General features: G+C 47.6%; 3 protein-coding genes across 12 annotated transcripts; all 3 read left to right on the top strand.

The window, feature by feature from the left end:
• Positions 1-503: 503 nt before the first annotated feature.
• On the top strand, positions 504-83968 carry CORO1C (coronin 1C). 7 transcript variants are annotated; one of them, XM_067015003.1, is made up of 12 exons: positions 570-702; positions 17529-17769; positions 30141-30340; positions 52657-52779; positions 69817-69946; positions 72996-73177; positions 74349-74468; positions 75318-75422; positions 76905-77050; positions 79472-79529; positions 79632-79877; positions 81206-83968. In XM_067015003.1, exons 3-12 carry the CDS (start codon positions 30146-30148, stop codon positions 81323-81325), a joined length of 1425 nt encoding a protein of 474 aa, XP_066871104.1. In that variant the 5' UTR covers positions 570-702; positions 17529-17769; positions 30141-30145; the 3' UTR covers positions 81326-83968. The 7 variants fall into 7 exon arrangements, with proteins under 7 accessions (XP_066871101.1, XP_066871100.1, XP_066871104.1 ...); XM_067015002.1 differs by lacking the exon at positions 570-702 and adding an exon at positions 1031-1124; XM_067015000.1 differs by lacking the exon at positions 17529-17769 and having other exon boundaries at positions 504-702.
• Positions 83969-95287: 11319 nt separating this feature from the next.
• SELPLG (selectin P ligand) lies at positions 95288-109637 on the top strand. 2 transcript variants are annotated; one of them, XM_067015238.1, is made up of 3 exons: positions 95288-96170; positions 104175-104754; positions 106974-109637. In XM_067015238.1, exon 3 carries the CDS (start codon positions 106979-106981, stop codon positions 108389-108391), a length of 1413 nt encoding a protein of 470 aa, XP_066871339.1. In that variant the 5' UTR covers positions 95288-96170; positions 104175-104754; positions 106974-106978; the 3' UTR covers positions 108392-109637. The 2 variants fall into 2 exon arrangements, with proteins under 2 accessions (XP_066871339.1, XP_058896295.1); XM_059040312.2 differs by lacking the exon at positions 104175-104754 and having other exon boundaries at positions 95290-96170.
• Positions 109638-120270: 10633 nt separating this feature from the next.
• On the top strand, positions 120271-128590 carry TMEM119 (transmembrane protein 119). Of its 3 annotated transcripts, none has more exons than XM_059039389.2 (2): positions 120271-120482; positions 126465-128590. In XM_059039389.2, exon 2 carries the CDS (start codon positions 126477-126479, stop codon positions 127332-127334), a length of 858 nt encoding a protein of 285 aa, XP_058895372.1. In that variant the 5' UTR covers positions 120271-120482; positions 126465-126476; the 3' UTR covers positions 127335-128590. The 3 variants fall into 3 exon arrangements, with proteins under 3 accessions (XP_058895372.1, XP_058895371.1, XP_066871341.1); XM_059039388.2 differs by lacking the exon at positions 120271-120482 and adding an exon at positions 122239-122313; XM_067015240.1 differs by lacking the exon at positions 120271-120482 and adding an exon at positions 123364-123429.
• Positions 128591-141875: the final 13285 nt, after the last annotated feature.

Below are 141875 nucleotides of genomic sequence, written 5' to 3' on the forward strand. Positions count from 1 at the left end.
GATTCAGGCTCACAGAGATGAAGGGAACTGCTTCAGGACACACAGTCTGACAGCAGCAGAGATGGACTGGAATCTCGTTGCTCTGACTTTTAGGCCTGGGCCGCCCAGTTATTAAGAGAGGGTCTTTGGCCAGGAAAAGGAAGGGAGGGACCCTGTATCCTTCATTTCCTCACCTGAGAAATTGGGTCAAGATAGGTCCTTCTGTGTAGTGGGGGGGGGGATATGTGGGTGTGGTCCAGCCTAGGGGCCGCCACCTTGTGCTAGCAAAGTGACAAGGTGTAGTGGAAGGAGGATCATAGCGTCGGGAATCCCCAGAAGTGGTGGTGGGAGGGTGGGAGGGCAGCAGAGGCGGAACTTCGGGAGCCAGAGGCGGAACTTCGGGAGCCAGAGGCGGGGATTCGATAATTCTGGGCGGGGCTTGGAGAATTAACGCTGTTAGATGGGCAGTGGGTGGGACTTGCGATGCTGTGAATAGGGTTACCAGCCCGTGGGCGGGGCTTCTAGAAGTTGGGGCGGGGTTTATGACGCAGAAGAGCCAGTTCTGAAGGAATGAGAGGGGAGCTGGGCTTAGGGAGCCGGGAGGCTGGCGAGAGGTTTAGATGGGGCAATGGGCGGGGTTCAGAGGAGCTGATGTTACGGTTTTAAGGGATTCTGGGGGAATTTTTGAGGAGCCAGGGGATGTGGCCGTGCCGAGCCAAACAGGTCAGTGGGCGGGGCTCTAAGGTAACCGCTCCTGGTTCTTTGGGGTCAGTGGGCCTGGCCCTCCAGCCACTCAGAGGACTAGCGGGAGGTGCTTGCGCTTGGGCACCGCCTTCCTCCGCGGCACTCCTGCATCCCTCAGTGAGACCAGAGGGGGCGCTAGAAAGAGTGAGGCGTGGAACGCAGGGTGGGAAGCAGGCTTCCCCTCCCGGAAGTGGGCGTGGTGCTCCGCCACCCGGCGGCCCTGGTTGGGCGCGGTGCGGCGCGGGGGCGGGGCCTGCGTGCAGCGGCGGGGGCGGGGGCGGCTGTCCGCGCCCCTCCCCCGCGCGGCGCTCAGTGCCAGGCGGGAGGCGGTAGCGGTTGGAGGCTTCTCCGGGCTTTGCAGCGGGGAGTTCGGCAGCGGCGCCTCAGGCACCTCAGCCCTGGTGAGCTGCGCGCGCCTGGCGGGGCGGCTTGGGAGCGAGCCTGACGGGCGGACGGACCTGTCCTTTCAGCGTGTGCCGGCGCCGGCTGACAGGAGCGGGCGGGGTGTGGGACAGGGCCCGGTGGAGTGGACAGGGCTGGGTGGGCGCGCGCGGCGCGGATCTTTGGGCCGGGGGTCCGCCCTGGCCGGTGTACAGGGTGTAGGGGTAGGGGCTGCCGCGGGAGACTTGGGATCCGGTGGGGAAGGGAGTTGGGGACCGAACCGCTCGGCCTGGGGAGAGTGAACCCAGGTTCCTGTGGGGAGGAGGCTGCCCTGGGGAGACTTTTAGGGGTCCGGAACCCTCCTGGCCGGGCGAGGAGCCGAGGGTGGACGAGGCTGCCCCGGGAAGGATTTTAGGGGTCAGGGCTCCGCCAGGTTGGGTGGGGTCTTGGGTTGGGAGGGGCTGCTAGAGGCTAGGGCGCAGAGCCCGGGGGGCGCCAGGCCTGGGAGGCGGGACTTGAGCCGCCCTGGGGAGCGAGTGGGTGGGGGGTGGCTAGGGGCTGGGCTCACGTGGCGCCTGGGGGAGCTGGTTCCTGTGTGGGAGGGGCGAGGGCGGTGGTCCGGCCTGGGGGTTGCCAGCTTTGGGGTGCGAGGCCGGCTCTGGGCCCTGAAGAGCTGGGTTGGGGGTCGGGAAGGGCGGGGCAGGGCTGAAGCTGGGGTGATGTGGGTGGGGGCGACTCGGGAGGAGGATGAGCCGGGCGTTGGGAGCGGAGGGCTGGGACTGGCGGGGGAGGGGCGGGGGGGCGGGTTGGGAGAGGAAGAATGGGGCAGGAAGGCTGCAGGGTCGGGGGCCTGGAGCGTCCACGTGAACTGGGTGATTCAGAGATACGCTCGCCTAAGAGCTGAGCAGCTGGCTAGGGACGCAGTAAGAAGGAGCGAGGTGCAGGTGGGGCTCCGCTGCGCCTAAATGACTGAGGATGAACTCAGACGTAGAGGTTGGAAATGCAGGGACCAAGCCCTCTCCCGCCTGTCCACACAGGCGCGCGCACACAGCTCTGTGTCTCTCAAATAACTTGAATATGTTGGGGGGAAGTGGCAGGCTGCGGGGAGAGCCGAGAAGAAAGGGGCTTCCTCTTGCAGGGAGGCGCTGGCCCTGCCGTCCTTTTTTGGGAGTGTTCAAAGGGTTTTTGATCGCTGGAAAAGGAAACGTACGCTTTACTGCATCGCGGTTTAGAATCACATCCTATATTTGGCCTTAATGTAGGCTGTCCTTGTTTTGTGGTGTCTGAAGTCCTTGCTCTACATGTTGCAAACGTGGGATTCAGTGTGAGAAGCAAATTGCAAGTCGCTCATCTCCCCCAGGAGAGCAAGAGGCCTTTCTTTCCTATAATACATTAAACAGAATTGAATATAGTGCACGTTTGTAAACTGGTACTGGATGGCGAATGTGTTTACTTTTGCAAATAGTTATCATAAAATATAATATTAGGCCCTCTCACTGCAGCCTTCCTGCCCGGGATTAAATCCTCAAACAGTACTTGTAGGGCTCGTAGTCACTCTATGTAATAATGCATTTCATTGTCCTTTTCTGGCAGAGCTCTCCTGACACCAAGGCCTGCTAGAATAGACAGAAACATGATTAAGTATAAGCAGTTGCTTTGCACCGTCTGTTCAGTTGTGAAGGCAAATAGATATCTGTTTATATGACTGCACTTTCTTCATTCCCTATAAAACTGAAGAAATGGGAAAAATCTATTTTGGACTTGATTCTGTATATTTCAGAAAACTAAGGAAACTAATTTTTTTTTGGTACATTTCAGAGTCACAATGTTTGGATATGAAGCCTAATAGTAACTCTTGAGTCTGAGAGGCTGCATAAATAAATAGGGGGGGGAAAGTGAAATAAAAGTGGAAATTGTATATTAGGCCTTGAGGTGCCATGTTTTGTGGTAAATGTTTGTCGTGTGTACTGGGTATAAAGGTTGGGTACACACCTTTTTGCTAAATCTGGAATGTGCCTTGTCCGTATTTGTTTTTCATTATTTGTGGAAGGTACATTAAAGCTTGATGGATTCTAATAGACGCATACCAATGAGAGATCACTGCACAAAGTATTGAATTTTTCATGATCATTTGTTACTTTGCCTGCAGATTGTGCTAATCAGAAGTTACGTCTTTTACTTTATATATAATTTGGGATTAGATTCAGGGTTGACAGATAGGACTTTCGTTTTGTGTGCTACTTCATTATTTTTTTAAAAATTGAGGTATAATTGACATGTAACATTATGTTAGTTTCAGGTGTACAACATAATGATCTGATCTTTGTATACACTGAAATGGTCACCACAATAAGCCTAGTTACGGTGTGTCACCATACAGAGTTACAATTTTTTTTATTTTGTGACGAGAACTTTTAAGACTTATTCTCTTGGCAACTTTCAAATACGCACTGCATTATTATTGACTATAGTCACCGTGTTGTCCATTACATCCCATGACTTAATTCATTTTATAACTGGAAGTTTGTACTTCTTGACTTCCTTCACCCATGACATACAGCACTTTTTAAATACTTGGATTTTTTTGATACAAGTTTTATGCTTAATGCAGCTGTCACTTTTGAGATTCACTCCAACCATGAGGAGAGTCACTCAGATGCCTATGAAACAGAACATTCAAAAGGATAAGTGATCAGTTCTTAGTTATGTCACTGGGGGTGTGGAAATTCAGTTCTGTATGATGGCAAATTATTTCTTAATACTTTGATTTGTCACAAACGGTGCTTTAGAAACATTATATTAACCAGGTTGTTTTACCTTTGACTTCTTTTTTCAGAGGTGGAACAATAATAAATTTGAATGCCACTTTCAGATTCAGGGTACAAATCCTGTTTGTTTTCCTTTTGATGACTTCCCAGTGTCACCTTATTCCTGTCAGAACTCTTTTCTGACACTTGTATGTCTTTTTAAACTTAAGATGCCTTTTCTTTATTAAAACATGGAAATACTCATTAATATTTCAGTATGACCTAGTACCTAGAATGTTAAGTAATAGAATCTCTCTGGGTTTTCATTGCCCTAGTTCAGATGCTTTAAAATGAGTGAACAAGATTCTACACTGCTTTGAGAGCTTATTTTGTATTTCAATGGCACATAATGGAATCTTTTTTGTTTTATAATCACTTTATTGAGATATAATTTACATACCATACAGTTCACCCATTTAAAGTGTACAATTCAGTGGTTTTTAGTATATTCACAGAGTTGTGCAGTCATCACCACAATTTTTTTTTTTATTTTTTAAAAATAAATTTATTTATTTATTTATTTTTGGCTACGTTTGGTCTTCATTGCTGTGTGCAGGCTTACTCTAGTTGCCGAGAGAGGGGGCTACTCTTCTTTGTAGTGCACCGGCTTCTCATTGTGGTGGCATCTCTCATTGCACAGCACGGACTCTTAAGTGCGCAGGCTTCAGTAGTTGCGGCTCGCGGGTTCTAGAGTGCAGGTTCAATACTTGCGGCACACGGGCTTAGTTGCTCTGTGGCATGTGGGATCTTCCCAGACCAGGCCTCGAACCCATGTCCCCTGTATTGGCAGGCAGATTCTTAACCACTGTGCCCCAAGGGATGTCCCTCACCACAATTTTAGAACATTTTCATTGCCTCCAAAAGAAACCCCATACCCATTAACGGTCTCCCCCCCCCCCCGCCAATTCTTCTCCCTCACCTGCCCTAGGCAACCACTTATCTATTTTTTGTCTCTATGGATTTCCCTTGTTTTGGACATTTCATATAAATGGAATCATGCAATATGTGGTCTTTTGTGTCTTTTATTAAGCATAGTGTATTCAAGGTTTCTCTATGTTGTAGCATGTATAAGTACTTCATTCTTTTTCTAATGGTTGAAAAATATTCCATTGTATGGATATATACCACATTTTGTTTTTCCATTCATCAGTTGGTGGATGTTTGGGTGTTTCTCCATTTTGGCTATTATGAATAATGCTGCTGTGAACATTTGTGTCCAAGTTTATGTGTGGATATATGTTTTGCTTTCTCTTGGGACTTACTGGGTCATATTGGTTGCTCTGTGGTTAACTGTTAGAGGCACTGCCAGACTTTTCCAAAGCAGTTGCACCATTTTACAATCCTGCTAGCAGTGTGTAAAGGTTTCCATTTCTCTACATCCTTGCCAACACTTGTTATTCCCTGACTGTTTGATGCTAGCCATCCTAGTGGGTGTGAAGTGGTATCTCATTGTGGTTTTGATTTTCATTTCCCTAATGGCTAATGATGTCCAGCATCTTCTCAAGTCATTAGTGGACAATTGTATATTTTCTTTGGAGAAACCTCTGTTTAGATGCTTTGCTGTTTTTAAAATTGGGTTATCTTTTTGTTGTTAAGTTATGAGTTATTTATATATTCTAGATACAAGTGCCTTATCAGATATATTACTTGCAAACTTTTTCTCCAGTTTGTGAGTTATGTTTTTTTTAAAATTAAATTTATTTGTTTGTTTGTTTTTGGCTGCGCTGGGTCTTTGCTGCTGTGCACTGGCTTTCTCTAGTTGTGGCGAGCGGGGGCCACTCCTCGTTGTGGTGTGCGGGCTTCTCATCGTGGTGGCTTGTCTTTGTTGTGGAGCACGGACTCTAGGCGCGTGGGCTTCAGTAGTTGTGGCACATGGGCTCAGTAGTTGTGGCTCGCACGGTCTAGAGCGCAGGCTCAGTAGTTGTGGCACACAGGCTTAGTTGCTCCGCAGCATGTGGGATCTTCCTGGATCAGGGCTCAAACCTGTGTCCCCTGCATTGACAGGCAGATTCTTAACTACTGTGCCACCAGGGAAGTCCCGAGTTGTCTTTTCCCTTTCTTTTCTTTTTAAATTAAATTTTATTTATTTTTGGCTGCACTGGGTCTTCGTTTCTGCGCACGAGCTTTCTCTAGTTGCGGTGAATGGGGGCTACTCTTCCTTGTGGTGCGTGGGCTTCTCATTGCGGTGGCTTCTCTTGTTGCAGAGCACGGGCTCTAGGTACGTGGGCTTCAGTAGTTGTGGCTCGAGGGCTCTCGAGCGCAGGCTCAGTAGTTGTGGTGCATGGGCTTAGTTGCTTCATGGCATGTGGGATCTTCCTGGACCAGGGATCGAACCCGTGTCCCCTGCATTGGCAGGCGGACACTTAACCACTGCACCTCCTTTCACTTTCTTGATGGTGTCCTTTGAAGTAGAAAAGTTTTTAATTTTGGTGAAGTTTAATTTATGCATAATGGAGTCCAAACTGATAATGAGTTAGAAATTATTTAGATCTTAAATCACATCCTCACTGGTAGTTTGGTTATATAAATTAAAATCCAAATGTGAAAGGATTAGGGAAAGATTTGAGTTAGTTCTACATCAAAAAGGGTTCATCAGGGAACATATCATTACCTGTTTAAATCCTCTCGTGGTCTCCCACCCCATTGTCTGTGGTTAAAGTTCAGACTTAATGTGGTTGTGGATGAGGACAGCTCTGATTTCAGCCTGTCTCATCTCTCACTGCTCTCCTTCCTGTGTTTTCATCTCCATTGCCACTCCCTGAACTGTCCAGCCTTAAGATCTTGTGATGCGTGTACTACTCGGCTCCGCTTCCACCTGGTGAATCCCTCTTGTTCTTTGGGATTCTCCATGAAACCTTCCTTAGTCCTCACAGGCAGACATTGTCCCTGCCCTCGTGCATCAGGCATTCATCACTCCTGTCTGCTGTGAGGAACTGGATTTGAACTTGAGCCCACCGTCTGAAAGGCGCCTTCCCATAGAAGGCAGAATGTGGGAGAGAAATTCACATGGAAAGCAGACCGAGATTCTGTTGCTCACAGCGTGGTCTCTAGTGCCTACTGGATATTTGCTGAATGAAAGATTCTTTTTATTGAAGTTAACTAGAAAGATCCTGAGGTCAGTGGGTTTCTCTGGTTATTATTTACACCTTTGTTGCCTATGTTAAAATAACGTGAAGTGCAGGGATAATTCCTCTCTGCCTTTCTGGCACCCAAGTCCAGCTCTTACCAAAAAATTGCTCAGATGTAAACCGAGTGTTTGAAACATTTTCCTGTGGGCAGAATATTCTTGTCCACGTTCTTTCCCCCTAATAAACAGTGATGACTGGCACACAGCCTTCTCAGCAGGGCAGATGGCCAGGGAGCACATTTGGTTTGGGATGATTTACCAAGACCAACTGCAGCAGGCCCAGCCTGGTGGTGTTGAGGCAGTCAGTGCTGGAACTACCCCAGTGCACGCCTGATGGTGGGTGTAAATCAGGTTTTAAAGGTGCATACTTCCTTCCTTTTCATTCTTTTGTTCGTGCTCTTGCTTCTGTCAGAGCATCTGATTTATACTTTAATTAAAAATACTGCACTTAGGGCTTCTCTGGTGGCGCAGTGGTTGAGAGTCTGCCTGCCGATGCAGGGCACATGGGTTCGTGCCCCGGTCCAGGAAGATCCCACATGCCGTGGAGCGGCTGGGCCCGTGAGCCATGGCCACTGAGCCTGCGCGTCCGGAGCCTGTGCTCCGCAACAGGAGAGGCCACAGCAGTGAGAGGCCTGCGTACAGCAAAAAAAAAAAAAAACTGCACTTAGTATCTTCTTGAGAATTAGGAGAAACCAGTTGGCCATTTGGGGTATGTTTTCTGTGTATTCACTGAAGTGATTGGATTGTGGCAAGGTAGTAAAGGAAAGAAAAATAAATTTCAAATTTGTTCTTTGTCTCCTTAGGCTCAGTGAGCCATCTGTACTTATATAGTTTCTTGCTCTAAGAGTTCTGTCTAGAGAAATTGAGGCAATGAAGGGTGCAGACCTTCAGAGCCAGACTGAGCTGGGTTTCGCTCTCTGCTATGATTTTGTCAATTAACCTACCTCCCTGAGCCTCTTCTGTAATATGGAGATGTTAACAGTACCTTGCTGGGTTTTGAGTAGACACCCAATAAATTTGTGTTCCCTCTGTCTTCACTCTTAAATGTCTGTTTTGGTTTTTTTTCTTAATTAATTTATTTTTGGCTGCACTGGGTCTTGGTTGCTGCGCGCGGGCTTTCTCTAGTTGCGGTGTTGGGGGGTTACTCTTCCTTGCAGTACGCAGGCTTCTCATTGCGGTGGCTTCTCTTGTTGTGGAGCACGGGCTCTAGGCACGTGGGCTTCAGTAGTTGTGGCACGCAGGCTCAGTAGTTGTGTCTCACGGGTTCTAGAGCGCAGGCTCAGTAGTTGTGGCGCACGGGCCTAGTTGTGTGTGGGATCTTCCCAGACCAGGGCTCGAACCCATGTCCTCTGCATTGGCAGGTGGATTCTTAACCACTGTGCCACCAGGGAAGTCCTTAAATGTCTGTTAATGAATGGAACTGGGGAGAATCAAGTAGGGTAAATTTAATATATTTTATTTCTGATATTAAGCTATTGTTGTGTGTATTCCCACTCCTGCCTCAGCATTTTAGACTTCAAATCAAACTTGAATCATTGGAGAGGAAAAAAGTATCTAATTTTAGGATAGGAAGGTAGTGTTAAAAATGAGGCAGTTTTTGGCCATCTATCTGAATTGGAAATATCTATTCAGACAGGCTTCTCTTATTCAGGCGTTATGCTTCTATTCAGTCTGTCTGTCTGTCTATTTTAAGGAAAAAGGTTTAGGTCCTGGCAAAAGATTGATCTTTTTAGGGTTTGGAAGGAGATTGCACTGCCGGGTGTGAGATGCTCATGGGATTGAGTATGATGTGAATGGCAGCATTGTGATACAATGTAACATTCTGTGTGGGAAAAGAGCCTCCATAGTCTCATGGGATGTTAAATTAGGCCTGTCATTTGAGTCTTACATTAAGGACAAAAATTGTTCCTCCTATTTGCCATAGTCAAGAAAAATCAAATTATTGCAAAGATCGGAGTGAGAGAAACTACTATAAATGGGAGTAGGAAGGCTTGTATTTTGTATGACTGAAGGTGGGAATTTCACAATACATATTTTTCCCCCTTCGGTCATGCAGTTATCTACATTAAAAAAATTATGAATAATGGATCTTCCTTTTAGCCCCAGTATCTCACCACCTTTTGAAAAATATATCGTATTGGGGGTTTGGGAGATTATTTCTCACACCCAAAGGTCCTCAACTTGATGCCTGTGAGGATCAGCTCTAGACCGTGGTCAGTCCAGCTGCCTGGGCTCCAGCTCCCTGGTGACTCTGAATCACAGCCAGAGCGGAAAGTACCTTGCTGCCTTGTTCCTCATCTGATGGACGAGGGGACTGTGGTCACAGGTGCATGAAAGACTCGCCCAAGATCGGGAACTTGACTGTCCCTCCCTCCTGCCCCCACCTCCTTCCATGGGTAGTGTGAATTCATTTTTGTAGTAGATGGTGTGGATTTATACTATAGTGTGGATTTTTTATTTTAACAGTGTGAACCCAGTGTTCTTACCCTGAGTTTTAGTTCTTGACCCAATGCAACAGTTCCCTCTTAAGCTTCTGCCACAGTCTTTTGCCAGATTTACAAACTGAGCTTACTCACTGTTTATCGCTTCAGTTCATCATCACAATTGGTAGTTAGTACCAATGGGTCGTCCCCCCGCCACATCTTCAGATTGTACATGTATTAAACTATGAAGCTTGGTCCAGATTTTCAGGGTTTCTTTTTAGATGCAGTTTGGGGAAACTTGAAAATACGTGGAGTCTCTTGGAAAAGCCTTTGGTAGACTTGATTTCCTAGTTTTCATGTAAAGTTCCTTGAAAGTATTTTATTGATCCCTTTTTGTGTCCTCAATCATGTAAACTGACCATTAGTATGCAGTCATGGTAAGGATTTATCTTGGGTGTTTCAAAGACCAATTAATGTCGCAAAGGTCAGCCCCATTAAGCCATCCATATATGAAAAGGCTGATTTTGACAGGAACAACATCCAGCCAGTACTGGAACTACAGACAGGCATAAGGAAAACCCTGTGGCACTGGCAGAAGTTGATCATTACTTCACAGCGTGGTCATTCTGTCTCCGGGGAACCAAGGCAGCCTGGTAATCTGGGCACGTGGCAGTTTGGTGTAAGAGCCTTTTTTGCCCCATTGTGGAGTCAGATGTGTGTCCCCACGTTCTGACAGTTGCTGAGGCCTTCATTCTGGATGAACAAAGCTGTTGTTTTTCAGTTTCATGAACGTCCAAAACACACATGGGGAGGGAAGTGTTGGGAGTGTGAAGCCTTTGGGGGTGTATTTCCACTCTTGACATTGTCAGGGTTCTTGACAAAATTCACAAGCTCCCCCTCTGCAGGACGAATGTTTACTCACCATTATTTGCTTACTTCACATGATAGATACTTAAATTCCTTTTCATAATGGTCAAGCATTCTTTTCTAGTTAAAGACTCTAATTCCTTTCATTCTTAGGAACTTAAAGAATTGAGGCTGGTTTATTAATGTAAGAACTCAAATGCTGCCTGAGCGGTGACTGAGAAACACACATAAACTTGAGCTATCATCTCCGTTAAGCAGAGGATTTATTAGGAGACTGACTAGTCACTTTACAAGCTAGATGGTGAATTAATTTTGTGGTTAGTAGTGTCTTTAGCTTAACAGTGTCATCCGAGTTTTTCTTGGCAAGCAAGAGAAAGGCCAGAGCCAACAAGTGCTGGCCACAGCTCTTTGGGGTGATATTTAATAAGATGCATGTTGTCTGTTTTAGAAATAGAGTAACCGTCCCTTAGGCTCTCTCTCTTATGGGAACCACTGTTGCTTTACAGTGTTCCATCGGAAAAGGGAAATTGGAAGTATTTATTTATTTATTTATTCATTCATCCATCCATCCATCCATACATACATGCATACATACATACCCTGAAACGTCCCTGGTCTTCTTACGCAGTATAGAGCTATTGTGCATGCACTGGGCTGAATTATTATACATTGTCAAGCAGAACAAATGATACATCTTACCTGCAAAGGATAGTTGTGAGTCATGTGGTTCTCTAACTGTGAAAGGTTGAGAGCCCAGAGGCAGCTTCTGTTTTGGAGGCAACGTGTACATTCAGTCCCCAACCCAGGAATGGGTTGTGTTCCAAAGTCTAACTCAGTTATTTGGAACTGAGAAGGCATTTTTGGGTTACAGATTCAGTGTTATAGTGGTGGGTAGGTTCCCAGCCTAGACTGAATAAATCTGTTTAATTCACAGCACAGCTTTTTAAACTGTTAATGATGATAGCTGAATTCTGGATCTTGGAAGCTGGGAGTCATGTGACAAAGAAGTAAGGAACCCTGCTCCACCCCAGATGCCTGTCTGTGTAGGCTGTGTGGCATCCAGCAGCCTCATGCCACAGCAGCCCTCCAAGTTCATCTTCCTTTCTCTTAACTTGAAGCTTCCACTCCCCTGGTTAAGCTGATCTCCTTTAAATAGTAGTCGCAAAGCAGATGGTTCAAATTCATCTCTGCTAATGTGCTCCTGGATGGCTACAGTTCCTACTAGACTACCGCTGTTATTCAGTGCTAGAAGGACTGTGGGCTTTGTCTTATTTCACTCATGTCTCAACCCTTTTAGAGCTACAGTGTTAATATTTTTACAAAGGAAGCTCCTTATTGATAAACATCATTTCTCTGAAATGTTGGCATGTAGTCAGTATAACAGTGTTTCAAGGGGAAAGTTGAAGGAAGGCGAGTGGGGTCAGATAGAGCCCATATAGAAGGCTAGCCCTGGTTTCTGGAATCGGGAAGAAGCCTTGCCTGCTTTAGAAAGGTTCCTCCTGTAACCTCGAAAACAGTGAATCTGCTCAGCTTTTTTCAAAATACACAGGATCCTTTTTTTTCTCTCTTTTCATTTGGTTTGAAAGGGTCTTATGTTTTAGCAGTGACTTGGTTCCCAGGACCTTTGTGAAGTAGATCAGGGCAGGGTAATGGCTGTGAGTTGGGGCAACTCGTGCTGGCCAGAGCTGTGTGCTGGTCCCCGTCTATATCTCCGTCCCTTTATAAACTCTTATCACAAAGCCCCTTCTTTCTTCAGAGGGAAATAATTGATCTTTCCTTTTTGTTATTGCCTCTTTGAAGGGTTTAGATTGTCTGGTTTTTAAGAACGTCTTATTCAAGCATTTTATGATGCTAAGTGTGATAAGGATTAGGGACTTGATTTTTCTGGTGCAGTTAGAAAAAGTCGTGTTCACAAAGTGTTAATGGCAGGCTTAATATTTTGATTTGCTTTTAAAAGGTATAATAGTTTAAAAAATACATTACAAGCTTCTTCTAGCCCCCAAGTATGTAATTCGTGACGCTGAATTCTCTGTGTGGAGCCTGAGCCCTGCGGGGGTTGAGAGGACAGGGTGGTGGGGAGTCAGTGTCTCTGGGACACTGGGTCGAGGCCCTGCCGGAGGGTTTGCGAAATAGCGCTGGGCTGACTCAGAGGAGGTGTAATTGGGGAGGAGTAGTGGCAAATGGGTAAGGGAGATGGCCCAGATTGTCCAGGGTCATGAGAACAGAATACACATTTATACGGTGTGTTTGCGTAGAAGGTAAGCATAGTTTAGATATAGAGCTATAAAGATAGCTGGAAGTGTAATTTGTGCGTGTCCCTAACGTTATTGATTTCTGTGCTATTCCTAATTACATTTTGGGTTAAATGAGTAGAAATTTTAAGTAAACATAAGTGTGGAATTATTATTTTCCACTTCGTGAAAGTGAACACTAGTACCCACTCTGTGCCATGTTCCGTGAAGGCAGAGTATGTCACAATGTTTTTGTGCCTCCGTTTCCCAGCGGGCTGCGTGACACATGGTAGGTGCTCAGTAAATGTTAGTCGAATAATTGAATTTCAGTTTTACATGGTACACTTGTGATAGTGATTGTTAGTCTTCCCATTTTCCTAGAAGATGAAAGGAAAAGAGGAAATTTTCTGTGGTGTAGGACTACTGATTGTAAACATTTGCCTAGTAAATTATCTTATGGTAAGCTAGTCATCATTTTCATTTAAATAAGTGTGTTAGCATATACACACATTTATTTACTGAAACGTTTTATGTATAAAGCAAATTTTGGAGTCCTGGTTATTTAAAGTGTGAATTCTGATGAAAAATAGGGTGGCATCATATATTGGTACTTTATTGCAAATTTACCTAACTAACTTCTTGAATAAATTGAAAGTACTGGTGGCGTGGAGTTCTTAGGGCTTTGATTTGTGGTTTGGTTAGCAACTTCGACTTCAGAAAGAATCCATGAAGGAACGTCCTAGTGGAAGAGTGCCTTCAGCTGGAGAGTTTTTGTCAAAACAGATATGGGAAGAACCCTAATTTGTATCAAGATGAGGATTTAAAGTTAAGGTAGCCCTCGAAAAAACTGAGTTTCCCTTTCTTGTCTTTCTCCTTTCCTCCAGTTTCTTATCTTTTAATCGACTGCCTGTAAAGTGTCTGCATTGGACGCTGAGGGGCCCCTAGGCCCAGCCCCAGGGGAATCACAGGGCAGGTCTCAGCTCATTTCAGTGGCTCCTGGATCTCCAAGGATTTAATGTGCTTGGGTTCATTTAACTTGAGAAATTGACAAGAACCCCAAGTACATTAAGAAAGGGTGAATTGGGCACCCTTTCAGCTGTTGAATCATTTAGGAGTTCATTTGTGCAATATTAAAATTTGAAAATCTGTAGGCTTTGGTTTATATCTTATTAGTAACGTGATCACAAAAAAGAATCATTTTGTATAGCTTCATTTTTGTGTGTGTTATTTCTGGCCGTTTTTAGAGGCTACTACAAACTATACATGTAGTTTGTTTGTTGTAAATGTAGTTTTTTAGAAGAGTACTGTTGGGGTGGGAAGCCCCTGACCTTTCTGCTAACCTTCTACTCAGAATGCTAGAAAAGGATGCTTCCTGCTTTCATTTGAGGCGTATGGAATTTCTCTTTTAGGTACTATTATGCAGTCCAATTAATTTAACATAAAGGATTAAGGACTATGCTTTTCTTTTCAAATCTTTATCCAGTTTGGAGGGAAATTGGATTTGGGATGGTTAAGGTTACAGTTTTACCAGCTAAGGCTGGTAAAAGCTTCTAGTAATAGAGAATTCACTCCCCAAATACTTAGCCCAAATGTTTCCTCCTGAAAGTGAGTTTTGTTTGTCTCCACTTCCCCAGAGGTGTTTTCATTTTGTTGGTAAAAGGAGATGTGTGGCCTTTCCCCCTAAAGAACTGAGAACTTCGGAAGGTGTTGTGTGGTGGTAAAGTATTTATTTGGTAGTAACTACATTTTCCCCGGTTTCTTGTACTCTGTTGTAGACACTGATATTCTGAGTTTTTTGTTTTTCCCCTCTTTAGAAGAGAGGTGTGCTGATAAGGAAATAGTTTGTAATTTTACCAAAAAGGATCAGACGAAACAATTTGTCTGAGGGTACAGTAAGATTTCAAGAGGTACAGGCACACCTCATTTTATTGCACTTCACAGATACTGTGTTTTTTACAAATGGAAGGTTTGTAGCAACCCTGCATCCAACAAGCCTATCAGTGCCATTTTTTCCAATGGCATTTGCTCACCTCATGTCTCTGTGTCACATTTTGTTAATTCTCGCAATATTTCAAACTTTTTCATTATTATACTTGGTGTGGTGCTCTGTGATCAGTGATCGTTGATGTTACCATTGTAATGGTTTTGGGGCATCACAAACCACGCCCATAATAAGATGGTGAACTCAATAAATGTGTTTTCTAACTGCTTTGCTATCTGGCCATTCCCCTGTCTCTCTCCCTCTCCTCAGGCCTCCCTATTCCCTGAGATACAACAATGTTGAAATTAGGCTAGTTAATAACCCTACACTGGCTTCTAAGTGTTAAAGTGAAAGGAAGAGTATTATGTCTCTCACTTTAAATCAAAAGCTAGAAATTATTAAGCTTAGTGAGCGAGGAATGTTGAAAGCCGAGATAGGCTTACAGTTAAGCTTCTTGGGCCAGTTAGCCAAGTTGTGAATGCAGAGGAAAAGTTCTTGAAGGTCTCCAGTGAACCTGGAATGATAAGAAGCAAAGCAGCCTTGTTGCTGATATGGAGAAAGTTTGAGTGGTCTGGAGAGAAGATCAAACCAGCCACAACAAACATTCCCTTAAGCCAAAGCCTAATCCAGATCAAGGCCCTAACTAACTCTTTTCAATTCTGTGAAGGCTGAGAGAAGTGAAGAAGCTCCAGAAGAAAAGTTTGGAGCTAGCAGAGGTTAGTTCATGAGGTTTAAGGAAAGACGCTGTCTCCATAACATCAAAGTGCAAGGTGAGGCAGCAAGTGCTGATGTAGAACCTGGAGCAAGTTATCTAGAAGATCTAGCTCAGATCATTAATGAAGATGCTCACTAAATAACAGATTTTCAACATAGATGAAACAATCTTCTACTGGAAGAAGATGCCACCTAGGACTTTCATAGCTAGAGAGGAAAAGTCAATGCCTGGCTTCAAAGCTTCAAAGGACAGGCTGACTCTCTTGTTAGGGCTCATGCATCTGGTGACTTAAGTTAAAGCCAGGGCTCATTTACCATTCTGAAAATCCTAGGACCCTTAAGAATTATGCTAAATCTACCCGCCTGTGCTCTATAAATGGAACAACAGAGCCTGAATGACAGTACATCTGTTTACAACATGGTTTCCTGAATATTTTTAGCCTAATATTGAGACCGACTGCTCAGAAAAAGACTCCTTTCAAAATATTGCTGCTTGTTAACAAGTCACCTGGTTACTCCAGAGCTCCGGTGGAGAGGTACCACGAGATGAATGTTGTTTTCATGCCTGCTAACACAGTATCCACACTGCAGTCCATGAATCAAGAAGGAGTTTCGACTTTCAAGTCTTACTATTTAAGAAATACATTTTGTAAGGCTGTAGCTGACATAGATGGTGATTCCTCTGATGGATCTTAGCAAAGTCAATTGAAAACCTTCTGGAAAGGATTCACCTTTCTAGATGTCATTAAGATCATTCATGATTCATGGGAAGAGGTCAAAATACCAACATTAATAGGAGTTTGGAAGAAGTTAATTCCAGTCGTCATGGATGACTTCAGTGGAGGAAGTAACTGCAGATGGGATGGAAATAGCAAGAGAAGTAGAATTAGAAGTGGGGCCTGAAGATGGGACTGGATTGCTGCCATCTCATGATAAAACTAGAACAGATGAGGAGTTGCTTCTCATGGATGAGCAAGGAAAGTGGTTTTTGAGGTGGACTCTATTCCTGGTGAAAATGCTGTGAAGATTGTTGAAATGATAACAAGCTTTAGAATATGACATAAATTTAGTTGATAAAGTAGCAGCAGAGGATCAACCCCAATTTTGAAAAAAAGTTCTAGTGTGGGTAAAATGCTATCAAACAGCTTTTCATGCTACAGAGAAATCTTTCATGAGAAGAAGGATCAATTGATGTGCCATATGTCATTGTTGTCTTATTTTAAGAAATTGCCGGGAATTTCCTGGTGGTCCAGTGGTTAGGACCCTGTGCTTTCACTGCTGAGGGCGCGGACTCAATCCCTGATCCGGGAACTAAGGTCTGGCAAGCCGCACAGCATGGCAAAAAACTGAAAAAAGAAAAGAAAAAAAAGGAAATTGCCACAGCTACCCAACCTTCAGTAACCACCACCCTGATCAGTAAGCAGCCATCAACACAGAGGCAGGACCCCCAACCAGAAAAAAGATGATACTCTCTGAAGGCTCAGATTAGATAGTTGGCTTTTAACAATAAAGTATTTTTAAATTAAGGTGTGTACATTTTTTTTAGGCATAATGCTATTGTACGCTTAATAGTGTATAGCTACAGTATAGTGTAAACATAACTTCTAAATGCACTGGGAAACCAAAAAATTCTTGTGACTCGCTTTGTTTTGAGATTTGCTTTATTGCGGTGGTCTGGAACCAGACCTGCAATATCGTTGAGCTGTGTATGCCTGTATACTGCTGCTTTTTCTATAGGATGGCTGAAAATTCATTTTTATTTAAAAAATGTTAGTTTCATTTTCAAATAGCCTGTTCAATATGTTTTTTTTTTGGCTGTGTTGGGTCTTCACTGCTGCGTGTGGGCTTTTTCTAGTTGCGGCGAGTGGGGGCTACTCTCTGTTGCGGTGCGCAGGCTTCTCATTGCGGTGGCTTCTCTTGTTGCGGAGCACGGACTCTAGGTGCGTGGGCTTCAGTAGCTGTGGTAAGTGGGCTCAGTAGTTGTGGCTCACGGGCTCTAGAGCACAGGCTCAGTAGTTGTGGCGCACGGGCTTAGTTGCTCTGCAGCATGTAGGATCTTCCCGGACCAGGGCTCAAAACCGTGTCCCCTGCATTGGCAGGCGGATTCTTAACCACTGCACCACCAGGGAAGCCCCTGTTAAATATGTTTACCTTCGAGCTCTGGGCACCTCTGTGGGCAAACTACCTTAATTTTGAAGCCACAGATCCAATTATTAATCTGAAAAGGCACAATAAGTAATTTAAATATTTTCCCTATGTTTTTGCTCTTTTCAGATACCCTACTTGTAAAGAGAAGGCTCTTGGGAGCTGCTCCTAAGAAGTGGTTCTTCGTCCTGTATTGACTCCCTGCCCCTGTGAACTTCTGTGTCCCAGTGTTTGTTGCAGCACCACAGTGACGTTGGTGTGAATAATTGATTGTGGTGTCTCCTCCTGGAGACTGTCAACTTCGTGAGAGCCGGGCCGTCTCCTTGCTCACCATAGCATCTGCAGCGTCTAGCATCACGCCAGGCGCATGGTCAGAGTTCAGTAAATTTATTGTTGAATAAATGCATGAAGAGTGACTGGGATTAAAGACCTTCAGCATTCACAGTCGAGTGTCGAGTGTATGTGTTATGTGTATAACCCTGTGGGTGCTGCTAACTCCGTTCTCCTTGAATTGTATGTGTTTCATTAGGGGATGTGGACTGGATCCCAGTGAAAGAAGCGTTCTCTATAGATTTGTAGGCTTTAGATTATAATAATTATATTAATAATAGGACACTAGAAGTAATTTATTTTAGTTTTCCTATTTTATAGATGAAGAAACAACCAACCATAGGACTAAAATTATTTAGTGGTTAGGTGACTATGTCAGGATAAGCTAGTCTTGCATCCAGGCCAGAGTTAGTCCTACTCTTACCTCCCCTTGAAATATAGTCAGGAGTATGTTCATTTAATCACTGCTTGTCCAGGGTATAGGGTATTAAAAAGGGAAGACAGAAATTCTTCAGTTGAAGGAGATTACTCTGTTTTTTTGACATTGCTACTTTTGCTATGGCTAGCCTTATGAGGGTCTTCATAAAAATGCCTTAAAAAAAACCAAACCACAAAAAGATCTTGGAGTCCAGTAATTTCATTTCCTGGTATAAGTATATTGCCAAAGAATTATGAAAATTTTATTCCAAGAGAAACTCCATCTGACTAAGCAGTGGAAACAGACTTAGCAAGTTTGAGCAGTCCTACACAGTGTGCTTTCCCCCAGTTGTTGATAAGAAAAGTAGGTCATCAGTATAGAAAGAGTATTTTGAAACACATTCGTCATTAATTTTTAAGTGAGAGTGCTGGGCCAGTCATGGCGGTAAAAGTTCTGCAGTTGGGATGAGAGCTCTTGGGATTAATTTGGCTCTTTGAAGAGAGAGGCAGAGTCGAGCTTCCGAGCCTGATCTCCTGTGGGGCACTTTAGGGAGATGCTGGCAGCTCAGAGGATTCTACTCAGTTCCGCCGTGTTGCCTGCGCAGGCAACGCCTGCTGCTGTTTCTGATGGGGGTTTCTTCAGCAATCCTTTCTCAAAGTTCCAAGGAGGGGTATAGTGGGTGTGTTTATAAAGATGCTGATGATAAGCAGAAAACTGGGAGATAGAGGGATTGTAAACATGTCCTCCTGACACATTATCTTCTGAAAAATCTGCTCTTCTTTTGATGATGTAATAAAAAAAAAATCTGTCATTGAAGAGCTAGAGATGACCCCTACAACCTTGTAATCTCATATGTTAGTAACTGTAAAATTCATGTCGTGTCACTCTTTTTTTTTTTTTTTTTTTTTTTCTTTCGCGGTACGTGGGGGGCCTCTTACTGTTGTGGCCTCTCCCGTTGCGGAGCCAGGCTCCGGATGCGCAGACTCGGTGGCCATGGCTCACGGGCCTAGCCACTCCGCAGCATGTGGGATCTTCCCGGACCGGGGCACAAACCCGTTTCCCCTGCATCGGCAGGCGGACTCTCAACCACTGCGCCACCAGGGAAGCCCTATTCTTCTTTATTTTAAGGGAGTTCCAGGCCCTTTTCGGGCATCTTTTAGTTGTAAAGGGTCTCTCTTTAATACAAGTGTGAGAGAATAGATTTGAGGATTTGGGGTTTCTGTATTTAGGATCTTTATCTGTTGCTATTTTGCTATCCATGTCATGCTCATTTGTTTTTTAAAAAATTTCAGCTTTACCGAGTGTAGTTGACACACCGAATTGTAAGATATTTAAAGTGGGCCTCGCAGTGATTTGATGTACGTACATAGCTCGTTTGGTCTTGTCAGACTGCGTTTTCAGCAGTCACTCTCAGAGCTGCACGTCTCACTCTGTCATCGGGGTGTGGGGAGCACCTCTGTTGATGGCAGGCAGCCCCCACTTCTTTTTGTAACCAGTTCCTAAAATGAGTACAAAATTGTAAAGTGTGAAAGTCGGAGTCCTTTTCTGAGAAAGCTTTAAAAAGAGTAAGAGGGGCTTCCCTGGTGGCGCAGTGGTTGAGAGTCCGCCTGCCGATGCAGGGGACACGGGTTCGTGCCCCGGTCCGGGAAGATCCCACATGCCGCGGAGCGGCTGGGCCCGTGAGCCATGGCCACTGAGCCTGCGCGTCCGAAGCCTGTGCTCCGCAACGGGAGAGGCCACAACAGTGAGAGGCCCGCGTACCACACACACACACAAAATAAATAAATAAATAAAAATAAAAAGAGTAAGAGGCTGTCCGTTGCACCTCACCTTTTAGAACTTGTTCTTGATGTGTAGATTCCAGCCTTTTAGGCTTGTCGGTTCAGGCTCTTGGACAGTTGAGCACAGAGCCCTCTGGCCTAAGCCTGAGGGTTTTCAGTCAGAAGCAAAGATTGGTTTCCTTTGGCACAGCTAATGCGCTCTCTCGTTGGTCTCAGCATATTTGAATGCGAACAACCAGTTTGTGTATTGTATAAGGTGTGAGCCAAGCGCAGTTTCCTATTTAAAAATGGCACCAACAGGCCGGGTGCAACTGTGAACTGTGGAGGCAGCACCCCATGGAGCGGTTCTGAGAGGCATCACTGGCAGACGTGGGAAAGCCAGACTGTATGTGTGTGTGGTGTTTTATCACTGAAAAAGTATGCAAGTTCAGGGGGTGAAAAGTTGAATTGCCCCGTACTTTGTGGTTCGAGGTCATTGTGTCTCTCTCCGAAGTCCTTTATCTTTGGGCGAATCACACAGTGTCTCTGGGCTGAAAATGGAAGGCTGGAACTGGTGACCCTTTTTACTCCAGGCTTCTGTGAGGACCCAGCCTAGATGTTTCTTGGTAAATCCGACTTGCATTTCTTTGTCTTTTCATTCCGAGAAACGTTTAAAAACCAAAATGATAATGGGTTCTTGAGTCGTAGAGTCGGTATGCCTTCTTCCTGGCATTTTAACCTAGTACCTGGGTGGATAATGGGATGAAAGCGTTTGGAAGGCTATAATGAGCGTGAATTTTCGCCCTTTACTTTTGCCATTCTTGGTGTCATGATAAATTGAACCAACATAAGGGCTGTTCCATACTTGCAGTCAGTTGTCTTAAGTGGAGTGCAAACCTTTCAGCCTTAGCTGCTGTGTATGAGGAATGTTGTGTATCTATCTGACTTTCTGCTGTGCTTTATATAAAGCAAATTGTTGCATGCGGTCTTTTTTCTTCCTTCGTAAAACAACTTCTATTAAAGTAGGTAAATTAGGCGTATTTTTCTTGAGTATCTCATATATGAATCTGTTAATTAAGGAGTTGGATGCAGTACAAATGATTTGTTAGGTGAACTCTTCAAGTGTCACTGATGTATTTTGTTTAAGGACATTCAAAAAAAAGCACAGCCATCTCATATCCAGAAATGATGAACGTTGAATTTTTGTATTTAATCAGAGCACCTCCCGTATTTGCTTTCGGTGTCTGCTTTTTTGTGAATGTGTCTTCTACTTAGGCTTACATATTACCTTTCTAATTTCTTACAAAGAATTTTTAACTGTTGGCATTGCCATTTAAATAGCTGATTTCAGGACATTTGTTTCCTCCTCTGCTGTCCTGCTTGCTACTTTCTATTAAATAACATGTCCGATCTCTCCCACATTAAAAAGGGCCAGATGGGCTTCCCTGGTGGCGCAGTGGTTGAGAGTCCGCCTGCCAATGCAGGGGACATGGGTTCGTGACCCGGTCCGGGAAGATCCCACGTGCCGTGGAGCAGCTGGGCCCATGAGCCATGGCCGCTGAGCCTGTGCTCCACAGCGGGAGAGGCCACAGCAGTGAGAGGCCCGCGTACTGCTAAAAAAAAAAAAAAAAAAAAAAAAAAAAAAAAAGGGCCAGAAAAGCATCAACTTAGAGGGAATGTGTTCTTTCCCTATTGGGACATTCTGGAGTCTCCTGTGGTTGCTGCTGGCTAGGGGACGTGCTCAGCCTCCTGAGTCCTTGAGTAATTGACGCTCTGGAATGGTCTCAGCTAATGTGCCGAGCAGGATTTTGCTGCTAGTAGGGGTTTTCCTGTATGTGTTCCTAGCAGGATGTGTTTCCTTTCATACAAACCATAGAAGTGCATCTGCTGGAATCTTTAAACAGGAAAATGTCAAAATTGTCGTCATTTTTTACAAGACTGATGGAAGTAGACAGAATAGAGAAAAGGTAGTAACATTTATTCAGGTGTTTTGAGTATATTTTATTTGGTGCCATTACAGTACCGTAAACACCGTGTCTTGTCTGAATTTTTCCCTCCCAACACCCAACACATTTCTTGTATGGCCTGTGAAATAAATTTTCTCTGTAACTTGACCAGGCAGTACCATAAGAAGCACGCCTTCACACTCCTAGAGGTTGAGGATGATCAACTGACTGTAAGATGGAAATTTTCTTCTGAGAATGATTTTTAGCAAACTTTACTCTGATGCTTATAAAATAAGTCCTTAAACCATGGACCTTATTATTATTATTATTATTTTAATTAATTGATTAATTAATTAAATTTTTTTGGCTGTGTTGGGTGTTCGTTTCTGTGCTAGGGCTTTCTCTAGTTGCGGCAAGCAGGGGGACACTCTTCATCGCGGTGCGCGGGCCTCTCACTGTTGGCGGCCTCTCTTGTTGCGGAGCACAGGCTCCAGACGTGCAGGCTCAGTAGTTGTGGCTCATGGGCCTAGTTGCTCTGCAGCATGTGGGATCTTCCCAGACCAGGGCTCGAACCCGTGTTCCCTGCATTGGCAGGCAGATTCTCAACCACTGCTCCACCAGGGAAGCCCCATGGACCTTATTTTTACACCTTGTTCTTGGTTAAGATGTTTACCCAACATGTAGAGAAAATTTTAATCATTTTTGTTTCCTTAGATGAGTTGCTAAGTATTGTGGATCTTGGTAGTCAGCTTTTAGATTTTCTTTATTTGAAGCTGAAAATAAGAATACATTATCTACTCATTAGAAATTTATGTGGGAATGTAAAGTTGGTGCAGCCACTATGGAAAATGGTATGGAGGTTCCTCAAAAAATTAAAAATAGAGCTACCATATGATCCAGCAATTCCACTTATGGGTATTTATCCAAAAAAAACTAAATCACTGTCTTGAAAAGATATCTGCACCCCCATGTTCACTGCAGTATTATTTACAATAGCCAAGATAGTGGAAACAACCTAAGTGTCCATTAACAGATAAATGGATGGGAAAATGTGGTATGATGGAATATTATTCAGCCATGAAAAAGTAGGAAATCCTGCCATTTGTGAGAACATGAATAGATATTGAGGGCATTATCCGAAGTGAAGTAAGTCAGATAGAGAAAGACAAATATCTTTTCAATATATCAGGGGTCCACAGCCTGTTAGGAATCAGGCCACACAGCAGGCAGTGAGCAGCGGGCGAGTGAGTGAAACTTCATCTGCTGCTCCCCATGGCTTGCATTACCGCCTGAACCATCCCCGCTACGCCACCTCGCCTCAGTCCATGGAAAAATTGTCTTCCACAAAACTGGTTCCTGGTGCCAAAAAAGGTTGGGGACTGCTGCTGTATATCACTTACATGTTGAATCTTAAAAATGAAAACAAAAACAAAACAAAACCCAAACTCATGGAAACAGCACATTTTGGTGGTTGCCAGAGGTGGTGGATTAGGGGGGTGGATGAAATGGGTGAAGGGGTCTAAAGGTACAAACTTCCAGTTATAAGATAAGTAAGTCCTGGGGATGTAATGTACAGCATGGTGACTATAGAAAAGATAGATAAATTAAAAAGAGGTTTACTACGATGGCAGTTGGACAATCAAGACTTAACTCTTTCTTGGCCTTCAGTATCATCTAGAAACTTGGGCAGAGGAGACATGTGTCTTTGTTTCTAAAACTGAGGTTTCATCCACATCCCAGAGAGAGCATTTCATAGTTGGGCCTGTGCTCTCAACCTGCTCTCACATTGTCTTTCAAAGACACATCAGTTTTTATTATAATGAAAACCATTCTAGAATAGTTCCAGTCTTATTGGAAATTTGGGCAGAATGATCAATTGCATATTATAAGGCCTTGGGTAAGGTTTGTAATTCCCAACATTTTGTGGAAATTAAAAACCATGTTGCATTTTTTCTAAAATCAATTTATTTTGAAATTTGTAAACATTTCTTTTATTTGCTTAATGAATGACTTATTGCTACATTGTCTCCCTCTTTATTACTACGAGGATCCTTTATTACTGTGATAATTGCTAAGAAAAGGCCCTATGCAGTTTGAAGAATTTGTACTTGAAAGACCTAATGAGCAGGCAACCTCTCCAAGGTTGAACTCTGACAAGGCATTTAAAGTTGAGGACTTCCCTGGTGGTCCAGTGGTTAAGACTCTGGGTTTCCACTGCAGGCGGCATGGGTTCTATCCTTGGTGGGGGAAGTTATGCATGCCTTGGGGTGTGCCCCCCTCAAATTGAATGTACTCTATCCTTGGACTTTGTGTCTATGTATTAGTTCAGAATTCTTTCATTTACGCCTTTTAATATAACTGAAAATTAGATTTCTTTCTAAAATGCTTTAGTTTTGGGGACACTCTAGTTGTATAATTTGGAACAAGATATTTAATAAAAGAATGCTTAAGTTTGATGATATGACCCTTTGGAAATTTATAGCCAAACGTTTAAAAAATTGGTGAAACACTAATACCATTTGATAATGCAGGCCTTTCTCGAGAAGAGGTTTTTTTTTTTTTTTTTCTGTAGTAAACAGCATGCTGAGGTGGGAGAACATAAAATTTTGTAAAGGTTCCTTGATAACTGATACTAGTTCTTTAACGTGAAAATCATACTTTTGGCTCATAATCAGTAGGAAATTGATTTGGGTTTTCTCCCTTTGGGTAGGGAAACCTATTAGCAGTCTCTTAAATAATAATTGTTGACATTTATTGAACAGTGCTTATTACTATGCTTCAGATTCTATGCTAGGTACTTTGCAGATTTTTAAAGAACAGCTTTATTGAGGTATAATTCACATATCAGACAACTCACCCTACTTGAAATGTACAGTTCAGTGCTTTTTAATATGTTCACAAATATGTGCAACTATCACCACAAATTACAGAATATTTCCATCACTTCGGAAGGAAACCCTGTGCTCTTTAGCTGTAACCTCCTATTCCGCAGTACCCCTTCCTCCCCTCCAAGCAACCTCTAATTTACTTTCTGTGTCTCTAGGTTTGCCGATTCTGGGCTTTTGTGTGAATAGAAATCATAATATGTAGACTTTTGTAATTGGCTTCTTAGCATAATATTTTCAAGTTTTAACCAAGTTGTAGCATGTATTAGTAAGTACTTTATTTTATTTTTTAAATATTTACTTATTTATTTAAGCTGCACTGGGTCTTAGTTGCGTCATGCAGGTTCTTTAGTTGCGGCATGCAGAATCTTTAGTTGTGGCATGCAAACTCTTAGTTGCAGCATGCACATGGGATCTAGTTCCCTGACCAGGGATCGAACCTGGGCCCCCTGCACTGGGAGCTCAGAGTCTTAGCCACTGGACCGCTAGGGAAGTCCCCTACTTTAAAAAAAAATTTTTAATTGCCAAATAACATCCCATTGTGTGGATATATCACATTTTGTTTTTCCGTTCATCCAGTGGATATCCAACATATGGTTTGTTTTCACCCTTTGACTGTTGTGAATACGCTGCTATGAAAATTCCTGTACAAGTATTTGTGTGAATACCTGTTTTCATTTCTTTTGGGTATATTCTTAGTTGTGGAATTTCAGGGTCACATCATAACTCTGTTTAATCATTTCAGAACTGCCAGACTGCCTTCCAAAACAGCTGCACCATTTTACATTCCCGCTACCAGTGTATGAGGGTTCTGATTTCTCTGCATCCTCATCCATACTTGTTATTCTCTGGCCTGATATTAGCCATCCTAGTGGGTGTGAAGTGGTATTTCATTTTGGTTTTGATTTACATTTCCCCAATGGCTAAAGATGTCCAGCACCTTTTCATGTGCTTATTGGATGTTTGTGTATCTTTTTTGGAAAGATATCTATTCAGGTACTTTGCTCATTTTTAAATTGGATTATTTGTCTTTTTATTATTGAGTTGTAGAAATTTTTTATATATTCTAGATACAAGTGCCTTATCAGATACATGATTTCCAAAAATTTTCTCCCATTTTGTGGGTTGTCTTTTCACTTTCTTTATGGTGACTTTGAAGCACAGAGGTTTTTAATTTTGATGAGGTCCATTTTGTGCACTTTTTATTTTGTTGCTTGTGCTTTTGGTGTCATATCTAAGAATCCTTTGCCAGATCCAAGGTCATGAAGATTTATTCCTATGTTTTCTCCCAAGACTTTTAAAGTTTTAAGCCCTTATAGTTATATCTTTGATCAATTTTGAGTTAATTATTTTATATGATGTGAGGTCAGGGTCCAGCTTCTTCTGTATGTGGCTATTCAATGGTTCCCAGCACCATTTGTTGAAAAGACTTATTTTTCCCCCCATTGAATGGTTTTGGTACCCTTGTCGAAATTGCTTGACTAAAAATGTATGAATTTATTTCTGCACTTTCATTTCTATTCCATTGACCTATATGTCTGTCCTTATTCTGATTTTATCAGATTTCTGCAAGATGATCATGTGATTTTTGGTTTTTATCTGATTGATACATGTTACATTAATTGATTTTCAGACGTCACACCAACCTTGCATTGTGGGATAAGTCCCACTTGGTCATGGTGTATAATCCTTTTCATATGTTGCTAGAATTTTGTTGAGGATTTTTGTGGCTATACTTATAAAAGATATTAGTCTAGTTTTCTTGTGATGTCTTTGTCTGATTTTGGTATCAGAGTAATACTGGTCTCATAAAATTTGTTTGGAAATTTGTTCCTGTCTATTCTTTGTAAAAACTGGTGAAGAACTGGTATTAATTCTTTAAATATTTGATAGACTTCAGCCATGAAGCCATCTGGACCTGGGATGTCAGATGTTGTTTTTAATTCTTATGATGGGTATCATCCCCTTCATTTTATAGATTTGGAAACTGAGGCTCGTAAAGGTTAGTGGCAGAGCTGGGATTTGAATCTGGATTACCTTATGTTAGGTACGAGGGTGATAACAATAGCTGACATTTATTGTGTATTTAGTTATGTGTTTTTAACCGGACAGGGTAGTTTTAACGAAATCATCTCCTGCTATAGTCCCATTAGCAAGTGCTCATTTAATGATCACTTCAACTTTATATATAATGTACCCATTTCCAGATAGAGAATCTGACACTTAAGGAGATTATGACTTTGCCCTGCTGAACCATGGCCAGGAAGTAAATGGTACAGCTGTGCTTCTCACTCACAAGGTTGCCTGACTCTGGAGCCTGCCCTCTTAATTGCGTTTCTCTATTGTGTGCAGCAAAAGCAGCTGTGCCACATGTGGGCAGCTGAGCCCAGATCAGATTCGACCTTGGATGTGAATGGCCTGGCCCAGACAGCACAGCACTCCGGGAGCCCTGGCTTTTCTCACTCTCTCTGCTCTGTAGCTAACTGTTCTCCATGGTTGTAGCAAAAGAACATGTCTATCATTCTGACTTGGTATAGTTAGATGAAAATTTGTGTAACATATGTCATTCTGTGTAATACAAAAATGACTTTTAAAGGTATGTCAGCCAGCCAGCAGATTTGTGTGATGTCTTTCAGTGATGACATTCAAAGCACTTTCCATATTTATGTTAATTTTCATATTGTTGGTGAGATTAGATGATATCTTGGCCTATTTGAGTGAAGAGGAAAGATAGTCTCCATTTTTCAGGTTGAAGGGCTTCCTCAAATGTCCGTTCACATTGAATAGTGGGCCCAAAAAGCTGACCCAATGACTGTGTGGGTAGGGGGGCTGGGTGGGTGGTGGACCTCACAGAGGGCGGTGAGGGCTGACTTCCTGTGGGGCAGGGCGGGTGCTATCTCAGCCAGGCCGCCAGCCTTCTGGGAGCTCCCAGAACACAGGGCTGGAGGCTCCCCTGTACAGGACCAGGTCGTCTGTGTGGTACCTGCTGGTACCCGTGCTCTCCTGTGCTGGTGTTGTCCTGCCCAGGGCCTGCTCTGTGGCTTCTGGGGCAGGTGAGGGGTGGCCCCTGACTGTGCAGCACTGGGCGAGCAGAGCTGGGTGTCTAGCTGCTCCTAATTAGGCTTTTGGTCAGTATTCCCTGCAGCCCCTCTCCCATATCTGTTTCCCTTCTGGGCGCTCGGCGGTTTAACAGTGGGCCTGGTGTCCTTCTGTGAGCCACTCCTCCTGAGATCTCAGCTGAGTGGAGAACACTCACTTCTGTCAGTTACACTTGCCTGACAACTTTCCTCTTCCACGGTTTTGTGGTCACATTTGCTCTTTTGTAGCCTCCTTTCCAGTGTCCTTTCGCTTGTCCTTTGGTGTTTATACCAGCTTTTATTCCTTTCCTGTCATTTTGTTAGGATTTCAGGAAGGAGTGGAGGTAAATGCCATTTGTGTTTCTTTTGTAAATTACCTCTTCATGTCCTTTGTGTAAGTAATTTCCTACTGGGATTTTCATGTTTGGAATCTATAAAAACTTTATATATGAAGGATATCAACTCTTTGGCATATGGTGCAATTCTCCCTTCTTTGTTAACTTTACTTTTGAAACACTTGCTGGAAGGTAATGGCAGGGACTTGTGCAGATGGTCGGGTAGGGAAATGGATCCCGAGACCAGCTGGCTGTACATTGGCTTTTGTGTGGATGTGCTTTTCTTTTGGTTTTCACCAGCTCGTGGAAGCTTTCTCATCTCCTCCAGTTTGAGAAGTATTCATACTGTTTCACAGATGGAGGACCCCGGCCAAGTGGAAGCAAGTCATTTGCCATCTCCTCCACCAGGTGCTCTCAGCCTCTGGTCCTGGTGGTCAGCTGGGAAGGTCTGGCAGCAGCTGGGCTGAGGAACACGCCTGCTCACCAGCCTGCCAAGGCTTTGTCGCCTCAGCCCAGCCACACGCCCTAGGCTTGGAGAGAGGCTGCTTCTGCACATGCCTTGAAAGGGTAGAAGGAGACTGGCAAAACTAACTTCTCCCCTTTTGTGCTTAGCAGTGGGCCCAGAGCCACGAGGAAGGGAATTCAAGGGGAGGAATTAGCAGCAGCCCCGCAATGTGTCCCATTTGGCATGAGTGGACAGGTGTTAGTTAGCCCTCCTGTTCTTGGGGATCAGGGGGACTGGTTTTCAGCTGAGCTGTGAAGGTTTGACTGTGTTCCACCTCCACTTGTGTTTTCCCGTGGCTCCTTCCTCCCTAGCCAGCGTGAACAGAACGTCCTGGCATTAGCAGACAGGAAAAGGACACTGGTGCAGCCCAGGAGACCTCAGGCAGGTGGGGCTGCTGATCCTAAAGCCTGAACGCTGTCAGTGCACATGTCAGTTGGACAACCCAGTGGAAGTTGGGGTCCGAAATGACCCATGAGGAAGCCTGGGAACACCAGCTTGGTGTCACTTCCTTTCCCCTAGGCCCCATGGTTTACTTGGGAAGTGGCTATGGTGAGTGCTCAGCTCTGACATCCTGGTTTCCATTACCCTCCCTGAGTTTTTCTGTTCCTCTGTCTTGCTGCTGCTGCCGGGATCAATCCAGGCCTTTCTCAGGCCCGGTTCACCATCACAGCCTCTTAGCCCAACCCCTTGCTTTTCGCTTCTTGCTGTCTAAGAGGTCCAGTGTGTTAGCGTCAGACCTCTTGTCATCCTCGTCTCTACATTCCATTAAAATTTTTGCTACTCTTTTCCGAGACCTGGCTTTTGCCCCATGGTAGCAGTCAGACTCCAGGTAGCAGTCAGCACCAGGAGTTTGGTTCCAAGTTGCTCTGATTGTCCTGCCTGTGTTTGGAAGCCTCTTGAAGGCAAGGGTGGTTTGCTTGTGTTGAATTCTCCACTGCATGTAGTTGGTCTTGTGGAAACACTCATGAGCAGGCTCCGCTCTCAGACCAGAGTGCTGATGTCTGGAGAAAAAGCTGAAAAATGGAAAAATTACCTTGGCAGACTGAGGAAAAAGCCACAATATCATAATTTGGGGGAGGAAGGATTCCTCAGTTTCAGATCTATCAGATAACTTCACTTTGGAGTTTTCTTATCTGTAAAAGGGGAGGGTGGATTAGAGTGGATTGTCTTTCCATTCCCACCCAACTCTGAAAGGCTAATTTCCCTTCATTCTTTACCTTGATCTTTCTCTAGAAATTAAAACTGATGAGCTGTTTCTGGATCTTGAGTTAGGAATTTTTCATTTCTTTGTCGTTCTTGCCCTGACACATTTTGCAGTTTTCTCTGGGTACGTGCTGCTAAAGGAAATTTGGATTTGCCATTTGGCTACATTTTAGGAGAGCAGACAAAATGCCATACCATTCTGTTTTTTTTCAGCTTTTCATTTGTAAAAGTAAAGCTTTCACTCAGGGGCATGATTTTAATATAATTTTTGTTCTCCCACAGACACGATGAGGCGAGTGGTACGACAGAGCAAGTTTCGCCATGTATTTGGACAAGCGGTGAAAAATGACCAGTGTTACGATGATATCCGGGTTTCTCGAGTGACCTGGGATAGTTCCTTTTGTGCTGTCAATCCCAGATTCGTTGCCATAATCATAGAAGCGAGTGGGGGAGGAGCGTTCCTTGTACTCCCTTTGCACAAGGTAAGTCATCTGACTTTCCATCCTGTGAGACACCCTCCGATAATCTCTGTTTAGTCTGTAATAGATTGATTTTGGAGATGGATAGTCACTAAGCATTGTGTGATTTCTAGGACCATTAGACTTGGATGTAATTAAGCTTAAGTTCCACACGCTTTACTAACCACATCAGTTTTTCTCTGACAGAGAATCATTAAACAGAATGGCAAATTCTATTCTGGGTGTGCCCTCTACGGATGAAAAAGATTCTTATAATGATGCTGTGAGCATGGACAGGCACAGGAATTTTATGATTTGGTTCATTATCATCCACTTTTCATAAAAGTTTTTCCCAAAAGTGCAATTTTAGAAACAGTTATGTTTTTAAATGAGCAGAAATTGATACGATTATAAGAGAATCTTTTTTGTGTGTGAGGTCATGAGGACTGAGACTTTTTGGTTTTGCTTTGTTTTTGGTTTTGAATGGTAGATGGGATGAGGGCTCAAGAAAATGTCCCCAGACAATGCAGATTTCAAGTCTGGACAGTAGTAGGTTTCAGCATAGGATCTAAACAGCGTTAATAAGCGGTGGAAATAAAGGCTGTTTATTGAAAGCGGTTCTGTGTGACTTTGAACCTGCTGGGCTTCCTAGTTCTCCCTTCTCCTGACTTTATCCTTCCAGAGAGCCCTCTCCAGTATGGGGGAGAAGATAGGAGATTTGTAATTTTCTGCCTGTTCTTGAACATTGTAGATGAAAGTCTGTACTAGCTTTAACAGGAAATCCCAGAATTGCAAATAATGGGGGTTGGGAAACACTGTGAAGAGAGAGCTTGGAAAGAGTCATTTTCTGATTAGCATTTAGGAAGAAAATAAGTTTGGTGAGTCCTGAGCCCTAATGATAAGGATGCAGATGTTGGGTCATGTTACAGCTGTTTCCACTCTGCTGGGAACAGTGGGTCTCCCTGAGTCTGAGCCATGCCTAGTGGAGGCATGTCTCATCATAATGGACCATGTGATTCTGAAAGTGGTTACAGTAACATGAATTTCTGTCAAAGTATTGTATTTTGGTGTTTTTTCCTTAGGAAAACTCTTGCTGGGAACACTTCCAATTCTCTTGTACTTTTCATTCTCTCAGATGCTCATGACTAACTTGTTTTATTTTAACATCTGATTTGTGTCTCAGTGGCTGGATTGATGTGATATTACACAATAGAACCATCTCACTACAGAGGAGATGGATGCCTTTGGGGAACAAATCTGACATATGTTTCCAAACGTACTTTCTTTTTTTTTTCAACATCTTTATTGGAGTATGATTGCTCTACAATGGTGTGTTAGCTTCTGCTGTGTAACACAATGAATCAGCCAAACATATACACATATCCCCATATACCCTTCCTCTTGCGTCTCCCTCCCACCCTCCCTATCCCACTTCTCTAGGTGGTCACAAAGCACAGAGCTGATCTCCCTGTGCTATGCAGCAGCTTCCCACGAGCCATCCATTCTACATTTCGTAGTGTATATATGTCCATGCCACTCTCTTACCTCGTCCCAGCTCCAAACGTACTTTCTTATTGGCGAAGTTGTTAATCATGTTTTAAAGGAAAATCTTTTCATTAAATTGAACTTAAATTTTCTACTCAGATACTCTTGCTTTTGTGGAGGAGATTGTTGTTTCAGTGGTGAACAATACATTACACTATTGTAGCTGTACTTACCTGATTTGGGAGTGGGGGTTGGAGTTCAATGCCAGTCACATTTGATCTCCACGACTTTCTAGTCGATTTGTTCACCAAGAGCAAGGAGCATTTGGAAACTTGACTTTTCAGTGTGGGTCTTATGGCAGCCAGCTGAGAAGACACCTCAGCTTGTCAACCAAGGTCAGGCACTAAAGCACCATGATCTCTTTTGAGTTCAAGAGGGATAAATTTAAGACTTTTTGCTTCAAAGAAGGAGAAAAAGCCAATTAAGAAGCCCCAAATAAACTTTTGTACGGCTGATCTTCCTCCAAGTTCAGACAGTTCTCTTCAAGTCCCACATTCACAAAAGGCTCTGTGAGTCCACTTTTGCTTTCACAAACCATGGGAAACTTAGAGTTACATTTATACTGTTTAAAGGAGCCCTGTGTGCAGGTCCTAAGCTAACTGGATCTTATGCTTTGGTTTTCAGTTGCTTTAAGTGACCAATACCTAATAAATAGGTTTTATTATTTTGTTCTTCAACCAGCTGTATAGTAATTGGGACAGAATAAGTTGCTTCAGAAATTGTCATGTTTGAACGAAATGTTGGTTTTTGGAGGAGCCTCGAGGGTCTGTCTTTTTCCCAGGCTTATAATACATTCTGTGTGGCTCTACTCCTTAAATATTAATTTGTGTTGGAGGAGGTGACATTGGCATAAACTAAGCCCAGTGACACCCATTGGAAATAAGGTCAGTACTTGGGGTTATCGACTTTTATAATCGACAGGTTCACACGTACTCTGGGATTTTTGTGTATTAAAGTGTGTGTATTGAGCCCTTAGGGTCATTGTGGCGTCGAGGAAGGAACATAGGTCTGGAACCAGGGGTTCAATCCTGTCTTGGTCACCGACTTCTGGTGAGACATGGATATGTCACTCTGTCCTATGCTCTCCCATATCTCTATCTGTAACGTGAGGGGCTCTCTATAAAAGTGATTTTCTAAATGGTTCTGAAGAACCTAGGGGCAGGATAAAGATGCAGACGTAGAGAATGGACTTGAGGACACGGGGAGGGGGAAGGGTAAGCTGGGATGAAGTGAGAAAGTGGCATGGACTTTATATATACTACCAGATGTAAAATAGATAGCTAGTGGGAAGCAGCCGCATAGCACAGGGAGATCAGCCCAGTGCTTTGTGTCCATCTAGAGGGGTGGGATAGGGAGGGTGGGAGGGAGACGCAAGAGGGAGGGGATATGGGAATATATGTATATGTATAGCTGACTCACTTTGATACACAGCAGAAACTAACACACCATTGTAAAGCAATTATACTCCAATAAAGATGTAAAAAAAAAAAAAAGTGGTTTGCTACCCAAAATTCAGCAAAGGAAACACTGTTGTTCCTTTTTTTTCCCTGCTTAGTGCCAACATGTAACTTTGGGAAATAGATGCCTTTTTACTCATGGCTGCTTTTCCGCCAAGGGCAAGGCTGAGCCCAGCAAAGAAAAGTGGTCTGTGGCTCCTGTAGACAATTCTGTGTCTTGGGAGCTCTTAGAAGGATCCGCTATGATGGCAGAGCCTAGCCCGGAGCCCCGAAGTGTCAGGTGACACCCACCTTTCTTTTCTTCCTAAGACCCTGTCCCTTGACTACTTACTACCTAGGCTTTTAGAAAGTAGAACTATGTTCCACGTTGTCAGAAAACCTACATTTCTGCCTGCTTTAAAGGGCTGATTGCCCTCTGGATATCTATTTCCTTATAATTTTGGTATAATCATGAATATTTGAATAAGGATCGTAAGTTTTACATTTTTACAGATATTTTGTTGTTCATATAGTACGAGGTCTTCACTGTTCTTTGACTATGCACATGTGGTTTGATCATCCATAGACTGAGTGTCTGTTGGGTGCCATCTTTGCTCTCCAGGAGCACTGTGTCTACTTTTCATTGTGGTCAGTTTCCTGACCACCCCCCGGCCCCCAGGAGATTGCTGGTACTGTGGTGTTTGTCTCACCTTTAGAAGTGCAGCCTTGAAGGAGAAAAACATTGGGGACCTGAGTACATGGTGAACCCATTGATCCTAATACAGGACTCTGCCCTGGAAAAGAGATCCTACAACTTCAGTGTCTTGGCAACTTTGAAATAGTTTTACAATGAGGTGCTGCTTTTGTTTAAAGGCACAGAAAAACCAAATTCCCACATATAATAAGAAGTGATACTTGAAATGAAGATTGTGGGAAATGATGCTCTGTGTGTGTATTGGGCTCCTGTATGTGTTGATGGCAGTCTAGGATTTCTCTAAACATGAACTTAAGGAGGTGGGTATGGTTTTTAATCACTATCTCAAGAGACTTCTAGCCGTGTGTATGTGTGTGTGTGTGTGTGTCTGTCTGTGTCCCCCCGCTGCTTTTTTTTTTTCCTGGTTATAGTCAGCCAGGTTGGTTTTAGTGATGCTTTGGGGGCTTTCTGTCCATGTTAATATTGAATATGTGTGTACTGATCTTAAGATGTATTGTGACTCTTTCTGAAAGGCTCCCATTTTAAAACGTGGCCTTCCATGAATTCTTCCTCAAAGTTAGTTAGCGTCAGCAGTAAATAGGACTTATTATTGCAACCTCATGAGGCTTATGATTAGATTCCAGGAGAATCATGGTCTCTGTCTTCCAGGACTTAAAATTAAAAATGGAAAGAGTGGTAGAGACAAATACATTGACACATACACAGCAAGAGGTAAGCTTAGGAATCAATATATGTTTATTTAAGTGTATGGTTTATGAGGTTTTTGTTTGAAAGGTTTTATTAGAGAAAGTAGGATTTTAAGCGGTCACTGCTGGGGTAATACGGAGAGTGCTCAGCCCTGAGGTGGGGCGATTTAGATTAGCACACATGATTCAGGGTTTCTTTTGTAATGCTTCCCTCAAGCTGTGGCATGCTGTTCAGTAATGACTTCTCAAGGTGTGGCTTAGTACATTTTCTTATTCTTTGGTCTTTCAGAGGATGAATAATATCAGTCTTGTTGAACAGAAGTTGGCTTTGTGGTTTTGGCCGTTGCTTTCTCCCCACAACTACACAAGCTGCCTTGTCAGGAGCACACAGGTTCCAGCCCCCTGTGTGCTACCACGTGGGCACGAAGGGCACGAACGAGCCTCTCCTTGTGCAGGAGCCACGCTTGTGATGTGAGACCAACGCATTCCCATCCCTGTTGTGAGCCATGGTGGCTCCTACAAACAGCAGTGTTAGATGTGTGTGGGCACAAGCGTGCGCACACACACTAACACTTCAGATCACAGTGAACCTGGAGCAAGGGTTGAGGGAGTTGGTTAGAATTCTATGCTCTTGGTGTCTTAACATCTGCTTGGACGGAGGATGCAAATTGGAGGACTCCTGTCTTCCCTAATCGCTTTCTCCCTTCCTCCCTTGACTGTCCTTACTTTGGAGGATTGGAGTGATGGCTAATTTCATCTTCCCAGTAATTGCCTAGGAGAGCAGCTCTGCTCTGGGCCATGATGGGATGGGTGTGGCCAAGTCTTTGTCAACCTTTTGGGTCACTGTCTCCTCTCTCTTCTTGCTCCTCTGGTGTAGCTGTGAGGTGTCTTCTTATACACAGTTATGTTTCTCCCATATATTTTAAGAACTGTGTGTGGGAATATTTGGAATCTTGCTTTATTTATGTCTGTGAACTATCTTTTCAACTCATTTTGTAGTCTTTCTCAATTAGAGTTTTGTGAAAGAATTCAGCCCCTACAGAAAATCATTTCAGTGAATATTTTCTTAGTTTTCTCAAGAAGGGGACATAGCTAAGCCTTATAGATGGATAGGAGAGAAATTAATCCATTACATAAAGTAGCTGCCTTAGGGCATTAGGACTTAATTCCATCACAGAACCCAGGTTGACAAGGGCTGCTTTAGAGTATTTTTCTGTCATATTTATTGAAGAAGAAATTTATTGAGGAAGAAATCTTGATTCATTTCAGTCAGTATTCTAAGTGCTCCTTCTTAATGTTTAGTATCCAACTAAAATTTTATCTCCAATTTGCTGAGACAGTGGAAATCATCCTTTGGGATTCCTTAGCTGCTTGTCTCATGCCACTAGTACCACAGGCTGCATTATCACATTGTAATGTAATTATTTTCTTGGCCACATAACAGATAATTGGAGGGTGGTTGGAATTATATGCTCTTGATCTCTTGACCTTCGCTTGGATGGAGGATACAAAATGGATGGGTGTATGGTAGGGTTCTCCAGCATCTCACCTTTCTCTCTTGTGGTAGCAGCCTCCAAGATGGGCTCCAGTGGTTCTCACCTCCTTGTGTCTTGCCGTTGTGTGGTTCCCTCCCACATTAAATAGGGCTGACCTGTTTAGCCACTAGGATATAGAGGAATTGATGGAGTGTGACTTCTGAGACTCGGTCATAAAGGCATATTGGCTTCTACTTTATTTCTTTTGGAGCTTTCATGCTGTAAGGACACTCAAGCAGCTCTGTGGAGAGGTCCATAGGACCGCCCACCAATAGCCAGCACTGACTTACCAACCATGTGAGTGTGTCATCTTGAAGGTGGATCCTGCAAACCTAGCTGACACCTTGACTCAGGAGAACCCTTAGCCAGAACCACCCAGATAAGCTGCTTTTGAACTCCTGACCCACAGAAACTGTGTGAGATGAGAAATGCTTGTTGTTTTAAGTAGCTAAATCTTAGGGTAACTAATTAAGCAGCAGTGATAACTAAAACATGTACAGTTGACCCTTGAAAAACCAGGGGTTAGGGGTGCAGACCCCTTGGCAGTTGAAAATCCACATATAAGTTTACAGTTGGCCCTCTGTATCCATGGTTCTGCATCTGCAGATTCAACCAACCGTGGATCTTGTAGTACATATTTTTTGGAAAAAATGTGCATATAAGTGGACCTGCATAGTTCAAACCCGTGTTGTTCAAGGGTCAGCTGTATTCTCAGGATGTGGCACTTGACTCAATAATGTTAGGTCACACAGTGCAGAAATAAATGAGTAATTCAAAGCGGCCTAAAAGGCCTTTGGATAATTATTATTATTATTTTTTTTCTGTACGCGGGCCTCTCACTGCTGTGGCCTCTCCTGTTGCGGAGCACAGGCTCCGGACGCGCAGGCTCAGCGGCCATGGCTCACGGGCCCAGCCGCTCTGCGGCATGTGGGATCCTCCCGGACCAGGGCATGAACCCGTGTTCCCTGCATCAGCAGGTGGACTCTCAACCACTGCACCACCAGGGAAGCCCGCCTTTGGATAATTTTAAACACTCTTTCCACCTCTCCTTTTAAAAAAATCTGTATAGATAGATACATACATATAGATATATAGCATTCTATAATAAATCTTAAATGAATAATTGAGGGATTCTGTAGTAGTAATATCAGAAATATTACCAAAGCTCTATGAAGAGCTAATTGTTGTTTAAGCTTAAGTGAAATCTAAAACAGTACTTTAAAAAAATTACATTAATTCATTCACATACTTATTTCTCAGAGATTTGAGCACCTGCTCTGTGCCAGGACCTGTTTCGAATCTTGCTCTTAAAAAAGCTTTGCTAACAGGTGACCTCGATCTCTCCAATAGGGAGGTTTGTCTGTGTCTAAAGGGCTCTGACACAATGATGGGAGATGAGTTTTAAATGAGGCTCAAGGAAGATGTCACAGAGAAGGTTCTGTTGGAAGTTGGGTTTCTCCTGAGTGTAGGAGCCAGGGATGAAACAGAAGAGGAGCCCAACCAACTCACTAAACTGATGTGTTAGAAGAGGGGCTCTTGTTCCCAGGAGGCCGAAGAACAAGGGGGGCCACATTCCTTCTTTCTGTGTTGGGATGGCCTTTTCTCGTATTGGAGAAGTGGAATGCTTGATTGGAGGGGGATTAGGAGGAGCTTTAGGACAACTTTTTGGTAGAAAAATTACACACTTCTTGGCTCTCTTTTTCCTTCACTTCCAGTGTAAATAGTACAAAACTGGTGTTTTCCTTCACCGTTATATGGAGAAGAACCAGGATAAGCACTTCTCTGCATTTTAGGATTTTTGTTAAAACTGGATCTACATGGCATCTTTCCACTGTTTCAGCTTCAGGAAAAGGCAGTGACTTCATGTTATATTCATAAAAATAAGGCTCCAAAGTGACATCAGAATGTGCTTGGAGGGTCCCCTTCATATATGATGTCTTAGTTTTTGCACACGACAGGGTTGCTGTCATACCTCTGCTCTACAGTTGCAGAAATTGGAACTCAGGCTGAGTGACTGCCCGGAGCTGTGGGGTCTTCCGTGGATTAGAACCTAGGTCTCTGAGTCTTTATTTGGTTTGTACATGTATATTTTTGATTAACATTTTTTTCCCACTGAGTGTGAAAGATTTTTTAATAGAAACTGTGGTCTAATTGACACTTAATCCTTTGCATTCTTTCTCTGGGATTAGAAGGCTTAATAACAAAAACACTAGCCTGTCAGTGCTCTGATTCTGGCAGCTCAGAGAATTGTCTCAAGGTTTGGAAAGTGCTTGGTCTCTACCATGCCTTGCGAGTAGACAGTGGCAGCGATGGAGTCGCAGCAGCTCACATCATTGAGGGCTTCCTTTAAGTGCCAGGCGCCGTGCTGATAAGTGCCTTCTTTCATGGACTAGTTCAAAAGAAATGGCAGTCTCCCGATTGTGCTTTTCTCTGTGACCCCCAGTTACTGCCAGCACCTGCTGGATTTGCATTGGCTGCGCCTCCCCCTTACTGTACACTGCTGACAGGCAATTTCCATTCCCACAAATAGCGGTGCCCCATTTTGGACAAGGGTGGCGATGCTAGTAGCCCTTTGTACAGATGTGGACATCTGGCACAGGGTAGCTTTGGTGTGATGGGCAGGGGCTTTTATTCAGTGCCAGTGTCCTGATGTGTCCTGTGATGCCCATTCACCGCCTCCTGAAATGGATGCTGTCTGCTACCCTGAGCACCTTAACTGTCAATTGTGTGGGCTGTGAAAGGCTGGGAGGCAGGGCAGGGGCGGCAGTGGAGGATGCGGGGTGGGGGGCACCAGGTGCAGAACAATGACTTCCAAATTACTTCCGAGCTGCCAGCCCCACGAGCACTGCACGGCCTCATTACCACATGAAGCGCCACAGAAGGACCTTTTCATTTGCTCCCAGTGACTGTTTTCCACAGTCTCCTTGGGGGGGGGGGGATGGGAGGGGGACACCCTACTCACCCCCAGTTAACAATGGAGCACAAAGTCCTGGCAGAAGGAATCTCACCATGTACCCTGGGGCTATTTTTGATTACAGTGAGTGGCTGTGACTCAGAGTGTGCCCTGGCAGATGACAGCTCCCCCTCCCCTCCCCTGCCTTCTTCCTACCCCCTCCCCTCCCCTGCCTTCCTCCTACCCCCTCCCCTGGAGATGAGCAGGCAGCCTGTCCTTTGTGCGTTTCCTTGGCCGGCCTCTCACGCTGCTGCAGTTCACTGATATGTCCACAGCAGCCGGCCTGCAGGCCTGACAGGGCTCTGACAGTGGTTTTTACCATATATGGCCATCAGAGCGCTGGGCTGTCAGCCGGCCAGGATCATTTCCTTCCTTTGCTTTGATTGGCTGCGTGGCTCGGAGAATGGTGGGATCTGGGAGTGTGTGGTGAGGGGAAGCCACTGAGTCAAGTGCAAAGAACATTTAACTCTTTCCTGGTTTTCTGGAGCGTGAGTCTGGGCTGAGCACATGGGCAAGTGCTGCTGCCAGAAGCCGCCTTGTGTAAACGTGATGATGACCCAAGTCAGGGAAGCAGCGAAGAGCAGGTTTTTGAATACTGATTACTAAAATAGACTCCAGGTGCAATGGACAGATTTGTGCTGTCCCGGTTTGTCCAGAAGCCTCTTCATAACCATATGTAGTAAACGTTCTGCTCTCACCAAGTTGAATTCCATGCTAGTTGGGGGTGGGACCTGAGCTGAGTCCAGGGAAGGCTGAGCCTGGAGGGCAAGTGATGAGCACAGCACGTGTTGGCTTTCTCAGAGGAACGGGGACTTGGGTTTCCTTTCTGGCTGAGCTTTAAGTCGGGAGTAAATGATACAGGCTACTGAATTGGGTCTCTGCTCCAGTCCTCCTGCTGTTTACAACCACTGCAAGATGTGAGCTGCCTCGGCCATGCAGCCCAAGGCATTTGCCTAAAGAAAAAAAAGAAGAGAGAGCTGTGACATTTTTCTGTTTTTCATCCCCACTTCAAGAAGGGTGGGTTTTTGTTCTGAGGCTTGTGGGTAAACCAGTGCAGAGCTGGGATTGGAAGGGGTAGCTCTGGGGCTTTTCCTCATTCACCAAAGGTCCCATGGGAGGAATCTCCAATGTCATTGGAGATAACACTCAGTACCAAGGGTTAGGCAACAAGTTACTCTCCTTTCTGCTTGGATATTAAATGCTTTGTTTTAATTTCCTATATTTGCACTTAGTTCGATAGTTCTTTTGCTTTCCAGTTTTTCCTTTCAAGCTGAATTGTATTTTGACTAGGTTCTACCTCATCTTGGGCTCCTAGTTTTTCTTTGTTCTCAGACCAGAGGGATCATATGGAATTACTTGTCTGCATTGATGAGGTTTTTGCTTTTTAAATTTTCTGCTAAGTCAGGAAGTTAGGAAATAGAGCTTCTCCATTTGCTGTTGTGTATTTAGGTGTGGTTGAGTAAGGAAATGCCAACTCTTCCACCTTTTTGCTTTCTGATAATAAAATATCCATAGTTTTATAGTAATTGCCCTCAAGTTCTTAATGGACTTTTAAAATGGTCTGTTCACTATTCAATCCAGTTTTGTTTTTTTTTTTGTTTTTTTGTGGTACGCGGGCCTCTCACTGTTGTGGTCTCTCCCGTTGTGGAGCACAGGCTCCAGACACGCAGGCTCAGCGGCCATGGCCCACGGGCCCAGTGGCTCCGCAGCATGTGGGATCTTGCTGGACCGAGGCACGAACCCGTGTCCCCTGCATCGGCAGGCGGACTCTCAACCACTGCGCCACCAGGGAAGCCCCTCAATCCAGTTTTTAAAGAGGACCTGTGATGCCAAAATGGTTTGCTTGGCATTTTCACTTGTGCCCGTAAAGACTGTTCCTTTTCACTCACAGGCAAGGGAGGGCCCTCAGCACCATGCTGCCTCTTCCTGGCAGCTGTGGCGGCTGGCTTACTTTCCAGGACCTGGTAACCCAATCTCTATGTGCTATTCCAGAGCACCTCCTCTCACCCTCAGGGTTGGCGTTTCTGGTTCCCTTAAAGTAAAACCTCCCCAGAATGTTTTATTCCTGGGCCACGAGCTGTCACTCTTGGTGACCGGCCTGTCAGCAGGCCCTGTATTGTGTGCATCGGTCTTCCTGGTAAGCTGCAGGGGTCCCTGTCTTGCTCTTCTGGCCAGTCTCCCCACTGTGCCATGACCACTGTCACTGTAGCTCTCCCTGTGAGGGAGCAGGGCCTGAAGAGATTGTAGAGGAACATGTATCCACATAAATAATACTGTTCCAAGAAAAAGGAAGTTGAAAAAAAAGGAAAACCCACTTCAATAGATATCCTTTTTTGACTCCTTTGAACTCCGCACAATGTGAATGGAGGCCTTATGCCCAGGCTGCAAACTTTTCCTTTGCTTCCGAGCACATGTTTGACTTAACCGTTCTCCTTGCGGAGGGTTCAAGAATTCTCAGGGTATTACTCCAAGGCCAGTAATGAGGTATTATCTGTGCCTTTGAAAAGATCTTTTAATGTGTGGACAGTATGATAAAGTTACTGAACTTTGGACACATCAAGTGATTTTGATCAGCATTTTTTCCTAAAATGAAAACCTGTATGAATATAAAGTAGGGAATGAACAGTTTGAAAATCTTTGTTCCTTGAGATGGGATGGGAGTGGAGTGGGGGCTATTTGGGCCTTACATCTGAGGGTGGTGTAACCAGTTTGGATAATAAGCTCAGATTATAGTAATGGATTATAAAGTGGCTTATAAGAAGATTATAAGAAGATATGCAGATGAGAAGTTCGGAGGGAGGTCCTGGGAGCTTCCTGCTCTGGACTAGCTGAGGGAGATGGCCTAGGAAGTGGTCACAACCCACTGCCCCAGAACAGCTTGTATTTCTAGGACTGAACGCAGAGTGTAAACTAGAAGGACACTGTATGTGGATTAACCTGAGCATCTTAAAGGGGAATATTTGATTTGAGTGATAAAAGTAACGGGTGTCACTTTTTGGCACCATAGGAGTTTTTTTTTTAACTTTGTGGAAACGTATGTTAGTTGTGAGAAAGAATAAGCCTGCTGGGTAAAGTGTTATGTGGCTTTAACCAAATGTTACTTTTGGAAGGAACCAGTAATTATTAGATTGAGCCTCGTTGGCACCAGTTTGGTAGTATCTTCAATCTAATATTGAGTGAGCTAATGTGTGGATCGAAAACAATTACCATGTGAAGGGTTCGTCTTATACTAAGAAACGATCATTCTGAATGATTAATGCAAAGGTCATATGGGAAGCATCCCATTGTTGTATTTTGAGACTTTGGGAGGGTGAAAATGTCTGCACCTGTAAAATACACCATTAGCTTCCTTGAAAATACATCCCAGGGTGGAACTACTTTATAGAAACATCTATGAGAAGATTTCTGTACGTGTCTGTTTGTATATATTAGAATTCTTTTGATTACACGGTAGTGTCTTTGGCGTGTGGGATGAGTGCACTTCCTGAATATGGATTCCTTTTTGAAAGGAGATATGACAAATAAGTAAGATAGGACTTCCCTGGTGGTGCAGTGGTTAAGAATCCACCTGCCAATGCAGGGGAAACAGGTTCGAGCCCTGGTCTGGGAAGATCTCACATGCTGCGGAGCAACTAAGCCCATGCGCCACAACTACTGAGCCTGCGCTCTAGAACCTGTAGGCCACAACTACTGAGCCCACACGCCACAACTACTGGAGCCTGTGTGCCTAGAGCCTGTGCTCGGCAACAAGAGAAGCCACTGCAATGAGAAGCCTGCACACCGCAACTAAGAGTAGCCCCCGCTCACTGCAACTAGAGAAAGCCTGCGCGCAGGAGTGAAGGCCCAACACAGCCAAAAATAAATAAATAAGTAAAATAAAATTACTTAAAAAAAAAAAAGATATACTATTTGATGTAAATGGAAGCAGTTGTGGTTTCCTATTCAAACTAATGGGAAATACCTTTACAACTAGAAATATCATTTCATAAGAGTTACATTGAATTTTGTATGCCTAAGGAGGAAATGTTTTTGCCAACTTATTTAAAATTATAAACATTCCTTCTTAGAGCAGTTTTACAAAGATATGTATTTACTGATGCTTACATTTTGATTTTTCACCCCTCCACCCCCACCCCCCACCCCAAAAAAAAAAGAAGAAAGAAAGAAAGCCTGTAGGAGGAGAGTATTGCCTAACTCTGTGGGCTTAGTTGAAGCATCAGTCTCCAGGAGCTCTCCTGAGGCTTTTGGCTGCTTTGAAATTTTTGAGGCCCTTCCCCATACCCAAAGTGAATGATCGTGCCGGTGTCTAGGTGGTTTTCTGCCACTGTAAGGTTTGCTAGCCAGAACATGTCAAAGCCATCAACCTCAGCTTGGGCCGCCACATGGAAATTGTGCAGTCACACCTCTCCCTCGTGCCAGCTGTACACACACTCTGGAGGCTGCATTTTCCCTGGGGCTCATATTGCTGGGCCTCCTGCAGGCCACCGGATCTTTTAGATAATAATAGTCCTTAAGCCAGTGCCCTGACCTATTTCACCAGTGTCCCACAAGTGTATGAACTGAGGTCTGGGCCAGAGCCTTTGGGAACCTTGGTGTTTGTCATTTTTCGCCACTTGAGTTGACTTGCTGGTAATTCTCATCACTTGGGGAGTTTTAGCTAGAGAGGTACAATAAAAGCTCTATGGCTTTTATTGTGATCATGATAACTAGTAAGTAATCAGTACATTTGAATAATTATTTAAAGCAAGAAATCTGGACATCCAACTGGCTAGTCTCAGCTAAACTTTCAATTCATGCTAGCAAAGTAGTAATATTCTAGATGATGTAACTGAGGTGATGATGCATCCTTAATGAAACAGTGGACTGATTTGTTAGTAAATGAAATTATTCTATATATAACCCTTGGGAAATTGATGAGTAGTTCTTAAATCACTGTTCAGCCAAAAAAGATACTTTAAAAGCTGTTACTAAGTTCTTGTCAGTCTTTCTCCCAGCCTCGGCATTCATTTAAATTTGCTGCTTAGACGTGCAGGTAAGCCGTGTTGTCACCATGACTTGCAGTGATGTCTTTCTGAATGGTCCTTCACAATCTAGAATTAGACATGGATTCCTTGGTTTATTCACTGGATGATAAATGAGGATGTGTCATGATTATGAATGAGAAATGCATTCTCATTAGATCCCAGGGCAAAATTACTTTTAGAAGTGATGTGCCCTCATCTTTACCATATAAGGCTGTAATTGTATGGTTTCCTTCAGTTTCCATGGACTTGAGCTCTCAGCAGTTTATAATTTCCCAGCTCCGCCCTTTTAAAGATACATACTTATGGGTGAAATATGTTGTTGTGCTTTGGATTTGATTTTGTTATGGGTAAGAAGCTATTTGGAGGTGCAAGCCCTTGGAATCATAGCAGCTGATAACTTGACTGTGTGTGGAGCACACCCTGTGTGTAAAACCATCACTGCACATTTAAAACAGCATTTAAAAAATTATTTATTTATTTATTTATTATTTTTGGCTGTGTTGGGTCTTTGTTTCTGTGTGAGGGCTTTCTCTAGTTGCGGAGTGGGGGCCACTCTTCATCGCGGTACGTGGGCCTCTCACTGTCGCGGCCTCTCACTGTCGCGGCCTCTCTTGTTGCAGAGCACAAGCTCCACATGCGCAGGCTCAGTAGTTGTGGCTCACGGGTCCAGTTGCTCCGCAGCATGTGGGATCCTCCCAGACCAGGGCTCAAACCAGTGTCCCCTGCACCGGCAGGCAGACTCTCAACCACTGTGCCACCAGGGAAGCCCCTAAAACGGATTTTTTTTTCTCATACTTCTTTTTGTTCCTCTATCACTGTCAGACATTTAGTCGATTCCCTTTCTGTTGTGCTGCAGGATGATGCTACTTTCCCTGTTTTATTTGTTGTAAGGATTTATGATGATGTTATAAGCAGAGGAAGCAGCTGTTTGCAGGGTATCATTTTTTATTAACTTGTGTTTCTGATGACCAGCTGCCACTAATTTCAACATTACTCTTGTGCCTTTTTCACAACCCCATGGCATAGTGGAAATTTTCTTTCTCTGTAGAAACCTAGTAGGATTGTCAGTGATATTTTAGATCTCTGCTTCTTGGTTTTCTCTGTTCCTATTTCTTTATTTAGAAAGTGGGAATAATAGAGTTGCTGTTTCATGAAGGTAGTTGTGATAATGCACATAAAAGATTGTCATACAGTTCTTAGCATGTAACATAAGCACTCTGAAAGTGCTAGCGATTTTTATTACTAATTATTTGTTTTTGATAGAAAGGGGGGAAATAAGTGGCAGTTGTCTTTTAAATTACATTCAAGTTCCCGTGAAAATTTTGGGCTCTTTATTACTTTTATGCTATAAGACTTGTCGGGGCTGAGTTGAGAATGGCAGAAATGCTTCTTACTATTCTCAGATATCTTACTTGATTGAAGAATACTGGTGAGTAGCTATTTACTTTTGGCCAGGGTTGTATAATTTTAACCTTAAAAAGAAAAGTCATTTAGTAAGCTTCTGAGTATAATTACGAACAACCAGTATTAATGTACTTCCAGATTCCCCTCAAAATTGCTGTATATCTGAGCAAAAGCTCTTCCTAGCCCAGATTGAAAAAAATTATTTGGTGTCCTTGGATGTTTAGAGTTCAGTGACTATGCTCTACCATCAAGGATGCCATATGGGATGTGCTGGGGTGGGCCTCAGAATGCAAAGACCCTGAGATACAATAAAACATTTCAGGTAGAAAACCTTTTTTCCTTGGGTTTAAAGGGTTTTTTTTTTAGATTAAAAAAATAATAATTAATTAGTTAATTTATGGCTGCGTTGGGTCTTAGTTGCAGCACGTGGGATCTTTGTTGAGGCACGCAGGATCTTCACTGTGGTGCGCAGGCTTCTCTCTAGTTGTGGCTTGTGGGTTTTCTCTTCTCTAGTTGTGGCGCACAGGCTCCAGGGTGCATGGGCTCTGTAGTTGCGGCATGTGGGTTCCAGAGCACGTGGGCGCTGTAGTTTGTGGCTCACGGGCGCTAGTTGAGGTGCGTGAGCTCAGTAGTTGTGGCACGCGGGCTTAGTTGCCCCACGGCATGTGGGATCTTAGTTCCCTGACCAGGGATCGAACCCACGTCCCCTGCATTGCAGGGTGGATTCTTTACCACTGGGCCACCTGGGAAGTCCCAGAGATTTTTTTTTTAAATGTAAATTAATAACAATACATTGGTGTGTTTCTCAACTTAATTATATTTTAATTATTTTTTTTAAATAGGAAACAAACAAAATAATAGGACATTCATGTACTTACCTGCAAGATTAAACAGATGTTAATATTTTGCCATGTTTGTTTCATATCTCCCTTTTTTGAAAACAGTAAAGCATAACAGATGTAGCTAAAATACCATTCTCCTTTCCATCTTTTCTCCTTCTCCAGAGGTAATTGTCTCCTCAAAGTTGGTATGTGTCGTGTGTTTGTACTTTATTACACGTGTATGTACCTATAACATAGACTATTATTTTGTATGTTTTAAACTTTGATATAAGTGATATTTATTCTCATACCAAAGGACAGTTACATTGCTTCTGCTTTTTTCACTGTTTCCAACAGTGCTGCCATGAATACCCTTGTGCAAAATATGGGAGCGTTTCTCTCGCACAGACCATCGAGAAGTGGTATTGCTGAGGGGTGGGCAACTTCAGCTCCAGTTGTTTCCAAATTGCTCTCAAAAGGAATCGTAGCAGGATACTCTCCTGTGCATAGTTTTTATGAGTTCCTCTTTCCAAACATGTTTGCCAGCACTTGTATTTAGACTTCTAAATTCTTGCCAATTTTAATAGGTGTCAAATATTACCTTATCGTTTTAATTTGCAGTTCCCTGATTACCAGTGAGATGGAGTACTTTCCATACATCTGTTGGCTTTTCAGCCTTCCTTCCCTGTGGATCCCTGTTCATATCATTTGCCCCTTATTCTATTAAGTTGTTTGTTGATTTTGTCAGGTATATATTTTATGTATACATACATATATGTATATATATACATATATATATGTATGTATATACACACACACACGAAGATATAAAATCTTCTCCCAATCTGCAACTTGTCTTTTCACTTTACTTGTGTTTTTTGAGAACAACCCACACTGCTGAATTTACATTGCTTTTTTTCCCCTCCTTTTTTGAGGGGAGTTTGCATCAATATTTATAAGTCACATAGGCCTAAGTTTCTCTTCCTTACACTGTCCTTCATATCAAGGTGGTACATTCCTTATGTAGTGAGTTCAGCAGTGCGCCTTTATTTTTTGTTCTCTGGGAACACTGGTTTGAGATGATTTCTTCCTTGAATGTTTGGGAAAACTCATCTATAAAACCATCTGGGCCCCTTATTTTTGGTATTTACTGATTGATTTTGGGTGGGCAGTGATGTATGGAGTTACAATACTGGTTCTTTTTTTTATTATTATTTTTTAATTTTTGGGTGCGTTGGGTCTTCATTGCTGCATGCGGGCTTTCTCTAGCTGTGGCGAGTGGGGGCTACTCTTCGTTGCAGTGCGCAGGCTTCTCATTGCGGTGGCTTCTCGTTGCAGAGCATGGGCTCTAGGTGCGCGGGCTTCAGTAGTTGCTGTGCGTGGGCTTCAGTAGTTGTGGCTTGCGGGCTCTAGAGCGCAGGCTCAGTAGTTGTGGCACATGGGCTTAGTTGCTTCATGGCATGTGGGATCTTCCCAGACCAGGGCTTGAACCCGTGTCCCCTGCATTGGCAGGCGGATTCTTAACCACTGCACCACCAGGGAAGCCCACAGTACTGGTTCTTTTATGGTTCTGGGTCTCTTTAGGTTTTCTGTTTATTGAAGAAGTTTTCATACATCACACATTTTCTAGGAGCTTGCTTATTTCATCTGGAATTTTAAGATTTGTTTTAGCTATATCCCACAAGTTTTGATATGGCACGTATTTACTGACCATTTTAACCTTTTTCTATTGGCTATTATGATTTTCTATTCAAATTATTTAGTAAATTAAAAAATGTTCAGGGACTTCCCTGGTGGTGCAAGGGTTAAGAATCCACCTGCCGATGCAGGGGACACGGGTTCGAGCCCTGGTCCGGGAAGATCCCACATGCCGTGGAACGACTAAGCCGGTGAGCCACAACTACTGAGCCTGTGCTGTAGAGCCCGCAAGCCACAACTACTGAAGCCTATGCACCTAGAGCCCGTGCTCTGCAACAAGAAAAGCCACTGCAACGAAGAAGCCTCTGCTCGCCGCAACTAGAGAAAGCCCGTGCTCAGCAACGAAGACCCAATGCGGCCAAAAATAAATAAATAAATTTATTTTTTTAAAAAAAGAAAAAAAGAGGAGGAAGAAGCAGCCTGATACCGTTTATTTATGTTCCTGGTACAGTAGGAAGGGTAGGAGTGATGTCGAGGACTTGGATAGGTTGGCAAACGCTTTAAAAAAAAAACAAACTTTTCAGATGCATTGGCTTATATTTTTCTGTTAATTTTTAATTGTATTGCGTTGTACTCAGAACATGCTCTGTACAATATTGATTTCTTGGTAGTTTTTGAGGTTTGCTTTGTGGTATCCTAATTGGTGATTTAAAAAAAATGTTTATTAGTGTGCTTGGAAACAAAAAAAAAATTGTGTGTTTTAAAATGTTGGCTACAAGTTGTATATATCCGTTAGATCAAGCTTGTTACTTTTGTTAAAGCCGTTTATATTCGTACTGATTTTTGTCTGTTTGATCTCTTAAATCTTTATTAGAATCTCTTAAGATTATGGTTTTGTCATTTTCTCCTTGTACTTCTGTCAATTTCTGCTTTAATTATTTTCAAGCTTATGTAGTTAGATGAGTTAAAGTCCACAGTGACTATAGCTTTTCTCTGAATTGTTTCTTTAAATGTTAAAATGTAATCTTAAATAGTGCATTTCACCTTAAAATCTATTTGTTCTAGTATAACCACCTGGTACATATTTTTATATCCCTTCCCATCCTTTAATTGCCTTTTTGTATTATTATTTTGTAAATGTGTCTTATAGCTGGTTTTAATCTGATCTGAAACACCTCGTCTTTTAGCAGGTGAGTTTAAGTCATTCATATTTACCGCAGTTTGTGATTTATGGTTGGTTTTATTTCCACCATCTTATTTTGTGCTTTCTAGTTTTCATGCTTTTTCTTGCCTTTTTTTCTTTTTATTTCCTCTTTCTCTTATATTGAATGAGTTTTTAAAATTCCACTAACCTTCTTCTCCATACACTTTTTGGAAGTTATATATTCTCTTTTAGTGTTTACCCTTAATTTTAACATACTTACATGACTTAAAGTCTAAAACTAGTCAAATTTTCTGCCTTTTTCTAGGGAAGAGCCCTGAAACCTTTGAATTCTGATCATTTCTTTCTATCTTACATGTTGTTGTTGTTTAGTGTTTTAGCTCTGCCTTGTCTTACCTGTACTCCAATTAGTCGTAATTACTACTGTTCTATACAGTCAATGCCTATTTACACTGACCACACTTACCAATTTCTTTGCTCACTTCTTGTTTTGATATCCCAGTTCTTTCTTCTGGTTCACTTTCTTTTCCTGAAATAAGTCCTTGAACTTAGTTCTTTGAAATTAATTTTGAAATTCTTTGAGATAAGTCCAAGAACTTAATTCTTTGAATAAGAGTCTTTAAATGGTAAATTTTCTGTATCTGTTTGTTTAAAAATGTTGTGGTTTTTGTTTGTTTGTTTGGTCATCACTTTTGAATGACAGTTTTTCTGGGCATAGAATGCACAGGTGGTTGTTTTTCTTCCCATTTCTGAGATAGTTTCTGATGTTTTTGTTTCTGTACTTGCTTTTGAGAAGTCTGCTCACAGGTAGTCTAATTATTCTCTCTGTAGGTCATCTGTCTTTTCTCTAAGGCTGCTTTTGTTTGAGATTTTATCTTTATTTTAGGTGTTCTGAATTGCACTAGGATATTCTACTTGGGACCTGTGCCTCTTCAGTCTGAAGACTTATGCCCTCAGTTAAACTTGGAAAATCCTCAGCCCTCATCTCTTCAGTTTTTTGTTTCTCTTGCATTCTCTCCTTCTGGAATGTCTGTTGCAGTGTGTGTCAGACCTCAGCCTGGCCTTTGTGTCTCAGAATGTTTTAAATTACTAAATATCTCACATTCAAGAGAGTAACTATATCTGTAGTTTAAATAATAATAATACATAATAAAACAGTAATAATATTAGAAAACAAAACACCTGTGAGTTCACTGCCAGCACCTTGAGTAGTAGACCATTACGTGGGGTAGGAACTCCAGGGGAGGAGCACTCACAGGGGGAACTAGGTAAAACTACCTGGCTTGGGTGCTTAGTAGCAGTTCCTTCTTTAAGGAAGGATACGGTCAGGGATGTTGGTAGCATGGATTCCGGCAGTTTTTAAATTTGGGGTAACGTTTTTTGAGCACTAGAGGTGCTGGGGCGGTACCAAGTGCTTTACCTTGATTGTCTCAGTTAATTCTCACATCAGCTCTTGAAGAAAGAATTCTAGCGTTCTCGTTTTACAGGTGAGAAACTGAGGTCGCCAGATGCAGTAATTTGGCCAGAGCCTCAGGGGAGAAAATGGCAGTGCCACACCCCAGCCCTGGCAGCCTGGTCCCTGACTCTCACTGCTTCTCGGCCTGTCAGTGACCCACGTGGCTTCTCATACAAGACCCAGGTTCTCTGTAATATTGTGTTTCTTCCTTGGCATTTTCGTTTATGAATTCCTGTTTTTGGTGATGCAATTCAGGAGACCGAGAAACTCTGGGTTGAATTAGTTTTGCAAGAGGAAGGGGGAGCGTGTGAAAAAACCCAGGTCCCATGTCCGTAGGCTGGTGCACCTTCACACCTCAACTCAGAACTCACCTTTCTGCGCAGAAAACCTTCCCAAAGGCTGGAGCCCCTGCACAGCTGCTTGAATGTCCTTCTTCTGTTTCCTGCCGCCTTGGGCCTGTCCTGGCGCTGCACGTCTTGTGCTGCGCTCTAACTGGAGCTTTAGATGGACTCCACGCTCGGCCAGGACGTGGAGGGCGCCCTGCTCACCTCTGTGTCTCCAACACTCAGCTCAGTGTCTGGCCCAGAGTTCACAGATAACACACGCTTGTAATTCTTAATGATTAAGTTAACATGTTATACAGGAAGAACTAATAATAAGTGCCAGCTTTTTATTGAGTATTTACTGTATTCTGGGTACTCTAATTAATTTTTTACACACCTTATACAGATCGTTGTAATGCTAGGTTATGATTTACCTCATTTCTCATTTACTCTTCACGGTAAACCTGGGAGGTAAGTATTACTGTTACTCATTTTACAGATGACGAACTGAAGCTTAGAGAGATTACCTGTGTGAGATCACACACAGTTTGACCAAGAGAGCCTGGACTTGAATCCATATCTGTCTGACTCTGGAGCCTGTGGTCTTTGTGCTTTAGCACACTGCTTCTCTGGAGATTTCCACAGTCAAGTCAAAGTGGAGAAATCCAAATTTACTGATCTTAAAAATTTTCCAAGAAGCCTGCCCCCGTGTTGTGACAGCTGGCCATTAACAGGAGAGTAGCATCAACCAAAAAATCGGTTCACTTTTGCATTGTGGTGATTCCTTTCTGTTCACCTGCATTTAGCATAGGTAGAAGAACTCAGCAAGGACTGGCATTAACCTTTTTAAAAGGAAGCAGCTTTTGTACAGCTGTTGTTGTAATAGCATTTGTCTTGGTTAACACCAGACAAAATTGGGCTGATAAGCCAGATTGGCTTGTTCGGGTCAAGTGTGTAACATGAGCACGTTGTGATGGTTGCTATGACCAACATTAGAAGTTGTGTTCTTAATGAGATGTGGATCTGGGTAATGGCTGAGAGCTAAGGCGGTTAATTAGAAGGCCCCGCTGGCATTTCTATTGATGGAAGAGACCGAGACATTGAAAAGTACTATGTCCTTCTGCCCCTGAGCAGTGGTTAAAGCTTTTCTTTTTATTACCTTCACTTTGCTTGCTCACTGGAAGTGCCATCCACTTCCAGAACTGTTAATTCGTATATTCAAGGGCATTAGCTTATCCTATTAAAGGTTATATTTTATATTTTGAATAATACCAGGTTTGGTTTTTTTTAAAAACAGTAAAAACACACCTATAATTTACAATAGGCTATTGTTAGAATTGTATTGTGGTAAAAAGACTCTTGTATTCTCTTTTGCTGTGTCTATTAATGCCGTTGATTAAATAAAATCTCTGTGGTTCTGGAAATGTAGATCCTTAATTTGATGGAGTATCCTTGGTAGTAACTGTTTCTAGAAATGCAAGTTGACATTTCTTAACAGTTGACATTGGCTGATATGAACGTCATATTTTGTAGATTCTTGAGAGTTTGGGGTAGAAGTAATAAAGGAGAAGTGGGTCTGACAAAACATACAAACTCTGTGGCATTGATGTTATATAATAGGTCTGTTTCTCTCTCCTTTTAGACTGGTCGAATTGACAAATCCTACCCCACAGTGTGTGGTCACACAGGACCAGTGCTGGACATAGACTGGTGCCCACATAATGATCAGGTCATTGCCAGTGGCTCAGAGGACTGCACGGTTATGGTAAGTTACCTCGGTGTGGCGGGCATACAGGCCAGCGAGACTTACCTGCTGCCTTCAAGGAGTGTGTGTGTGGAGGCTTGAAATGCAGAAAATCATAGAGTTTTGATTGTCCATTGGACTATACAAGAATTTAGCGACACTGAAGTTTAACTGCAGATAAGCCGTTTTACAAGTTTATATCAAGGAGTTGTACTCTGTTGCTTTTCTTCTTTTGCTTGTGTGTGTGCGCATCCTTGTTAACAGTTGACACATCTGCTTGATGGGAAGATTTTAGGGAAAGTAAAATGACTTTCAGATAATTCTGTGAATGCCATTGCACCACATGGCCTCCCTCCTCTCTAAAAAAGGGGAGAAAAAATTGCTAGCATGAATTGCATATTACAGTGAAATATGATGCCAAAGGTTATGTAGATAGATGGGATATGAAACAGATATTGAAAGATAGTAAAGAGTTTTTGTAGGTGCTTATTTCCAAGCTAATGTCTAGTGGACCCTGGTTAACAAAGTCCTTTTTATGCAGATGTACAAATAACCAACTTGAAAGATTGTTAAAGTAAGTTCTATATGTTCCCCGGTTTAGATTCCAAAGGTAGGTTATATATGAAACCAGGCTTTGGAGTACTTGTGAATGTGAAGCTTCTTGTTCTTGATTATGTTCTTCTTAGCCTACAAATGTAATTATGAGTTTGGATCCATTTTTAATCCTAGCCCAACATCTGCTGCAAAGACTGGGCAAGAGCGCAGACAGGGAGCCCTGAAGTCACGCCTGGAGTGGAGGCAGGTGGTCCCTCAGGCAGCCTCACACCTGGCAGGTGGAGAACTGCGAGAACTGCACTTTGGTTATCCCACTCTTGGTTTTCTGTGCACTGAACCAGACTTAGAAACATTGTTTGGAAGGCTTTGTTAATTACTTTGTTAATTAGTTACTTTACATAAACAGAAATTAATCCCTGAACTGTGCCATTTAAACGTTTACCCATTTTTCCTCATGGACTTTCGGCTGAGGATAGCTCCTCCTGTGATCTCATGATTTTGGCAGCCAAAGTGTATTAAAGAAATATGCAGCTATTAAAAGGAATTGTTCCATTTAACATGCCTTGCTAAATTGATCATTTGAATGGCTACAGACACATTTTGCTAAGGGAAAGGAACAGTATTTAGACCTGATGCCCAAATCTTAAACTAAGAGTTTTAACTTTTCTTGGAGAAGCGGGTTTGATCCATCCCTCCCCATCTCCAGCACTATTGGTCACATTGCCCTTTTAAAAAAAAACCTTTGTATTATAAAACACACTAAACAAACAGTTAAGTGTGTTCAATTAAGTGAAAAAGTGAATTGAGGGACTTCCCTGGTGGCACAGTGGTTGGGAATCTGCCTGCCAATGCAGGGGACACGGGTTTGATCCCTGGTCCAGGAAGATCCCACATGCTGCGGAGCAACTAAGCCCGTGAGCCACAACTACTGAGCCCACGCGCCGAGAGCCCGTGCTCCGCAACAAGAGAAGCCACCGCAATGAGAAGCCCGCGCACCGCAACGAAGGGTAGCCCCCGCTCGCCGCAACTAGAGAAAGCCCGTGCGCAGCAACGAAGACCCAACACAGCCAAAAATAAATAAATTCATTAAAAAAAAAAGTGAACTGAGTTAGGAGATTTATTACTGAGTGAACACCCTGTGACTGCCACCCAGGTCAAGAAATGGAACTTTCCCAGGCTTCTCAGTCTCTTCCCTGTGCCCCATCCCAGTCCCCATCTACCCCTCCCTCTCCAAGTAACCAGTAAAACTCACTTCCTTGCCTTTCTTTGTGGTTTTAATCACTTAAGTGTGCATCTCTAGACGCTGGAGCTTAGTCTTCCAAGTTTTAAAAACTTGATATGCCTTTTAGGGCTTTCCTAATCTACAGGTTCCTCCTCCATCCTTTTCTTGTTGAAGAAGCCTGACCTTTGACCTGTTGCTTCCAGAAGTCCAGAGTTTGCTGATTGCACCCTTGTGGTCCAGTTCAACCTGCTACTCCGTCTTTCAGATTCCCTGTGAGTTGGCAGCTGGATCCTAGAGCATGACTAGATTCAGATTCCATCCCTTTGACAAGCCTAGAGCTCGTGCTCTGGTCTCCCCTCAGGAGGCACGAGGTGTCAAGATGCCTGTTTTTGTGCTCTTTTTTGATTTGTGCAGTTATTGATGCCCAGCACCTAGATCCAGCAACTCATTAGGGGGTCTCAAAATGGTGATATTAATTGCTATGATTTTGTTTTCAGTTTTCAGCTGGTAAAATTTTTAAGGTGATGCTCTCTCTTATCTACTATTTAGTTACCCAGGAGTATAGTTCATATAGGAAAGCAGGGTAAATGCTTGATTCTTTCCTTTTATTTACCCAGTTTTCAAAATAATGAATTGGTTCTTTATCTTCCTCAGGTGACCAGTTAGTTTTTCGTTTGGAGGTTTTTTTCCCCCTTTCATTTCATTTTGAACTGAATGGGTTTCGATCTATTACAGTTCTTTACTCAAAGCTCAGGGGATGGGCTTCCCTGGTGGCGCAGTGGTTGAGAGTCCGCCTGCCGGTGCAGGGGACACAGGTTTGTGCCCCGGTCCGGGAAGATCCCACATACCGCGGAGCGGCTGGGCCCGTGAGCCATGGCCGCTGAGCCTGCGCGTCCGGAGCCTGTGCTCCGCAACGGGAGAGGCCACAGCAGTGAGAGGCCCGCGTACGGCAAAAAAAAAAAAAAAAAAAAAAAGCTCAGGGGATTCAGTCTATGTTAATGGGAACCTCTTCACAGTTCCTGAGTCCTTCTGAAGTGACCCTACTTGTTTCCGTTGCTTCCTTGCTCTTCAGTATGTCCAGGTGTCCCAGGCCCATCCCTGACCCCACACCTCAAATCCGCCACTTCTCTCAGAAGCTCTGGTTTGTTTTAATGGAAAATGGAGTTTCTAGATCACTCTCTGAGTGCTTAGGGATGCTCATTGTTACCATAGCGATCATTGTTTTTAAGACTTTGCAGTAAATTTGGCTAGAATATACATATATATTTAAAGATATAATACCTTGTGACTTCGTCTTAATCTTTCCAGTTCAAATTCAGGACTGTATAGTTTTTAACCTAACTTCTTTAATAATACATCTCTGTCTCCTTTCTTTCACACCAAGAATCCTGGTTCTCAGGGGTTCAGGATGAATTAGAATATCCTCATCTATCTCATTTGCTTTTTCACAGTATACATACAATAGTTTCACACTGAAAATACTAAGAGTATCACCACCATTATGATTACTGAAAGCAGTTTAAAAAAAAAAAGAGGCACTTGGATCATCTGAAGCTCCTTCTCTGGTAGATTCTAGATCCCAGTACTCTGGACACCAACCAGAGAGGGCTCCCTTCCAGGACAGGCCCCACCCTGAGGAGCAGTTCCAAGGGATGGAATCAAATAGGAAAGGCTCGTGGGAACTGTATTCTCTAAGTTCTTCTATATTGACAATAGCTTGTTGTGACCTTTATACTTAAAGGTGAGTTTTTCTGGATATAAAATTCTTGGCTTGCAGTATTTCCTTGAGTATCTAAATATTTCATTTTCTTTTGGCATAAAGTGTTGCTGTAAAAAATCAGATGATCAGAAAAAATCTGATTTTCTTTTCCTTATAGAGTATATGTTCTTTTTGCCTAGACGTTCATAAGATTTTTTTTTCTTAAAATGTAGTAATTTTACTAGACTATTGTTGGTTATTCTGAGGTGGTATTTCTGTGTGTGGTGTGCTCTTTCAATATATGGTTTCAGGTCTCCCCCCCGCTCCCCCACCCAGGAAAGTTTTCTTGACTTAGAGTCTTCAGTATTTGTTCTGTTCTTTTGCTTTGGTTTTTCCCTTCAGGGACTCCTGTTATCCAAATGCTTTATCTTACTTACCTATCTTCGATATTTTTCAGTTTCTCTCCAAACCATTTTTCTTACTCATTTCTTTTAGGCTAAAGTTTTTCTGCTTTTTACCTTTTATTTCTTTGGGGACATTATTTATGTTTATTTGCTCTTAGTTTCTTTGTTAGTCTTCATTTCTAAAGTACTTTTCCTTTTATTTCTAATTTTTTTCTTGATTTCCGCCACCTTACTTTTGAGTTTTTCAAGTTCTGACTTAATAATGTTTCCTGTCTTGTATTGTTTTCTTAATAATGTCTTTTCGAAATGTGTGTGATAGTTTTTATCTTTCTTTGGAGCTGGTCTTATTAGCATTCTTGTACTGTCTGCAGGGGTGTATTCTCTTTTTTTCTCATAGTAATCTTGGAGCCTTGGTTTTTTTTTTTTTTTTCTCCCTCTCTTATTTTTATGTGAATTTAGTTTTCCCCGAGCTTTCAGAAGCTGGCTTGGTTTATAATGCTGTTCTAACTTCACAGAGCTCCCTCTTCTGTCCTTTTCAGGTAGTGTTCAGAAACATGGTGGCTTGCTGTCAGATTTCCTGACCTGCTTTTTTTTTTGGTCTTTCTGCTTTCTTTGTCCATCTTATTTCTGTCCTGCTCAGATTTGATTCCATTTCTTGGAATTTCCATTCAGCGTGGGCCTGTCTCAGAAGGGAGTCCTCTCTGGTTGGTTTCTAGGGTATTGGGGTTTAGATTTCTCCAGCCCCTTCATACCTTTTTCGTTTCAGGTCCCTGTTCTCACCTGCTGTTGGAGAAGGCAAAGCCCCTTCCCGTTTCCGTTTTGGCCTCATATTGGCCTGCTCTTCTCAGATCTGTGGGGCACCCCATTGCTGCCCCATGATTTTTTTCACACAGAGGCTGACAACACACGGGTTGTGTGGCTGTTTTCCTCCACACACTTGCATTTGGGTTATCACCTAGTTTTGTGTATATATTGTCCCTGTGTTTTTGTTTTGTTATCTGCCTGCTCTGTGTTTTTCTTGAGGGACTTGGGAAGATCCCAAAACTGTGCTGCCACTGACACCACCATCGTCCCAGAATCCTCTGACGTGGCCCTTTTATTGGTATTGCCAGAGTGAACATTTTGTAAATTAAATAATGCTTTGGGATAAATCTTCCTCCTAGTATTTTTTTTCACTCCCTTAACTATGGTGCTGATATTTTAATCACTTAATTAATGTCCCCCAAATCATTTGTTATTATTATTGGGGTAATTTCAAGATGCTTTAACAACTCAGCAGTTGAACAAAAAATTTAAAGAAGTATTTGATCTTCTACCCCACCTGCTCCTTTTTTTTTAAATTTTTAAATTTTATTTTATTTATTTTTTATACAGCAGGTTCTTATTAGCTATCTATTTTATACATATTAGTGTATATATGTCAATCCTAGTCTCCCAATTCATCCCACCACCACCCCCATCCCTGCCACTTTCCCCGCTTGGTGTCCATACATTTGTTCTCTAAATCTGTGTCTCTGTTTCTGCCCTGAAAACTAGTTCATCTGTACCATTTTTCTGGGTTCCACATGTATGCATTAATATACGATATTTGTTTTTCTCATTCTGACTTACTTCGCTCTGTATGACAGTCTCTAGGTCCATCCACGTCTCTACAAATGACCCAATTTTCTTCCTTTTTATGGCTGAGTAATATTCTATAGTATATACGTACCATATCTTCTTTATCCATTCATCTGTCAATGGGCATTTACATTGCTTCCGTGTCCTGGCTATTTTAAATAGTGCTGCAATGAACATTGGGGTGCATGTGTCTTTTTGAATTACAGTTTTCTCTGGGTATATGCCCAGTAGTGGGACCGCTGGGTCGTATAGTAGTTCTATTTTTAGTTTTTTAAGGAACCTCCATACTGTTCTCCATAGTGGCTGTATCAATTTACATTCCCACCAACAGTGCAAGAGGGTTCCCTTTTCTCCACACCCTCTCCAGCATTTGTTGTTTGTACATTTTCTGATGATGCCCATTCTGACTGGTGTGAGGTGATACCTCATTGTAGTTTTGATTTGCATTTCTCTAATAATTAGTGATGTTGAGCAGCTTTTCGTGGGCTTCTTGGCCATCTGTATGTCTTCTTTGGAGAAATGTCTATTTAGGTCTTCTGCCCATTTTCTGATTGGGTTGTGTTTTTTTTTGTTTGTTTGTTTGTTTGTTTGTTTGTTTTTGCAGTACGTGGGCCTCTCACTGTTGTGGCCTCTCCCGTTGCGGAGCACAGGCTCCGGACGCACAGGCTCAGCGGCCACGGCTCACGGGCCCAGCCGCTCCGCGGCATGTGGGATCCTCCCGGACCGGGGCACGAACCCGCGTCCCCTGCATCAGCAGGTGGACTCTCAACCACTGCGCCACCAGGGAAGCCCTCTAATTTTTTTGATAGGAGTCCTCTCCCTCTTTTTCTTAATGAGTCTGGCTAAAGTTTTATCAATTTTGTTTATCTTCTCAAAGAACCAGCTTTTAGTTTTATTGGTCTTTGCTGTTGTTTTCTTTGTTTCTATTTCATTTATTTCTGCTCTGATCTTTATGATTTCTTTCCTTCTGCTAACTTGGGGTTTTGTTTGTTCTTCTTTCTCTAGTTCTTTAGATGTAAGGTTAGATTGTTTATTTGAGATTTTTCTTGTTTCTTGAGGTAGGATTGTATTGCTGTAAACTTCCCTCTTAGAACTTTTGGGATGCTTTTGCTGCATTCTATAGGTTTTGGATCATCGTGTTTTCATTGTCATTTGTCTCTAGATATTTTTTGATTTCTTCTCTGATTTCTTCAGTGATCTCTTGGTTATTTAGTAACATATTGTTTAGCCTCCAAGTGTTTGTGTTTTTTATATTTTTTTCCCTGTAATTGATTTCTAATCTCATAGTGTTGTGGTTGGAAAAGATGCTTGATATGATTTCAATTTTCTTAAATTTACTGAGGCTTGATTTGTGACCCAAGATGTGATCTAATCTATCCTGGAGAATGTTCTGTGTGCACTTGAGAAGAAAGTGTAATCTGCTGTTTTTGGATGGAATGTCCTATAAATATCAATTAAATCTATCTGGTCTATTGTGTCATTTAAAGCTTGTGTTTCCTTATTAATTTCCTGTCTGGATGATCTGTCCATTGGTGTAAGTGAAGTGTTAAAGTCCCCCACTATTGTGTTACTGTCAGTTTCCTCTTTTATATCTGTTAGCAGTTGTCTTATGTCTTGAGGTGCTCCTATGTTGGGTGCATATATATTTATAATTGTTATATCTTCTTCTTGGATTGATCCCTTGAGTATTATGTAGTGTCCTTCCTTGTCTCTTGTAACATTCTTTATTTATTTTTTTTGTTTGTTTGTTTTGTTTTTTTTGCTGTATGTGGGCCTCTCACTGTTGTGGCCTCTCCCGTTGCGGAGCACAGGCTCCGGACGCGCAGGCCCAGCGGCCATGGCTCAGTTGCTCCGCGGCATGTGGGATCTTCCCGGACCAGGGCACGAACCCGTGTCTCCTGCATTGGCAGGCGGATTCTCAACCACTGCGCCACCAGGGAAGCCCCATTCTTTATTTTAAAGTCTATTTTATCTGATAATGAGTATTGCTACTCCAGCTTTCTTTTGATTTCCATTTGCATGGAATATCTTTTTCCATCCCCTCACTTTCAGTCTGTATGTGTCCCTAGGTCTGAAGTAGGTCTGTTGTAGGCAGCATGTATATGGGTCTTGTATTTATCCATTCAACAAGCCTGTGTCTTTTGGTTGGAGCATTTAATCCATTCATGTTTAAGGTAATTATCGATATGTATGTTCCTATTACCATTTTCTTAATTGTTATGGGTTTGTTTTTGTAGGTCCTTTTCTTCTCTTGTGTTTCCCATTTAGAGAAGTTCCTTTAGCATTTGGTGTAGAGCTGGTTTGGTGGTACTGAATTCTCTTAGCTTTTGCTTGTCTGTAAAGCTTTTGATTTCTCTGGCAAATCTGAATGAGATTCTTGCCAGGTAGAATAATCTTGGTTGTAGGTTCTTCCCTTTCATCACTTTAAATATATCATGCCACTCCCTTCTGGCTTGTAGAGTTTCTGCTGAGAAATCACCTGTTAACCTTATGAGAGTTCTGTTGTGTGTTATTTGTCGTTTTTAATAATTTTTGTCTTTAATTTTTGTCACTTTGATTACTGTGTGTCTCGGCATGTTTCTCCTTGGGTTTATCCTGTATGGGACTCGCTGGGCTTCCTGGACTTGGGTGGCTATTTCCTTTCCCATGTTAGGGAAGTTTTCAACTATAATCTCTTCAAATATTTTCTCACGTCCTTTCTCTCTCTCTTCTCCTTCTGGGACCCCTATAATGTGAATGTTGTTGTATTGAATGTTGTCCCAGAGGTCTCTTAGGCTGTCTTCATTTCTTTTCAGTCTTTTTTCTTTATTCTGTTCCATGGCAGTGAATTCCACCATTCTGTCTTCCAGATCACTTATCTGTTCTTCTGCCTCAGTTATTTTGCTATTGATTCCTTCTAGTGTATTTTTCATTTCAGTTATTATATTGTTCATATCTGTTTGTTTGTTCTTTAATTCTTCTAGGTCTTTGTTAAACATTTCTTGCATCTTCTTGATCTTTGCCTGCATTCTTTTTCTGAGGTCCTGGATCATGTTCACTATCATTATTCTGAATTCTTTTTCTGGAAGGTTGCCTATCTCCACTTCATTTAGTTGTTTTTCAGGGGTTTTATCTTGTTCCTTCATCTGGTACAAAGTCCTCTGGCTTTTCATTTTGTCTATCTTTCTGTGAATGTGGTTTTTCCTTCCACAGGCTGCAGAATTGTAGTTCTTCTTGCTTCTGCTGTATGCCCTCTCCCCACCTGCTTCTTTTTTTTTTTTTTTTTTTTTTTTGGTGCTAGGCGGGCCTCTCACTGTTGTGGCCTCTCCCATTGCGGAGCACAGGCTCCGGATGAGCAGGCTCAGTGGCCATGGCTCACGGGCCCAGCTGCTCCACGGCACGTGGGATCTTCCCAGACCGGGGCACAAACCCGTGTCCCCTGCATCGGCAGGCGGACTCTCAACCACTGTGCCACCAGGGAAGCCCCCCACCTGCTTCTTAATACCTCATTTTCCCCTTTGTTCTCCTGAAGATGAAAGACCAGTGTATAACAAAGCAAATGATTTCAAACAGCAACATTATTAATTTTTTTTAAAAAAAGTAGGAAAGTGCTCTGTAGTTTCCCAAGCGTAGCCTCCTGGTAGTAATAGCCCCGGACCTGCAAGTGTAGATGGATATCAAGGCCCAGCTCCAGTAGAGAAAGGATGCTGAGATAAGCCCAGGTCACTTAAATGCTCTCAGCCTCAGTTGCCTTACATGCTTAAAAAACTAAATTAAATAGGGCTTCCCTGGTGGTTCAGTGGTTGAGAGTCCGCCTGCCAATGCAGGGGACATGGGTTCTTGCTTCGATACTGGAGGATCCCACATGCTGTGGAGCGGCTGGGCCCATGAGCCATGGCCACTGAGCCTGTGTGTCCGGAGCCTGTGCTCCGCAATGGGAGAGGCCACAACAGTGAGAGGCCCGTGTACCGCAAAAAAAAAAAAAAATTATATATATATATATATATATATATATATATATATATATAAACAAGCCAGTTGAGAGGATCAAGGAAGTATAATGAGTTACTATTTTTTACAGTGAGTTTTGATATATACTTATAGTGGATTCATGGTAGTAAGAATATCTTTAGCAAATAATTCAGTAGAAAAAAACATAGTAGAACCAGTTTACCAAATGATTTGTAAAATGATTAACTTAATTTAAAAAAAATACTTTTTGTATTTATAGTATAATTCCCTTATGTCCTCTGCATTTAAGCAGTGATTTATTCACTGTGTGAGAATTGATTCTGTGGCAGTCATGTTACATTGATTGCAGTTTTAGAGAGGGAATGCCAGCCTTATGGTACATTCCTCCATCTTTTAGAGATGGCTTCTTTAAGCAGCCGAAAAGTAAATTATATTGGCATGGTTTGCCTTTGGTGTACTACCTTTTTTTTTTTTTTTTTTCTGGTTTTTGGCCGCATTGCTTGGCATGTGGTGTGGGATCTTAGTTCCCCAATCGGGGATCCGAACCTGTGCCCCCTGCAGTGGAAGCACGGAGTCTTAACCACTGGACCGCCAGGGGAGTCCTGGTGTACTACTTTTGAAGTGGTGTTTTGTATGAGCAGATAGCAATGATATAAACCCTCTTCCCAGAAACTATACTCTGCTCCTAGTTTTCCAGATTTTTGGTACTGTGAGTTCTTTTCTCTAACTCTCCTCACAGAGAGTTTTAAAGATTGTAGCTGTTAAATATTTTACTTGGGAAAATTTTAGCTCTAAGAAAATAACAGTGTTTAAATAATACAAAGGGCAGCCAAGGGGAATTCCCTGGCGGACCAGTGGTTAGGACTCTGTGCTTTCACTGCTCAGGGCCTGGGTTCAATCCCTGGTGAGGGAACTAAGATCCCACAAGCTGAGTGGTGCGGCCAAAAATAAATAAATAAATAAATAAAATAAAAGACCAGGCAAGGTAAGTTTAGTGAATGATGTTGATTCAACACTGTCCCTTATCTGCAAACACAGATGCAAAAACTGGCTAATTCAGACAGTGGTGCTGCCTGACTGGTTCTTCCAGAGTCTGGGAGAAGGAAAGATCTTGCAGGAGGAGCATCTTATTTGCCTTTACCAGGATGTTCTGATTGGTCCCAAATGATGAAGTTTAAATGGACACTTTCCCCTTTTCTCAAATCAGTCTTAAACTCCTGTGGAGATCAACAAATATAAACTCCCTATTTTACCCATTTTTGCTTCTGTTGTAAATTTTCCTATTGCAGTTTTTGCCTTGAAATAAAGGTAGAAGTGATGTGGTTGGTGATGGGAGCATATTCCCCAGGACTCTGGTCCTACTCAGTCATTCAGCAGCACTTCTTGTTATTTCCATTCTGTGCAGATTGTGTCTGGGCCATTGGCCAAGTGGGTATTACAACCTTGGCACATCGGAACCAAGCTCTCACTTCTTGATTTTCTCAAAACCAATGTTGTTCTCAGTGTCATGGTTCATTTAGGGATGTCCTGACTCTCTGCATCCTGCCCCTTGGGGTGCTGGATCAGTGGCTTCTGCAGGGGGTTTGCTGCTCTGCAGCTGCTGCAGAATCTCAGACTCTCCCTGTCTCTTTAGATCAGCTCTTTCCTTCATTCTGCCTTTGGAATTCGTTTCCTCTACATTTTACAAGTGCGGCGTTTTGGGGGCATAGCCCTTTTTATTGCTGTAACTCTAGTGCCTAACCTGGTAGCAAGTTCACGATAGGTGATTAAAACAGGGAGGCAGGGCTTCCCTGGTGGCGCAGTGGTTGAGAGTCTGCCTGCCTATGAAGGGGACACGGGTTCGTGTCCCACATGCCGCGGAGTCGCTAGGCCCGCGAGTCATGGCTGCTGAGCCTGCGCGTCCGGAGCCTGTGCTCCGCAACGGGAGAGGCCACAACAGTGAGAGGCCTGCGTACAGCAAAAACAAAAAACAAAAAAAAAACAGGGAGGCAGTGTCTGGAAACACTTTGTGTTTGCTTTAAATTTGCTCTGTGTTTGAGAAATAAAACCGTCAAATAAATGTACTTTAAAATGACTACTTGAGAGAAACCCACTTTTCTTAACTTTCCCCGCTTTTTTTCTTGTTAGAACTGTTCTCTTGAACTGTCCTTTTTCCATATTTAGAAATTCACATGGGAAAAGGATGCCAGTGATACAGTCATTCCTGAATGGATGCTTAAAGTTGTTTTTTCCAGAACCATGTTGGGTTTTCACCGATTGATTCACTTTTTCATCTGGAAATCCTAGAGACTAATTGTGGTTTTTTTCCTTTCTTTCAAAACAAAACGAGACAAAACATTGCCATAGTAATGTGTCGTCCACATAGAAAATTCCAGGAATACACAGTATTATTTTGAAAAAAGAAAAGAAAAGAAAAAATCAGGAGGAGAGGGGATAGCTTGTAGTGGCTGCCATGCTGAGACGCCCACTGAGGGCACAGCAAGAGGGTGTCTGATGCCACTTTTCCTCTCTACTCACTGCATACGTTTTTGGAAGAGCCGAGTGGTATGAGAGTCCTAGCCACAGCCGCAGAACAGAGAGAAGCTGACGGACCAGCCTGGAAATCAGAGCCGATCTCATTTGTGCTAATTGGCCCGGGCATGAACTGGAGCTTTCACACATATGATATCTTGGGTATAAACAGCCCTGCAGTTGGGTACAGGGCTGAATTAATTTGAAGACAAATTAATTTCATTCCATAGAATCCTGCTGTCCAGACTTAAAATTACATGTTGGGGTCATAGGGATCACAGTTCCAGCAAGAAAAATAATCATGAACATATAGTAGATCCTTTTTTTGCCAAGTGCCGTTTTAAGCCTTTATGTGGTGATTATATTTAACCATTGTTAACAGCACCACAGTAAGGCAGGAGTGTGTCCCATTTTACCACTCAGGAAACACAGGCCCAGGGGGTGACAGTTTTGTCAAAGGTCACCCCGTTTGCAGTAGTTCACATTCGGGTAGTGCTTGGGGGTGCAGAATGTATCAGCTCATTTGACCTTTGCATTTATTTACCCCTGAGGAGGCAGAGCCGCTGCTGTCCCCCGTATGGAACGAGGAAATCGAGACTCCTGGAAGTGAGGCCCCTTCTTAATGCTGACACATCCAGTTAGTGTCTCAGCTCTGGTGGAGACCGTGTCTTCTGATGCTCCAGGCCAGCATCCTTTCCACCACACCAGGCTGCATCCCAGGTTACGCACAAGAAAACTAAACAGGGACCGAATGGGACTTCTGCAACCTCTCTAGTCCAAACTGGAAGGCCGTTGCCAGCTGCAGCAGAGAGCCCTACAGAGGGCAGAGAGCTGCGTACCGACAGGCCTGTGAGCAGGGCCAGTAGGCCCGAAGCAGGGCTGTGTCCGTTTCATGTGGAAGGACTTACAGATGTGCCGACCCTTCCCCACAGGCCATCTTTCTCCCCACAGAGACCAGAGTGCCACTGTCTTTGCATTTCATCATACAGGCTTTTCTGGTCACTCTCCCCTGCCTCTGGGAATCCTCATGCGGGTGTTATCTTTCTTACTCTGGTGACTTTTCCCTGTCAGCCCCTCAGCCAGCCTCTTTGGAGCATCAGCTCTTTAGAAAATTGCTCTCTGCATCTGTGTTTTTTATTTTGAAACTGGATCCTTGATTTCCTTCCTTCCTTCTCCCCTTCCATCTCTTTTTGCTTTATAAATTTATTTATTTGTTTATTTATTTTTGGCTGTTGTGGGTCTTCGTTGCTGCATGCAGGCTTTCTCTAGTTGTGGCAAGCGGGGGCTACTCTTCATTGTGGTTCACGGGCTTCTTGTTATGTTGGCTTCTCTTGTTGCAGAGCACGGGCTCTAGGCACACAGGCTTCAGTAGTTGTGGCTCGTGGGCTCTAGAGCGCAGGCTCAGTAGTTGTGGTGCATGGGCTTAGCTGCTCTGCAGCATGTGGGATCTTCCCGGACCAGGGCTCGAACCCGTGTCCCCTGCATTGGCAGGCGGATTCTTTTTTTGTGTGCTAGGCAGGCCTCTCACTGTTGTGGCCTCTCCCGTTGTGGAGCACAGGCTCCGGACGCACAGGCTCAGCGGCTGTGGTTCACGGGCCCAACCGCTCCACAGCATGTGACATCTTCCCGGACCGGGGCACGAACCCGTGTCCCCTGCATCGGCAGGTGGATTCTCAACCACTGCGCCACCAGGGAACCCCTGGCAGGCAGATTCTTAATCACTGCGCCACCATGGAAGTCCCATCTAAGTGCTTTAGATTCATGTTACCATATTGGTCTCCAGACAACCCCAGTGAGTGCAGGTTCATTATTATTCCCATTTTATTGACGAGGAAACTCAAGGCCCAGATAGGTTAGGTGAATGTCCCCAAGGTCATACAGCTGATATGCAGCAGAATCAGGATATTCTTCACCTCTGCACCATACTGGGGGCACTGACCATGTGCCAGGCACTATTTAGGACTTTCTTAACTCAGTCCTCACAGCAGCCCTAGGAAGCACAGGTACTGATGCTTCCCTGTGCAGTGATGTTGAACTGTTTGCCCAGTACCATCACAGTGAAAGGCCCGGGCAGGATTTGAACCAGGGTCTGTTTGGCTCCAGAGCCCATGCTCCATCCATCCGCTTGTCTTTGCTGTCTTTTTTACTTTCGGCCTCATAGACAGCTCTGCTTTGTTAGATCGTAAACCCTTCGAGAGCAGGACCTGGGTTTAGTTGTCCTTCCCCACTTGCCTGGTAACGGGCCTGCGTTACGGTGGCTACTCAAGAAAAGTGCTGCACAAGTGAGTAACCGAGGTAGTGAGATGGGTTAGATGCCTGGATGAAATACATAAGCTTCATTGAGGGAACCATGGAACCTGCCAAAAGTGAGATAAAGAAAGGGACAGAGAGTTTCCTCATTTTTAAAATAATATAATAAACGTTTTGTTCCATCATTAACATCTCCTCGCCATCCAAGGAAAAGATGGATGAAGAGGCTAGAGAAAGGAAAATATGAAGTCCCATTATGAGCTCTCATGTTTAAGACAGGAAATGCTGCTTATATCCAAAGCCTCCCATCACTCCACGCCTCATTAGGGATTTAGAAAACGCACTGCTTAATCTCGGTCATTCAGGCAGTGAAGGTTTTACGATCCTTGTGGGAAAACCCAGCAGCCCATGGTCACAGTGCCCCCTGGAGACGGCAGGTGGAATTACCACGCTTTCTGTCCTAAGCCTGAGTAGGAATTCATCTTGCAAAATGCATTTCCTGTTGAGTCTCTGAAGTCTTGTTTCATAATTGTTTCTCTGCCGGCTTCGTGCTTTGATTAAACCAGTAGTTGTTTTCTGTTCCTTCTATTCACAGTTTCAGTCCTGCTTTACATTCAAATAGCCAAGTTCAATGTGGAGCTGTTTTACTGTTCATAAACCCTTGAATAAAAATAGGTGAAAGCAAACAGCTCTGGAGGGTAACAGATGCCCACACTCAGAGTCTGTTTTGTTGGTGGAGAGAGGCAGTGGTCTGGGTGAGGGGTTGAGAGAGGCAAGGTAGGTTCCCTTTGCCTTCCATGCTTGTTCATATCTGCCGTGTTTAAAATCTGCTGAATGATGAGCACGCAGGGGAAATTAGGTGACGTCCTAAACTTACGCCCTCAGAAGGCAGGTTTATGAACAATCACTTAATTCACGACTTTCCTGCAGTCCTCAGACTGGCAACATTTTTGTTCTGATTTTTTTCAGGGCAACAGAACCGAGCTGAACCTTAACCACTCCTAATTCAGACTCTGCCTTCCACCAAGCAGTCGAAAACAGACAGTTGTTTGTCTCCTCCTTAAAAATCCCCAACAAAGGAAAATTCTGTTTCTCACTTGTTCCACTGTTGAGTATGATTTTTTTCCCACTGGCAAGTTCTAAATTTGTTATGAACTAGTTCCATAAGATCTTTTTTGGTAGAAGATTTACTCATTTTAATCTTCATACAGAAGAAGATAATTGTTTTAAACTTTAGCCTGCTCACAAACTTAAATGTTACTTAATATCTGGTTTTAACAGCTTTATTGAGGTATAATTCACATACAGCTTACCCATTTAAAGTGTACAATTCAGTGGTCTTTAGTATATTCATAGATATGTACCACCATCACCACAGACAATTTTAGAATGTTTTCACCACCTCAAAAAGAACCCCCCCCAAAAAAAGAGAAACCCGATTTTCTTTACCTGTTGCACCCCTCCCCCACCCCCAGCACTAAGCAACCACTAATCTACTCCCTGTCTCTATAGATTTTCCTTTCTGGACATCTCATATACATGAATCCTACAATATGTAGACTGTCATCACTGGCTTCTTAACATTATCAAGCTTCATCCATGTTGTAGCGTGTGTCAGTACTTCATCCCTTTCTGTGGTCATATATTCCTTCACGTATCACATTTTGTGTATCCGTTTATCAGCTGCTGGACATTTGGGTTGTTTCCACCTTTTGGCTGTTATGAATAATGCTGCTGTAAAATTTGTGTACAGGTTTTAGCGTGGACATATATTTTCATTTCTCTTGGGTAGGTACCTAGGAGTAGAATTGCTGGGTCATAGGTAACTCTGTGTTTGATCATTTGAGGAACTTCCAAACTGTTGCCCAAAGCGGCTGCACTATTTTTCATTCCCACCAGCATGTATGAGGGCTCTGAATTCTCTATACCCTCGCCAATGCTTGTTGTTATCTGTCTTTTTGATTCCAAACTCCTAGTGGATATAAAGTGATATTTGATTGTGGTTTTGATGTGCACTTACTTCCCTGATGGCTAATAATGTTGAGCAGCTCTTCATGTATTTTTTTGCTGTTCATAAACTTCCTTGAAGAAACATCTAGATTCCTTGCTTATTTAAAAAATTTGGTTATTTTCCTTTTATTGTTGAGTTGTAAGAGTTCTTTAAATATTCTAGATAAAAGTCCCTTTTTGGATAGATATATGACTTGCAGATTATTTTCTCTCATTCTGTTGGTTGTCTTGTCACTTTCTTGACAGTGTTATTTGAAACACAAAAGTTTTAAATTTTGATGAAGTCCACTTAATGTTTTTCTTTTGTAAGAAGATTTCTTTAGTACATGTTACAAAGCTATTAGGTATCTTTTCATTTTCTCAATGTAAAATTATAGAAAGTATGATGTTTGAAAAACAACGCCATCCCCCAAGAAGGTTTGGTGGATGGAGTTTGCTTTCCCCTCAAGAATCATGGACTTAGCTAGGGGTTTTCACTCCAATGTGTCTCTCTCTTCATGGGTGCTTCAGTCATTTTGTATTTTTCTTTCAATTTTTTGGTATGCTTCTAACTGGAGAGTTTTGAACTTAACGGGGAATTTTAAATAAAATCTCTACTAATAGTAAGTAAAAGCAGAGAGGTCTAACATTTTTAGACCTTATGGATATTCTGCTCTTTGCTCTCCTACTGCATTTGAAAAACAACTGTACGTGTTTCACCACATTCTGCCTTTCATCCAGAGACCACTGTATGTTCTGTTTATGCAGAGCAAGGCTTCCCACTGGATGGTCACGGTAACTGTGATAACGAAAGCTGACCGCTTTCATGTGCATGACCTTTCTTCCTTTGCCAACAGGTATGGCAGATCCCAGAAAACGGACTCACCCTTTCCCTGACTGAGCCCGTGGTCATTTTAGAAGGCCACTCAAAGAGAGTCGGCATCGTGGCCTGGCACCCGACGGCCCGCAACGTGCTTCTCAGTGCAGGTAGGAGCCGAGCTGGCCTCTGCTTTCCCCTTGCCCTCGCTTCTCGTGGCCTCTGTGTGGAGGGAGCAGCAGACGGTGCTGACTGGGCTGGCAGTTGTGAAGCAGATCATTGGAACCCACAACAGGGCGCCTAAATGTGGGAGTTCCCCAGCACCCGTGTGCATGGGTGTGTGTCAAGGCCACTTGGGCAAAGCCAGTGGAAGCTGTGGACTTCCTGCCTAGAATTAGGAACAGACACATGCTTACTTACATAATCACATTTCAGCAGAGTCGTGGTTCCTGCTGGGGCCCTCCATGCCTCCATGGCCCTCAGTTGTAGTTATTCCTGATGTAGTAGAAGGAGCCCGAGTGGGAGCCCAGAGCCCTGGGTTCCAGCTTTGGTGTTGCCGCCAACTTTGGGGTAATCCTGTTAGTCAAATACCCTCCTTCCTTTTAAAAAATACTTTCATCTTTCTCCTTATACTTGTAGTCCATGTATACTATGGAGAATATATATATAAACAAAAGGGAGGAAAGAAAACAATCCCACCACCCAGAGGAAACATCATTATTACCCTTTTGATGTTTCTTTCCAGAGATATTTCTGTGCCCATAAACAATTTTACATACAAAGATAGGTTCAGACACTTTACATGTCACCTGCTTTCAGCACTTGCTGATACACTGTGGTCCTTTTCAGGTGCCATTACCTGTTGTATGATATTTTTAATGACTCCATTAATAGTCCATTGTCTGAATACCTCTGTTTATTTAGTCAGTCCCCTATTTGGGGACATGGAGGTTTTTCCGATTTTTCACTGTTAAATAGCACTGCAGTGAACCCTTGTGACCAAGTCCTAGTGTTCCTATTGGCTTCCCACTTGTGTAGTTTCCAAGTTTCATCTTAAAGAAATCTTTTTCTTTGTCTAAAATCTGAGATTTTTATCTGCTTTTATAGGAGTAATACAAAGGACAGGAAGGAGCTTTGTGAGGTGATGGAAATGTTGATCTTGACTGTGATGATGGCTACATGAATATGTACATGTATCAAAACTTAACCAGGGCTTCCCTGGTGGTGCAGTGATTGAGAGTCCGCCTGCCGATGCAGGGGATACGGGTTCGTGCCCCGGTCCGGGAAGATCCCACATGCCGCGGAGCGGCTGGGCCAGTGAGCCGTGGCTGCTGAGCCTGCGCGTCCGGAGCCTGTGCTCCGCAACGGGAGAGGCCACAACAGTGAGAGGCCCGCGTACCGCAAAAAAAGAAAAAAAAAAAAAAACACCTTAACCAATGTATACTTAAAATGGGTGCATTGTATTGCATGCAAACTATACCTTAATAAGATTGGCTTATAAAAAAAGCAGTGCTAATGTTAGTGGTAGAATTTTAAAGATCTTTCTCCAAACCAGTAAAAAGGAGAGGAGCAGTTCAGTTTTTAAACTGGGTATGAAGGGTATTTGTGACGTAGTGAGTTAAGTTAAAAATCTAATGCCTGGGGCTTCCCTGGTGGCGCAGTGGTTGAGAGTCCGCCTGCCGATGCAGGGGACACGGGTTCGTGCCCCGGTCCGGGAAGATCCCACATGCCATGGAGCGGCTGGGCCCATGAGCCATGGCCACTGAGCCTGTGCGTCCGGAGCCTGTGCTCTGCAACGCGAGAGGCCACAACAGTGAGAGGCCTGCATACAGCAAAAAAAAAAAAAAAAAAATCTAATGCCTGGTACCTATTTAAACCAAGAACTACTTAAAAAAAAAAATTAAGACTCTCTTTTTTTAAATCACAATTGACTATAACTGGGAAGCCTTCCAGTGTTCTACTCAGAACCTCAGTCTGATAAGGAGAGAAAACAATTCCAAAGGTGGAATTCCCTCATGGAAAATACCCTACTGGCCACCTCCTCGAGGTCAAATCTAGGGTATCATCAGCAGACTGAGCTCAGTCTCCCTTTTACACGCAGAGGAGAATGGTTGTTTGCAGCGTTGTGCATAGTTTTGCATAGTTTAAGACTATGTGATCCATCTACAGTGGCTGAAGTTACTCATTTGCCTGTAATGAACGAGGCAGAGGATGGGTCAAATCTCCATTGCAGAGTTTAGCTCCAACTTTTCATACTGTCTGTCGTACAGTTTTTTTCACCCATTTCCTACTTCTGACCTTAGGTAACTTAGGTGTCCTGGTTATTAGTGGCTAATTTTTCTAAGTGCTTGCAGAATTGGCTTATTGACAAGAATCCATCTTCAGGATATCCATCTTTTATTTTGCTTCATCCTTGAGCTAATGTCCTGGAAGCAGCAAATGGTGCCTCTTTTTAAAGGGGCCTTGGGGCCTTGGGGCCAACCCTGGAGGGAAGGGAGGGTGGAGCTGAAGAGCTGAGGGGCTGTGGCTCAGTGGACCTGTGGCCTCTTTGGGGATCAGGTTCTGAATTCACGTGCCTACTTGACAACAGTTTGTGCTTCTCAAATCAGGCCAGTCTTGGCCTATTTTTCTCCCCTTTTAAAGATAAAGATCTGCTCTGAGCAGATGGCTAGGCATTTCCCTTCACTTGTAATTTACATGCTTTTGTGCAAGACCATGTCTTAACAGCATCGTTGATGGGAATAACCTGCTATCCAGTCTTTGTCCTGAGCCTCCTAAACCACCATTTAAACCCTTTACTTTTAGTTCCTCTGGAAAAGAAAGAAGCTGTATTCGTTCTGATGCTTGTTTTACTAGAAAAGGAAACTTAAGATCACTCAGGGTCCACCAGCCCAGTTAACTCTTAAAAAAACCCATAGGGTTCTATTTTCCTGTTGTTCTTTGTTTTTGTTTGTTTGTTTGGTGTTTTTGTTTGTTTCACATGAGCCCAAACTTCACTAGCTGTATTTTTCCTTTAATGTGTTTCTTTTACACAAATTTCTTTTTTTCTTGGTCACATCAGTTTTTGACTGCCAGTAAGTACGCCTTCGTATAATTAGCATCTCCATTTCAGTACATAGGTGTGTTTATCCTTCCTGTATTTGTATCAATAGTTTTCACAAATGTGTTATTGTGCACGTGTTTCTCATCCCTGAGGGGTGTGGTTCTGCTTGCTTTCAGGCTGTGATAACACCATCATCATCTGGAACGTGGGGACGGGGGAAGCCCTTTTAAACCTGGACGATATACATTCGGACATGATTTACAACGTGAGCTGGAACCGGAACGGTAGTCTGATCTGCACAGCCTCCAAAGACAAGAAAGTGAGAGTAATCGATCCTAGGAAACAGGAGATTGTTGCTGTAAGTATTCTTAGGACAAAAGCCCCAGTATGTGTAGCGCTTTAGGGAGTGAGAACTTTCTGCGTTTTAAGGCAGAATGCAGGGGCTGGGACTGCCGGTCCATGGACCCTTGCTGTGTGCAGACAACAAACTGTGAATCAGAAAAGGCCCGGCCAGGCTTCTGTCTCCCAGTTGCCCTTCTCTCCAGAGCTGTGCATTTCTAGCTTTTACCCAAGCCTTCCCTCTCACTTGGCGACCATTTCTCACAAAGAAACAGTTTTTTTTATCAGTTTACTTAAGAATGTGCAAGTCTAGAGCAGCTAACCCACAGAGTTTACTGCATGCTGGCTTAGGACTGCAGATGGATCTGTTGATTCCCTCCCCTGCTCCCCAGACGGTCTTTAAAGGGCCTGACAAGATGCCATGGGTTCTCTCCACAGCTCAGCGTCCCCATTTCTGCCACCTGAGCTAGGCCTCCCCAGAATCACACATCACGGCAAAAGATGGACACTCGGGCCTTTAGTCAGGTTGACACGGCAAGTGTTGCATCCAGAGGTGCCTCACTTCCACCCCACTCAGTGCCTCGTCACGGCCCTTCTCTGAGAAGGTGGCTCTTGGCCGGTGATACTTCTCAAGAGTCGGGTGACAGGCATGGCTGGTGCTTATCAAGGCCCCGTACCCTGTGCTTTCTGCACTAGAACCTTCCAAGGGGTGGGGCTGGTGGGCTCCCGCCGAAGATATGAGGCTAAGGAACGGGTTAGCCAGACTCGACTTTCTGTCCTATGAAATTGCTAGATGCTGTAGTGACTATCCACCTTCAGGTTATTATCATACTCTTGAGAAACAAAGGCTTGGCAGAGCCGTTTTGTGTGTTTTGTTTTTGCAGAGCCTGGACTTGGGTTGGTGGCAGGGGCTGGTGGAAGGACTGAGGCCTTTCAGTCCAGACCTGGCGTGATTGCCTGCTTGCCAGCCGAGGGGCCTTGGCCAGATCCCTTGGTATCGCTTTGTTTCCTCCTCCTTCAGGGAGGGGAGGTGGCCAGTACTGACACGCTCGTGCACGTATGTGCACACACACACCTTTGACGTGAGTGCCATGTGGGGTGGCGGGGCTCGCTGTCTGAGACCCCGCTCTCCCCCACTTTTCCTTCCTGCAGTCTGACTGTGTAAGCTGCCTCTTTGCTCTCTCGCCCAGGAGAAGGAGAAAGCACATGAAGGAGCCCGACCCATGAGGGCCATCTTTCTGGCTGACGGCAACGTCTTTACCACTGGTTTCAGCCGCATGAGTGAGCGGCAGCTGGCCCTCTGGAATCCGGTACGCCCCTTCCCAGCCCTGCCACCCCTTCCCCAGCCTCGAGCTTTCTCTTTTCTGAGCGGGCCTTTGGGTTGGTCAGTAGATGATAGGGTTCTCAGTGTCATTTGCTGAACTCCTGCTTCTCTTAAGTTGGATGTGAAGTTCTCATCCTCACTGGAGACTTACTGTGAAATATATTTTAAAAATGCATTCTTGATACTCCCAAGGAGTCTATGTTGACTGTAGATTTAGAAAGAATGCGTGAAGAATCCAGTGTTTTAGACTTGGGAAATAAGTTCTAAACTTAGTTAAAATATTTCCTAAAGAACATGATCAAATGTCTAAATCAAAATAGTCATGCTTGGGAAAATGTTCATGACAGCACAAGTGGGAAAAACGTACTGAACTGCATATATGGTATGATCCCAATCTGTGTGTGCTTCTATGTTGGAAAGAAATAGGCCAAAATGGTAATTGTTTCTGCCCCCCACTGGACCGTGGGATTACGGAATATGGGATGATTTTTATGTTTTTCTTGTACCTTCTAATGTTTAAAAACATGAGTTTATTTTTGTAATAAGAAAAAGGTACTTTTAAAAAAGAAAGCAGTCACAAAGGAGATAGGCTCTCATCTCTGTCATGGGATCACACCAATGTGTGCATTGATTATGTTGCCAAATCAACACAATTTTCAGTGAGTTGGATCTCATCTAGTATTCCTATTGGTAATTACATGTATGAATATCATATGTGCATTGTTTAAACTTTCATTTTAGGGAAATGGCTAACTTAATTAGGGATGAAAAATGTATCATCTTATAAAAATTCACCTTTTAAAAATGTATGTGTGTGTGTATTTTTTTCTCCCAGAAAAATATGGAGGAACCAATTGCTCTTCATGAAATGGACACTAGCAATGGGGTGTTGCTACCTTTCTATGACCCTGACACCAGTATCATTTACTTATGTGGAAAGGTAAACAGTAATTTTGCTGTTTGATCTTAAATTTAATCCTGTAAGAAGAAAAGTTTATCCTTCAGAGATTTAGTAGATGAGCAATTGTATAGAGAATAGTGCTCCGTGGGTACAAGCTTTTGAGGGCCTCAGAGACTCTCCAGAGGGTTCTCGCTCCTGGTGTTCAGTGTTAAGGCCCAGGCCTTGCAATTACATGGCCTGACTCAAGTGTCAGGAGGTGATAGTTGTTACAAGAAGACCCCACACTGAACTCAGGACACATTCCTGCTGCCTGATGATTTCTGCCTAACTAAAGTTGGTAGCTTTATTATCATTACTGTTATTACTTCATTTTAGAAGGTAAAGACCTCAGTATTCCTTATTCTTCTGTAGGCTCAATTTCCCTTAGAATTTTTGTAGTTGAAATAAATGAATTAATACAAATGGAGCTGTTGATGTGTTCCCTTCCCCAAACCTGTCATAGTCCCTTGCTGGGGATGAAGCTGGGGGTGTTTTACTTCTGTTCACAGTTGATGGAGTGGGCTGCAGACCTGCTTGACATTTTTATAGGTCAGTTATTTAGAAACTGAGATCTTGTCTGTTTCCTTGAAAGTCATTTTACTTGAAATGTTAACAGCTGCCATAGACTGCATTGTTACCCAGATGTTACTAACACTGGGTGGAAAGTTACTGTGAGTATGTAGAAAACAAATAGTGTATGATTGGCTTGTCTTCCATTGCTTTAGATAGTTACATCATTGAAACAAATGGAAATATGAGAAAGGAGAGGGTTGTTAGGGCAGAGTACTGCCTAGCTATTTATCACTTCTTCTTAGGCACACATCTCTCCCCTCAGGCAGGATTGCCTTCAATGTTCAGGTTCATGTAACTGTGTGACAGTTATTTACACTGAGAGAGGCTAGCACGTGCTTCAGGTCTTCAAAAAAATCTGACCATTCTAAGCCAAATTATCACAGAACTTGACACATTGTAATGGGATAGCATTCTCCCCTGAAGTTAAAGGATACTCACTAAAACTAATGTCTCTTCATTAGAAAAATCTTCCTTCTTATTATCCCATTCTCTGGTGTTAGTGCCCTCAGGTCTGTGCCCCTGGAGGTATGCTGAAAAATCAGTAATTGCCCGCTAGTCCTTCTTGGTCATCTGTTTGTTTGTTGTGGTGTAGTTGTTGGGCAGAGCTGTTAACCTTTCCGCTCAGGCTCTGATTCGGTTCCAGACTCAGTGCAGGAAAGTCAGAACCTGCAGGAGGAGGCAGAGGCAGAGGAGGCTGTTTAAAGGGCCTGCTAGCCTTGCATAAGCGAGGGCTTGCTCTGCCAGGAAGAGAAACCATCATGTGCTCAAGGCAAGCCTCCTAAGGGGAGGAAAGGTCAGCCACCGTAGCGGAGTCCCAGTCAGTGCTGGGTGTATAGAGGAGAGAGACATGCACCTAAATCAGATATTTCAGCTAACGTGAAACACAAACCTGTCTCCGATTTCTTGTAGGGCGACAGCAGTATCCGCTATTTTGAGATCACAGACGAATCCCCGTATGTCCACTACCTCAACACATTCAGCAGCAAGGAGCCTCAGAGGGGGATGGGTTACATGCCCAAGAGGGGACTTGATGTCAACAAATGTGAGATTGCCAGGTAAAGAATCGGTATTGGGGCTTCCCTGGTGGCGCAGTGGTTGAGAGTCCACCTGCCGATGCAGGGGACGCGGGTTCATGCCCCGGTCCAGGAGGATCCCACATGCCGTGGAGCTGCTGGGCTCGTGAGCCATGGCCGCTGGGCCTGCAGAGGCCACAGCAGTGAGAGGCCCGCGTACCGCAAAAAAAAAAAAAAAAAAAAAAAAAGAATCGGTATTGGAAAGTGTTCAGCCTGCTTATGCCGTTCGTGTCCACACCTGAGTCTTTCTACCTGTGTGTGTGCAGTAGAATCGTAGAATCAGTATCTTGTTTCCTGCCCGTTCTTAGAAACGTGGAGTTTGAGAACAAGAAGAAACCCTTCAAAATCATTTCATCCAGATGTGCCCTCCCCATCCTTCAGATGATAAACTTGAAATGCAGCGGTTAAGAGGCTTCACTAGGGCATATGACACCCTGATTTAAGTAGTGAAACCATCATTGCTTGTCTTCAGGCTGCGGCTGTGGCCAGCATCCCCTGGGAGGCAACCAGGAAGAGCCTGCCCCTGGGATGGAAATGAGGGATGGTTTTCCTCCCCACAGAGGGACCAGCCAGGTTCCAAACTGGGTTGTGGAGCCCACAGATCCGAAACTAAAGAAACAAAGATCCACAGCAGGTGTTAGGTTAGCTTGGCTTAGGAAGCTCAGCTGTGTGTCCTTAACTTCTGCCTCTCTGGACTACTCTGTGGAGTTTTTACAACACTGCGTTTATATGGACATTTTTCTAAGTGTGCTGACCTGGTCACACAAATAATTGTCACTTATGTCTTTAAAAATCAAAGAAATTTTTATGAGCCCTTTTTTTTATATTAATCACTGCACAGTTTTTTGTTTGTTTGTTTGTTTTATGATACCTTCAACTCTATAGCTAGAATAATGAAGGAAAGCTGTCACAGATAATTCTAAATTGTGGTTTAAATCTAACTAATCAAAATGTGGTTCAAAACAGATTGAATCTGAACTTCAAAATTACATTCGGGATTTGGGAACACATTTATTTTACTGTCATCTAAAAGTTTAAAAGACGTAGTTGGGGGCTTCCCTAGTGGCGCAGTGGTTGAGAGTCCACCTGCCGTTGCAGGGGACACGGGTTCGTGCCCCGGTCCGGGAAGATCCCACATGCCGCGGAGCGGCTGGGCCCGTGAGCCATGGCCACTGAGCCTGCGCGTCTGGAACCTGTGCTCTGCAACGGGGAGAGGCCACAGAAGTGAGAGGCCCGCGTACCGCAAAAAAAAAAAAAGACGTAGTCTGCCCTTTGTATTTGTAAGTTCCAAATCCAAGGATTGAGCATATTTGGAAACAAAAGTTCCAGAAAGTTCCAAAAAGGAAAACTTGAATTTGTGGCTCATGGGAAACCATTTATGTAGCACTTACTTTGTGTTTACTACTGTTTACATAGCATTTACGTTGAACTGGGTATTGTAAGTAATCTAGAATGACTTAGAGTATAAAATGCTGTGCCGTGTTATTTATGTAAGGGACTTGAGCATCCACAGATTTGGGTGTCCACAGCAGGTCCTGGAACCCATCCCCCAGAGATACCGAGGGATGACTGTATAAGGAAGTCATTCAGGACACCTCCTGTTTACTCAGTATTTCTGGGGCATTGGTTACGTGTTGGGCTCTGTGCTAATCACACAGCTGGGATCCCCTTTCTCTTCATACCCATGCTGTGAGGTGGGTGCTGGTTTACCCCCCATGTGGATGAGGAGCTCGAGGCTGGGTCAGGTGGGCACATGCCCAGGTGTGGTGGGTGGAGCTGGCCATCCAGCCCAGGCCAGCCTTCCCACCACTGAGCTGACCACACAGGTTTTGGGCTTGGTCCTCCTATTCTTCCCACACCCTGGATAATTCCAGATTTTTCTTGAGTATTATGCATGATGTGGTTTGCTCGGATGCCAACATTTAATTCCTAAGATTGTTTTCATTTCCTTTTTAAAAATTCTGTTTCCACTTAATGAAAGTTCAGCCACTTCACGTTGGCAGAAGACGTGGCATCCAGGTCATAGGTACTCTCTGAGACACGGGTGTTCATTGTCTTCTGGCTTGGCAATTGTCTTCTGACTTGGCAATTTTCTCATAAGCAGTTCGTTGTCGGTGTTGTTAATCATTTCCCCACAGTTGATTTGCCCCCAGGTAATTGGAACTTGACTGTCACCATAATGCATAGGCCTCTGTTCGTGTCTCCTATCTGCTGTTCCCTAGCATAGCTACTCTCAGCTTCTATTTTCTCCTCTGTGAAATGGGAACCCTGAATCCTACCTGCTCCCCAGGATGCGTCAGATGAGGTGATGGGCAAACACAGAATGTACGAGTGAATTATTAAGCCTGTTACTTGGCCTCCTGTTTCACTTAATGCAACTTTGCCTTTATTTCTCCTTTGAAGATTCTTCAAACTTCACGAGAGAAAGTGTGAGCCTATTATCATGACTGTCCCCAGGAAGGTAAGTACCTAGTTGTCTAGGCAATCCATGTTTTAAAAGGATTTTTTTAAATCCCAGAGCTCCCTTCCTTACCTATGGATTTCTCCACTGTGTCTCGTGTAGTCTGACCTTTTCCAGGATGACCTGTACCCTGACACAGCGGGGCCCGAAGCAGCACTGGAGGCGGAAGAGTGGTTCGAGGGGAGGAATGCAGATCCACTCCTCATCTCCCTGAAGCACGGATACATTCCCGGCAAAAACAGGGACCTCAAGGTGGTCAAGAAGAACATTCTGGACAGCAAGCCCACGGCAAACAAGAAATGCGACCTGATCAGTGTCCCCAAGAAGACCGCAGACGCAGCTGGCGTGGTAAGGGCTGCAGGGCCTGGGGCGTGCTGGGCTGGCTCGGCCTGGCCCTCCCGAACACGCTTGCCAGCCTGGGCATCTGCGGGCACTTTCTCCGCTGGACAGATGGGGTTCAGTAATGGTAACAGGCACTGTTTGTAGGAACCACCTTGGTCACATGACATTCGTGAGTTTGGCTCCTTTGGCTCTCTTTTTATGATGACCAGGATAGAAGTCAGTCTGTTACCGATGCCGGGAAGATGAGGTCCCAGGAAGGAGGGAACGGTGAGAGATTTAGAAGTTGCTATAAGTGTTTGAGTGGTAGAAGGGTCTGGAGTGAGCGGGACTTAGAGGCAGAGATGGTCCTGGGCATCTTTTTGTTTGTTTGTTTGTTTGTTTGTTTTTGCGGTGCGCGGGCCTCTCACTGCGGTGGCCTCTCCCGTTGCGGAGCATAGGCTCCGGACGCGCAGGCTCAGCGGCCATGGCTCACGGGCCCAGCCACTCCGCGGCACGTGGGATCTTCCCTGACCGGGGCACGAACCCACATCCCCTGCATCGGCAGGCAGACTCAACCCCTGCGCCACCAGGGAAGCCCTGGTCCTGGGCATCTTGGCAGGAATTGTTTCAGGGCAGCGGTGGAGACCAGAGGCTGACACTGAAGACCTCTGTGGCCACAGAGGAGCAAGGTCGAGCCAGGGAAGAGAGGGGGCTGGCATCAGCAGGCTGTAGAATGGAGTTCTGGGGGCCAGGAGGGGCCGGGAATTGTCGACGTGGAGGTGGCAGAAACAAGAGGCAAAGTGCCCTCAAGAGCTAGTGTTTCGGCTGTGACCGAGCAAGCCACATGAGGCACCACAACTTTGGGGACTGCAGGGTTTCCTGCCGAAGAATCAGCTCCACAAGGGAGAAGCTCAGGCTCTTTAGAGGAGCAGGCAGGGCAAGGGATGTAGCTCCCAAGGACCTTTCTAGGAGCTGATAGGCGCTCAGTAGCCTCTGGAGGGTCACCCGTCACCCTGGTCACATAGAAGATGCTCCTGCTGGAGTTGGCTGATCGGGTGGTTGGGATATGGGGCAGCCTTGCAGGGATCAGTCTCTTCCTACAGTTTAGTTGTGTCCCAGGAGTCTCCATCCAGGTAGGCGCCCAGGTGGGGCCAGGAGCCGTGACACACTGGTGCTTTGCTGTGGTGCCAGTTGGCCCAGCCAGCATTCCTGGCGTTTCTACAAGGCTCAGCCGGGCCACTGCAGCCTGCCACTTCCAAAATGGAAGGTCACAGTTATACCCCGTACATTCTACCTGTGCTGGGCGTTGCTGCTTTTTAGTCACCCTCTTCCCTCCCCTCTTTTTGTTTCCTTAGCAAAATGAAGCCAAATTGGATGAGATTTTGAAAGAGATCAAATCTATAAAAGACACAATCTGCAATCAAGATGAGCGTATTTCCAAGTTAGAACAGCAGATGGCGAAGATAGCAGCCTGAAGGTCCACCCCCCACCCCGCAGACGGAGCAAGAACGCGCTCTCGTGGCTGGTAGTTGGTGTGGTCCCAGGGAGGGCGAAAGGGAGGCACTGCCACTTGGAGACATTTCAGATCTGTCGACCAGCGATAGGCCACATTCCAGTAAGGACTCAACTCGTCTCCCAAATTTGCAGAAACAAAATGTGATTTAAAAGCTGAGCTTTTTACCAGAAAGCTTTTTTTGATGTTTTAAGTGTTATGTGACTTGTGAACTTCTAAAAGACAAAAGTGCTACTTTGAAAATCCCAGATATTCTGAATTTTAGAAAACCAACCAATTCTGATTCAGTGTCCTGCCCAAGTACCTTTGTTTTTTGGGGGTTTTTTTTGTTTTTTACAAACAGGGACCAATGCCACATTGCTTTTTATATTTCTTTTTTTTTTAATGTTGCCAAAACCAAAAGTAGCTTTTTTTTCTTTGTATTTTGCTACTTTGCAGTATTTGTGTGTGGGGTTTTTTTTTTCTCCTTAATTTGAAAGGGACAGCACTGTGTATGTTTATAAACTAAATGAAGATATTATTTTGTATAAACATTCATCTGAGAACAATCAGAGCAGTAGCCACACTGTGCTGGCTTCTTTGCAGCACAAACCTGGTCATCTTAATGACTGTACAAAAGGAAGACTTGAAAAATCATGTGGATTCATATTCCCACCCCTCCTTTTCCATTGAGTCTTCTGATCAAAAAAAAGCTCATATCGAATCGTTTCCTTTCTCTTTTCTAGAAATTGGGTGGTTGTACCAGAATGGAATTTTGCTTCTTGGTTATCCTGTGCTTCAGATGATTATAATCGAACCTAAACTTGCATGTGTTTCTGCGGTTTTGTTACACACATAGACTCTATTACCTTCATCACTTTAATGTCACGTTCCAGGTTTTGGTCAGTACTTGACAAGGGTGCCCAGGACGAGGAGCCACTCGTGCTGTGGGGTGTTCCTTCTTGTCCCTTTCAGCAGCTTGCCTGGCTCCCGAGTACCCTGGGATGGGGTGAGACAGACTAGGGGACCTGGAGGGAGGCGTTGGCCCCGCGTGATCCTCTGCTTTCCCGCGTGTCCCGTGCTGCCCCTCGCTGTGCTAGACAGGTCCCCCACACCCCTGGAGCTCCTGCCCTTTCTTCTCCCTCCCGTATGCAGCCCCCTCTCGGGGCTCCCTTGGCCATCCCTCCCTCATCCTGCCTTTCGGTGCTAACTGCATTCTGCTAAGCTGAGGCCAGAGGGTGCTGTTGAATATTGATATTGAGACTGGGGAGTAGGGTCGAGAAGGAAGCAGACGTCTGCTGTAGCTTTTTTTTTTTTTTTTTTAAATCTTTTTTTTTTTAACATCTTTATTTGAGTATAACTGTTTTACAATAGTGTGTTAGTTTCTCCTTTACAACAAAGTGAATCAGTTATACATATACATATGTTTCCATACCTCTTCCCTCTTGCGTCACCCTCCCTCCCACCCTCCCTATCCCACCCCTCTAGGTGGTCACAAAGCACAGAGGTGATCTCCCTGTGCTATGCGGCAGCTTCCCACTAGCTATTTAATTTACATTTGGTAGTGTGTATATGTCCCTGCTACTCTCTCACTTCGTCACAGCCCACCCTTCCCCCTCCCCATATCCTCAAGTCCATGCTCTAGTGCAGCTGGTCCCTGCACACCCTCTTCACGAACTCCCCCGCGCCCCCCTGCAGCTGCACTGTGGCTGGGTCCGAGCACAGAGACCACCCAGCCCCGGGCCAGACACCGATCTCCCATGGCCTGCCCCACTCCCGGGTTAGCTGGGACTTCTCTCCATTTCCGTTTTCTCAGAGTGCATGCTTGAGAAACAAGATTTAAGGAGCCTCTGCTTTGGAAGGGCTGAGTGCCTGTTGTGGAATGGGAATCATGTCATGCATTAGGACCACGGAGGGGACGCTTGCACGTGCTCTTGCCGGCGTGGGGACGGTTCGGGACTGGCTGGAAGCGTCTTTGCGCGGGGACCCAGGCTGAGGCAGAGCGTGGCGTCGGTGGGTTGGGCTGCATGGTCGAGCCGTCCTCGTGTCTGAGTAGAGAAGAAGGTACCGTGTTCTTTACCAGTCCTGGAATTGCCGTCTCCGTGGTTTCAGGGCATCTGAATGTTTGGTGTGGTTTTGTGTGTGCGTGCATGTGTGTTTTAAATATTAAAGTGGGTAATGAGGTGTTAAGAAAACAATAACAGTGATTTATATTCAAACCTGTATGTGTTTCTTTATCAACATAATCTGCTGAGGACCTTCATTTTTAAGATTCATAAATGTTCTAAGGTTCTGACACCCAATTAATTAAGTGAACAAAATTGTTGATAGCGGTGAAACACCATAGGGAATGCGGTTCGGAGAGAAGAGGAGGGGGAGGGCGAGTTATCCTGATCTTAGTGTGTAGTGTATGGCTTATTTAATGAACAGACTCCCTGCCAGTCTCAGTTGGCGCCTCAAGCTCTGTGGATTATTTTTCCTGTTTTGCCTTTTTTTTTTTTAAATCCGTGCTATCCCAGAGGAAAACCAGTGAATTACTCCTAGATCGGCTCTTATAGAGCGGCCATCGTATTCTGTCAAAACACTTGCTTCCATTTTCAAAAAAAAAAAATCATTGGTTACCAAACGGTGTCCGTGTTTATTTCGCACGCCCACTGTCTTTGAGGCAGCACGCAGCTTGCTGCCTGACCCAGCGTCTCTGACTCGGTGGAACCACCCTCTCGGGGGGTAAGTACGGGACACGTGTGTGTGGGCCCCGGGTTCCGCAGGTGGAGTGGGGTCTATCCTGCCTCCAGCCTCTGCCAGGGTTGGATCTGGGGCAGATAGCCTAGTCTGGATGAGCCCTGAATTGTGAAGAAGGGACGAGACTTGCTTAGAGTTCAGGTGAGAGGAATAGCCGCGCCTGGCCACCCAAGGAACCCAATGCACGGCCACCATGGGTCCTACGACAAGCTGATTCCCTGGGAATCAGGGCCTTGGAAAGCAGCTCTTTCTTCAGTAGGAAGCCCAGTACTCTTGGCTTAGCTGTGCTTTTTATTCCAGCAGAAGGTTTTCAAGGTCACTTGAATTTCTTGGCCCTCTCTCCGCTTCCCTTTTTGCGCTGAAACATTGTCCCATGACATCTCAGTGATGGTAGCAAAGAATTTCCCTCCGTTTGGTTTTTCTAAATGTCACTATGATGACTAGTTGGCACAAAGCCTCCCGTCCTCAAACACCCTCTCCTGAAGTTGCTGTAGTCTGTGAGGAGAATGGTGGCCAGGGTCGTGGTCAGCCCGTCTGTGGTTGCAGGAAGTGGAAGTCGGCTGCTTCCGTCTGCAGCCCCTCGGTGCCTAAGTCAGGGCGCAGATGCGTGGTGCGGGACGTTTATGACCGACTGGTTTCTCATCTTGGCCGCCTTGCTCCTCTGCCAGAACACCCAGGGTTACCACGTTAGGCCCAGACAGACAGCCAGGCCCCGTCGAGGGAGAACTTCCGTTTTTTTAAAGCCTATTTCCCTTGCTGCACTTGGTGTTCTGTGTCCAGAAGAATTTTGGTTGGCTCTTCAGAATCAGTTAACTCGAAGCAGCCCTTCCCTTTCTGCTGATAGCACGTTCCCACGTCCTAAAGCCATCATTGGGTCACAGACCCGAGACGGCCAAGGACACACACCTCTCCTTCTGCAGGTGGGCCGCTGCACAGTGCCCTTTGTTCCTTTTTCAGATGAAAAACGTTTTTTCCTCCACTGCTGGAGGGAGTGTGTGTGAATTGGTACTCTTGCGAGGGCAGGTTGACAGGGTAGATCAGGAGTTTTTGACGTTCTTACCTGTTAGCCCAGGATTTTCACCTCTGGGAATTTTGTCCCAAGGACACTAGCGGGAGGCATGTTTGGGAACTGGAAGAGTGAAAATTAGTCCAGCAGGGTGGCTTAATTATTAACCACCCCAGAATAGATTGTTTTTGACAAACCCTTTTAGGGGCATGTGCCTATATTGATATAATGAATATTTCTGTGTAGGGTAAAGACCACAAATGTTGCTATATAGGGTAGCAGTTATGGGTAATTTTTCATTAATTGGATTTTTTTCTGAATTTCTAAATTTCCTATAAATGTCTTTATTCCCAGAAAGAAGTTATTAAAAGTAATGTATGAGTGATAAATTAATAGTACCTTAAAGCAGGCATCATAAGTCAGCGGTGGGGAGGGAAGTGGTGGGATGTTAAAGTCGCTCTGGGGGCAGGGACTCCTTAGTGCCTCCCAGCAACACCAGGGTCCATGCTTAATGGGGTCAGTAGTTTTGTTTTCAAGTTTAGAAGTAAAAATATGTCCCTTTTTATCTAGACTTCAGACTGGCGATAGAATAAATCACAAGGGAAAAGATAGGTTGGCTGCGTAAAAATCAAATTATATATTCAATATGTCCAAAAAGCGAAGGCCATGGAAACCGGGAAATATGTTTCCAACCAATGCAATATGGGATGATATCTTTTAGTGTGCTTAATCCGAGTCCCAGCTGCCGCCTCTGTTTGAATGGGATGGTTTCACCTCCCTGGTGGAGTGTGTCCAATTTTAAGTCCGAGAGGGTCTTGACATGCAGATAGCAGTGTTCTTCGTCCCACCCCCAGGAATTTAGTCCACCAGCAACCGGTTTAACACAAACTTAGAAGTGGAAGAAGTTTGCTAGGAGACACTAGTCATGGTGTGCTTGGGGCAAGTTCCTGGAATGGAAAAGTGGAGAGAGAGAAATTACTCCAGGTCCAAAGATCCTCAGGGGTCAGGTGGCTGCCAAGTTTGGTAGATGGGTTGCAACCTTGAGGAAGTTGAGTTGAGAGAGGCTGGTGGGCTCTTTGAGATTCAGTGTAGTTTCCCATTACTGCATGGAAATGAAACCGGGCGACAAAGCTGATTTTCAGAGCCTGAGTTCATGAATGGGGGGCGGGGAGTGTTGGGGGGAGGAACCCAGCTCCGGTGAGAGGAGAGCAGTGCCGCAGTGCTGGTCCCATTTCCTGGGGAGCCGGGTCAGACCAGAAGTTAATCCACTGAAGCACTCAGCTCAGGAGGTTGGGAAGCAGTCGAAAAGCAAGTGGACAGATCACTTCTGTTACCAAAATCGTTAGGTGCTGAGTTGTTTGTTGTTGTTTTTCTAATGGAGGCTACCTCATGCTGATCTGAAAGACTCAATGAATATTTTTGGAAAGGATGATGTGGTGGGTTTGGAGCAGCACTGGAGAGAAATGATTCAGACAGAGGCCTGGCAGACAGTTGTGGGCATAGGGAAAGCTTTGGGTTGAAAGAAACGGACAGTCATCAGTGTCTGAAAGGGGAAGAGCAAGGAGCTGGCCTGGTGTCGGTGCTCTGCTTGAGGGCTTCAGACACAAAGTTAAGTACCTTCCCCACCTTCACGGCCAACTAGTCCAGGTGATGCAGACCGATCACAGGGGCCCCTGAGGTGCTGCAGCAGCTGAGGGGGCAGGGCAGCCTTCACCTTCTTCACAGCCCTGCTCTCTTCTCATTACTCATTTCTAAACCAGCCCTCCCCACCGTGGTTCCATTCATCTTGGCATTCACTGAGGAAATACGAGATTTTAAGGGGCCTGCAGGAAATTGGAGTGGAGCCAGTGACCAAGTGGCCCAGCCAGGAAACATTGTTTGCACTGAAGCTCAGTTCCCTGAAGGTCGAGAAATCAACCTTCAGGGTTTCAGCAACAAAATCCAAGCTTTGGAGCTCTAAGTGACAGGGTCTGAGAACTGGGAAGTTGCCCCGTATATAATAGGAAGTTGTTGCAGGTTCATTTCTGTGCCAAGATGCTATTTGGACACAAAGCACCTCCTGGTCAATGTACTGCATTCTCAACTGCAGTTCCCAAAGTGACAAGCGAGTTCTTACCACCCTGGCCAGTTTCTACCAGGGCAGTGGATTAAAATGTCACAAAAGATGGCAAGGTGGAGATTGCCATATGGGCATCTGGGCACCTGGGCACCTGCCAGAAAACCCCCCCCCCTTGTAGAGTGACCAGACCATTGTTTGAACAGCCTTGTAACTGGTTCCTCTACCTCTGCCCGCTTTTTCCCTTTTTTGCTTCCAGAGTGATGTTTTCTAGAACAGAATCTGTCAAGATCTCTGAGAGACACACAAGTGGTTCCCCTCTTATCTCCAGCTCTTCAGCTTCCCCTAGGAGAGCCCCCTTGACTTGCCCCTTCCTTCCTCCCACCTGGTTCCTGTCTCCTCTCAGCCACTCGTGTTGGCTCCAGCTTCAAAATACATCCATATTCCAGCTACTTCTCACACCGCTGCTGTAACCCTGCTAGTTCATGCCCCCATCATCTCTGAAATGAGCTGAGCTTCTGTACTGTGTTCTCCAGAGAAACAGAACTAATAAGATGTGTCCATATACATAGTGAGAGATTCATTATAAGAATGGGCTCACGTGATTATGGAGGCCAAGTTCCCATATCTCCAGTCAGCCAACTGGGGACCCAGTGTTTCAGTTTGAGTCCAAAGGCAGCAAAAAACCAAGCTCAGAGGCAGTCAGGCAAGGAGTTCCCGCTTACTGTTCCAGTCTGGTCTTCAACTGATTGGATGGGGCCCACCCACTGGGCAGGGCAGTCTGCTTTCCTCAGTCCACCAATTCAGATGTTCATCTCACCCAGAAACATCTTCACAGACACACCCAGAATAATACTTGACCAAATTTCTAGGTACCCTGTGGCTCAGTTAAGTTGACACATAAAAGTTAACCATCACATCTTCCAAACCAAGCTTCCTGTTGTCCCCTGCTTTTAGTCTGTTCTCAACACAGCAGCCAGAGTAACCTCTTAAGGTATGAAAGTAGGGTTGGGTGAACAAAGGCCCACAGGCCAAATCCAGCCCACTGAAAGTTTCTGTACAGCCCACAAGCTAAGAAGAGCTTTTTTACATCTTGAAATGGCTGGAAAAAACCCAGTGACGAGTAAAAATTGCATCAAATTCAAGTTTTAAGATTCGTAAATTTTATTGCAACATAGCCACGCCCACTTATTTGAGCAGCATCTATGGCTGCTTTCACTCTACACCCTCAGAGCTGAGTAGTTACAACAAAGCCTGAAATATTTACAATCTGGCCCTTTAGGAAAAAGTTGGCTGACTCCTGTTTTCAGGCCCCAAACCCTCCATTGGCTTTTCATCCTACTCAATAAGAGCTATAAGATCCTCACAGTAAATTGAGGCTGGCCCTCAACTTCCTGACCTCTTCTTCTGATGTCTCCTTGTCACAAGGCCTCCTACCTCTGAGCTTTCACATGTGCTGTTCTCTCTGGACCACCCATCCTTCCTCCCACCCCCAGTGTCTGCAGGGCTCATAACACCTATATCACCACCAGCTCTATCAACTCATTGAGTTTCTGTCTCTCCCAAATTGAATGAGAACAGGACAGGAACTTGACTATGGTATCCCTAGATTCTGGCATATGTTGTTAATAAATACTTGTTGAGTGAGTGAATTGAAAATACAGACATTATTATCTGAGATGGGGATACCTATTGGACTATCTGGGCAACAGTGCTTTGCTTCCAGATTATGACCCTCCCCTGACCACAGTCCACCCCAGGCTGGACCAGCGAGCCCGCCACCTTCAGTGCCGGCAAATCTGAGTTCTCCTTTACAAAGGCCTGGGATTTGGGGGTGCAGGGAGCTAGCAGGCAGGCGGGACAGGTACACAGTGATGGAGAAAGCGCTCTGGGTCCCTTCTGATCCCTAAGTCCGTGCCCGAGTTCCTGCTGCAGGAGTTACCCCAGGCATCCTACTGCCACCTAAGCCAGTTTGAGTTGAGTTTGTATGCAACCAAAACTCCTTCCTCATGCAGCTCTGTCTCCCTCATCAGAGCTCCTTGAGTTCGAAGGTCCAGAGTTCTTCATCTTTGTACCTTTAGGGCCAAGCCCAGGCCCAGTGCTTGGGGTGTCTCCTTGGAGGCATTGATTTCTTCAGCTGCTGTGCTCCTTGGAAAAATCATGGAGTCTGGAGCACTTTTTTAGATTTGACTGCCGTCTGGCCTCCTAGGTCTGGGACCAACCCCTGCGCTGGCCACTGTCCACCCTAAGCTGACCCAGTGAGCCCTGGAGAGCCCCTGTCCACTCTGGAGGACTGGCTTACTTTGCAGGCTCCCATCCCAGCAGCCAGCTCCTGAGAAGCAGCCAGAATCGGGCTGAATGTGAACTCCTCAAAGTTCTGTTCCCATTTGAGAGGGGAATTGTTGCAGGGAGGGGGACCCCTTCCAGGGCCCAAGAGTGTGCTCTTGTCTAACACTCGGAAATGAATGGTCCGAGGAGACACGTGTGCTGACAAAGCAAGAGACTTTATTGGGAAGGGGCGCCCGGGCCGAGAGCAGCAGGGTGAGGGAACCCAGGAGAACTGCTCCGCCACGTGGCTCGCAGTCTCGGGTTTAATGGTGATGGGGTAGTTTCCGGGTCGTCTCTGGCCAATCATTCTGACTCAGGGTCCTACCCGGTGGCACGTGCGTCACTCAGCCAAGATAGATTCCAGTGAGAAGGATTCTGGGAGGTCGGTAGGGCATACGGACCCGTGTCTCCTGACCTTTCCCGAATTCTTCTGGTTGGTGGTAGCTTGTCAGTTCTGCATTCCTCACCAGGAGGTCCTGTTGTCAGGCAACTCATGCAAGTGGTTACTATTGGGCCTTGCCAGGGAGGGCAGTTTTGGTCATTGGTTCCCCTAACAGAATGACATCCTGGCTGTGGTGGCCCCCAAAGTGGCCGTTTCCCCTTCAGACATTCAAATCAACCAATAGCAGCCTGTGAGCCCTCCCTTGGGTCAAAGAGGGTGTGTGGGGAAGAGGAAGGGAAGGGCAGGCATTTGGGTTTGGTTCCCCTCTGCCTGTCCAGGGCTGGGCCTTTTATTAGAGTGTCTCTGTTCTCTGTTTCATGAGACCTTTGCTTTCACTTGAACAGAGTCATGTGGGTAAATTTGAAAACTGCTCTGCTGCCAGCTGGACTCCTGTTTGTCTGAGAGGAAGCCACAGGCTTTGCAGTCTGGCCCACCTGGGCCCTTCCCTGAGCCCCAGCTTCCTAGGAGGCATGACGGCCACTTAGGAAGGCAGGCATGATTCTGTGGGATGCCACCCCCGTTTTCCTGCAGTTTTTTCCATTTTCAGGGAAATGGGCGTAGGGTCCTACAGGAAGTGGACATCTTGAGAGGGAGGGGCCCTGTGGGTCCCCAGCAAATTACAAAGATGATCGGATCTCAGCTGCTCCTGGCCTGTCAGATACAGTCCTTGCCTATCCACATATTTCCAGAAGTCCACAAGTGTTTGTTTGTTTTTTCTCGTTTTCCTCAATAACTGACCAGCTTATGTCTGGTGAATACCACGATGAAGGTAGCTCTGCTGGCTTTGGCCACCTAATGCTTCCTCTCTTTGTCTCTGTGGTATTAAGTTTCATAAGAACGGTTTCCCACCGCACTCCACAACCAGAAACTACTAAGGAGCAACAACCAAATAGGCCTCTGCACAAGCAGAGCTGTACAGGCAGTGGTGAGGCCGTTGGGACTGGGTGCCCACCGTGAGGCTGTGACCGTCACCACGTGGCAGCTGCAGCACTTTCACCCATCAGCTGACGGACACGACCGCATTTAGCGCACAAATGATCATCTAGGAGGGTCCGAGTATAAGGAGGTTGTGGGCTGTTTGGATATCAAATCCTTCGTCTTCCAGTTGGCGGCCCAAGGAGCCACGCCGTTCCCTTTAAGATGGCGCTGCTCTAGCAGTAACAGGCTTTAGTTAATGTCCAGGACCACATTTTCCCAAAAGGCCCATAAATGGGCCTTTGTTCCCAGGCTAGCCCACCACTGGACTCTGATAGAGAAAGGAACTTAACACCCATTGGCTTTGCTGATTGTAATTCCTGCTCCACACACACCCCAGCTGCTCACTTCAGGTTAGAGGGTGGTGGGGAGCATTGCATCCCCTTGGACCAATCATCTCAGGCAGGGCCAGTCAGGAAAAGCTGGAATTACTTACATATTTATTGAACAACATTTTATCTGATTGAATGCAGGCTCTGGAATCAGACAGCCTGGGTTCAAACCCTGGTTCTGCCACTAACTAGCTGTGTGACCTTAGGCAAGTTACTTAATCTTTCTGGGCCTTGGTTTTTCTCATCTATAAAATGGCAATACTAATAGTACCTACCTCATGGGGCAATTGTGACGATGAAAAAAAATTGGCATATATCGAGCCTAGGACACTGTCTGGCACAGAGAAACACCTGATAAATGTTAGCAGTTTTTATTCCTATGTGCCAGGCTCTGTGCTTGGCCCAGGAGATGCCACAGTGAACAAAACAGACATGGTTTTCCCCTGGGGCTTCCGGGGAAATAGACATTTATTAGATAATCCCATGTACATTGGAGAGGGGCACAGGGTTCTGAGATTGCAGAATGGGGTAGAGTGGGCAGGACAGGCTTTTCCTGAGGAGGGGGCGTGTGAACTGGGTCTGAAGAGTGAGGAGGGGTTACCCAGGTGATGACCAGTAAAGACTGCTCCAGGCAGAAGGAACTGTGCACGCAAAGACCCTGTGTCGGGGGGGGGGGGGGGGAACATAAAAGGAGCTAAAAAAGAGCCGGAGCAGAGAACAAGGGGGCATGTGAATGAGATGAGGCCAGGGGTGAGGGGGGTGGTTAGGCATGGCCAGCCATGCTGTTGATTTGAGTCTTTATTCTAAAAGCAGCGGGGAGCCATTGAATCCTGCATAGGGAGAGAGTTCCTGCACTTGGAGCAAAGAAGGGGCTCCTGCTGTTATTCATTGAGGAATGGCATCCTGACACCTATGGCAGGTTTTGCTCTTGAGTTTTAGGGTAAATGGACTCAGGGAGTCAAAGAGGTGAGGGAGTTGGCCTCTGCCTATATTGGCAGCCCTACCTATTTACTCTCAGGCCTTAACTGAGTCCTTCCATTGTTTTGCATTAAGCATTCAAATCTCCGTTTTCCAGGTGAGCCAACCTCAGAGAGCTCAAGTGCATTCCCTAAAGCCACACAGAAAATGTGAAGCAAGGACCCAATTCTTCGGATTCTTAGGGCTGTGTTTTCTACCGGGCTGCATTCAGTGTTCCTACCTGGTAGCTTTTAGCCTGACCACTACTAACCTGAAGGCCCCAAGAGGACAAGGACAGTGTGTGTCCTGCTTGTGGCTTATCCCAGGGTCTGGCGCTTGTCAGGGCTCGATAAACGTGCCCCGCACTGAGAAAGCCAGCAGTGTGGTCTTAAGGGGACCAGTGTTTCCTTCTGCCTATCAGTGGGGACGAGGTGGGTCCCTTTCCCAATCTGGCTCTCCTTATAGCCAGTGACTCCCATTTTTCTAGGTCGGGGGTCAGCAAACTGCAGCCTGTGGGACAAAGTCACCTGTTTTTGTAAATAAATTCCACCTGGTTTTGTAAATAAAATTTTGTTGGGACACAGCCATGCTCATTCATTTACATGTGGACCATGGCTGTTTCCATGTTACAACTGCAGAGTTGAATAGTTATTGACAGATCCACAAAGCTGAAAAGATTTGCTCTCTGGCCCCTTACAGAAAAAGCTCCCTGATTCTATTCTAGGGAACGTGTTGTTCTCTGAGAGTTTAGTCTATGATATGAGCAGGTTCCTAAACCCTCCAGAGAATCTTCCATGGAGATCTTCCATAGTCAGGCTGAGGAGCATTTGGAGAAGTGATATCATTGGTCCCATCGCTGTGGCCAGGGGGCATTGGGAAACCATGGCTGGCAGCCCTGAAAAACACAAGGTTAGGGGGTGGGAGGAGCTGTCCCCCAAAGACCCCATAAGGATAGAAACAGACAAAAGCAGCAGATTGTCTAGCCATCCTGAAATGTGGGGTGTCTGTAAAGTCCTCGTACAATTTAAAATCTGTTTCCTGATAATAAAGCTGACATATACATCATTATATACGTTTTTCTATTTAAAATTATAGAAAAGGAAAATAGAAAGAAAGGGCCACTGTCATGCTTACAGGGCACTGTAAGCTTTTTTTTTCAGTCCATCCTCTAAGCACCCACACCCCTGAAAGTATGCTGTTTATACATTCTTATACCCTGCTTTTACACCTAACAAGGTGTGAGTGCTTTACAAGCATTCAGCATAAATGTGACTTTAACACCTGCGTCTTATCCCATTAAGGGACAGGTTTCCATTGTATGGGACTTGAATGTTTCTTCCCGATATTTCTTAGGTGAAATATCATTGCTTCAATCTTTGAAGACATTCTGGAGTACTTTTCTGGGTTCCGTTTGTGGAAGTGGAAACCTGCTCACTTTGAATGCTTGCATCTTACAGGTGTTTATGTGCCACGAGGTGTGCTGTGCTTTTATGGTCTTCGCACAGGCGCCAAGAACCAGCATCCTCTTAGCAATATTTCCTCCTCTACAAGGCAGACGTAGCGGCACAAGTCTTCCCTTGACATAGCTTTACCTGCTGCTAAGTTATTGCCTTCCCCCTTACATAGAGCACTTGCTGGTATAGAGAAGATTCACCAGCACTCAGATACTCAGCCAGCACGATCCCAGGCCAGGGGTGGAGGTTGGGGGCTTTTTTCTGGCTCCCTGGACTCTGCCACTGACTCTGTGTGACGTTGAGCGAGGCACAGCCTCGCTCTGAGCCTCAGCATCCTCACCTTCAAAGGCTGCTGTGAGCCTACGAGCGGATAGATGCACAGCGTCTGGCGCATAGCAGAGGCCAAGGAAACGTTAAGCGTTGGTATTACGCGGCTTTGCAGGTGAGGAAACTGAGGCTCCAGAGAAGTGACTTGCCTAGGTCGCGCAGCTTGTAAAAGACCAGTTACGAGCCCCCTGGTCTTGAGAGTGGTCCCTTCCAGGGCACTGCTCCTGGATGGTTCTCAAAGTTCACAGGGGCGTAAGGGACCGGGGGCTGGACAGTGGCAGAATTAACTTTTCCCCAGGCTGTGCCCAAAGCTTCTGAGAAGCAGCTTGTAGCTGCATGGGGGTCAGGGAGGAAAGGAGGCATCTGGGAGATGCGGGGCTCTGCGTCTGCTTGATCTGGACCCCCTGGCCAGTACCCCACCCCAGTGCCGCAGGCGAAGCTAACAACCTCTGATGCCCCATTCAGAATAGAACAAATGACCAGGTCCCCTGGCCCTACGGCCTGGGAGGGGCTGGTGCCTGCTCTAGGACAACCAACTCATCCCACTTTTCCTGGAGCTGACCCAGTTTTAGCACTGGAAGTCCCGTATCCCAGGAGCCCGCTCAGTCCCAGGCAGGCCGGGATGGTCAGTCACTCTCTGTGTAGACTGTCAGCCCAGAGCTGGACTCTCACTGCGTCTTGCCTGCTGCAAGGTCCTGGCTGTTCCCCTCTCCACCCCGACAGGTGGGCGATTGGCCCGCTGCAAGTTCCTGTCAGAGCCGCCCTCGTGCCCCTCTGACTTGGCCATCAGCATCCTCCCCAGTTCTTGGAGAACCTTCCATATTTGGAGGTTTCCTATTTTATAGATAGAGAACTGGGACCTGGATGGGGGGAGGTCACCCCAGGGTCACACAGGTCCCTGACTCCTGGTCCGCTCGCTCTCCTTGACCGCTGCATCTTAGGGATCTTGCCGTCGGCTTCACACCTGTGCGTCTGGTGATGGGCTGTGGTTCAGGATGCGCTGGGATTCGGGGTGGACATCCAGGGCAGATCCTAGCAGAGAGACTGTCCCGCCCCCAAAGTGCTTGTGAACCCAGGTTAGAAGAGACTTACCTGGAATGCTTATGATCGGGGCGTGGCCTTCCTCTCCTGGGCAAGGCTTTCAGAGTTTCTCAGCCCCTGCCCCTGAGGGCTGGCTATTCCCCCACCTGCTGGGGAGGAGCGGGAAGTTCTGAGTGTCTCCGTTCCTCTTTGGGGACTTCAGTTTCCCTGTCTGTACAGACTGAGTGTTGGGCCCCTTCCAGCTGTAGCTTCCTAAAGTGATCAAGGTTCTATCATGTGAACAGCCCACTGGGACTCTGATTTTCAGTTTAAAACAACCTATGTGCAAGGCAGGATGTGAACCTCTCTCTGCACGTGTCCCGAGCCCCACCTGGTACAAAGCCACTGGCCAGACCCTGGGAGACAGCCCTTCCTCCTTGGCTTCCTTGAGAATCTGTGTGTTCTCGGGCCTCCCAGCCTTGGTTCATGCTCTGCGCTCTCCTTGGGCTGCTGCTTTCCCCCTGGGCTGCCCGCCCAGCCCACCCCTAGCCCACCCCTACTTATCACCTCAAGGGCCACTTCTCCTTGGAAGAGTGTCCTGACAACTCCCCCCCGACCCAGGGTGGGTTAGGAGCCCCTCCCTGGCTCACCCCGGGGTGACATGACCACACTGTGTCCTAACGGTCCGTTTACTTGTTTGCTTGCTGGCTTCCCCACCGTCCTCCTTTGCATCTGGTCACTCCCTCCCTTCCAGCACGGGTGCCCTCTCACCTCCGCACTCCATCCCCGTGGAGTAGTGCTGTGGCATTTCTCAGCTTGGGCCGCCCCCCTCCCCCACCAGCTACCCCTCCCCTGCAAGTTTCCATGTGGTTCTAGGTGTTTTCACGGTTACAGGAACCCCAGAGTGACCTCGGGCTCAGCAGGGCCCTTTCTCCTACTACCCACCCAAGCTTGATCAACGTCTCCAAAGCTGCAACAAACAAGGAGGTGTGGGCTGTCACGTGGCCTTGAGTAACCACACTTTTGCTTCCTTCTTTTACACACGGCCGTTGGGGGTTGGAGCGGTCTGAGACCACGGCAGAGGTGCCACAGCCGTGCTTGGCAGCACAGGCTAGGTCCTTGTCGCTAAAGCAGAGAAGCCGCTTCTCCTGGGCCCACGAGGCAGCCATCTCATGCTCTGCTGAGCAAGGTAAGTGCCAGCTTGCAAAAACCACAGGGAGTGGCTGGGTGGCAGGGTCTCCAGGGACCAGCGGGCCTGCCCGACAGCCAAGGGCAGGCTGGGGGCAGCCCCAGGCAGAGCCTGAGCTGCAGCCCCTGGAAAGGACACCCCAAAGCCCTGGGCACTCGGGATTGAGGTCTGCCTGGAGTTTGTAGCCTTATTCTGCTGTCTCTTCTGGATCCTGCTCCCCTCAACTTCCACCCTGCCTTTCCTGTCAGGTTTGCCAGCAGCTGCCAGCTTGGGGGCTACTCTGAATTCAAGAAACTGGAGAAATCAGGAGCATTTCCCTAAAAATCATCCTACTCCTTCTTTCATGGTTGGGAAACCAAAGCCCAGAGAGGTGAAGGGATTTGCTCAGGCTATGGATCCATAAAAATAGTGTTTCCAAACTGTGTTCTTCACATTCTTATAGGATTGAGAAAGTGACGCTTGTCCACAGCAAATTATTAAAATATTAGTATTAAGATACTACTGCTAGCAAAGGAGAAAATAATAATGATTAAAATACTCTTATTACTTTTGTATCTGGGGTGCTTTAGGGGCATAAAAGAGAATGGTGGGGGTCTGGGCAGGCTCTGGTCTCCTGGAATTCTTTTTTCCTCAGGAGGTGGCTCCCTGCCCCGGGCAGGCCACACCCTACGTGGTAGATGCCTCCCTCACTGGGCTTGGCTGGCAGACAGGGGAGATTGAAACTCAATGAAATGGGCTGGGATGCCAGCCTGAGCACTCCCTGGGAACCTAGGCCTTCAGAGGGGCTGGGGAATCATCTGAGAACCCTGCCCCCCTTTTTACAAATGAGAAAACCAAGGCCCAGAGGGGAGAAGCAGCAGCCCATGGCAGCATGGCTGGGAGATGGTCGAGCTTGGACTTGTGGTGGCCCCATCTGGCCGCAGGACCCTCCTGGAGCCCACAAAGACCCAAGGCCTCTGTCTCTCAGTGTCCTTTGCTGAGCTGGAGCAGGAAGACAGTGGGGGTAGCCTCTGGCTAGAAGGAAATACGATTGTTACCTGTTGTCCTTCTTGCTGCAGGACAGGCCGCTAAATCGAGAGACAAGGTGTTGGAGCAAGGAATAGCGACTTTATTGGGAAAGCCAGCAGACCGAGAAGATGGCCCACTAGTGTCCCAAAGAACCTTCTTACCTGAGTTAGAATCAGGCTTCTTGTATACTAAAAGGGGAGGGGGTGTGGCTGGTTGTTGCAAACTTCTTGGTGCTGGAATCCTTTGTTCTTGCAGCTGTCCACGTAGTTCTGGTCACAATGTTCCCGTAAACCTCCAACAAGACAATAGTTATTTTCTGTTCTGCAATAATCTCTATATGAATGGAAAAGTGTTATATCTTTAAAGGTCAAGCCCAGGAATATTTCAAGCTATAGGTGACATTCTTTTACAAAGGTGCAGAGCCAGCAGGACTAAGCCGAGGCAACACAGCACAAAGGTTAGAGCTAAAGGAATAGATCCAACATGGAGTCAGGCTTGTTCTTCCGTGTTACAGTTCCCTACTGTCAATGTCCATTCCACAGTCTTGCGGGATAAGGGGTGATGACCACTCTGGCTACTTTCTGCTGAACAGGGGCAAGGAGCGGGTGATGGTGGAATAGAATTTGTCAACTTGAAACTGGAAGTATTCCCAAATCCTAGGCCGGGTGTAAGCAGTTTGCATTATGAGGACGCCGCTCCCCCTTTTTATGGCCCTTTCACAACACTTAGACAAGCACTTAAACATATATATAAACTCCAGCACTTTGGATGAGGGCACCTAGGCTGCTCTGCCCTGAGCTGTCTTTGCATATTTCCCCTGTTGGCCACACAGATAGCTTTATTAAAGCATTTCCTTTCCAACAAGTACAAGTGAAATGGGAGAGTAACGTCATTGTTACTTATCTGGTAGGAGGCTGGTAGGATCTTAACAGCAACTTAAGATCTTCTGGTGGCTTGCAAGTCCAAGTCCGCAGACCTGTTGGCTACAGATTCTCCTGCCTGGGCAGACACCTGGAATGGCTTACCATCTAATATTTCCAAAGGGCTTAATTTAAGCTTGCTTCTGGGAGCTGCTCTAATCTGTCGCAGGGCAACTGGCAAGGCCTTATCCCAAGGTAAATAAGTAGTTTCCAATCAATATGATACCTGTTGGGTTATACTTGTAGACAGAAGCAAGCCCATCGTCACTTTGGTGTTAGGCAATCCAAATTGAGGAATAATTTGCCTTTCCTGGGGCACCATCAGCCCACACTTCTCATCTCACCTTTCTGTAGACCTCAGGGGGATCAAGTTCTGTCTTTTTTTCTTTTTCTAGGAGAGCCCTCTGTAGGTGTTAAAGCATGTTCTGGTGGGACTGTGATATCAAGCTGTCCTGGTGAAAAAGTCACTTGAGCATTTAGTTTACAGAGGCAGTCTTGGCCCAGGTGGGGCATAGGGCATTCAGGCATGTACCAGAAACTACGTTTTAATATCAGATTTCCTAATTGACACTCCAGTGGTTTGAAAATGGTCAGCTCTGTACTTCCCCTGATACCCACGTGACTGGGGTAGACTGGGATGTTCTCTGTGCCAACTTAGTGTTTAGCATGGAATATGTTGCCCGTGTCTACCAGAAAGTCAATCTGTTTGCTTCCCACTGTCAATTTTACCTGGGGCTCCTGTGGGGTTATTTGAATTGAGTGTCATAAATCCAGAGGAGCCCCTGGGCCTCTTCATTCATCATCTAAACATTCTTCCCTCTCTACCATCTGAGAGGCCCCACTCCTTTCCTTTTTTAGCCCTCCTTTTTAAAAAAATTTTTTTTTAAATTGAAGTATAGTTGATTTACAGTGTTGTGTTAGTTTCAGGTATACAACACAGTGATTCAGTTATACATATATTTATATCTATTCTTTTTCAGATTCTTTTCCCTTATATGTTATTACAAAATAGTGAGTGTACTTCCCTGTGCTATACAATAGGTTCTTGTTGTTTATCTATTTTATATATAGTAGTGTGAATATGTTAATCCCAAACTCTTAATTTATCTCTCCCCGACCCCGAACCCTTTCCCCTTTGGTAACCATAAATTTGTTTTCTATGTCTGTGGGTCTATTTCTGTTTTGTAAATAAGTTATTTTGTATCTTTTTTTGGAGACTCCACAAATAAATGATATCATATGATATTTATCTTTCTCTGGCTTACTTCACTTAGTATGATAATCTATAGTTCCATCCATGTTGCTGCAGATGGTATTATTTGGTTCTTTTTATGGCTGAGTAGTATTCCATTATATATATATATATACCACATCTTCTTTATCTATTCATCTGTTGTTGGACATTTACATTGCTTCCATGTCTTTAGCCCTCTTGTGCTTTAATTTCAGGCATTCTCTTTCTCAGTGTCCTTTCTCTTTACAATAAGTGCATTATTCTTTACCTAGTCCTGGCTTACCTTTCTCAGAGCCTCCTGTCTTCCAGGAATCCAATGCAGCAGTTAGAAAAGTACATTTCACCTTGTGCCTTCTTTTTCTGTTTGTGTTCTCTGCTCTTGAATACCTTAAAAGCAAAGTCTACCAACTGAGAAAGATTCATTCCAAATGCACCATCTAATTTTTGTAACTTTCTCCCGATATCTGGGGCACTTTGCCCGATAAAGTTCATGTTTACCTTTCTAGTATTTTTAGGGCCCTTGGGATTGGCATCAATATAATGTCTGTAGGTCTGATAAACCCTTTCCAAAAATTCAGAGTGGTCTTCATTTGGTTTGTGCCGAATTTCTTGAATATTTTCAAACTCTTGTTTTGGGACCCCTTTTTGAAGCCCCGCCAAGATGCACTTAGGGCAGTGCTCTAATAAGGGCATTGCTGCCTCACTGTGGATCCCAATTTGGTTCAACTGTGGGTGCTGCCAGGTGGGCTTTGGGTGTACCCTTTGGGTCCATTAGGTGGAGCTGGTACGCTTCTTCCCTGGCCTTATCAGTGACCATTCTCCTTTCATCTCCTGTAAGGATCATGTTGAGAAGAATGTGTATGTCTGTCCAGGAAGGGTGATGGGTGGCAAAAATGGAAGCATACAGTTCTGTCATTCGGAAAGGATTCTCCCTATAAGGAGGATTGTCCAATTAAACAAGTCCAAGGTTGACAAGGGACTGTGCATCCATAGAAACCCAGCCAGCTGGCCATTTTCATTTATGCACCCTACGGGATAATTGCCCTGCTCTGGGATGACTCCCAGTCCAAATTGGGTGCCCTGTTGGGTCTTAGATGGTGATACCAGACGAGGTCCCTGTGCCCAGGAAAATAATTGATCCCTATAAGGAGAGGGAGCCAGTCTGACCACTACCTGAACCCCAGGGTTGGGAATTGGGGCTGGAGCAAGAAGAATGGGAGGCAGTGGAAGAGGTGGATGTACTGACATAGTGGCTGGAGTGGCTGGGACCCAGCTCAGCCAGGGGAGCGTTTACGGTTTAGAGCAATGTATCCTCATTCTTTCCCCTTCCTTTTCTTCCCGTGTGACAGCTCTTGCCTTGGGTTTCTTTTCAAGCCTTTATACCGTAAGGCGACAACCGTCTGACTTTTTCTCATCCTGATGTAATAGCGCAAATGCTTGCATGTAGGGGATTTTATCATTCTTCCCTGCTTCTTCACAGAATAGCTCTAATTTCAGGATTGTATTGTAATTTAGAGAGCCATTCAAAGGCCACCATTCCTTAGATCCTAACAGGTACTGTGGCCACACGCTGTTACAATGAAATATCATCTTCCCCTTACTCATGGGTTCATAGCTGTAATCAGACCACTTATCCAACGTGCACCCCAGAGAACTTTCTTTAGGGATAGTTGAAACATTCCCCATCTTTTAAAGACAGAAATACAAGATGGAGTCAGCCTTGTTCTTCTCTGTTACAGGTGGCTGGTGTGTGTCTGTGTGTTGGTCCATCTGTCTACAGACAGACAGATATCCTCTGAAAATTGTCAGTTGTTAAACTAAAACCAGATGGAAGTCTCAGTGAATTCATTTGTGAAAGGACCTCACTTCCTCTGTGTCAGGCCAGCAAATTTGGGAATGACAGTTGAGAGTTGGGTTTTTTGAAGGGTGGGAGGGAAGGCAAAAAAAATCTTAGCTGTTCACTATGGTTTGTGTCCCTGTAAAGGGTCACAGAACATTCAACAGATATATCTGCAGTATTAAAATTTCATGGGGGCGGGTGGTAATTAGAAAAAGTAATGTCTGGAAAGACCCCTTGATAGGGCTGGGGTAATTGATTAGAAAAGGTTGGGAAGTGCAGGATGACAAATGTGAGGCCAGAATCCTGCAGATGGCACGTCCTGTGCAATTGTATGCCTGTTGCCCTGCCTCACTCCTGTGTCCACTCCTGCAACACGCCTTTAATGAGCCCCCAGGATGCCAGGCCTGTGGGGGCCAGGGATCCTGTGGAGGCTTGTGTTCTGGTGGGGGCAGCAGGGCAGCCACAGTGCCTGTGCTCCAGTGGGCCAATGTCACAGCGCTCGCCAAGCACCTGCCTATCTGCTAAGCCCTGGGCGTGTAGCATGAGTCATAAGATGTCTGTGGTTCCTGTCCTCTTAGAGTTTATGAGCTGATGAGAATGCATGTTTTGAAACTAAACAAACATTTTTTTAAAAAGGTTTAGACAACTGGACTAATGATGCCTGGGCAATCTGGGAGGGCTTCTTGGAGGAGGCAGCATTTGCTTCGGCTCCGGAGAATGGCCAGGTCATGTTCACAGGTGGTACAGAGCTGCGACTGTGAGATGGGTTCTGGAGCAAGACCAACCAGGTTTAAGTTCCTGCTTCTTCTCTTAATGGCCATGTGACTTTAAGCACCAAGTGGGCCTCAGTTTCCCCATCTTTCATGTGGGGTTAATACGAGGAGGTTGTGAGGCCCAAGTGAGCTAATAGTTCATGCATAGCTCTTAGAACAGTATCCAGCACATTGTCTACACTTGATACACAAACCAGAGGAGACCAGGGCTGTGTGTGGCACCCAGGACTTACTGTGGAGACAGGTTTCTGGGGCTTCTGGCCCCAGCTCTCTCTGACTGACAAGGTTAGAAGTGTGTCAAAGCTGTCCCAGGGTTGTAGATTTTTCAGGGATGTGGCCTTACATGCAGAATGACAATGTCAACACCTGGCCTTTATTGAGCACTTACTATGTGCTAAACTAGCTCAACCTGGATCAGCTCACTTCAACACATAACAACCCCACAAAGTGTAGGTGCTACTAGTATCTTGTGTTCCAAGTGAAGAACCTGTGGCTCAGAGAGGTGTGTTCAGTTGCCCAAGATCACACAGCTTACAAGCGACAGAGCTGGGACTGGATCTGGTTTGTTACTGGATTTGATCCTGAGCTGGGCCAGGTCCTGTCTGTTACCAAACCAAAACTGGGGTCTGCTCGCTTGTGTGCAGTAAAGCCAATCTACTGACACCATGTTGTGGTGAAGGAAAGTACAGCGTTTATTGCAGGGCACCAGACAAGGAGTCCAGGACAGCTAGTGCTCAAAAAGCCCAAACTCCCCAATGAGTTTTAGCAAAGCAGTTTTAAACGCCAGGTGAGGGACGGGAGTTCCAGGGACTGTGATCAGCTCGTGCACAATTCTCTGATTGGTTGATGGTGAGGTAACAGGGTGGCATCACAGGGGTTAACATTTATCAATCCTCATGCGATAGGTCTGGGGTCATCAAGTAGTTAATTTCTTCCATCTGGTGGGGGTTTTAGCATCTGTAAAACAGCTCAGGAAATGTGCATCAGATACTGTTATCTACGTACTTCAGAGAGGAGCTAAAGCAGATGATATGGGGGAGGGGTCTGTCCTGGGAAGGACCCACAGGGTCCTGCTGGGTTACATGTCCAGTGCAGCAGGACTCAGACCTGTGCCGCAATCTGGGGGGACACCTGGGCCTCCGCTGGATCCCCTCTCTCGAGGCTGCTCAACCCACACCCTGAGACGCTCAGTCTTTTGGATCCTGAGATTTCAAGCTCTTGAACGCTGGGACCCTTGGGATTCAGGATTCCAAATGGGAGGTCCCAAGCTTCTTGAGTCCTACAAGCACCTTTCTTGAGTGGTCCAGGGCAGCCATGTGGCGTGGTCTCCGGAGCTGGGGTGTGGCCCCTGGCAGCTCGCTCCTCCACACAGCCTGGGTGGGGCTCAGGGCAGAAGCACCCTGGTTTCGGGTGAAGACAGGAAACGGACAGTGTCTGACCTCCTCCGTTAAGCAAGTAACAAGAAAAATAGGATGTGGCATCTCCTTGTCCCTCTCTCTGAACCCTGCCCACCCGACTCCTGTGGTGACTGTTTTCCTGCCATCAGAGGAGAGAAGAGGTGAAAGGTGGGGCCTGAAGGAAGTGACTTCACTGCCCTGAGCCTTGCTTCCCTAATCTGTGTAACGGGAACCATAGCAGCCAGGGCTGGAGTGAAGATGAATGAGGCCCCCAGATGATGAGATAATGAAATGATCCATCCACAGTGGGGGTTTTATAATGCATCATAAATGGGTTTTAGCAAAGATTAAAGTTATTATCCTACCTGCCATACACAGCACTTACGCTCTGCTCCTCTCCTTGTTAACTGCGTGGCTCTTTGGAGCCACGGAGCCTCTCGGAGCCATGTGGGTTTCAGTCACATGGGCTGAAGCCTGCCCAGCCATGGCCTGGCTAGAGGCTGCTGTGTCCCTGGTCCCTTCCCCTTGAAGCCCACAGTATGGCAGGTACTAGGCACCTGGATTGCCTGAGACTGACTGGGCCGAGGGATTTTCAGTGCTAACACTGCGGATATCTGGGATGAGCTGGTCGCCTTAGACAGGCCCAGGCAGGGAGATGCTGGTTTTCCCAGTGCTCACAGTTGCATCCCAAACAGGCGGGGAGGTCTCTGCTCTCACACAGGTCTTTGCAGCTTCCCTAACTGCTTCCCTAATGTAGGGAGGTAGGGAGGTCACCATCTCTGTACTCTCCCTGAGTTGGAGGCCCCCCTCTCCTCTGCTCCTCTGTCCACAGCGCCCCCTGCTGGATGCCAGCACCAGGGGATCTTCCCTGCAGCATCTCATTCCATTCTCATCTTTGAGACAGTATCGCCCATTTTACAGATGAGGAAACTGAGGCTTGGACTTGGTGAAGCGATCTGCTCAGGTTACACAGCGGCTAACTGGTCTCTCCTCCACCCCAGGCTGCCTCTGTGTGCAGGGGACTGTGGGGTTGGGTGCAGGGGGAGAGCCCACATTGGGGAACACAACCTGGTCCCTTCCATAGTACCCTCCCAGCCTCCCTGACTCGCCCAGTTGCCTCCCCGACTCGCCCAGTTGCCTCCCCGGCCCAGGAACTGGTGGGTTGGGTCTTCTGTTTTTGTTTCTCCCTCTCTGCTTCCAGGAAGTGACTGAGGACTCTGCCTTCCAGGAACTGAGAACTGCCCAAGTGGGGGTAGTGGGTGTGAGTCTTCATAGTTATGAAATATGTCCTAGAGCTGGTGGCTGATTCCTAAAGTCCCCCACCCGCAGGAAAGTGGGGCCAAGGTTAGGCCATATTCTCTTCCCCCAAGAAGGAACTCGACCCCCTGTGCAAAACAGTCTGCCTCCCAAAGGTGAGTTCAGAGGCAAAGAGTGTTTGTGCATGTCTGTGTGTGTGTATAACACACTTATTAAGCACCTACTGTGAGCCTGGAACTTTTGAATCCCTCATCTCATTGCATTCGCCCAACAGCCCTGTGAGATGGGTAGTGTTTGTTGTTCCCATTTTACAGATAAAACTGAGGCTCAGAAAGGCAAAGATCTGAGTCAAGGTCATTCCTCTTGTAATGGACAGAGCTGGGACTTGAACATCATTTTGTTAGACCCCACAAACTGTGCCCTCAATCTTATGCCCTTCATAGCACGCAGTACAGAGGGGGCTGACCTTTCTGGGTGATATGGCCTTCAAGGTCCTCCTTATTCTTACTTTGCCCTCCATTCCCCAGCTGGGTCCCCAACAGCAGCCACAAACCCATCAAGCTAAGCTGTTTTCCAAGCCTTTCCTCCTTCTGCCCCTCCAACTAGATCAGGTCTCTCCACAAAGCCTTCCTGAGTCCTCGCTGGCTTCGAATCTGATCTCTGCCACTCGGCAGCTGTGTGGCTTTGGGCAAGTTGCTCTACCTCTCTGAGCCTCATCCCTCCTCAGTAAAGTGAGGACAACTGTGAGAGCCAGATGTGTCTGGTGCAAATATCATCAAGTTTGGTTTAAGAACTTATTTTAAGATAAAATCAGACTGGCATTTTAGAAACCATCACAATTCTAACTAACATGTGAGAGGTTGGATTGAGCCTAGAAGCTGAGGGATCCATGAGTGAGTTACAGTCACTCAAAGAATGATGAAAAATTGCTCTCTGCCCCAAATTACATGAAGTGCAAGGAAAGGTATTGAATAAATGGAAAAGAATTTGAAAAAGAATAGATATATAGGTATAGGTATATATGTATACCTGAATCACCTTGCTGTACACCTGAAACTAACACAACATTTAAATCAACTCTACTCCAGTTAAAAAAACAAACAAGGAAAGGTACTGGAAATTATCCAGGCTCTGCCCCAGACACCGTGCCTGGGACTGCATATTGCTGAAGGGTGCTATGTCTGGGAATCGAGTGACACATGAATCCTGCCCCAGAACACAGCTGTTGGTCACCACAGGAGCCTCAGCTGCAAGATTCTGAATCCCACAAACACCAGCCAGTGCCAGGGAGAGCGTAAGGGGAGAGAGGGAAATCCAGAAGGCACGAGCATTCACAAGGCCAAGTAGAAAGATCAATGAGATGTCCAAAGGGAAAGGCACTGCCCTTTCTGGCTACCTGTTCGGGAGGCTGAGGGGTGATACCAGGATGGACAGTGGCCCTCACTACTCACTCACAGGCAGATGAGATGACTGTCAACTCGCTGAGGACAGCCTCTTCAGAAATATTTGAGTTTATCTCCTGGCCCCAGTTAGAGCAGTTGATGGCTCTGGGCTCTTGAGGACCTATGGGATAGATTTACTGAAAGAACTGAAGTAGCTGCCCTTTTTGGGAGCTGGAGATGGGAGCAAAGTGCTAAGGGCTTTGCAGGTATCACTTCTTCTTAACCTCACGATAGTCTCCGGATAGGTGCTGTCATCGCCATCATGTAAGTGAGGACCCGGCCAAAGGGAACTGGGCCAAGCCAAGACACCAAGAAAGGATGAGAAAACTGAGAATCTGAGGGACAGGACAGGGCCGTGTGGGATGGGAGCCAAGATAAGGGAAAGTGGAGAGAGGAGTCAGGATCGGACTCTGAGAGGCCTCAAAGGGCCAAATGAACAGCTTTATCCTGCAGACCTGCAGCCACCAAACTCTTGCTCATGGACCCCATCAGTGGACGATATAGGAACATTGATCTATTTCTTAATTGTATACAAGTACCACTGCACTCATAATATATTATAAATGTATACAAAAATAGAAATTAAGAAGTGACGTAAAAGTTAATATAACTAGAAGATCTAATATTATCTTTCTGCACCCCAGTAGATTGTCTTGCCCACAAAGAAAAAGTTTTAATAAAAAAGAATAAGGAGGCAAATACATTTCTATGCACCATGTAGAGGGAGTTGAAGGGCTACCCCCCAGACGGATTCATTGATGTTGATAAGTAATAATAGCTGCTATTTGCTGAAGGTCTTCTGTGCACCAGGCATGTGCTGGATCACAAGGATGCCCCAGGCCAGATGTGCTCCCAGCTGTGGCCGTCGAGGGTGCTTGGCAGGTCCAGGCGTACAGCTCTCCTGACATCCCTCTGTCCGTATCCCCCTCCAGGTGCCATGTTTCTGAAACCTCTGCTGCTCCTGGCCCTGCTGGGCCCTGGCAGCAGCCTCCAGCTGTGGGGGACCTGGGAGAATGGAGCCAAGGAGGCCCCAGGCCCCCTGCTTGTCCGTGGCCGGAGAGAAGTGGATGAGGACGACTCCGACATATATGACTATGACATACAGACGGACCCTCCAGAAATGCTTAACTATAGAACCGAGGCCCCCAAGCTTCTGCCTGTGATGAGAACACTGGAGCAGAGAGAGTCTGCAGGGCCTTTAACACCTGAGCCAACCACTCTGGAGGTGGCCACAAGGGACCCTGCTGTCCTGGATGCAGGAGGGGCAGCCACTGGGAATCTGAGCGTGGAACTGGTCCAGCTTGTCACTCTGACCAAAGAACCAGTCACTGTCATCCCTCCCACCATGGAGGATCCATCCACAGAGTCAGCTGCAGTGGAGGCCCTGTCCACAGGGCCAGCAGGCAGAGTGGCACTGGCCACAGAACCTGCAGCCACAGAGGCTCTGTCCACAGAGACCCTGCCCACGGAGTCAGCAAGCACGACGGCACCAGCCACAGAACGCACAGCCATGGAGGCCCTGTCCACAGGGGCCATGTCCACAGAACCCACCGCCACTGCGGCCCTGTCCACAGAACCCACCGCCACTGCGGCCCTGTCCACAGAACTCACCGCCACTGAGGCCCTGTCCACAGAACCCACCGCCACTGAGGCCCTGTCCACAGAACCCACCGCCACTGCGGCCCTGTCCACAGAACCCACCGCCACTGAGGCCCTGTCCACAGAATCCACTGCCACAGAGGCCCTGTTCATGGAACCCACAGTCATAGAAGCCCCGTCCACGGAACTGGCCACCACAGCAGTTCTTTCCATGGAGCCCACTACCGCAGGGGCCCTGCCCACAGATCCAGCCACTGTGAAGACCCTGCCCACAAGACCTGCTACCGCAAGGGGCCTAACCACAGCCTTTCCTGTGCCCTCTGATCCTCCCAAGGGCACCATTGTGGCAGTTGGCAATTCATCTGATAACTTGATCTACAAATGGAAAAATGGTCAGAGTCTTTTCCCCCGGAGCTCCATGGCCCCAAGCCCCGCAGAGGGCCTGCTTGACCCCAGGTCGGTGAAGCAGTGTCTGCTGGCCATCCTCATCCTCGCCCTGGTGGCCACCATCTTCCTCGTGTGCACCGTGGTGCTGGCCATCCGCCTGTCCCGCAAGAACCACCTGTACCCCGTGCGCAATTACTCCGCCACCGAGATGGTCTGCATCTCGTCCCTGCTGCCTGAGGGGGGCGAGGGGCCAGCTGCCATGGCCAACGGGGGCCTGCCCAAGGCCAAGAGCCAGGGCCCGAAGGCGGGGTCTGGGGAGGACCGCGAGGGAGATGACCTCACCCTGCACAGCTTCCTGCCTTAGCTCCCGGCCCGGCTGCCTGAGCAGGACCAGTCCCCCAAGCGGCCTCCACAGCCTACCGGGCCACCGCCCATACCCAGGCTCTATGCCATGGGTCCGGGCTTCCTTGGAGACCCCTGGTGATGGGAATGTTTAGGGTCGGAACCCTGGCCACCCTACACGGGACTGAGAACAGCCAAGGTCCAGGCACCAAAGCAGGCCTGGCAAATGGAACCTCCAGTGGAGGCTGGAGAGGCCGCCTCCACCTCCCTGCCTCCCATGTGTTCTTTTTTTTTTTTTTTTTTCTTCTCCCATGTGTTCTTGGCCCCCTCTAATGCCTCCCACGGCTGCTGGAATCTCATCGCCATGTGCCCAGGAGGACTCAGGGTTCCCTGCCCACACCCCCACTGCCACTTTCTTCTGGTGGCCATGGTCACTGCACAGGAAGGGGGCATTTTGGGGGGGCAGTATGTCATTCTTGAGTTCATTTCCTGTCACTCCCCGTTTGGGGTATCTCTCCCAAGAGCCCAGGGTGAGGGCTGGGCATGTGAGGGCTGGGCAGGCTTGGAAAGCCCAAGGCTACAGGTTTCTTTGGGACTTTGTGGACCAATGAGCTTCCATCTGGTGACAGAGCGACCCCCGTCCCGTCCTCCCTCGCCTCCCCCTGTGGCCTTGTTTTAGGGTGGGCTCTGCCTTGTTCACCGAAGTCTCCCAGGGCCCAGCTCGGGGCCGGGAGAGCACAGACACTCAGTAAATGTTTGCTAAACAAGCGATGGCTGAACGAACGCTTCAAGGTACCAAGGTGCCTCCTTCAGGTGGGGAGTTGGTCCCTTGCTGTTCACGCCCAGCCCCAGGCCCCTCAGGAAGACCCCTGCACGGGCTGTTGTGGTTACTTCAGGGGGCATCTTGCTGTACCCTTGGGCAGTTGGGAGGCGGGGTTCAGGCTGTTGGAGGACAGAGGATGCTGGCCTCGGGAACCACTTTGTTCAGCACCTCCCGTGACTCAGTTCAAGCCTACAGAAGTTGGTTCCGCCCGCCAGATCTCAGCCAGATACCCCCCTAAACATCAATGCCATCCTCCCCAGAAGCCCACCCTGACCCCTCTGTTCCACATGGGGCCCATCTCCCATTAACACCCAGTGGCCCCTCCTCACATGGGGAGCCTGGCTACACCCTACAAGACCTTCCTGCAACTGACCACCTGTCATGTAGAGTTGGGGGCCAGTAAACTTTTTCTTAAAGGGCCAGACCATAAATATCTCAGGTTTGACAGGCTGCGTGGTCTCTGTTGCAACTTCTCGACTCTGTCATCATGGCATGAATGCAGCAATTGACTCTGTGTCATAAATGAATGGGTTTGGCTGAATTCTATTGAAACTTTGTTTACAAACAGGCAGCAGGCTGGGGTAGGCTCTGTAAGTTAGCTTGTCCCCGACTTAAGTGTAGAGTGACCAGATGTCCCGGTTTGTTTGAGACTGCCCTGATTTTAGCACGGAAAGTCCTATATCATGGGATATAAGACTTTCAGCTCCAGCAATCAGGACAGTGGGTGGCCCTATTTAAGCACTGAAACCCATGTGGACCCTGAGGGTCAGATCAGGAAGCCAAAGGCTTAAGAGAAGTGAAGAGCCTGGCTTACTTCCTGACAGTGGCTGAGCTGGGATTCAAACTCTTGATTTTTGCTTCCCAGCGCCTTTTAGTCAGTTTTGTACAGGGAGAAGGACAACACACACACACACGCGTGCGCGCGCGCACACGCACACACACGCACATTTCTACCTTCTAAAACATTCATCTCAGGGCACTTTTTCTCTTCTAGAAAAATACCTCCAGGGGCCTCTTTGGGAATGCAGGACCCCTCCCCTCCAGGGCATAACCTGCAGAGAGAGAGTTCAGAGAAAATGTTGAATCTGAGGGGTATTGGCTGCAGCTCGGAGAGACGGGTTGGGGGAACAGGAGAGACTGGGGAAAGGCAGGAGGAACACGAAAGGCAGCAGGGCTGTGGAGGACAGAATCAGGGATAAGCGGAGAATTGTCTGCTTCGACCCTCCCCCACCCCACCCCTGAACCTCTAGAACAAGTGTGATACACAGGAAGTTGTGTTCAAGGTGCTTTGGCAGGGGCGCTGGTGGAGAGGGTTATCTACCGTGGGCGAGAACAGCTGACCCTGCAGAAGGCCGGTTCCTACGGGAACAACAGGAGTTCGCTTCGCCTTTGGCAGTGATCAGAAAAGTCGGGGCGGGGAAGCTCCACATCACGGCGGTGGGGACCCAGAGGCCTGAAGGACTTGGGGCCACATTTGGGCAGTCCCTCTGGGGTCTTGCTTCCCCGTCCATATGGGCAGGGAGCAGGTCTCCGCGTTCCCCTGAGGCTCCCGGAGCTCCTCTGCTCCAGGACGTTGGTTCTCCATCTCCACTGGAAGAGGACCACCCCGCTGCCGCCCTCTCTTCAAGGTGCAGGATTTGTCAGCAGCAGGGATGGTGGGTGCTTGAAGCAGCCACCAGGGGGCGCCCGCCACCAGCTCCTGGAGCCAATGGCAGCCTGGAGCTCCCTTGGTCCAGTCTCTGAAGATGAAGAGGGATGGTTCAAACAGGACCCAGCTCCAAACCCAGTGGGGTGCTGGTATATATTTAACAACTGGCTCCTTGGGTGGATTGGTGTCCAAGGTATGATTTTCAGTGCTTGCCAGTTTCCTTTCTGTAAATGCTCCCATGGCTGATTTTGAGAACCAACCATTTATATGGTAGATGATACAAAAGGGTAAATAAATGCCAACAGGGTAGGTAATAGTAGGATGTAGTAAAGTCACGAGGAAGTGATGAGTTTTGAGTATTGAGGACCTTGGTTTTTAACATAATGTAATTTAACTGTGAAACAACTGACTCACAAAATTCTGAAAATTTGACAGCTGGCTCTCAGAAACTGGTTAGGCTGGCTCCTGCATCTCAGTGTGTCCTTCCCCTTGTCCAGACCTCCCCTTGCCCTTGAACATCACCCCCTGAATATCCCCATCCATCCACTGAGCATGAAAATCTGCCGCATCTCCATGGATCCCCTCAAACAGCCTAGGAAGGAGGAACTAGGATTCTCCCCATTTTACAGAAGAGGAAACTGAGGCTCAGAGAGGCGAAGTCACCTGTCCCAGGTCTTACATGAGGATCTGAGATTGGAACCCAGGCCTGAATTAGAAAGCCACTTTCTTTACTTTCTTTTTTTTTTTTTAAAGCCACTTTCTTACCACTAAGTTATGCTATCCTTGAGATCACAGCGGGGTTCTGGGGGAATCCCATGCCCCAAACTCCCACCCCTGCAGACCTGTCCTGGCATCTGGAAGTCCCCTGTCAGTCTCCCTTTGTGGTTCCTGGTAGCTGAGGGAAGGCATTGGGACTTGGGAGAGGGACAAAGCCAAACCCAGCTTGCAGAGAGCAAGGACACAGCAGAGCTGGAACCCAGGAGAGAGAGAGATGGCTGGGACAAGGAGCTGGAATTTACTGGGCACTCAGTCCATGCCCAGCCCCACACCAAATGCTTTATCTGCCGGATCATATTCAGGCCTCACAACAACCTGTGATGTTGGGACAATTATCATCCCACTTTACTGCTAGGGAAGCTGAGGTTCAGAAAGCTGGACCGTTGGCTCTAGCAGTTCGCACTGCTAAGAAACCAGACTCTGCTGACTTCAGCTCTGGTGCAGGGAAGGAAGGAGGGTAGACAGGAAATGAGGGTCAGGAGGTGGCATGCTAAGTTTACTCCAGTCTCTTGTCCCTTTGGAGGGGGGGCTGCCAGCCCTGCGGGTGGTTCATCTGGCAGCTGATCTGAGCAAAGTCTCCCCAAACCCTCCCTCCATATCCCACCCCCACCTGCCACTTAGCCAAGCCTTACCCGATGCCTGGGATGGGGTAAGTGCTCCATAAGCCATAGCTATTAGGATTATAAAATGCAGAAAAAAGACTGGAAGGAAGTACACCAAATTATTGAGAGATTAGCCATCAAGTGTGGGATTATAGGTGAATTTTATTTGCTTCTTTCGACTTTTCTGTGTTTTCCTAATATTTTTCAATGTACGGAACAAAACCGTAAGTGTTTAGGAAGTCTAGGGGGTCCCAGGTCTCCCCAGCTAGTGAGTAAAGCCATCGTTCTTTAGCTATTAATGCCCACACAGGAAGGCTCTGAGCTTGTGGTCCTCACCTGGGGGCGACTTTGCCACCCCAGGGGACATCTGGCAATGTCTGGAGATACTTTTGATTGTTGCTACTTGGAGGAACATTGCTGGCATCTAGTAGGTGGTCAGGGACCCTGTTAAACATCCTGCAGTGCACAGGACAGCCCCACATAGCAAAGAAGTGTCTTGTCCAAATGTCAGTGGCGCTGAGGTGGAGAAACCTTGCTTTTCCCACTCAGCAGTGAGAGCCCCACGGAGCTCCCCTTCTCAGAAGTTTTTGGAAACCCAGAGGGGCCTCTGTGTGGCCATGAACTTGGTTGTTGAGTGTCCTTTTGGTGGCTGGAAGCCTGTAGCCCTAGCTGCCCAGGCTCTTGCCATTTGGGGGGCCCGCAGAGCCAGTGCCCCATGCCTGAGGCTGGCAAAATAAGGATGCTGTCGCTGAGCCTGGCAGGGGGACAGCCTTGGAATGGCTTTTCCTAGGAAAGAAGGAGAGAGGAACAGGCCCAGGACAGGAGCCTGGAGAACCAAAGGGGCAAAGACTAGTCTCTTTCCCGGGCACATGAACCCTGTGGAGGGGCGGGGCCTGGGCAGATGAATCAAGGTCCTCTTCTGTCTCAGCACTGCTTCTGGGCTGCCCCCTCCCTTGAGGAAGTCCTTCCAGGAGACCCTGTTGTTCTGCCTTGTGTCTGGCCTCTGGGCCCCCTAGAGGGACAGGCTTCAAGGGATTTCCCCCAGAGTTTCAGTGGCCCCTCAGCAAATCACTGGATACAAATGAATCTGTAGGACAGTGGGGTGCCTAATTTCACCAGCTGAAGCTTCTGGAACACGACTCCTGCCCTGCTTGGACCCCCATATCACCTATTGACAAATGTGTTGGCTGGATGAGGGCAGGAAAGCTGTCACCTCTCATTCTCACTCTGCTCCGGCCCCATGAGACTTCTTGATCTTTCTTCCTCACATGCTCCTGCCCCAGGACCTTTGCACTTGCTATTCCTCTGCCTGGTAGCCTCTTCCCAGATGTGACTGCGTGACTGACCTCTTCTCATCCTTTATGTCTCAGCTTGAATGTCACCTCTTCAGAGGGGCCCTCTCTGCATCCCTGCCCCCAATTTTTCTTGAGGACAACCCCATTTCCCCCTTCCAGGCACAGATGACCATCTGGAGAGACGTTATTGATATATGGATTTTTGCTGTGCGAGGGCGGGGGCCGCTGTCCCTCACGTTCACGCTCTCCTTTTCACTGCCCAGTGCCTGGCACACAGCAGGAGTTCAGGAGACATTTACTGAATGAACAAATGGGCAAGGAAGGTTGGAGAGGGCGTGAGAATGGAAGCAAGGCCATGTGACTAGCAGAAACGAAGGGAGGCTTAGGTTTGAGGCTCAGAGTCAGGCAGACTGGGCTCGGATCCTGCTCTACTGTTTACAAGTTGCTGGACGTTGGGCAACCCTAACCTCTTGGAGCCTTAGCTTCCACACCTGAGAAATGGGGGGAACAGTCCTTGCTATTCGTACGGCTCTGACATGGCTGGCGCACCGCAGGGGCCCAGCTGGGGCCCACCCTGGATAGTCCCCGGCTATGGGGCAGACGTGGACCCTCTGAGGGGAACTGTGGGGCCTCCACGTCCCCCCAGGCCTGTCCCCTCAGCCCCTGTGGTTTGCCTAGCAACCCCCGCCCTGCTGAGCTCGCTGTCTTTTGGCCTAAAATTAGCTCACAAATTCCTTGGCTGCCTGGTCGGTGCTTCCAACTGACAATTCAAACCAGATGTTTCCAGCTGTCGGGGGCCCTTCCCCCATGGCCAGCGCCTGCGTGTGCCCCGGGGAGGTCGGACCCTACCCAGGAGAGATCAATCCGCTACACGCATTCAGGGGCCCCGGCAGCAGGGCAGGTGGGGGCAGGAGCCAGCCTGGGCCTCTGGGCTCACCCCTCCAAGGATGGGGGCCTCCTCGCCAGCTGACCTGCTGGTGGGTGAGGGCTGGGGTGGGTAATTGCTCTGCCCTTTTCCGTCCAGGAAACTTATGGAGCACCTGCTGTATGCCAGGCCTCTGTATTCACTGCTGTCCAATGCTGTGAGAAAGATTGTCAGTCCGAGGTGCCACCTGTGTTGCTGTTGGTATTATTAGTGTATGTATTTAGTGCCAGGTACCAAGACTCATTGCATTCTCACAATAACCCAAGGAAGTGAGTGTTACTATTACCCCCATTTTACAGATGAGGGAACTGAGGCCCAGAGTGGTGGGCTGACTTAGCCTAAGGTCACCCAGCTCTGAAGCAGCAGGACCCAGAGGTCCCTGAAGGGCAGGTGGTCTCAGCTCACCCTGGGTGTGTTTTGCCTCCTTGCTGTCACCCCCATGTGGCCCTGTCCCTTCTGGCAGATGGATGTGGGGGTTGTGGAAGACCCTCTCTGTCAGGCTGTCCCTGGGCTCAGGTGCAGAAGGCGGACTCATGGCAGCTGCCAGGAGAGCTGGTTCATTAGGGAGCCCCGGGAGCCAAGTTTCTGGTCCCAGCTGAGTCAGAAGCCAGCGGCCAGGGGAGAGCTGGGGATTTGCATGGGCTTCGAAGGGGCTTTATGTGGAGCCCCTACCCCTCCCCAGAGGTGGGACCCAGAGCCCTCTCTTGGTGAGGGTCCTCAAGAGAAAGGGTACATGAGGAGAGGGGATTGATGCAGGGGGAGGAGAGGGTTTCATACACATGGGGAACCATGGTTGGCCTTCACTCATAGAGCCAAAGCTCCTGCAAATGCCCACAGTGGCCGGATCTGGCCTTGGTGCCCTCCGACCTCACTTCCTCCTACTCTCCCGCTCACTCACTCTGCTCCAGCTTCATTGGACACTTCTTTTCCACACCTTGAAAATGCCAGGCGCCCCTACCTCAGGACCTTTGCACTTGCTCTTCCCTCTGCCTGGACCGCTCTTCCTCTGATCATCTCCCTGACTCACTCTCTCACATCCTTCAGGTCTTTGCTTGAACATCACCTTTTCCCTGCTTTATTTTCCTCCATACCCCTTACCACCATCTTCCATACTGTATATAATTACCAAGTTATCTTTTTAATTATTTTCCAGTCCCACTAGAATGCCAGCTCTGTGAGGACAGGGATTTTCATCTGTGTTGTTCTCTGCTGTAGCCCCAGTGCTTGGCACATAGTACGTGCTCAATAAGGATTTGCTGAGAGAGAGAGAAGGGAGAAAGAGAAGGGAAGGACAGGAAAGAAGAAAGGAAGGAGGGGAGAAGAGGAAAGATGGGAGAGGGGGAAGATGGGACAGACGATCTCAGTGTGAGTGAGGGGAAAGAGAGAAGGAGACACATGAGATGATGTACTGAGTGTTTGGGTGACTTAGGGGCCCTGAAGTCCAGCTCCAAGCCCTCCCCACTTTGCCCCTCTGCTCAAAGACAGGCAGTCCCCCCAACCCAGTTCCAACGGAGCTGCAAAGGCAGTTCAGAAGAACCATCTCAATTCCTGCTCGTGGTGGAGGGTGGGGCTGGGCAGCGTGGGCCCCTGAGGAGTTCCCGCCCGAGAGCACCCCGTGGGCAGCTGGCAGAGCAGGAGAGCAAGGCCAGGTCTGCAGCCGGTAGTGCGTGTTTACATTCCTGCCCTCCAACATGGCTCTCATGTAGGCTGCACGGAGCTGCTCCTTGCACAGGGCCCTGGGGAATGTAAATGTTTACAAGGCAGCGAACAGCTGGCCGGGCCACCGTGACCACAGGAAGCCAAGGATCCTACTGGCTCTGGTGCGCCCCCCCGCCCCCCCCCCCAAAAGAGAGAGATGCAGTATTCTTAATTTTTAAAGAAAACTTTGAGTCATAACCTACGCAAAGCACGACCATCTGAAGTGTGCAGCTTGATTTTTCTGTGTACCTGTGCCCACATAACCACCACCCAGACATTGTACGTCTGCAGCCCCAGAAGTTTCCTTTGTGTCTCTTTCCAGTGAACACCCCCCAACGGTAACTGCTTTGCTGACTTCTGTCCCCATAGCTTAGTTTTGCCTTTGTTCTAGAACTTCCTGTAAATGGAATCACCCAGTCTGTGTTCGACTGGGTCCATATCTTTTGCTTGGTGTGTCTATCAGATTCATCCAAATTGTCTGCCTCCCGTCTTTTCCTTCCACTGGAGGAAAGTGTCGACTGCATGGACCACAGTCTGTTCATCCATCCTCCTGTTGGTGGACGTTTGGGTCGTTGCCAGGTTTTTTTGCTATTATGGATAAAACGACTATGGACATTTTTGTCTTTGTGTGAATGTGTGTTTTCATTTCTCTTGGGGAAATACCGAGAGAAGAGGTTGCTTCTTCTCTCATCTGGGAAACACATGGTTGACTTGATAAAACCCACCAGACTGTTTTCCAAAGTGGCTGTGATATTTTTCTCCCCCGCCTGGTGGTGGGTTGATTGCTGGGGTGGGCAAACAAGTGGAAAATTCACTTAGAATCACAGAGAGAGAGGTTGGAGGAGACTCCGCTGACCATTCCTGCTGCAGGAAGGGAAACTGAGGCCCAGGTCACACAGTGCGTGAGGGACAGAGCCAGGAGCGAAGAAGGCAGGTCTCTCAATTTCCAAGCTCGAACGACTCCTTGGTGAGAACCGATCAGCACCCCGTCTGGTTTCCCTGCAAGGGGCCTCATGCCAAGCCCTTTTCCACCACAGGGCCTTTGCACTTGCTGTTTGTTTCCTTGGCCCAGGAAGCTGTTCCTCCTGCTTCTTGAGCGCTTGATTCCTCTTATCCTGCAGATGTCAGTGCTGATACCTCTTCAAGGAAGCCAGCGCTGACCACAATTGCTAAAATAGCTGCTCAGACACCTGCCCCTGCCCCTTTCCAAGCTATTTCCTGTCTCCTCAGCCTTTTTATCTCCTTGATAGCATTTTGCAGTATTAGGTTGTCTTTCTGAATTGCCAGCTGACTTGCTTCTCAACTGTCTCCCCTGATAGGAGCTCCCTGAGACAGAGCAAAATTATGTCAGTGAATCCCCTCCCTGGACCTCAGTTTCCCCATCTATAACATGGTCAGGTTGGACTAGAGTCATTCAGCCAGTGGAGGGGCATTTGCTGAGCACCTACGGTGTTCCAGGCACTGGTGCTGGGGATACAGTGACAGAAAAAGCCCTCGTTCTGGACCAGAGAAGCTGACAGTCTAGAGGCACATGGAAACAGGCCCTTACAGGCCAGTGTACTCTAGGCAGGGAATGGAGGTGCTGGAGCATAGAAAAAGCTGCTGATCTCCCTCCCCAGAGGCTGGGGTTCAGGGAGGGCTTTCGTGGAGGTGGTGATGACTGAGCTACAAGATGTTGCAGGTGGATCAGGCACGGGGGCCCGTGGAGGGCAGCGCTTAGGCAGAGGGGACAGCCCGAGCGGAGGTTCATCAGCGTCTGTCTCATTCACAGCTCTCTCTGGGCCTGGCACAGTTTCTGGCACATGGAGACACTTGGGAAAGAGCTAGGGAATAAAAGAACGTATCTAGTTTACAGATGGGGAAACTGAGGCCTGGGGAGGTTTCACACACACTCTGCCTCCTTGGAGCCCCCGACTGGAGGCCTCTGCTCCATGGGTGTCCCCCCGAAGGCCGGGCCTGTGCTGTGATGGAGCTGCAGCCTGGGCCTCTCAGCCACATGAAAGGCTTGGGATATTTTTGCCCGGAGAGCAGGCCCCAGTGGCCTCGGGGGCTGTATAATTATAAGTGGCTCTGAGTCCACAAGAAGCTGGAGCTGGGGGCTGCGGTGGGCCAGGCGGCCCTCTGCAGGCTCAACCCGGGGAGGACTCTGGCAGACACTCAAGTCCGGGTGAGGTTTTCCCTCCTCCTCGGCCCTGGCTGTTCAGCGGGGTGGGGGGGGGCACGGTGGGCACAGGGTGGGGTCTCTGAATCGCTTCAAGGCTGGGCAGACGACCCATTGCTCTCTGCCTCTGAACATGCAGGTCACAAACGAGTGGCTCGGCCCTCTCCATACCCCAGGCCTGCCCTTGCCTTGGAGCCACAGTGCTGCGGGCTATGGGGGTCACCCGGGCCAGACCCCGCAACAGGTCCTAGAGCTGGAGAATGTGGACCGTGAGTCCCTCGGGACGGTTGAGGAGTGGCTAGAGCCTGGGAATGTGAGTGGAGGGCAGAGTGGTCATTGACATGGCACCAAGCATTTATTGAGCACCTACTGTGTTCCAGGCACTATCCTAGATGCTGGAGTTACGGCGGTATTCAAAACAGGCAAAGTTCCTGGACCCCATACACCTAGTTCATCTATTCAATAATCTTCAGAAACTGCTCTGAAGGTGCTGGGTTCCCGTCTACCTCAGGGCCTTTGCACGTGCCATTCTCACTGCTAGGAATCCTGTCACACCCTTGCCTTCCTAAATACCTCCTCATCTTCATGAGTGACTCTACTTTCACCTCCTCATGGAGGTCCCCAGGAGCTCCAGGACTAGACTAGTCCCCCCAGACTGGCCTCCCATAGCCCCAGACATGCCCCATCCCAACTCTTAGCTCAGCTTGCAGTCAGATATTCATTTCTTTGTTTACTTGCTTATTGCAGGTCTCCTCTCTTGGTGCCTGTGTTTGGTCATCACTGTCTTCCAGGGCCTGACACTGGGCTGGGTGTAAAATCGATGCTCAAGAAATGTTTGTAGAATGAATAAAATCTAGAATGTTACAGCATTGGAACCTTACTGCTGGCAGGCTTGTGGTGGGCATCTAGACTGACCCCACATTTAGCTGCAGCCCAGAGAGGGGCAGAGGTTTTCCCAGCCACCCACAGCTGATGCATGAGGGTGGGTTGGAACTCAGGGGTCCTTCTTTCTCCCATCAGTGACTGAAATTTCGCTCTTCTGTCCTCAGGTAGAAGGTTGAGATGTTTGGCTTTAGGAGATTGTGTGTTGTGTGTGTGTGTGTGTGAAAGAGAGAGAGAGAGAGAGAAACATGGTCTGATGAAGAAGCAAGGGCTCTGATCCCCAACATGCTGTTGGATCCCAGGTAGGTCATATGCCGCCATGAACCTCAGTTTCCACATCTGTTGAATGGGCTTTGCTTGCTCATTCACCTCTCTCCCCCCAGGGTCTTCTGGAACCCGGTGGGTTTGACGGACAATGATAGGTTCTATGGGGGGAGGAAAACCCAGTGCTTTGGAGGGTGGAGGATTCCAGCCAGCTCTGCAGGGAACAAGTAATCATAGGCAACCGTGGTGTGAGAGACAGAATAATGCCCTACCCCCCGCCCCCAAAGACGTCCACATCCCAGTCCCTCAAAGCTGTAATATGGGTATGTCACTTTACCTGGCAAAAGGGATTTGCAGGTGTGATTAAGTTAAGGCTCTTAAGGAGCTGATCCCGGATTATCTGGGTGGGTCCAGTATCATCACAAGGGTCCTTAAAAGTGGAAGAGGGATTGGAAGAGAGAAGCAGAGAGGTGGCAGCGTGAGAACTCAGACCCTGCAGCTGCCTCTGAAGATGGAGGAAGAGGACTGACTGTGAGCTGAGGAATGCAGGCAGCTTCTAGAAGCTTGCAAAGGCAAAGACTCAGATTCTCCCTGTGAAGACCCTGGGATAAAGAAAGCCCGGCCGACACCGTGATTTTATCCCAGTGAGACCCATTTCTGACTTCCAGCTGCCAGAACACTAAGATAATAATGGTGTATGGTTTTAAGTCACCAAGTTTGTGATAATTTGTTATAGCAGCTGTAGGAAACTTATACACTTGGCACCTGGCCAATGCTTTTGTATTGTCCAGCACGTTTACACCCTCTGACTCTTGAGTATCCCAGCAGCTTTGTGAACAGAAGAAATTCTCCATCCTTATTTTACAGATGATGAAAGAGGCTCCCCATGGGGCAGGACCTGGTGAAGGCAGACCTAGAACCTGGGTGTCTCTGTTTCCGGTCTGGGGCTGCTCTGGCCCCAAAGGAGGAGCACGGAATGGGACCGCGACTTAGTCTGGGGCCTCTGGGCCACCCGTGCCGGAAGCAGGCCCTGTTCAGGTTGGTTATACCTCTGGCCCTTGATCTCTTGGGATCCGATTCCCCTCAGCCCTCAGACTATCGGGGCAGGGGCTCCTCCCCAGGCGGTGGGCCCTGGGGCAGGTCTGGCCACTCCTGCTCACCTGCCATCTGGTCTAAGATGGGGCTGGGACACCCCCTGGCCATCTTCAAGAGGGCTCAGCTGTTACAACATGTCTGTGGGTGGCCACTTGCCCCAGGGAGCCTGTGCGCACGAGTGTGAGTGTGTGTGTGTGTGTGTCCATTGGTGGACGGTGCCCCATTCCCTTAGGATGCAAGGTTTGGGGTGATCTCAGAGAAGATGGGAAATTTTCTAGTTTTATTTCCCAAACAGCTGCCCCTTCTTTGAGCAGGTGAGTCGGGGCTGCTGGGACCATACAAGGGAAGAGCTACAACCTAGGGCCCTGGTTCCAAAAGGGTGGTCATGATCTGTTCATTCACCTACTCCCCCTGCTCCAAACCTTCACTGGCTCCCTACTGCCTCGTGGATGAATGCCATTCTGAGACTTTAGCCCTGCCCTGGTGGCTTCTCCCACCCTAATCATCAGCTCCTCCCTTTCGTCCACTTCACGCTCCAGCCCAGTTTAATTACAGCCCCTTGTCCGTGCGTGGCGTTCCCAGCCCTGCCTTTATCCACACTGGTCCTTCCTCCTGGGATGCCCTTCCTGTGTCTCCTCTTGCTGGGTCTCTGCTCATTCACAGCCACACCTCTAGGGCGACTTCCTTGCCTCTTTCTCTCGGGGGATCTCTCTCCGTCCTGGGGTTCCCCGAGCCCTTGGCCTCTCTCCTGCCACAGACCCATTTCTGTTTGGTAAAAAAATAATTGACATACGTGTGCTTCTCCTTGGAAGTCTGCGAGCATCTTGAGGGCTGGGCTGTGTCTGATTTACCTCTGAAATCTGCTCAGCACACGGCCTGGTGCTCTACAGGTGTTCATTAAGCATTTGACGGATGAATGAATGAATGGTGCAGGAATGAATGAATGCAAAGGACTACTGTCCCACTGGATTCCTCAGGTCTGCCAGAGGGCCCGGTACCCTGGGTGAGCCTCTTGAATTCACCCTGCCTCATTTTCTCCATCTGGGAAACGGGGCCATGACTCCTGCTCTGGCCATTCCATTGGGGTATCACGAGGCCACAGACCTCACGATGTTAGAGCCATAGGGAACCCAGAGAGCTTCCCACCCAGCCCTGCAAATGGGGAAACAGAGGCCTGCCGAAGGAAGGGGCCTGACCAGGGCCAGACACTGGGTGCCAGGACTCGCTCCCTGCCTCAGGCCTGACCCTCCATGCATCCCTTAAACGCAGCCCAGCTCCCACTCTGCACCCTGAGCCTCGGAAAACCTGAGTCACAGCTGGAACCAAGTGCGGGGAATTTTCCTCCTCATTTTCAGGGACCTCGGAACCTCCCTGACCTCATCCCCTCCAGAAGGGGAGGCAGGATCCCAGCTCTCTGGGCCGTGGGTGCTCCACAGGACGGCCCTGTCCGTGTGTCTGTCATCCTCAGACTGCCCTGGGGACCCGCAGTCAGGGAGGAAATGCCCCATCTGGTGTCCCCGGGGCGTGGAGGGGGCGCCCACGGGTGTGAGCAAGGGGGGACTGTGTGTGGCCGAGCCTGGCCCCGCCCCTGCCCCTGTCCCCACCCCATACCCACTTAATGAAATCAAGCTGGCCCCGCCGAGGGGAGGGAGGGAGGCGGCGGAGGCGGGAGGGAAGGGGCGGGCCCGGCGGCAGCCCAGAGCCGCGGCCACAGGGCACTGCCACGGACTTGCCCTGCTCCACCTGGCGGGACACCCTGTGTGCAGAGGAACTGGTGAGTCCTGGGGCGCCCCCCCTCTCCAGGGAGCCTGGTGTGTCTTGGAGTTTAGGGGGCCGGTGTGAGTGCTCGGGGGGGCTTCTCTAAGTGTGTGTGAGCTTTGAGTGTGTGTCGGATGCTGCCTGCTTGTGTGTGATCTGCGCTAAGGGGGCGGGTGGCGGGATGTGTGTGCACCTTGGATGCCTCCCGAGTGCGGCGCTGGGTTGGCCGGAGTGTTGCATGTGGGCAGTTGGGGTCTCGCCGTAGGGGATGTGTTGTTCTTGGAGAGTGGGCACCAGGGTAGGTGCTCCCAGGGTCTGCGGGAGGGTGGTATGGATGGGGGTGGTCCCGTCCATGGGGATACATGGGGGGGGGTCAGGGGGTGCATATGTGCACACGTTGTCAGAGAACCAGCCCGTTGTGTGTCCACGTGTGTTCTCTGTGTATCTGTGCTGGTGGGCAATCTGGGGTGTCGAGATGTTATGCATCTGTGTCTTTGTGCCTGTGTTGTGTCTGTGTATTGTGTGCCCGTGCTGCTGCTCTGCGTGTGTGTGTGTGTGTGTGTGTGTGTGTGTGTGTGTGTGTGTGTGTGGATTTTGAGCCTTCAGGACCCCCGTCCCTCCCCAGGCCTCCCATCCAAGGGGCCCAGGTCCCTGTCCTCGGCTGCCCTGGAGCAGGGGGCGGGCAGAGCTTCAGCCAGAACCCCTCCCCACAAGGCCACTAATTGAAGCCAGGTTTTTGTGGGCCACCCCTCCCCCTCTGGCCACCAGTCTCTGCATGGGGGTGGGGCAGCCACTCTGGCCCGTCAGTCTCGGGTTCTGGGGAACTTGGCCTTAGGGATGGATTTGCCTCCTCTGCCTATTCCTGACCTCAAGTGGGGCTATCACATTTGAAAACAATAAACTCTGAGTGAGCTGGGCTCTGAAGAGAGTCCCCGCTCCCAGCTAGGAGTCCTGGATAGTCACGTGGTGCCACGAATTGCCATCTACACTGTGCCAGCCGCCGCTATTTCTTGTCCTAACGACAGCCCCAGGAAGGTGGCCTTATCCCCATTGTACAGATGTGGACACCGAGGCTCAGAGAGGTGATCTGCCTGGCCTTAAGACACACAGCTGGGAAATGACCTCCTCCCAGGTATTCAGCGCCGCCTCTCCAATCAGGCTCTGCCCTGACTGGCTGTGGGACCCTGGGTAGGCCTTTCCCACTGTTGGGCCTGGGTTTCCTCTTGGGTTAAACAAGAGGGGATGGCCTGACCCCACCTCTTAATGGCCTGTGAGTTTCCGCATCCTGGAAAAAATGAGGACGCAGGGAGGAGGTGGGGGCAGCTGACGGGCAGAACAGCCATTGCAGAGCAGCCCAGGCCAGGGTGCCCATTCTACAGATAGAAGACTGAGGCCCAGAAGGGCCGGAGGGCTCGTCAAGCAGGGCCACACGGCCATCTCCTGTGAGGCTCGGCCGGCTCCCGCACTTTGCCTGCACCTCTCCCCCGGAGCCCTGTGGGTCGGGTCGTGGTGGGTGTGAGGGACTCTGAGAGTCGGGGTCTCAGCCTTTAAGATCCAGAGGTAGTTTGTGTGGCCTCTTTCCTTATCCTCTGCCCCCGCCCCCAAGGATCCAGGGGAAAGGAGGACTTTTCTCTGTCAGACTCACTGGTGCACATTCGTGGGTGTGTGTGCATGTATGTGTGCGTGTGCGTGCGTGTGCGTGCGTGTGCGTGCTGGTCCTGGATTCCGCACTGGCCGCTCAACGAGGTAAAAACGTTTCTCTTTTCTGGAGAGTGGGAGGAGACAATGAGCAAATTTACACATCAGGTGAGGATAATCATCATTTGTCAGCTTGGGGTGGGAAAATTGGCTGGTCCTGCATCTCTGCTGGGGTAGAACTTCACCTTCCCTCGGGGAGCAGCTGCTCTGCGCCAGGCACTTTCTGAACGTGACCTCATCCGGTCCTAACAGCTCAGCGAGGCAGGCCCTGCGCTCACCTCCTCACCCTGCCCCCGGTCTACAAATGGGGAAAGTGAGGCCCAGAGGGCCCGGCAGCCAGCTAGACCCAGGTGGAGCTAGGATTCTAATCCTGGCCTAACCGGCCTTATCACTCTGCTGCCTGCAGAGCTTCAGGACAGAAACTTCACAGCCGTCACCCCAGGAAAGGCCCCCGGTCTTCAGGCCCCACTGGTCAGAGTTGCCGTCTGTGGTGAGAAGTTTCAGCTGCCACCATGAAAGGTCTCTCCCGGGCTTGACACAAGGCGGAAGGCAGGGAGGTGACTGGCAAGAGACAAGAACCCCAAAGATCAAAGCTCTTTGTAGGAACCTTTGCTAACAAGTGTCAGAGAGTGGAGGGCCCAGGAAGGCTCCTACACTCCGTGGAACATCTCAGATCCTGGTTCCAGCTGACAAGTGATGCCAAGCAGTGATGTGAGCCCGTGCCTGGGCCAGCCTTAGGCGCATGAGAGAGAGTGTGCAGGGGTGTGTGTGTGTGTGTGTGTGTGTGTGTGTGTGTGTGTGTGTGTGAATTCTCAGAGTCACAAAGAAGAAGGTTCAAATCCCAGCTCTGATACTTAGCACCTGTGTGTCCTTGGGCAGGTCACTGTCTGTCTCTGAACCTCTGTTTCCCCATCTGAAAAATGGAGACAATGTCAGTGCCCAGGGCTTCTTTGGAATTGCACCCACAAAAGGGGCTCAGATGAGTAACCCGTGATAAAATGACACGGTGACCAACTCATTTAAAATGAACCCCTGGGTGAGTGTTGCCTCATTTGATGTCCTGGGAATTATCTTTTGTGTTTTGCCATCTGAGCCAGCTTCTCCGAATTCGTGTCACATCAGGAGGCCCCGGGTCACTTGGAACAAGCCACTCAATGGCCCCGTGTCATTCCTACATCATCTTCTGAATCCCCAAGTCAGCGTGAGTCGGTACTGTCACCCACCTTATGGAGCTGGGCCTGAGGCCTGGGCACTCGAGGGGACCTTCCGTCAAGATGCTGGGCACCTGCCTTCCTGCTCCAGCCCAGGAACTCACTGTGTGGCCTGGGGCCTGCCCCTTGCCTTCTCTGGGCCTCTGTCTCCCCATTTCCATCCCCTGGAGAGGGCACCTCAGTCGGGATCGTGAGGCTTTTCCATCTTGGCGCTTGTAGCCCCATCCAGAGCCCTGGGCCCTCCGCTGGGTCGGGCAGAGGCTCTCAAGGGACAGCCTGGGGGACGCAGGAAGGGGTTCCTGGGTTTGTCTGAGAGGCCAGGCTGACTCACACTGGCTGGGAGATGTACTGCTTCAGAAGCCGGACTCCTCTGTAAAGCTGGGCCATAAGGAATTTATTAGTCAGCCAGGCTGTCTGGGCCGGGGAGGGTCTGGGGGGTTCACGTTGGGAGCAGCCTTCCAGTGGGGGGAGGGAGGTGCGGGGTTCATCTGGATCCCATTTGGTGGCGGCCACAGGACTTAGGCTCCAGCTTTGTTCCAGGCACGAGGGTTCCCTCTGGGCCTCCAGGCCCTGCTTTGAGCCTCGAGGTGGGGGTGAACCATGGGGCACATGCTCACACAGGCCTCTGCTGAGCTCAGATTCTGGATGCTTCAAAACCTATGAATCTTTCAGAGACGGGACCGCAGAGGAGCTGGGAGCAGCGAGGATGGCTTCCCAAAGGAGGGGGTCAGCTCCCTCAGCTCCTCACTGAGCCCTACCATCCTCTCTCCCTCCGTGCCGGCATCCAAACCCCAGCTCTTCCTAAGCAAGTCGCTTAATCCCTCTGAGCCTCAGTTTCCTCACCTGGAAAATGGGGAGAATGTAGTACCTGCCCTATTGGGCAGTTCTCAGGATTCAATGAGAAATTCCATGTAAGAAATGTGCCTGGCACGTGGCAAGCAATGAAAGGGTAAGTTCTTATTCATTCAGCCAACTCCCGCAAGATGCATTTATTGAGCACTTGCTGTATACCAGGTATGATGCAAAACCCTGAGGGTGCCGAGATAAATAAGATTTAGTCCTTGCCCTCCAGAAGCTCAGAGTGAAGTCAGGGGGACTAGGGTAAACCCCGGGATGGGCTCCATTGTATGGTGGGGAGGCTCAGGCCCGGGGAAGGGAAGCGACTTGCTGGAATAGGTTCTGTGTCTGCTGCACCTCTTCAGGGCCCCCTGAGACCGGGGTCCCACCCTGACGTCTCTCCTGCCTCGCTTCCCCTCAGGTTCCAGGCACCATGGTTTCCGCGGCCGCCCCCAGCCTCACTGTGTCTCTGCTGCTGCTCCTGCGGGTCCTGCCCACGGCGTCCTACTCCGTGTCCCTGCGGGCCACCTTCCCCGAGGACACAGGGGGCAGCGGGGAGGCCGAGGGCGCGTCGGCCTCCTCCCCGAGCCTCCCGCCGCCCCGGACCCCAGCCCTCAGCCTCACATCGGTGGGGCCTCAGCTCACGCCCCTGGCGGGCCCCAAGCCCCCCACCAACTTCCTGGACGGCATCGTGGATTTCTTCCGCCAGTACGTGATGCTCATCGCCGTGGTGGGCTCCCTGGTGTTCCTGCTGATGTTCACCATCTGTGCCGCTCTCATCACCCGCCAGAAGCACAAGGCCTCTGCCTACTACCCCTCATCTTTCCCTAAGAAGAAGTACGTGGACCAGAGTGACCGGGCCGGGGGCGCCCGGGCCTTCAGCGAGGTCCCCGACCGGGCCCCTGACGGCCGGCCCGAGGAGGCCCTGGATTCCTCCCAGCAGCTCCAGGCCGACATCCTCGCCGCCACCCAGAACCTCAAGTCTCCCGCCAGGGCCGCCCCGGGCGTGGGAGACGGAGCCAGGATGCTGGAGGGCAAGTCGGAGGAAGAGGAGAAAGGCAGCCGAGAGGCAGACCAGGAAGCCCAGGAAGCCCAGGGACATGGGGTCCCTGCGGAGAAACCGGAGATGCCGCCAGAGGAGCCCTGCTCAGCGCAGGTGGATGGGGCTCTGGCAGCCGCTGAAGATCAAGGAGAGCCAGAAGCAGCTCCCTCATTAGCCCCCGAAGCTGGGGGCCCAGCCGGTTCCCTCGAAAACCCCTGTGCTTGCGGCAGTGTCCCCCCCAGCATCTAACAGGCCTCTAGGGCTGCCGGCCCTGCTTGTCGGACCCCTGGTGGTCACCTCCTTGGGCACAGAAAGGTCCTCGGCCCTTACCGTGCTCGGACACCCCCTACTCGGCCACTCCCCGCTGCAAATCCCGGCATGTCTGATCCTACTACAGCAGGCAGAGATGCCGGTCTCTGTTCCACCCTCAGGAATCTCATCGACTTCGAGAACATTTGTCCCCGCAGCCCCAAGGGCTACATCCCAAAGTACAGCTCCTCTGGGGACGTGGAGCTGAGGATGTGTCCCCGTCACAGCCACGTCCGCTGGGAAACACATGTCTCAGGTCCCTTGTGACAGTGCAAACATCGCTGCTTTCCATCGAGGGAGGAAAGAGAAAGAGAATGACTAGGAGTTTTGGAAGAGGTTGAACAGATGGGAGGTGCAGAGGTGCCTGGGGTTGAAGCGGGTAGAGGTACCGCAGAAGGTCAGTCAGGAAGCTTCCGTGAGGGGGCCCTGCACCGATCACGACAGGTTCCTAAGTGAGCATTTCCCAAACTGGGTTCCCTGGAAGAAAGATTGTGAGGTCCAGTGAAAGAATTGAGGAAACATTGCTTCTCTGCTCTGCGTACCCCCCTTGGAGCCCCCCAAGGCTCTGACAAGTCCCGCAGTAAAGGTGCCCATGGAATCTGATTTCGCTTAGCCTTTCCCCAAAAGCTTTTGGCCGCGGAGTACTTTTGGTTTCGTTTTACAGCTACAGAGTAAAATCCTGAAGAGCACACTCTGGAGGTTACAGTTCCCAATGTTCTCCAGGGAGCCCCCTCCCCAGTTCCTGGTTGGTCAGGGGTGAAGGCTGTGGAGGTGGAGGCTCAGCCTCTCAGGGGCTGCCTCTCATCCTGCTACTGCTGCGGGCAAGGAGCAAATGAAGTTTCTTGCCAGGGCCCCCAAGCAACCTAGAAGTGGGGGGGGCAGGGCTGTGTGTGAGGGGACCCCACTCTGGGGGAATCTGAGGGGATCAGGGAGGGCTTCCAACAGGCTGGAGCAGGGGCACCCTGACCCCCTGCCCTTCACACACACACACACACACACACACACACATCTGGTAGCCTGTGCCCATAGCATTCTTTAGTCTTCGACAAGGGAGCCTGAGCTCCGTCCTGATTTGGGGAGGCTCTTGGGGGGGGGGGTTCCTCTTCCCCATCCCTCCGTCCGCCCTCCCCGCAACCTCTGCACAACTCTCCAGGTGCTAGGATATAACAAACTAGCACAATAAACCTTTATTCTGGCCTGAGCGTCACTGGTTTTCTTGGGGCGGTAGCGGCGGAGGAATGAATCTGCTGGGAGGCCGGGAGCATTTCCCTGGGCTGTTCCATGGGGGTGGGGCAACTTTCTGAGGCCAGGGCCTGAATGAGCAGATTGGTGTGGGAAACAGAGGGAGGGATGGATGCCCCGTGGGAACAGGGGCCAGAGCTTGTGCCCCATCAGCGCTGGGCTTGTGGCCACAGAGGCAGGTTCCACGCATGTCTCTGCTACTTAACTGCGTCTGCAGGAGAACCACCACCTCTCCGTCTCCCCCAAGGGGCAGTGGAGGGGCTTGGGGCTGAGGTTTCAGTTTCCCCTGACCCTGCAGAGCGGCTAAGGACTGGCCCGGGTCTTAGGGACAATGCCACACTCGCCGCACCCGTGGCCGGTGGTGCGTCGGGCTGGAAGCAGGTCTGGCCTGTGTCTCCTCGCCCACCGGCCTCCTCCTGGCCTTTGATGACCATCCCCGAGGCCACTGCTCCCCTCCGGCGCTGGGGCTGCCAGCTGGAATCCAGATGCGGCTGGGCTGCGAGCACGTGCTGGATCCCTGGGGTGATGGGGGCAGGGAGGCCATCCTCCTGCAGCCCCTCTCCTCCGCCCGAGCCCACATCCATCCGGAGGGGGCCGGGGTTTGGGTTTCATAACACACAATGGCCACTGTCTTGCTCAGTAGGGAAGGGCCCTCCCTCTCTCAGCCCAGACAGGCTCTCGCCCAAGAATGTAGGGAGAATCGAAATACAGATACCGAATACCCGGATGCTGTGTGGCTGGGACTAAGTCACTCAACCTCTCTGGGTGGGACAGGCTCTTTCCTTCTTCCTGAACTCCTGCGGGGTCCTAAGCGCTGGGGTGTGGCTGGGAAGTGCATGAAGCTTCCTCGTGACAGGCAAAACCCAGGTAAGACAGAAGCGGACATTGGCGATCCCTAGGGAGCAGGCAGGGAGGCATCTCCCAATCAGCAGCAGCCTGGTCAGTGGCTCCCCATTCGTGCCCAGTGGGCCCTCCAGAGAACGTGGAGTGTGTGGCCTTAGCCACAGCCTGTGTCCCCAGGGACTGCTGGGGGGGATAGAGGAGGTGGTCTGAGCCCCAGCGCAGGAGTCAACCTCTCCCTCACCTCTGAGCTTTTACAGCTACTATTCCCTCTGCCTAAGACACCCTTCCACCCCCCCTCCTTGCCTTGCTAACTCTCATCTTCTAGCTTCTGGCTTAGATGTCCCCTCCTCCTGGGAGTCTTCCCGGATGCCCCGCACCCAGCCTCTCTTCCACAGTCCCCTGGGCTCAAGGATGATAAAAATTGCTTACAATTAAGGGGCATCTGTTATGCGCCAGGCACTGCTCTAAGCAGGGGACATCATGAACTCACGGCAACCCTACGAGGTGGGCACTGTTATTATCCCCATGTCACAGATGGGAAAACTGAGGTCCAGAGAGGGGAAGTCAGTTGCCCAGGTCACACAGCCAAGATTCCAGCCCTGCAGTCTGAGTCTGGAGTCTGAGTTCTCCGCTGGGCTCTACTGCTTTTCTGATGAATGAACGAGTGACTGAATGAAGGAAGCGCCTGGGGAGGGAACAGCAGGGCCCCACTACCACTGAGGCTTAGAGCCCCCTCCACTCTGCTCCCACCTCTGTGATGGAGTTCCCCAGGAGGGGCCTTTTATGGGCACACATCTGGCTGGCACCAAGGTGGTGGGAGTGTGTGTGGCTAGTGCCAAGTGGGGGTGGGGGGGTGGGGGGGAAAGAACAGGGCTTAGGCATGTGGGTGAGGGGTTCCAGTGTTCCCAGGGATCCGGGAGGCTGCTGGGGCACGACCAGGCCCTCACTGTCCCAGGGCTTGTAAAACCTCATGGCGGCCCCCAGCCTGGGAGTCTGTCCTGGGGCCAGGCCCGTTGCCGCCGTCGAGGGGGAGAGGGAGGGCGAACAAAACCACCCCGAGACATGGACCCTAGCTCGTGTGGGAACAGGGCTTCTGGTGACGCGTGGTAGGGTTGGGGGTTGCTGAAGAGCCTCTTTCCCATGTCTTGCCCTGCTCTGATCGCTTGACAGGCTGGGCATAATCTGGCTGAGGTCGTGTCCGGGGTGTGGACAGGAGGGGCAGAACCCACACTTCCCAGGCCGTCGTGTGCTGAGCACATCATCCTTAACCTGCCGGGGTGCTCAGAGTGGTTTGGGCTCTGGGGTGAGACCACTTGGATCAATGCCAGCTCCACGCTTTCCTGGCTGTGTGACCTTGGGTGAATCACTTCACCTCTCTGGGCCTCTGTTTCCATGTGTGGAAAGAGAGGATGATCCTACCCCACCTGGCAGGGATCTCCACCTGCACAGTGGGATTACCTGGGAGCTTTTAAAAATCCTGACTCCTGGACCCCACCCAGACCAATGAAATCATCATGTCTGAGGGTGCGGCCAGGCAGGTGTCACAGCCAACGTCCACAGTCCACGAGGAGAGGGGCCTGGGGGTCTGTCCACCACTGTCTCCCCAGCACTCAGCACGGTGCCTGGCACCTAGCAAGGGCTCTGTGTGTGTGCGCATGTGTGTACGGCTGAAGGAAGGCATCGTACCCACACATCCATAACCACATTTAACCCTCCCCACACTCTTTACAGAGAGAGGAGCAATCTCATTACCTCCATTTTACAGATGTGAAAACTGAGGCTCAGAGGGGTGTAGTGACTTGCCTGAGGTCACACAGCCGGGCATAGCTGGGATTCGGACCCAGGTCTGTGGCTCCTCAGCCTGGACTCTTCAGCGCTGAGGGTCCTGCCTCATTTTAGAACTTTGTGGTCCAAAAGTAGAGCCCCTCCACTGATGGTAGGGTGGGTACGTGCGTTTTGTATCCATTGCATTTCATCTCGGGTCCCCCTTCTTTGTTCCAACCTCACCCTGCCTCCCGGGGTGATGACGGTGACTGCCCAGGGCCTGTCTCTGTTTTCATTCATAGACACTTGGAATCATCCAGTTTTCTTTCGTTGGGATTAATTAAAACTCTGGATTCCATGGTGGCCCAGGAGCGAGTAGCAGGGTCCTAGATCTTTTGTTTTCCAACCGTAATTCTTTAATGAGCACCTACTCTGTGCCAGGTATTGGGGAGAAACTGTTAACAAAACAGATCTGAGGCTATAGTCTAGTGGAGGAGATGAAACTTCATAAAAGAATCATCCAGATGCAACCACAATGATTAATAACAGGAATAGCCGCCATTTAAAAATGGACAGGGGGCTTCCCTGGTGGCGCAGTGGTTGAGACTCCGCCTGCCGATGCAGGGGACGCGAGTTCGTGCCCCGGTCCGGGAGGATCCCACGTGCCGCGGAGCGGCTGGGCCCGTGAGCCGTGGCCGCTGAGCCTGTGCGTCCGGAGCCTGTGCTCCGCAACGGGAGAGGCCGCAACAGTGAGAGGCCCAAGTAACGCAAAAAATAAAAAAAATAAAAAAAAAAAAAAGGACAGTTATTCACTTCTGGCACTTTACCCATATTACTTTTTACAGCTTTACCGAGGTATAATTGACACACAATAAAATGCACATATTCAAGTGTACAGTTTGATAATTTTGACATATGTGTATAAAGCCATCACCACAATTAAGATAATGGACATATCCATCACCCTTTTTAATCTCTCCTTACTGTTCCTCTCCATCCCCCACCCCAGTCCCCAGGCAACTATTGATCTGCTTCCCATCACTATGAATCATTTTTATTTTCTGGAGTTTTGTATAAATGAACCATACAGTGCAGCGTGTACTCTTTTTTTTGTTTTTTCTTTTGGTCTGGCTTCTTTAACTCAGCATAAATTTTTTTTTTTTTTTTTTTTTTTTTTTTTTTTGCGGTACGCGGGCCTCTCACTGCTGTGGCTTCTCCCATAGCGGAGCACAGGTTCCGGACACGCAGGCTCAGCGGCCATGGCTCTCGGGCCCAGCTGCTCCGCGGCATGTGGGATCTTCCTGGACCGGGGCGTGAACCCATGTCCCCTGCATCGGCAGGCGGACTCTCAACCACTGCGCCACCGGGGAAGCCCCAGCATAAATATTTTGAGATTCGTTCATGTTGTTCTTTCTATCAATATTTCCCTCTTTTTTATTGTTGAGTAGTATTCCCTTGTATGAATGTATGAAAACTTATCTGTTCACCAGTTGATGTATGTTTGGGTGGTTTCCAGCTTTTGGCTATTACAAATAGAGCTATGAACTACTGATACTACTTTATCTCTTCCTCCCAACCTTCTTAATGAGATGATTGTTAGTTCTCCCCATTTTACAGATGAAAAAAATGGAGACTCAGAGAGGTCAAGTAATTTATCCAAGGTCACACAGCCAGTAGTTGGAGCATAGAATCTTAAAGAGTGAGAATGTTTGAGCTACGTGACTTTAGGGAACTGCTAAAGTTGAGAGAGCCTCAGACCAGCCCCTCATTTTATACTTGGGCATCTGAGGCTGGGTCTCGTCTAGAGCTGGGTGAGAATTTGGGGCTCCAGTGGGCAGTCTTGTGCTGTGTCTGGCTCTGCTCTGCTTTATCCTGGCTCTTCATCTGGTTTGGGGGAAGGATCTGTCTGGAGTGGGATAGGGATTTGACATTTTTTCAGGAGGTTTTAATTTCAGGATTCCTCCGGCTGCTCAGAAATAGCAGGAAGGATTTGGTGCTGGCTCCAGGGCCTGGGAGGTTGCCCCGCAGCTGCTCCCCCTCCCCAGGCGGGTGCAGGGTTTATGGCGGCAGCTGCAAAGTATAAAATAGTCCTGCTCGTAAATCCGCTCTTGCCAGGGTCCCTGATGCCAGAGGCCTCTGCGATGCTCAGCATGGAGTCCCACCAGCCGCTGGGGACCTGCAGGGACACTGAGGGTGCCCTGGCAGGCCAGAGGGTCCAGGTTTAGGGTGTCTACCTGCGGCCTCTCCTTTAGGCTTTGGGGAGCCCGACTCAGCTGGAGGGACTGGAGAGGGGAAAAGACTGGGGTTGCACATGGGGGATTGGGGACAGCGATGGAAGGGGGAGGTAGTGGACACAGAAATAAGGAACCAGGAGACCCAATTAAGGGTCCTCCTAGCTGTGTGACTTGGGCATGTCACCTTTTTGAACTCTGGGTTCCTCACTTGTAAAGCTGGGGCCACAGCCCTTGCCCTGTCTCCCCACAATACTGTGAAGTTAATAGATGTGAATGCACTTTACAAGGTGCAGGGCAGGGTAGCCTGATGGTTAGGGGTTCAGATGACCCGGGGTGGAATCTCAACTCTGCCACCTCCCAGCTGTGTGACCTTGGGCAAGTCACTTAACCTCTCTGGGCCTGAGTTTCCTCATCTGTGAAACGGAACCTTGGAGGGTTGGTGGGAGTTTGAGTTCATTCCCTTAAAGGGCTTCGAACGGGCCCTCACGAGTGCTCAATGCATGTGAGCTTTTGTTAGCTGTAAACTGTGAAGTGCGGTGCCCCATGAAGAGAAAAGAGGGAAAATTCTGTGTCTAAAGGTCTGGCTGTTCTGCAAGTTACCTCTTCTTTCCAGGTCTAGGTTTAGAAGCTTCAGAATCATAAGATCAGTGATTCTAGGTGCTTGGAACTTTAGAGTCTAAACATCTATTCTTCGGGGGCAGGGCAGAGGGTCCTACAAGGGTTGGTGAAAACTGAGCACTTCCAGCAGCCAGGGAAGTCCCGTGAACTCCAGGGAGGGGGTGACGGATGCGGCCAGAGACAGAGACAAGCTGCTGTGGCCCTTTGGGTGGAGAAAAGTCACCCTCACCCTGTGGGCCCCTCTGCAGGGGTTTGGCGACCAGTGGGGGCTAGGGGTCATGCTGCAGCTGTTCTCCCTATCCCTCTGGGGTGCGGTGACCCCAGCCAGGGCTTGAACGTTGTCTGGCAGGCACGGCTGGAGGCGTGACCAGCAACACGGGCTGGGGAGCCCAGGGACTGGGGCCCATCTGGGGCTATTTCTAGCTTGGAAAGGGGAGTGGGACCCAGTGGGATTAACTGCCAGATGACCTGGAACATCTCTCCTCCCCTCTCTGCTGTGTTTCCCACTATAAAACAAACCAAATGCTTAGACTGGCCAGAAACTCCTTCAGGTACCATGGGGGAAGGGCAGAAGGTGTCTACATCTCCGAAAGGCTGGGGTTCGAATCCCAGCATTCAAATCCCACCTCCAGGCTGCATGACCTGGGGCAACTTCTGCCCTCTCTCGGAGCCTCAGTGTTTCACCTGTGAAACCACAGGTCCTGCCCTGCTGTGAGAATCAGACAAGAAAATGCTGCTTGAGCGTGTGGCCCACATGAGAGACCCCCTGAGCCCCCAAATCTCCCACCTGTGCCCTTCCTCAGGGTTTAAATCCCACCACGAGGGCCTGTTTCCATCACTGCTTCAGCATGCACTGCGTAGCAAGCATGGCACTGAGCATTTTCTACACACTGCGTCCTCACGAAGCAGCGGGCGGTACAGGTATTATCCACCTTCTACAGAGGGAGGCACGGAAGCTCAGACAGGCCAAGTGACTCGCCCAAGGTCACGCAGCCAGAAAGACCCTGAGCCAGGCTTTGAACGTCCTGCGCTTGTCGTAACCCATAGGAAGCGCTCTAACCACAGCTCCACACGGCCTACAAGCCTATTCATGAATGAATGAGAGCATGAATGCAGAATAATGGGGTTGGAGGAGGGGGCCCAAAGCCAATGTGTCCAGACTTCCATGTGACCCCACAGCTCAGCGGTTGGCAGGGGCGTCACCACAGCTGCCGGGGGCTACATCCACTGCTGTCTGCGAGGAGGAAAGGCAGGAAAGACGGCTTTGACCACCACGGGCCGCGGAGTCCGGCTCCTCCTGTTCACAAACTGCGCCTGCGCGCGCCTTGCGTGGGGCGGGCACTCCGCTGGGGGGAGGGTGGCACCCCAGCCCTTTGCGCCCCCACCCAGCAGGCGGCCTGTCTCCCCTCGCTACTGAGTGTGCTGAAGGGGCCTGCGAGGCCACGTGGCCCGGGAATGACCAAGCTAGTCTGTCGAACGCCAGCCAACGCTTTGCTCCTGCCCCGGATGCTGCATGGGGATGACGCCGAGAGTCCGCCGGGTCCAGGGTCAAGCTCACGGCCCTGAGCTCTCTGGAGGCGTGAACTTGGAGGTGGGGACCCAGGCAGGCACTGGCCCTGGGTCCGGAGCCCCGGGGTGGAGGTCTGGCTCTGCCCACTCCCTGGCTGTGCCGCCTGAGGAAAGTTGCTCACCCTCTCTGGACCTCAGCTGCCTCTCCCACAAAGGAAAGAAGGCTTGATCTGGATTTCAGATTCCACCCAGCGGTGGGCCTCGAACTCTGTTCCCGTGTGAGCCATTATTGTCAGCAGCTGGGGGAGGGGCTGCAGGACGCCATTTTTCCAGAAGTAAAAAGAATCACTCAATTCTTGGACGAGAAGATCTTGGAAGAACCTGGCTTTTTTACCCTCTCGAATCCATCCCCAGGGAGATCAACCTCCCCCCACGTTAAGAGACCCCTGGACGAGTTCTCCCAGCTCCTTTGACGGTCTCTCCAGCATCTGAGCAAACCCTCAGTCTCAGGAAGCCCTTTTCCATCTAAGGTAAGTTGAGCCGGTTGGGCCCGAGGGCCGATTTCCCTGCAGCCTGGCCCGGAGCGCGAGCTCTGGCTGGAAGGACCGGGCCAGCCACTGGGGAGCCAGTTAGAGACACTTCTGAATTTTTCCCCTGGCCTCTCACAAGAGAACATCTCATCTTTGTCCGGATCTGATCTCCGCACTGTCTGGTTTTGAGTAGACTGCGGGGAGGGGGGGGGGCCTTTTGGAGGGTCGTACTTCAGCATCTACCAAGGTTGTCTATGTTCTTGTCCTTTGCCCCAGAGTTTCTCTTCTGGAATCTGCCTACAGAAATACCTGTGTGGGGGCCCTGAGATGGAATGTTGGTGCCAGCGTTGCTTAGAATAAGTGACAAAAAGGGAAACCGCTTATGTGCCCATTGCTGCGGGAGGCTTAAGGAGACGGTAGTGCTGTTGAGTGGGAGGATATTCAGAGAGGATTCGCTTCTGGGGAAAGGGTCTGGACATAAAAACCGTCGTCAACATTTCCCAGTTTGCTTTTCACATAAATGATTTCATGTGAAAAATCACCACGAAGTCGCTCTGATCAGCTTCCTTGAACCGACGAGGGAGAATCCCTGCGCAGTAAATTGTTGGCGGATGCGGTACCCCAGGGGCGAAGGGGCTTGTCACACAGCGGGTGAGTTGGGCGAGGGCTCAGGTCCTGGGTCTGGCCGGGCAGCTCACCCTCCTCGTGGTCTGTGTTCTATCTTATGTGAGGGGAAGGGGCGGCCCTGGTGTAGGGGACTCACACCTGGGAGTCACCTGTTTGAAGTGTGAGCCCAGACGTCTGCTACCCGGGCTTCAGGCTTTCCTAGAACAGAGCCAGTTCAGGGTGCCTCTGGGTCAGGTGTCGGGCAGAGTGGGACCTGGGCAAGCTCGAGAACGGGGATCACAGGTGGCAGAGCTGGACAGCCCTTGAGTCATCACATGTTTCCCAGGCCATCCTGCACGTGGGTGTCTTTGCAGACACCAGATCCTACTGGGGGGCTTGCCGAGGCAAAGGGTACGAGCATGGCGTTTTCAGAGTTGCTGCCAAATGACTTCCAAAATGCGTCACCAATTTCCATTCCTATCTTGGTCTAGGCGTGGTTCCGTTTCCCCATACCCTTGACGATACTGTGAGTTTCCAGTCGAAGAGATGACAAGTGGTATTCCATTGTTGTTTTCGTTATGGTTCTCTGATTACAGGTAAGAGAGGAGCTTTTAACCTCACGGAGTTCCTCTCCTATGAATTACCTGTTTCTATCCTTAGTTTCCATGTGTATTGGTTGGGTACCCACTGATTTTCAACTTTTCTGAGCTGCAGAATCCTTTGTTTGAACAAACTCTTCCTAGGAATCCTAACTAAGTTAAATGAAAGCAGAGCTGCATCCTGGAAGGGGGTTGGGATACCCAGAGAGTACCTGTTTGCCCCCTTTCCCCCTCTGCAGGGGCCCCTAGGGCTCAGTGGAGCAGAGTTTGCAAACAATTGGTATAGTCCTACCACTCCTGCTACAAATGGGGAAACAGACCCAAAGCCACCCAGAAAGGTCACGGCCGAGTCTGGTCTCCAGCGCAGATCCCCTGACTCTGTCAGTGTTCATTCAAGAAGGATCTGTAGGTAGCTGATCCAGCCCTGAGTGACAGTTTCATCACTTCCTGTCTATACCCTTCACTTGTTTTTTGTGTGATGCTGGTGGTATGGCGGTGGGGATGGGGTGGCGGAGGGGATGGTGGAGGTGAACATCGTTGCCTTGTTCCTCATCTTCATGGGAGTGCTTCCAAAGTTTTCCCGTGAGCATGGTGTTTGCTGTAGTTTTCTGGTAAATGTCCTCTTTTCAAGTTAAGGAAATTCCTTTCTATTCTTAGATTGCCAAGATTTTTGAGTTGCAGATGGGTATTGAAGTTTATCAAATGCTTTCCAGTCTCTACGAAGATGAGACAGTTCTTTTCTCTCACTGTGGGGCACTGGATGGAGACATCCCTGGGACAATCTGGGTGAACTGATTTTGCCTCAAGCCCGGAACCTCGTTCTCTCTCGTCCACTTTCCCTGTCCCTTCTTTCTCTCTCCCTAAACACAGACACTTTTCCAGGCCCGAGGAGTCTGACGGTAGAGGAGGGTGAGGCATCAGAATAGAAATGATCTCCCCGTGCTGGGTCAGCGCTTTCTGCCTGCCTGACTTCTGCTGCCGTTTCCTGTGCTAATCCCAGGGGGGACCAGCCCCCCTCCCCATCTGGTTCCAGACATAGCTCGAGACATTCTGAGGGTGCATTAAAATGCTAGTGGCAGACAGACAGGGGAGGATCTTGAAGCCCCGCATTCCTCTCTGGGGTGCCGGAGGAGGGGTGGGCACGGGGCGGGTATGTGGTGAGGCAGGAATTTGTCTTGGTGGGGGCAGGGCTGGTCCGGGGTGTTGGGAGAAGGGCTGGGTTGCTAGGCAAAAGCGGCAGAGATGAATCATTTTCTGGCGTGAGCTGGTTATGGGCTAAAATGAGAAGTTATCCAAGGATGTGGAATCTTTTTGTTTGAGCTGGAAGGGAATATGGAGGCATTGGGTTCGGCCCCCTGGTTTTGCAGACAGAGGAACCGCAGATACAGAGAGGGAGAAAGGTTTGCCCAGAGAGTAAGGAATGGGCGTCTTGCCTCCTAGCTTTTTCCAGGGACTGTGGCCAGAATAAGGCTTTGGCACCAACTCCTGTATTGTACGCGGTTACCGTTCTAGGCATCCGAGATTTCATGAATCCTCAGGCATGCTTTCCCTGAGGAAGAGAAACCCAGAGCGATTCGCTCTGGGATGGCTATGAACAGTGTGGTGCCAGGGTGGATGGGGGAGGCCTGTCTGGGGAGGTGGCATTTGAAGTGAGACCTGGATGCAGGCGGCAGCCCTGGAAAGCTCTGGGAAGAGGGCTGCCAGTGCAAAGGCCCTGCGGTGGGAATGAGTTTGGTGAGTTTGAGGGACAGCAGGGAGGCCAGTGGGCTGAGGGAGGCCAAAGGGGGGACAGGCAGAGCCTTGGAGGCCGGAGAGAGGCTTGATGGGAAGCTGTTGCCTGACGTTAATCAGGGGGCGTGATCCCCCTGGTGACTCCTTCTCCTGCCCTGTGGTGCCTGCTAAGAGCCTGTCCTGTGGATTAATGAGCATTTAATAAGCACCTACTGTGTGCCCAGCTGTCCTGGCCACTTCGCCTGTATGGTCTCATTTCACCCTGCAGCGGCCCCTCCCAGGCTGACCGTCAGAGGAGGACAAAAGGGAGAGGCCCACACTTGCCCATAGCCGCTCTGTGCAGGCCTCGCTGACCCAGGCTCTGTCCCTTGAGGCCCTCTGCTCAGCTGGAAAAGGACTGGCCTGCACGAGCTGCTTGTCCTTTGGTTCAGCTTCTTAGGAAAAAGAGTGGGAAAGGTCGAGAGGAGACTCAGATCCCGGCGGCTGCCCCAGAAGACTTGCCAGGAAGCAGGGCCACACTGGCGCGAGCCTTCGGGGTTGGAAGGGATGAGCACCCACTGGAAGGGAGATGGTCCCCAGGGGCCTGCTGTGGTGGGAAAGGGAGTGAGAATCCGGGGCTGAAGGGCAGATGGGACAGTGTGAGAAACTCCCCCAAAGCTCCTTTGTCGCCAGACGGTAAGCCCAGCAGACGCCTGGGATGCCACCATTAATGATTTACACTAAGCCTTGCTTTTTGCTCCTCTTCTTGTAAGATGCAAATCTCCTTTGGAAGAAAGGGTGAGAAGATGAAGTCTCAAACCCAATATTGTGATAAAACTCAGAGATAGTAAGTGATCGGGGCCCGAATGCCGGACAGCTCCAAGGGCCAATCAGATTTAGAGCGCCCCACGGTGTCAGCGGAGACTTTTGGGGGGACTCCCCTGCCGCCCCCCCCTTCTCCCTCTGCCCAGTCCTGCTTTCCCAACCAAGCTTCCACGGTTGGTGGAAGCTTCACGGTTGTTGATCCCAGGAACACTCCTGGATAAACACCCTGCACGTTAACTCCGTCTAAGAGTCAACTTTCTGGGGAACCTGACCTGTAACAATGAAGGTGATGTTGTGGATGATGATGGTGTTTATAAAGTTGATACTGATGATAATGACCATGATAACGATGGTGTGGATGATGATGGTGATAATGTTGTTACTGGTGATGATGGTGACAGTGATGTTGATCGTGTGATGTTGATGATGATGGTGATAATGTTGATACTGATGAGGATGACGATGGTGATGACGATGGTGATGGTGGACGAATCAGCCCGCTCGGGCTGCCATAACAAGACACCACAGATGGCGCGGCTTAAACAGTAGGAATTTCTTTTCTCACAGTTCTAGAGGCTGGAAAGTCCAAGGTCAAGGTCTGACGGGGCTCAGTTTCTGGTGAGAGCTCTCTTCCTGGCTAGTAGACGGCCGCTTTGTCCTCACATGGCCTTTCCTCTGAGCGTGTGTGGAGAGACCTCTGCTTTTAAGGTCTCACCCTTCTTATGACCTCATTTAACCTTAATTACCTCCTAAAGACCCTATCTTCAAATATAGTCACAGTGAGGTTTGAGCTTCACTATATGAATCTGGGGGAGGGGGGTGCAATGTAGTCCATAGCAGTGATGTTGGTGACAATGATGATGGCAATGACCACGATGGTGACAGTGTTGCTGCTGCTGATGTTGGTGATGATGATGTTGCTAATTATGATGGCGATGGTGGTGGTGATGATAATGACAATGACAACTGTGATAGTATTGAGGATGGTGATGGTGGTGATGCTGGGGGTGGTGGTGATGGTGATGATGGTGATGGTGATGGTGGTGATGATGGTGATGATGATGGGTGTGGTGATGGGGGTGATGATGGTGATGGGGGTGATGGTGATGGGGGTGATGATGGTGATGGGGGTGATGGTGATGGGGGTGATGATGGTGATGATGATGGGTGTGGTGATGGGGGTGATGATGGTGATGGGGGTGATGATGATGGGGGTGGTGGTGATGATGAGGGTGATGGTGGTGGTGGTGATGGTGATGGGGGTGGTGGTGATGATGATGATGATGATGGGGGTGATGATGATGGGGGTGGTGGTGATGATGAGGGTGATGGGGCTGATGATGGTGATGGGGGTGATGGTGAGGGTGGTGGTGGTGGTGATGGGGGTGATGGTGATGGGGGTGATGACGGTGATGGGGGTGATGGTGATGGGGGTGATGATGGTGGTGGTGGTGATGGTGATGGGGGTGGTGGTGTTGATGATGAGGAGGGTGATGGTGGTGATGGTGATGGGGGTGGTGGTGATGATGATGTTGATGATGGGGGTGATGGTGGTGATGGTGATGATGATGATGGGGGTGGTGTTGATGATGGGGTGGTGATGACAGGAATGATGATGATGGTGACGGTAGCTCACGTTTACTGAGTGCTTATTACATGCCTGGCACTGTGCTTTTTTTACTTTACATGGGGTCATTCTTTTAATCCTTACAACAAACGTCTGACTTAGGAGCTAGAATCCTGCTGATTTTTCAGGAAGGGAACTCAAGGCTCAAAGAGGTTAGGTACCTGCCTAAGGTCCCACAGAGAGCTCACGGAAGAGCTGGGATTAGAACCCATGTCCCTAGGTCCCCATCCAAGGTTGTACCTTCATATCCTGTGGTTCGGTTCAAAGGGGCTGTGTGTAATGGGAGGTGTTTGGGGGGGGTCCAGCCTGATTTCCCCACTGGAGCTCCCTCTGATCCATCAGCCTGAGGCCCCGGGGGGCAGGATGGAGGCTCC

The sequence above is a fragment of the Kogia breviceps genome, chromosome 15, assembly GCF_026419965.1.
Source record: "Kogia breviceps isolate mKogBre1 chromosome 15, mKogBre1 haplotype 1, whole genome shotgun sequence".
In the NCBI taxonomy this organism is placed as follows: domain Eukaryota; kingdom Metazoa; phylum Chordata; class Mammalia; order Artiodactyla; family Physeteridae; genus Kogia; species Kogia breviceps.

Coding starts and splice junctions, on each gene's coding strand:
- CORO1C (XM_067014999.1), top strand. CDS start 600: ATGGGGCAATGGGCGGGGTTCAGAGGAGCTGATGTTACGGTTTTAAGG. Junction 74,469..75,317: donor AGCTGGCCCTCTGGAATCCG/GTACGCCCCTTC, acceptor TTTTTCTCCCAG/AAAAATATGGAGGAACCAAT. Junction 77,051..79,471: donor AACAAATGTGAGATTGCCAG/GTAAAGAATCGG, acceptor TCTCCTTTGAAG/ATTCTTCAAACTTCACGAGA.
- SELPLG (XM_067015238.1), top strand. CDS start 106,979: ATGTTTCTGAAACCTCTGCTGCTCCTGGCCCTGCTGGGCCCTGGCAGC.